This window comes from Phaethon aethereus (genome assembly GCF_964289735.1).
Source record: "Phaethon aethereus genome assembly, chromosome: 20".
Classification (NCBI taxonomy): Eukaryota; Metazoa; Chordata; class Aves; order Phaethontiformes; family Phaethontidae; genus Phaethon; species Phaethon aethereus.
Genome location: NC_138596.1, coordinates 193,993 through 337,025, shown reverse-complemented (window position 1 = coordinate 337,025; position 143,033 = coordinate 193,993). Strand labels below are relative to the sequence as shown.

The following is a 143,033-nucleotide window of genomic DNA, read 5'->3' as shown; positions in this document are numbered from 1 at the left end:
AAACCTGATCCATGAGCTTTCCAGGACACAGAGAAAAAACTCTGAGGTGAGCAGTGGCCAGAATCATTCACAGATTGACTGGAGCTATTCTGCTTTTCTTCTGGGGACCCTTGGCAGGAGGATGGAAAGCAAAAGGGACTGGATGGTATCCTGACAGTTTGGGGAGCATATTCCTTTAGGACATCTCAAGTCTGTTCCCTGCCCCTTCCCCAATTGGTCAGGTGTGAGAGCTGGTAGAGGAGCGAGAACCCTTCTGTTGAGGAGAGGTGGGAGCTCTGGGCTGGTGGTATGTATATGTATCTAGGGAACTAGATCCTGACCTTAGTGGTTCAATTGTTCCTGGCTGGAGTCAGTGCAAGCCCTCTCTGTGAGTTCTGCAGGCATGGTGCCTGGGATGGATCATCAAGCCCAAGGAACCTCTCCCTCACATGCCTGTATCAGTACAGGGAGCATTTTCCTGCCTTGCAGTGGTTGTGGATGGTTCTGGAGGGAATGCAGTGCCAGCCCATGGCTCACTGTCCCAGCGTAGGGGACGCAGGAGAATTTCACTCTGCAGCCGGGTCCAAACCACCTCCCCTAGCATGTCAATATTTCATCTATGGAGTCAGGTGGTAGTCTGGGAATATCGACTAGATGGACTTGGGTAAACTGTTGTTGGTGTGCTTTTAATCCCTCATCAGTGTCCTTCACAGAGGAAATTTAATTGTTGAAAGTTTCTGTGTAGTAAGAGAAGAAGGTCAAGGGGAGCAGAGAAAGGGGATTCAGCACTTTTAGCTAGGTTAAAGCCAAGGATGTCAGCACCAGCTTGGACATGTCTGCAGGGGAGTCTGTGGTTCTGCAGAGCTGTCTGTGGCAGTACCTTGGGCCTCTCTGAGAAGGACAACAGCATCAGTGGCTGATGGGGTGAGACACAGCTGGATGCGGTGGGACCTTGCTCTTGCTCCTGCTGAGGGCACATCAATCTGAATGGGAGTAGAAGAAAAACAAAACAGAGCTCCTGGAGATGAGGAGTATCTATGGGACTTTCAGTGTGTGCTTCTCTGCTCAGACACACACTTTCTCAATACACCTGAAAAGGAGAAGTGAGCAGGGATGGGACCTAGTGAACCGGGAGATGCAAAACTTCAGGTTTATTTCTTAGCACATCATTGACCTGCTATGGTGTGCTGGGTGAGCGGCCTCTGCTTTTCTTGCCCACAAGGTTTGGATTCAGTGTTGTACGGCTGGAGCTGTCCTTGCTACACATTTGTGCAATAAGTAGTGTTATAAACCTGGGACCATTAGGAACCTAACACAAATAAATTCTCTGCTTCCACTGACTCTGGTCTGTCCCTGCAGTAAGGAGTTAGCACTAGGCTCTCCTCCCCTGCAACGGCTGTGGAGAGGAGTCCAGGAGCAGGAGTTCAGGAAGAAGAGACCCTTTAACCAGTTCTGCTTATAGTCAAATAGAACATCACATGAACTGAACTGCCTCCATCCATCAGCAGATAGCCCATCTTCAAATGCTACTGGAAACAAAGTGAAATGGAAGATACTGGCACCTGCTGGTGATTTACATGATGTCCACTTGTGCAAGGCTTGATTTTGGATTACTGTAGTGTCTTGTTTACACACATAGAATCACAGAATCATTAAAGTTGGAAAAGACCTTTAAGATCATCAAGTCCAACTGTCAACCCAATACTACCATACCCACTAAACTGTGTCCCAAAGTGCCACGTCTACATGTTTTTTGAACACCACCAGTGATGGTGACTCCACCACCTCCCTGAGCAGCCTGTGCCAATGTTTGACCACTCTCTCCGTAAAGAAATTTTTCCTAATATCCAATCTAAACCTCCCCTGGCGCAATTTGAGGCCATTTCCTCTCATCCTATTGCTAGTTACTGGGGAGAAGAGACCAACACCCACCTCACCACAACCCCCTTTCAGGTAGCTGTAGAGAGCGATGAGGGCTCCCCTCAGCCTCCTCTTCTCCAGACTGAACACCCCCAGTTCCCTCGGCCGCTCCTCATCAGACTTGTGCTCCAGACCCCTCACCAGCTCCGTTGCCCTTCTCTGGACACGCTCCAGCACCTCAACATCCTTCTTGTAGTGAGGGGCCCAACACTGAACACAGGATTCGAGGTGCGGCCTCACCAGTGCCGAGTACAGGGGCACGATCCCTGCCCGGCTCCTGCTGGCCACACTAGTGCTGATACAGGCCAGGACGCTGTTGGCCTTCTTGGCCACCTGGGCACACTGCCGGCTCATGTTCAGCCGGCTGTCAACCAGCGCCCCCAGGTCCTTTTCCACTGGGCAGCTCTCCAGCCACTCTACTCCATGCAACACTACAGGCTTGGGAGAAAGTCAGAAGGCCTCATCACAGCAGGCTTTAATTAAGCACTGTGAGTTGGAAGTGAGAGATGGGGCAAGTTGGACATGTGGCTGGACAGACTGTTTTGTATCCAGCTTTTGATCCACAGTGGCTAAAGACGTCCTGAGGTCCTGGAGCACGTATTGTGTGAGGCAGTGTGGGGGGAAGGAGGGAGGTGGCAATGCTGACAGCCCTGTACTGGAAGCTCAGTCCTTTCCATGCTGGTCTACATTGTGGCTCCATCACAGCCTGCAGGGAGAGAGGAGAGTTTGGGAATTCAGGGCCTTTCAGATGGCCAACAGAAAAAGAGGCTGCAAGAACACTGGAGGGTTCATATAGGTGGATTAAACTGAAAATTACGATTAATTACCATTTAGGGTAATAGTATCTGAGAGCTTTACTGAGACACAGCAGCCTCACCGTCACTTGGTCTTTAAAGCAAGGTCACACACTTTTCAGAAAAGGATGCTCGGGCTCAGTCAGCATCTGTGGGGCTTCTGGAGATAGTCCAGGGTGAGTCTGGTGCTTACAGAAGCTCAAACCAGCACCAATCTCTTCTGGTCTCTTTAAATCTGCTCTAGGCTGAAGGCACAACCTGTAATATCCTTCCTGATCCAATTTTGCCCTCAAACGTTATGTTTTGTATCTTCTCTTGGCTGTTGAGTGGCACCTGTTGGTCAGGGTCAGACACCCTCTTGCCATGTTAAACTGTCCTGAATTTCATTTCCGTTCGCTTATGGGAGTAATGGTATTCTTTGCCTGTCTTCCAGTTTATGCCATCAGCGTAGCTCCCATGAACGCCCAGCCAGTACATCCCATTCAGGTTGGAGTAATGGCAGTCATTGTACCACCACGCTCCCTTGTATTCTGTGGCACAATTAAAGGAGCTCATGTCGTTGTCCTGGTCTGTTGTTGAAAACGGCATGTCCTTGTGGTATGATAAGGAGTCTCCTGCAGAGAGTACATGTTCACAGTTACTGCAACAGAGAGCACAAAAGGGAACCTAATGTCTGCACCACTGCAGGGCTGTGCTGGATGCAAGGCAGATTTTATAAATCCTACCTTTCTTTTGGTTACCCAGGTTTCCTCCTTATTCCTGGAGAAAAGGAGTATCCTGAGCTCTGCCAGTACTGCTAAAACACACAGAGAATTTATCTATGCCTGTGGGCCAGATTCCATTCACAGTTACACAGGTGTCACTTCTCTCACACTGCTCAGATTCTCTGCAGACATACTGAGGTCTGGACTATCAGACAGAGTTACAGTGTACAAAGCCACATAAACCCAGAGCACTGCTATCTCAGGTATTGGTTTCACTCATTCCTACATGAGAGGTATTGAATTTTGCAGAGAATTTGTTTGCTTTTTAGAGAAAAACAAAACATCAGGCATTAAGAGAGGATGCAGTGCTGATGCTGAAAGTATTGAACAGCACCCCAGCCCTGGAAATGCCAAACCTCATGGACAAATATTTCCTTCCAATGTAACTGAAAGCAGAACTTGGCCCGGCTGCTGCAGAGCTGTTGGGAAGGTTACATTGGGTGAGGTGCTGCTCAGGACCAGGCTCCACATTTGCTGCTACACCATGTGGCTGGGCTTGTAGGGAATGCTCTGTGTCACACTTCTGTGGGTGGTGGGTGTCCCTGTCCTTCCCTGCACCCAGAGGTCACTCGGTACCTGGGATACCATGGCCAGTTTTTAAAAAATTGACTCAAAATGTAGATGTTACAAGAAGTCTGCATGATACAGCTCTGCACTATAAGTGCTGAACACTTCTGAAATCCTCTAGAAAACAGGCTTTCCCAGTGACCTGCTGCTAACTTACCGGCGTTTCCACCGAGGAAGTCTCCTAGAACCAGTTTGTATTTCTCAGACTCTCCTAAAACCCTGAATGAAGCGTACTTGGCAAAATAGTAGTTGTTTTCAAAGTCTCTCAGGTCAATACGGAGTTCACAGCGTCCTAGAAGAGAAGGTGGACACCGGTGGTGCAGGGATAATAGTGGGTACACACCTGTATTTCAGGGTGGAGGGCTTAAGGAGCCCTGAGCTAACTTGAGAGGAGCTTCCACTACTTTACATTATGGTTTATTTGAAACACAATGGAGACATTATGGTTTATTTGAAATTCCTGCAGAACCTCCTTTACCTATGATGGCTTTCTTGTGAAGCACTTTTTCTGATCCCAGGTAGGGTGGTCATAGGCACTGAGGAATCCTGTACACAACTGTGACTCCAAGGCTTCACAGAACAAGATTACTGCCATCACAACCACTCCTAGTAGAAAGATGTGTTGGCCTAGCTCCAGGATAGGTCATGCAGCCAGCTCATTCTCTTCCCTGGCTTCTAGTTTTCCTTTTTTAGAGTGCAATTCCCTGTGTGCCATGGGCTGTAAGAGCCTGCATGCTGTTTAGGATTAACTGTTGGGGCCTCAGATGGATGCGAGAAGTTCAGAGTCCTTTGATGACCAAGTGTGGTACAGGGATTGGATTCTCAGAGCCCCAGCCCAGGACAGAGGCAGACCTTACCCAGCGACGTGAGGAAGTGGATGTTGTCATTCCCCAGCCAGAACTCTGTCAGCTGGTTGCCAAAGCCTCGTTTGTATGAATCCCAATCTCGCAAAAAGTTCACTGAGCCATCCCAGCGCCTCTGGAAAACCTGCAGGAAAGAAGAGGCTCATCACCGCCAGGCTGCATCCACAGTGCCCAGTGGCACAACCCCCTGCAGCAAATGCTCGCCCTGTGTCAGGACACTCCTGTGGGTCTCTGGGGACCAAACCCCAGGGAAATCCCTTGCTCATAGGTCTCCATCTGCCTGAGGAAATGATTTGCTGATTTAAGCAGGGAGTGGATCTGTGGTGCTCAGCCTGCTCCCAGAGACATCTCCCAGGAGAATTACTTGCATCCACAGGGATTCACCTAGGCTTGCTGAACCTCAGACATGAACCTCAGCTGTCCCTTCAGTGCGTGTTTTCCTCCCTTTTTGTTTCTATTTTGGTGGCATCCTTTGCTGCCTTAATAAAAATCACTGTAGGGACATAGAAACCTCCCTCTCCTCATCCTACTCACAATCCATCCTCCACCATCTGTGTCCATGTCGCAGAAGACGGTGGTGGCATTGCAGCCTTGGGGATAGATGGTGTACCAGCCACTCAGGATCTTCCCTTTACCCAACAGCTCTTGGCAGTTCCTGGCTTCTGTGCAAATCAGGGAAGGAGGTCAAGTGGAAAGAGTTACAACGTGCTCACTGCATCCAGGGAGCATATTAGTCTCATCCCCTAATCTGGAGGCTTTGAGCCCTTCAGCCTCTCAGCTGGCTTGTTGCACTGCAGGACTCTGGCATGCGCCCACTGGCAGCCAAGCCCTGCAGCAGTTTCTGAGTCCAGATGTCACAGGGGAGATGAGCACCATCTAAGAGATGATCTAAAGTGTTCATACTCCTCTCATCTCAAATGACTCTTTTGGGGGTCTGGGTGATGGAGCTACTCTGAGTGGGATGATAAAACTCATGAACCAGGTATTTGGCCAGGCTCAGGAACCTATAGGGGGCATAGAGAGTGTGTGGCAGCAAAAGGGTGGTGACACAGAAAAACACCTACCTGTAATACAGAAAACAGTGTTCAGATCACCCTCTGTGTGTTGGGCAGATGGCACTTTTGAATATATACATATATATTATGTGTAAATTAATTTTTCCTCCCAAAAACCACACCTGATGACAGAAGCTCAGATTCACAGATGCCAAAGGATTGACTGGAATGGTCCCTGTCAGACATCCCAGCTTACAGCTGCGTCTGTGGCTTTCACAGGGGAAAGCCTTGGCAGATGACCTGAGATGGTGGTGCTGGTGGTGCAGGTGTCTGAGTGTGCTGTATTTGATGAATGGATGCACAGCTGTACCAGGCTGTCTTGTGGGCATGCGTGTCCTTCCTAACAGAGGGATGGTCCTGGACTTGGCCTGTTCCTTGTTAGTCAAATGTTTTTACATGCCCAGGAAACATAAAAGGGCAGAGGAATGAGTGCCTGGGGCAGCAAGGTGCCAGTTCAGTGCATCTCAGTCTCCCTCTTTCAGGTGTTACAGCAGCTCTGATCTGCCTGAGCCTCTGCACATGACTGTAGCCGTGTGGCATCCAAGTGTAGCCAGAGCAGGTTTTAGCTCTGCTTTGTCTTAAGGTCATGGAACAGGTGGGTCAACTGAAGCTTGATTGTTTTCTTTCTTTCTTTTTCTTTTTTTTAATGATTAAGTTAATCTGAGCACTATCACACAGGTGGACTCTGCATCTACTGAACTTGCCACTGCAAGTGTGGTGGTAGAACTGCCTTTAAAGTAGCAGCATGTCTATAGAGGTGTTTCTAGTGGTTTCATCTTGGAAACCAGGACACTGAGGCTCTCAAAAACTGACAGACCTCCTCCAGGACACACAGAGGGAAGGTGACTTGAGTAGGGCTCAAAGGACATGACTTGCCTGGCCTGGCTGGATTATGGAGTATATAGATACACAGAAGCTACATGAGGCTGTGAGAAGCAAATGGGTTAACAGTGATATTTCCTTACTCCATCCCTCAGTGTCACTCTACATTTGTTTTTATTGCTGCCCTGTCCTGACTTCTGGTGCAGGGAGTCCACCACCATCTACTCTGCAAAGCCAGCGGTGACATGAAGGACCTAGGATGAAACTCACCCCGTGTTTCTGAAAATCCAGGCTCTCCTTTCGTTCCTGTTGGACAAACACCACCATCAATTTCTCTTCACCTTCCACACCCTGCCCTCCCCTCCTCCAGCACTTGGCATCATTTGCTTTTCAACATGAATCCTGCTGCACTGGTAGAGTGCTGTCATGTTAGAGGAAGTGTTTATCTCACCTGCACACACAACAGAGGCACAGAGAAACCAGGCAGGAGGAGTAACTCAATGTATGTTCTGCCCTGGCCGTGCCCAGGCCCGCCAGAGGAGGCCCGCCGGAGGAGACCCACCAGCCCATCAAAGGCCCATCCGCACAGACCCAGGAGAGTACAAAGGGACAATGGCAGGTGGGAACCCAAGTCACAGACTCCTGTCATTACAGCTCCCAGCACCCTCAGTCACTGGGAGCAGCTCTCCAGGTCGCCTAGCAGGCACATGGGGTGGCTGCCAGGCGGGTGGGACACCTTATAGATGCACAAGAAGCAGCAGCCTTGCCTCTCTTGGGCTGTAGACCCAGCATGATATATTTTCCCCTGACATTTGACTTGGGGTTGGGAGATCCAAATGGCAGGACTGGCACAAGATGTGTCTCTGTTGGCCAGCTCGCGGAGTTGGGTACCAACATTTTGTGCCAGTGAGTCCCATTGGGCTGGGGCATGTGGGACAGGAGCAGGTGGGTGTGGGAAGGAGGAGGAAACGCACCTGTGGGAAGGCAGGGTCAAAAGCCCTGAGAGGGGAATGGTTGCTGCTGGCAGAAGGCTTCGGTCAGTGGTTTGGGAGCACCTGTGGCAGCTGGAGCAAATGTGCTGAACTAGACACCATATCAGCGGTGCTTGGCCCCCAGCTATTAGTAGTCAGGCTCCAGTGAGGGAAGCTGCAGTGCATATGGTGCTCAGCGACGGGTGCTAGTGGCCCTTGTGTTGCAGGATGATGGCATCAGGAAAAAACCTTCTTTTCTCTCTACCCTACATGTTTCTCTGGCACTAGCAGCTGCTGAGTTTCATCTGAGCCTTCCTGCCATAGCACAGGAAGGTCAGAGGTCTGTTCAAATCTGGCTGGCCCCTCAGACTGGGGCATGTGAAGCCCTGCGGTTTCTGTAGCTGGTGGTGCTGGGCAGCAGCATCAGGAATCCCAGCTGGGGGCAGCCCCGGTTGCTGAACAGCTGGTTTTGGAGAGGGGCTGTTCACGCCACCCAGGCCGGGGCTGAGCCTACAATGGGGCACAACTGTCATCAAACACCATCCACTACCTGGTGGGGTACTTTTATTGCTTTATAGTTGCTCCCATATGGTGTGTTGTTTCAGAACAACACAGGGTGGAAGTTTAACTAAACCAGCTCACGTGATAAATTCAGCGCAGCATGATTTACCTTTTGGTCCTGGGAAGCCAGACTCTCCAGCTGCTCCTGCAAGAGACAAGAAGAAAATCCTCATCACAGATGACTCAATGCGAATGAATTAGCGTGGCTCTCCAGGTGGCTGCTCCAGCCCTCCATATGTCCCAAATGTACAGGAGAGGCTGTCAAGTGGTGCAAAGCCACGGTGCTCTGCGGAACATCCCAGTTGGTGCTGCCACCCCAGCCTGGCTGCTCTCTCAGTCAGCAGCATCTCTTGGGAACTGCAGGAGGAGCAGGACACAGGGGATAGAGAACTGCTGCTCTGTCTGCTGGAGTGTATGGGGGATTCACAGTTCCATCTCTGTGAATTTTTGTGGGGACTTTCTGTTTTCAGTCAGACACCTGTGAGATTTTGGGCAATAGCTGCTTTTTCAGTGGGTTCATCCATCTCCTGCTGGGGTTTCAGCCGAAGTCTTTGGTGCTTTTGGCCAGGAAATAGGTACGTATTCAGCATGCAAAGGGACTGTTTTCCCAGATAGTCAGTTCACTGGTGCTCAGTTCCTGGGTGCTTGGGAACTGGTTTCTCTAGAAGAGACATTTCCAATGTCTGCAGCACACAAATCCTGCTGAAGACCTTAAGCACAGCCTGGACGGAGTGAAAGCTGATTTCTCAGCAGACATCTTTCTCTTTTCAAGGGCTCATCCCATTGCAAAGAAACCTCCGTTCCCTCCTTGCTTCACCCTGTGCCAGCTGTTTCCTGGTGGTTTGATGCCATCCTTCCGGTCAAGTGGGCTACAATGGCATTGCACACTGAGTCCAGGCCTGGAGGCTGCTGGAAGCACTTGTGTCTCCGCGTCAGACCTCCTGGCCAAAGCACTCCAAAGTTCCTCAGAGAGGGAGGACATTTGGGCAGGTTTGTCATGGTGGAGGTGGGTTAGGGTAGGAGTGGGGAATGGGGAGAGGTCTGATTTTAGCAGGCTGGTAAGAGTCAGTAGGGAACTTCAAGAAGAAGAATAGTATCTTCCTCTATGATGTAGTCCCACTCAAGGACACTGTTTCTAGTACTCATCCCATGCAAGACCCTCCTGCTTTGCCTACGCTACTTCAGGGCTGTTTCTTCTACTATGACCAGCTCTACAGTTCATCACTGTAGAACGAGTCTTGCAATGAATGTCCTGAACTTGGGTAGATTTATGGATTAAAGTTGAATATGTTATGCATTACCTTTTGCACCAGGTGGTCCTGCTTTCCCAGGGAGTCCCTGGGTTCCCATTTCTCCTGCAAGGAAAGACTCAGTTTTTATGTGCACATTACAAACTGACCACAGGGGAGATGATACAGAAGCCTGGGCAGCTGGGCCTTGGCTTTTGCAGAAACAAGGAAGCTGGGGTTTGTTAATAGGTTCAGTCTTGCAACAGATCTTACTCCTTTTCTTCTGTTGAAGCTGCACTACACTGCTACTACCGGTGTAAGTCCTAATTTGCAGTTCATGTATGAATTCTTATGAGCTTTGTACATCTTGGAGTCAGTCCATGGATTTTGCTGCAGTGGATCTACTCCCTCTGCTAATGTGATTCACCTTCTCTATGAAAATGCTGAAGGACTCCCATATTCCTTGTTTCCTGGGGTAGGGGGTGCCAGTACAGTTCCCAAACTGTTGCCCAGTAGACATGCAGGAGCATCACAACCTCTTTCCCACCCAGACTGTTCAATAAAGACTCAGAAAGTAAATGGATGTTTTTACAGTAGAAGAAACAAGTGAGTTATGACAATTCACACCCCAGGACCACTTCAGACTTGTGACAGGAATCGGGGAAAAAATGACGACTCCATGTGTACCAGCACATCTCTAGGCAGGGTGTTTTCCACTCCTATTCAACTTTCCAGCTGCTTGTAGAAGCCAGTGCCAGGCTAGCCACAGCTCCAGCCTCAGCTTGCTTCCCCTACCCAAAGCAACAAAGCCATCTCATATCTCAGTGTTCATCACTGACTTTTGGGGTCTCACCTTTTGTTCCTGGGAGACCTGGTTCTCCTTTTGGGCCAGAGGCACCTGGGATCCCTGGGCATCCTTGGAGTACAGCGAGCCGGTCAGCATCACCCAGTCCCACTATTTTCATCTCTGAGGAAATGAAGATAGTCTTTGTGGAGATTATTAGGGCTGAATGTCTTGGAGAGAAAACAGAACCCTCTGGAGTTCAGGAACACGAGTTTGGAGGTGTCATATGGATTAACAGATGGCATTGAGAATTTCACATATTAGAGGAGCTAGACACTGGATCTGTCTGGCTTCAGGGGAGTTCAGTGGGAGAGGAGGCTGTTATATACAACATTACATACATGACCAATATACTGTAGCTTAATAAAACAAAAGTTGAGAGGTGCCCTTAGGGGTATTGACAGCAGAGTAAGTTACACTGATGGATCTGTGGACAGTAAATGTTCTACCAAATTTCCTGACACCAGGTCAGTTTGGAATCATCCCTATTGTCTTCCTGAGGAATATAGACAGAAAGCTGTGTTGTGCAGCATCCCCAAGATGCTAGGGTGCCTAGCACCCAGCAAGCACTTGACTGATCTTTTGTATTGCTCTGCATCCTTTAGTAACTGGGCCAAGGCACCATGAACAAAAAACCTTAACCAGGATGGAAAACCTTAACGAGGACAGCCTGTTCCTGGAGATCCCACTAGTGAGTTGGGGAGGATGCTACATCTCAGTTGGAGCTAGCAGTTTTGTAAAGTGGCTGCTGACACTTCATCCTCCCCCTTACCCTCCTCCCATTTGCAGCTGAATTGAAAAAAGCATAGAAGAAAAAACTCATATCCCCCCTGCCCAAGCTCATTGTGTTATGGGGGAGATGAAACAGGCTGTCTTAGCAGGATGGCAATAGGATTTGTGCCCCACTCACCTGGGCAGGTGTCCTGGGCATCATATATAGTCACTGTTAGGCTGATCAGGGCCAGGAGGGTTGGGGCTGCCCTCCCCATGGCTGGCACTGCTCTCTGCTCTCTGCGCAGCTCCCCTCATCCAAGTCTCAGGCGCTGTGGCAGGCGCTGTTGTTAGCATTGACCCATCTCGGCCTTTTATATCTAACAAAAAACCCCACTGTAAGCTCCACCTCTGCATTTGCCCACTGCCTGCTCTCAGATCTGGGACTCTGGCTGGGTCTCAAGCTGTTTTCCACATAAGCCACTTTCCACAAGTCTGATGGGAAAGTTCTTCCCTGGCTGCCCCAGCCTGCCTTGCCTCCACCCTCTGCAAATTTTGGATGCCTTTCCCCTCCCATATTGTATTTCTAGAGGAAATGAACCAGGAAAAACATGGGTTTAGCTAAGTGCAGACAGCTCCCCTCATCCTACCTGCTAGTGGCCCTTTACAAAGAGCAGAGCTTACTGTGTAGATGGGGAAACTGAGGCACTGGAAGATGAAAAGCCCAAGGTCAGCTGAGGCCACTGGCAGAAAGAAGCTGCACAGGCTGGCTCATGCTCCAACGCTCTCCCTGCCAGGCAGCCCAGCATCACTTTGCAACCCTTCAAACAGAGGTTTCAGTTTATACAGGATCCAAGACTGATATGGAGTTAAAACTGTATGCAGGCAAGGTTAGGTGGGCAGAGCATGTTTTACACCCCCACCCCCGCACTCACCCCCCACCCCATTTTTGACTCCAGTCCCTGTTCCTTGCAATAGTGAGGAAGATTTCCATTTTCCTTTGCTGTTGCTATGTCCTCTGCTCTGCTCATTTGTGGCAGCATTACTAGCGGTCCAAACTGCTTCATCGAGTTTGACCCTCATGTTACCTTGAGACACAGAGGATGTAAAGTTTATGAATTTTATCAGAGGACAGAATTTAAGTTTTTTTCTCCTTATTGCATCCCAGTTCAGAGGAGACTGATTTCTTGGAGCCTTTCCCAGCTACCAGGATATCAGAGGCATAACATAAGCTCCCCCTCAAGCACTTGCTTCTATCATGAAGTCCCTCTAACATCCCAAATTCCAGTGATATATGATAGCCTATTTCAATGTTAAGCAAATGGGAGAAGGCAGGGGAGAGATAAGCATTTTGTTGTCACTTTAAATTCTGTGTCGCCCAAATAGCCCATACATACACACACTCATATACACATTCTTATACATATTCATGCATGCATGCATATAAAATAATAATCTGGTAGATGTTGTGATTATTGTAATTCCTGAGAACCAATTCTGGCAGGGAAATGCACACCTTACTTTCCTGTCCCCATGTGAAAAAGGGAAATCAGAGGGATTGTGATCAGACTGGTTGTATTCAAGTTTAGGCTTTGCTTTACATGGGAAAAAGTATTTCATCCGTGGCAAGCACTGTGCATGCAATTCTTGGCCGAAATGAGAGCAGCTTCTTTCTTCAGCCTTTCAGAAGGAAAGAGAAAAAGGATGAGCAAGTGCCTCTAAGGTGCTAGGGAGGGAGACGTCTATGCAAGGCAACTTGCATAGGGTGACTAGGGACTTGTGCATCCCTCTTCTCTCATCTGTACAGGCTGTGATGCTTATCTGGGATGGACTTGTGTCTGCCCCATGGGGCAGTTGGAGATGAAGAAGAGCCAGGCCCTAGCACTGAGAAGCCTTCTGCTGCCCAGTGCTTTATATCCTGTGCTTTATGCCTGGCAATGGCTGCAATACCTTGTTCCAACTATCTGGAGGCAAAAGCTGCTGCCCTCAGCTTGTTTACCTTGGTAAATCACTCCAAAAAGTAGTGGCAAAACTGGCCTTGCAGATTACTCTAGCGTTATAGTCTCTCAAGGGCTTCAGCCTGGATCTGTTCTGCTAAAAAAAGAATGGGCTTGCCCAGCTTTTCCCAGTTGCTCCATTAGTTGGGTGGCCAGCTCTGGGTTGGGCTGAGAATGTATATTGTGGAGGCAGCTGTGATGTATCTGCCTAGCACTGATGTACCCTTAGCTGTTACCAGCTTGTGGGCACCATCCAGCCTGGGGGACACCTGGAGATGTCACCCTGCTTCTATCTGAGGAGAGCAGCAGTCCTTGTGGATGCAGCTACTTTTGGGAGCAGCGGGGAAACTGCCAATGAACAAGCTTAGTCCAAAGTAGGTCAGGCCCCTGAGGGTAGATTTTGAAATTGGCCCAGTGATCAATATGTCCTTAATTGCTTTTCCTCATCCCAGGACCCAGTGAAGATTGTAGACAGCTGATCATTTACACCATCAGCAATTCTTTTTTCTATATAGATTCTCCCTTGAGCCCTGGGAAATGTCCTCTGTAAGTCTTGAAATTCCAGGATCACTTTGGGGATGAGAAAACAACAATTTTAAGCACACTGGGAGAATAGGGAACACCTCTGAACACTGTGACCCATCACTTCACCTCTAGAGACATAAATGCCAAGAGTGAAGTCCCCAGAATTGAACTGATCTGAAAGTCCCCAAGAAATTAAGCTTAGCAAACCGGAAGGCACAACCAGATGACAGAATAGCTTCAAAAAGTTCATGTGGGAGCATCATAACTGTGTGCAACAGGGGATTTAGCACTGATTAATGCAAAATTGTAGGTGAAATTCTGGCTTCTGGTGGGGTCCTTGGGCTTTGCTGCCACCAGGATGCTAGAGCTTTGCAGGGAGGATGGGGAAAGCTGCAAAAGCTGTAAGTACTTAAATCAACAAGCAGCAAGGCCCAGTCATTGCATTCCTCTGATCTGTGGGAATAGGGAAGGGAAGGGAAGGGAAGGGAAGGGAAGGGAAGGGAAGGGAAGGGAAGGGAAGGGAAGGGAAGGGAAGGGGAGGTCTGTGCTTGAAAGAGGGAGCTCTGAAGGGCTGGTGTTATCTGTGCTCTGGCAGTGACATTTTGTTATAGTTGAGAAGCATTTGCTGCAGCTGCAAACTTGCCCAGGTTGGGGTCTGTTTCCTCTCTAATAAAGTGCTGGCATTTCACTTAGCCGATGTCCTGGTTTCAGCCAGGGTAGAGTTAATTTTCTTCATAGAAGCTAGTATGAGGCTGTGTTTTGGATTTGGGATGAGAAAATGTTGATAATGTGCTGATGTTTTGGGTTGTTGCCAAGTAATCAAGGACAATCCAGCTTCTCATGCTGGCCTGCTGGCAAGGAGGCTGGGGGTGCATGGGGAGCTGGGAGGGGACACAGAGTGATGGCTTCTGTGTTCCCAAGAAAACATTACATGTGATGGAGCCCTGCTCTCCCGGAGATGGCTGAACCCCTGCCTGCCCACAGGGAGTAGTGAATGAATTCCTCATTTTGCTTTGCTTGTGTGCACGGCTTTTGCTTTACCCATTAAACTGTCTTTATCTCAAACCATGAATTTCCTCATTTTTACTCTTCTGATTCTCTCCCCCGTCCCACTGTGGGGGAGTGAATGAGTGGCCGTGTGGTGCTTAGTTGCCAGCTGGGCAGGCTTTGTATTTGCCATGAATGCAACTGAGTTCACCTTTTTCCCCTCTATCAGCAGCCACAATTTGCCTCATGAGCAACTTGTAATCCTCCAAGTCCCCCTGATCTGGAATGATTCACAAGAGTAGTGGAGACCAGGGCTTGCTCTGCAGTTTTTCCACCTCTCAACCACAGATGCCTGGTAGACTGCTGTGTCCAGTCTGCCTGGGAGCACCTGGCAGAATACAAGGGTTCTGGTGTCACGAGCAGTCTCTGGACATGTTTGAAACCCAGCCAGGAAACTCACACAGCATCCAGTCATAAGAACTGTAGTAGCCTACATCTGTGCTGAAATAAGAACAAAACCTCTGTACCTCTTATTAGCTACAATCATGGCACCCTTCCTTTGTAGAGCACTTAGAACTTTGCAGATGAAAATAGTGATGGTATGAGATGCCAACCCTCTGCCATGCTACAAAGTAAGTATCCTGTCCTCTTAGAACTGGAGGAATAAATCTTCCAGGAGGAAAACATTTTTACAAAACCAGATAATGAACTTTGGCACGGTCTTGTTAGCAAGGTGAGGACGCTACCAGCCATTGTCGTAGGAGAGGCTGGTTGGTGTCTGACTGGGTGATGGGAGGTTTTAAATGCAAGTGGCAAAAAGAGAACTAAACTTAGTATGTATGTGAAGAAAGAGCCTCTATTTATGGTCAACCATCTCTTTCATGTCCATTACAGCTTTCTCTTTGTTTCCTTTGATGTTTTCTGCATAGGCTCTTGGACATAGGGCAGTGCATCAGCCTAGTCTTAAATGCTAGTTCTGCTGTTTACTGGCTAGTCTTTAGCAGGAGCAAACAAAATGTTGTTCCTCTTGACTTTTCTGCAATGACAGAAATGCCCAGTGATACTAACAATGTTGTTTGAATGTTCCTCCTTCATGGTCTTAGTCCACAGCACCAAACTGTAAAGCGCATGGTTATTAATCCATTGGCATCAAGTCTGGCACCCTTCTATCTGGAAATGAGATGTAAAACTCAGTCTGTGCACTAGACCAGGCTCAAACATATCCCAGGAGTTAATTGTCTAGTTTTCTAGAGCTTTTTCCCACAGTTTTCCAAAACACACAGATGAGTGATCACATGTAGTTGTTAGTCACAAAGACCATCTATGAAGTGTAGAGATATCCATTGGATCACTTAATTGTCCCCATTATCCAGCAGAGTAAAATAAATCTAACCTTTTGAGAATTCTGCATATGAAAGAGTAATTTAATCTAGTTCTACCTTTGGTCATAAAAACACCTTCCAAAAAAAGCTAAAATGGTCAAAAAATCCATAAACAAGTCATCTCTTCCACCCACCCATACAAAAACTTTGCTATGTGAGTACTGGACAGGACTGCAGGAAACATCTTCCTTGGAGAGCTAGCTACAAGATGGCTACACCAGCTGTAATCATTTGAAAACAAAGAAATTTTGACACTTCAGAGCTTTTTTAATTTCTAAGAATGATTACCAATGAAAAACAGCTTACACAAGCTATTCTGATGTCCTCAAATCTTCCATTCACTATTCTTTTTCTCCCTACTTTGTCCTGTACTGCCTTTATGATGGAACCATTCGTTAATAGGAATCAAAGAGCAATTGCATTTCCAAATGGCTGAAATTTTAAGGCTGAGAAAGAACAGTGCTACACTGATACAGAAATGACAGATGAGGCTGACAAAAATAACTGGATCTGGATCAGTTCCTGCTGTGCTATGCTGGGTGGAATTTAATTTTGGTCTGTTTGTAGGAGTAATAGTACCCTTCATCTGTCTCTCAGATTCCACCATCTGCAAATGCCTCATGTTGTCCATGCTGATACACCCCATTGAAACTGGAATCTGGGGAATCACTGAAGCACCAAGCATCTTTGTAGGTTGTTGCACACTGACTTGAGTGAGGATCTTGCTCTTGGTCTTTGTTTGAAAATGGCATTGTATTGTAGACTGACAATGAATCCTTCTGTCCCAAATACAGGACAGGAATCACTGAAGCCAGTCCAGATTTAGTCAGTGAAAGTTATGGCCTTCTCTCACTAATACTGTGCCATTATATCTAGCAGAACCATAAATACATGGTTCTGAACCTGGATTTCAATCAGCACCATCTTGCTTATTATTAACCCATTCTCATCACCAGCCTTCCCCACTTCCCCAACATTTACAGTGTTTGCAAATTTAACTGTGACAATGGAAGGTTGAAACAGTCTTCAGGGCTGATGATCCCAGTGTGTCCTTCAGGGCGAGAAAGTAACTTACTTTGCTCAAGAGCCATAGTTTTCACTTCTGGAGACAGAAGATGGCTGCAGCTCTTGCACAGCCTGCAAACTGTGTAATCTGGAAGGAACTGTGCACTGCTGCTAACATCAGGTGGAATTCCAGTGCTCTTGGCTAGTAATGAAGTGGTAGACAACAGTTCTGTAGGCCAAACTGGAGGTACAGACACAAAAGGGCGTTTTCAGTGCAATAGGGCTTGAACTCTCCTCTGGTTCTTGCCATGCTTTTCCAAGCTCTCTAGGAATGGGAGCACCCCTCCAAAGGATCCACACAGACTCCTGTCACTGCCCAGCTGTAGAAGATGTTCTCTTGCAGAAATATGACTTCATCCTGCCAACACTGAGATCTAGTCACCAGTCCTAGTATTCTGATGACTAATGCCCTACAGTGTTAGCTGGAAACTTTCTGTGCAAATACTGGATGTAAATGATTTTCCAGTGCTGCAAAATATGAATTAATCAGTGATTAGAAAATGCACTGGTACATGAAGGAACTTGCATTAAGACACAAGTGGGTTTCCATTCAGTCCTTGACTGTTCCCTTATGGTTTACCCTGGTGACCTGCTGTAGAGGATGGATGGGAACATGTAAGTATTCATGTTGCAACTCTGGGGAGCCCCAGCTATGTGCACTATCCATGGCAGTCAAGGTTCCTTGCAACCCCAGCAATGACTTGAATTAATTGCAAACTGCTGAATACAAACTCTGTGTGGAAGCTGTGACAACACTGAGGATGTGGCTGTTCTGGGGGAGTCTGAGAGCTCTGGGAGAGCCAGTTCTGGGAGAGCATGCTATGGGCTTCTCACGGAGGTGGAGACACCCATCATCTCTGCAGTGCATTCAGGGCTGAACAGCTCTGGTAAAGTTCTTCAAACCTGTATTGGGTTTGCGTGGCAAGGTTTTGGTAGTGGAGGGGCTGTGGGGGTGTCTTCTGTGACAAGCTGTTAGAAGCTTCCCCTGTGTCCAATAGAGCCAGAGCCAGCTGGCTCCAAGAGCGACCTGCCGCTGGCCAAGGCCAAGCCCATCAGTGATGGTGGTAGCACTCTGGGGTAACACAGTTAAGAAGGGGAAAAAAAACCCCAGCAACGGCAGTTGCAGCCAAAGAGAGGAGTGATAATATGCGAAGCAACTCTGCAGACCCCAGCACGGGGCAGGAGGGCTCCAGGCACCGGAGCAGAGGCTCCCCAGCAGCCCCCAGGGAAGCCCCCGGGGAGGACGGCTGTGCCCCTGCGGCCATGGAGCTCCACGGGGGAGCAGATCTGCACCCGCACCCGGGGAGGGCCCCACGCCGGAGCAGGGGGATGCCCGAAGGAGTCCGTAACCCCGTGGGCAGCCCGCGCTGGGGCCGGCTCCTGGCAGGGCCTGTGGCCCCGTGGGGAGAGAGAGGAGCCCCGGCTGGAGCAGGTTTGCTGGCAGGACCTGGGACCCCGCGGGGGCCAGGCTGGAGCAGCCTGTTCCTGAAGGACAGCACCCGTGGGGGACCTGGGCTGGAGCAGCTCATGCAGAACAGCAGCCCGTGGGAAGGACTCACATTGGAGAATTCCATGGAGGACTGTCTCCCGTGGGAGGGACCCCACACTAGAGCAGGGGAAGCATGTGAGGAGTCCTCCTCTGAGGAAGAAGGAGTGGCAGAGACCATGTGAGGTGAACTGACAACAACCTCCATTCCCCATCCCACTGCGCCACTGATAGGGAGGAGGGAGAGAAAATTGGGAGCACAGCTGAGCCCAGGAAGCAAGGAGGGGTGGGAGGAAAGTGTTTTAAGATTTGGTTTTAGTTCTTATTACGATACTCTGATTTGATCGGCAATAAATTAATTTCCTGACGTGGATACTGTGTTGCCCATGTGTCATGGTTTAGCCCCAGCCGGCAACTAAGCCCCACGCAGCCTCTTTCTCACTCCCCCATGGTGGGACAGGGGAGAGAATTGGAAGAAGAGTGAGGAAACTCATGGATTGAGATAAAGACAGTTTAATAGGTAAAGCAAAAGCCATGCACGCAAGCAAAGCAAAATGAGGAATTCATTCACTACTCCCCATGGGCAGGCAGATGTTCAGTCATCTCCAGGTGAGCAGGGCTCCATCATGCGTAATAGTTTCTTGGGAACACAGAAGCCATCACTCCGAACGTCCCTCCACCCCCTCCTTCTTCTTCGTCTCAGCTTCATATACTGAACATGACATCATATGGTATGGAATATCCCTTTGACCAGTCTGCGTCAGCTGTCCCAGCTGTGTCCCCTCCCAGCTCCCCGTGCACCCCCAGCCTCCTTGCCAGCAGGCCAGCACGAGAAGCTGGGCTGTCCTTAACTGCTTAGCAACAACTCAAAACATCAGCATGTTATGAACATTTTCTCATCCCAAATCCAAAACACAGCCTCACACTAGCTTCTGTGGAGAAAATTGATTCTAGCCCAGATGAAACCAGGACAGCAGGACAGTATTTGCTGAATGATCTCTCCCTGTCTTTATCTCAACCCACAGGCTTTTCATTACATTTTCTCTCCCCTGTCCAGCTGAAAAGGCGAGTGGTAGAGCCGCTTTGGTGGGCACCTGGCATCTAGCCAAGGTCAACCCACCACAAAATCTCACTAGGGAACAAATGTGATGTTCTATTTCCAAAGCCTTTTTTTCTTCAGAATCACTATTTTGTAGGGAACTTCAGAACACGTAAGTTTCAAACAACAGATTATTGAAATTCAGATAGCTTTTTCCCAGGGATGCCTCAGGGCAGAGAAGTTATTTCAAAATCTGGTAGCTCACTCCTTCTTTTCCAAACCTACCCACCCATCTCGAGAGCAACCTCCAGCTGCACTGTGGTATGAAAGATATGGTCTGAAGGGTCTTGCTCTCAAGCAGTGGTATGCCATGAACCGAGACACACACCTCTCCAAAACCACAGACTCACTCACCTATGGTCCCCACATGCTGGGATTGTCCCTTTCATACACAGGGTTCCTGAACTCTAACACCAAATTTTACTAGCAAGCCACCTGTGCATAGTCATGTCTTTTCTAAACCAGCATTTCCCTCAAACTTCAGCATAGCCCCAACTCACGCAATGACCTTGCATGTTGCAAACTGGGCCCAGCCAGGCCTTCAGTGGACTGCCACTGCTTTGAGCTTAAGGTGCAGGTTTTTAATTTACTCGCAAGTCCCTTGTTTGATGACCCCCGCCTGATCCTTTGCTCTGCCACTGCCATCATACCTCGCTTTATTTGGCTTAGCTTAGGCAGAGCGAGCAGCTTGGAGACAACGACATCTACTTTGCCAGCTGAGACCTGCACTTCAGCTCTCTAGAACCACTTTCTGGCTTTCTTCTAGAAGGAGGAGACCACATTCTCATTTCTTTTCTGTGTAGAGGGAACCCATCAAAAACAACTGCAAAAATACATAATCTCCTACCTCCCTTGTTTTAACAGTCTGTACTCTCAATTAAAAATTCACTTTGATTTCTTGTCAGAAATAGCAAAGACAGACCATTCAATCAGTTGCAACAAATGACTATATCTCAGAAACAGCAACCAAACCTGCAGTTACATAAAAGCATAATGAATGTTTCTGTTTCAGCTTTAATGCCTTTCCCAGCCCTCAGTTCTAGCCATGAGCTTCACATTGTCACTACCTGCCTGGGTGCTGTTAGATTTCTGCTTATTTCAGAAGAAGGATTATTTGTGCATAAAGAAGTTAAACTGGAAAGTTCAATACATACAAATTGTAATAGTAAGTATCTTAAAACTGCTTGTAAAAATAAGCAAAATAAAGCAGAGGGGATCATAGCTGAGTCCACGAGACAATACCACAGTATAAATATAATGTAAGGAAAAAATATTTTAAACATATTTTTACATACATGAAAATGCAATGAAAAAATCATTACCGACAAGCAAAATATTGCCATCTTTCCCTGTAAGCTGGCAGTTTTGTTTTTGGGTTTTCAGGGTCTTGTAATCCTAATAGTGAAAGTGTTGTATGAAAATCACCCACAGAAGTGGTAATTTTCTGAAATTAAAGTATTTCAACATGCCAAGACAGATCAGGATTGGGAGCCTTGAACTGAGAGCTTGCTCCTCTTGAAACCTAAGGAGGCAGTCCTGCTGAACATAGGATTTCCAGCCTCATAAAATCCATGCCTGTGTAGACAGTCAGGAGTTGTTACTCAGAAACAAGCTGCTCCTGTTTGAAGCTTCCAAGGAGGGTGCCACCTTCATCCCTTGGCTGTTTTCAAGGATCAGAGGTAAGAATAGCAGTCACCTTCATTAGTGTATGGTCTGTTGCAATATTCATGGAGAAAGTGGCCAATATAATTTTGGTTTCATTCAGCAGGGAAGAGCTTATCTCAGAGTATTTATTAGCAATAGCTGTGAACATTTCTTAAGAAAAAACATGTTTAAATAATATCCTTAATGTAATGCATGCTCAGGCTAGCCTCTAAAAGAACCTTCTGTCCTTCCCGCCCAGGTGTCATCCACTACAAGAATGTTCTGAGCTCATTGTTGAAGCTTTCTATGCAATTCAGTTATTATAATTCCAAAACGAAGTACAAGAGAGTGTAAAGAAAATGAAAATAGAAAATAATAGAAAATGTCACATAGTGTTCAAATGTCTCCTTCATCTTCTAGAAAAGGAGAGGCTACTCTATATTACTACATGGCTCACTGTTGCTCTGTAGAAAGGTATTCTGGCCCTTGCAGGAATAAGAATGACTTGCCAGGAAATAGAAAATCAAACTATTTCTATAACTGCTCACTATCATTAATTTTATTGGCTTATATTGGTGTAAATTCCCAAATCATTCACTTCCAGCGTAACTGCAAGTCATACCTCCTCTCTAGATTTTAAAGAGAGAAGTAACCTGAGGACAAGGTTTGCTGCATGCAATATGTTTTGGAATAAGGTTTTGGTTTTCCTCTACTTTTTATTATGGAACCTGCTGTTGTTTAGCAACAGCCCTGCTGAATTCCTCACCCTGGGGACTGGTAACAGAAACATAAACCTAATGAGACATTCTCCAGCTCTCTGGTTCCACTATAGTGCTCAGAGATGACCAAAAGAGGTGGTGTACACCAGCAAGAATAACAAAGAACTGAGAAATTAATCCCTCTAGATAGTCTAAATAAGTGTATGGAAGCATCCCTTAATACATGGTACAAGGCCTCTCACTGGAGAAGGTATGTGCTCTCTAGGAGCTGCAGCTAAGCAGAGGAATGGCAGTGAAGCATCTTTTGTCAAAGTTTGGGCGCATCAATAAGATTTAGCTTTCATCTGCTCCAGGCTCAAAAGTCCAGCTTGTGAGCCTGTGCAAAAGGCTACATGCTGCTTCATAGCTAGAGGACGTGTGCATTTGGAACACCTGGATTTCTCCTTTAAAATTAGAATGAAAAAAAGTTATTTTGTGTGTGGGTATTTTCTGAAAGATGGCAAAGGGCCTGAAGTCAAAACAGCAATTCTCTCCTACAGGAATTAACCCTGCAAACCATGTGCACTTTAAGAGGTCCAAAGGAAGGCTATCTGCTTTATTCTTTATCCTTTATCCTGCTCAATTTCAGCATAAAGTAGTGATGCAGTATTCAATAAAAATGGTAATTGCAGTTATCTCAGCAAAACTGGCTTTTTGAGATCCCAGCTCCCTCTGTTTTACAGGATTTAAGCTCTGTGCTTAGCTTATCTCATAGGAAGGCATCCGTAAGTTCAATGGTACAAGACTTGAGTAAGGATTCAGGATGAATGAATTATAGTGTCAGCATTTGGCTGCAGGACAGTACAGTTTTACAGGAACTATGCTCTTTGCTTGTGTTGGCTTTGTAGCTTTCCTACGGTTATGAAATGCAGAGGGAACATCTAGTATCTTCCTGCAGTACCTGAATGGAAACTTTGAAGCAGCAGCTTATAATTTTTACTGGAATCATTCCAAGTCCTCCTCAGAATATGCTCCCCAACTACCAAAATCTTCTTTTTACAGCCCTTACAATTTCCCACCAGCACTCCCCTGTCTCCAAATCCTCCTGGCAAGGTTGCTAACTCCCCTCATACCCAAACCCCATACAGTAACCTTCCCAAGCCCTCTACCTGATTTCCTGGTTACCGTTTATTTGGCTTAGAGCTCTTGGTAAGCTAATTTGTTAATTAGAGCATGTGCTCATAGACTCACTTGCCTGCAGAACACATAAGGGCACAGTTTTATGGTTTCCCTGCAGGCAGTGGCTGTTTGGGTCTATCTCGTATTTTCACAAACCAGCTTTAATTCTTGAGGGATGGGAAAACAGAAAAACTGACAAGGGGTCAAGCAGACACACAGATGGCAAGTCGGTGCTAGCTTTGTTTCCTTTAAGAGGCTGAAATAGCCAATATTGAACAGCACAGAAATGTGATCATAACATTCACTTTGCATGGAATAACGCTGTAGGAGGGAAAGGAAAAAAGATCAAATCAACTACTGGTATAACAGGCATCTGCAGAACTAGGACTGTGCTAGTGCCATTTGAAATATTTATCCAAACTGATATTGCACGCAGATTGTCTGCCTTAGCTTTGTGACTGGAAAGTTAAAATACTGTTGTGAAGATAAAAGAGGAAAGGAAGATATTCGACCAGAGTCATATAAGATAGACTGATAGAAATGTATATTACATGTGAGTAACTACACCAGGAGTGCCTTAACTTGTACCTCAGGTGGCTATAAAATATGTTACTTTTAATTCTGTGAGCATCTGCTATTTTCTCCCGCCTCTCTCAGGGCGCAAAGTGAACAGCGCTCATACTTCAGTATTTTGTGTCACCTCCTGTGCTTAATGTGGGGTACTAGACCATTTGTGTGGCAAATTACTCCCTGAATCCAGCATTATGGATTTCTTCACTTTCTTTTCAATGGAAGTCTTAATTACAGACTCTGTGAGCTTCGGATACATTAAATAATTTATCTTCATAAGATGTCTGTGAGATCAGGAGGCTGTGTTACAATCTGAGGCTCAGGGAGATAACATCAGTCAGAGGTACTCAATACTTTTGAATGCCTCATTTGGAGTTACTTGATTTGGTTTCACTGAGCAAATGAGAATATTTTATGTGAAGCCTTCACCAGCATGAAGCTCTGAGCACACATGAGTTCCACAGACCACTTACCAGGCTGTCAGGAAGACCATCTACACAATGAGGTGCATCCACTAATAAGCCAATGTAGAAAATCTGAGTAGATAACCGAAAACTTTGCAACGTGGAAAGAACTGAACATTAGGTTGCCTGGCAGAATGAAAAGAAAATTGTCATGGATAGACTTGAAAGACATCTCTATTAATCTCTATCCTGTCTTATTTCCTACTGCCTTACCTGAACAGCTTTCATCTTTCTGACAGATCTTTTCAAGGTTAATTCTGAGCAATTGCTAAATCTAGGTGTCATTTCAAAACTATCAAGGAAAAAAGATCCATTAGAGTTGGCAATTTCTAACCCTGAACAAATGGGCTTTTAAAAACCTTTTCCTTTGGAGTGTGGGAGTGGGTTAAGGAACAAAGTTATTAATCAGATTTGCTGCAAAGCCATTTGTAGTTTCAGTCACTGCTAGTAAAAGTCAGTGCTTTTTTATAATTATCTACTTTCAGTAAGAAAAACATGCCTGTATATGATCCATTTCAAATGGGGAGGATCAGTCACAGTTTGTGCAGTCCTTCCTGTTGAACTGGCCTTAGCATCACCTGCTTCCAGGATGCAGTCTCTGCTCTCTCTCGGTAAACATATCCCATATATACAGTCTGGGCGAACCTGTCCCAGGTATGCAGCCTGGCATGCTGCAAATTTTACCAAAGCATTTATATTCCCTTCAGCTGCTTTTAAATGCTTAATTTTTTTTTTTTTTCAGCTGATGGCCTGGTCTTATATCACACCTTGCTACTGAATCTGTTCTTCCAAGGCTATCAGGAAAGTTATTTAGTTTCATTTAGAGTATCTATTCAAATACTAATGAAGTGACTCCAACCTGGGAAACATGGGAAGCATTGCATCAATCACCATCTTGGTTTTGTTCTTTCTCCTTTAGAATCATTAAATCATAGAATCTTTGGGTTGGAAGGGACCTTTAAAGGTCATCTAGTCCAACACCCCTGCAGTGAGCAGGGACATCTTCAACTAGAGCAGGGTGCTCAGAGCCCTGTCCAGCCTGATCTGGGATGTTCCCAGGGATGGGGCACCCACCACCTCTCTGGGCAACCTGGGCCAAGGATTTCACCATCCTCATTGTCAATAATTTCTTCCTTCTATCTAGTCTAAATCTGCCCTCTTGTAGTTTAAAACTATTCCCCCTTGTCCTATCGCTACAGGCCCTGCTAAAAAGTTTGTCCCCACCTTTCTTAAAGGCCCCCTTTAAGCACTGGAAGGCTGCAGTAAGGTCTCCCCGGAGCCTTCTCTGCTCCAGGCTGAACCCCCCCAGCTCTCCCAGCCTGTCCTCCCAGCAGAGCTGTTCCAGCCCTCGGAGCATTGCTGTCAGTCAGGGCGAACCTGTCCCAGGTATGCAGCCTGGCATGCTGCAAATTTTATCAAACTCCAACAGGTCCAGGTCTCTCCTGTGCCGAGGGCTCCAGAGCTGGATGCAGCACTGCAGGGGGGTCTCCCCAGAGCGGAGCAGAGGGGCAGAATCCCCTCCCTCGCCCTGCTGGCTACACGACTTTGGGTGCAGCCCAGGACATGGTTAGCCTTCTGTACTGCGAGCGCACATTGCCAGCTCATGCCAGCTCATGCCCATGTTTCACCCACCAGTACCCCCAATTCCTTCTTGGCAGGGCTGCTCTCCATCTGTTCATTCCCCAGCCTGTATTGATACCGAGGATTGCCCCAACCCAGGTGCAGGACCTTGCACTTGGCCTTGTTGAACCTCATGAGGTTCACATGGACCCATTCCTCGAGCTTGTCCAGGTCCCTCTGTATTGCATCCCGTCTCTCAGGCATGTCAACCGCACCCCTCAGCCTGGTGTCATCTGAAAACTTGCTGAGGGTGCACTCTATCCCACTATGTCATTGATGAAGATATTAAAGAGTACTGGTCCCGGTACAGACCCCTGAGGGACACCACTCATCACTGATCTCCATCTGAACATTGAGTTGTTGACCACGACCCTCTGGGTGCAAACACCAGCCAATTCCTCATCCACCGAACAGTCCACCCATCAAATCCATATCTCTCCAAGGAAGGTTCAGAAGGGAACATGGAGAAATGTCTTCTGCTAGCAACAGCCCCACACCAAGAGTTGCCAGTGGTGATGAGAGATGAGGAAGAATGGAAGCCATGAAACTTTTTTTACTTCCATCACACGTGCATAGAGGGAGGAGAGGGTGTGATATATGGCCTGGCAGACAGAAGCCATGTAGACTGGGAGATGGAACATTTCATGCAGATGATGTGGGGAGGGAAGGGTGTGAGATCTTGCAAGCCAGGTACCTCTTTATTAACAAAATAGTGGGGAGAAGGGAAAATTCCTTTGCAGTTGCAGTTTTTCTGATGAGACAGGCACATGGGTTCAGCGAGTCTGAGGTAAAAGTCCTCTCCAAAGCCCTCTGCCCATCTTCCCAAGGTCTCTGTATTTCCTAAGGGACCTTTGGCTGACAACCAACTGCATTTCCAGCAGAGCCTCCTCTGTGTCTGTGGCATTGGAGTTGCTTCATTTGCGCAAGCAGCTTTCCTGTCTGACTGGTGATGTACAGGGAAGGTGGCAGAGGCAAAGTTTATTTGCTCTCCCTTTCCCATGCCCTGGATAGCCACTTTTCCCTGCAAACAAAACCTGGCTGCTCAGACAGCAGGAAGCAAAGGAGGCCTGCAGAACCACATAGGGCATCACAGGATATCTCAGCCTGTCCTAAAACCAGCACTGATCTCAAAAACTTGGTGTTCCAGGAGTCTGCTGATGGACTGCAAGTAAGAAGAGGGTAATCCTCCTCTTGCGGCTTGCTCATGTTCTGTACCTAAGATCTTCTTCCATAGACAGAAATATAAGCAAAGATGTTGATTTTGTCTCTGAAAACCACACGTTTGCTGTGCACTCACAGCTGCTGTCCTTCATACATACCCAAGAGTGCATGCAATCCTTCAGCAGTGGGGAGCTCTACAGATGAAAGAGACTGTCTGGGAAAGAATGGCATGAATACAAGGAGGCCTAGACAGAAACTTCAGGAGAGTCAAACTAGAGATATTCTGGCAAATCTGGGTGGCACAGTGCTGTGAACTGCTGTTGTCTGGTTCCCTGTGCTCGTCCTGGGCAGCTCTGCAGGGTCCTGGCACCCTTGCTATGTTCCCACATAATTTCTGACTCATAGAAGGCTGGGGTATAGTTGTTGGATGGAGATACTAACACAGAAATTATATCCCTCTTGAGGAAGGAGTTCTTTAACAAATGCAAGACCTAGAATTGTTAATTAGCAAAGAGATAGTGACCTTAAAAAGCTGGAGCACTGGAAGCAGAAGGTGGAGTGTCAAGACAGGTTGCTTTCCCTGAGGAGAATTAAGAACAGAAAAGGAGCACAAAGTGATACTTTAACTCAAATTAATCAAAAGTGCAGTTTGCCCCACAGCAGCATTTTGAGTTTTGATATGCTTTTCCTTAGAGATCTGCGCTGTGCTATATTTGTTGCATCCACGCAGTATCAGTCTTCAAGGATTGGGGAGGATCCTCCTTCCTGAAAGAGTAAAAGAAACATTTTAGAAATGAAAGTTGTTGCAGAGTCCATACATCAACTGTAAACCAGACTGGGTTGGTTCAGCCCCCATGCTGATAACAGCTTGTTACAAAAAAAAATTAAAGTACACCAACCACCTAATTCAGACTGTTGCTCACTGGAAAACTACTGTTACAGTAAGCACTGACATTACTGATGATTAGAATGAAATAAAAAAGAAATATGAGTATTGCACCTTGCCTAGAGCAACTTAATTTTTTGAGAGCCTAGGAGGTTTTCTAAAATGCTGATATTCATCAAAATGTAAACTATTCGTTTGGCTTGACATATTACTTTGAAATCTCCCAAGTATTCTGTGATGAAAATGTCAACTACTTTTACTTTTTTTTTCCCCAGAATTTGTTAAAAAAAGCTATTATAGGAATGAATTGTCATATTTGTATAGTGTGTTGGTCCTAGGATTCCCAGGAGTAAGCTTTAAAGCTTACCTTAGAAGGACAGGGTTCAACCTCACCTCTCCCACCTCTCAGCTAATACAGTTGTCACCAGACTATCAGGTTACTTCTACTGGTTGTACTTGCTGTCGCCTCTGCTACTAGAAAGAGCATGACTGTCAGCCGACAGGTAGGGTTGTCCGCGGTGGGGTCGTCCACAGGCAGGGGGATTCTTTTTCCCTCGGGATCCTTCTGTACTTCACATTTAGCGGTCACTGCTCCATCTACTGGCCTGATTTCAAAAGAAGACACCCTGGCTGCATTTTGTAAAGGTCCTGATTTTCTCTGTGTGTATGAGGAGTATTTGGAAAATGTGGATAAATAGGACTTCGGCTTATCATGGCAGCTTGTGCCAAGCCAGTATCTCTTCTTGACAGGGTAAATGTCTCTCTGGAAAAGGGAGATGCAATATCTCCAATCTCTCTGGAATTCAGTGAAATATTTGGTGCAGGGCAATGGTAAAAAAAAAAATATTTCTTCCCATTAACGTGGCCATTTTTACCAATGCTATAAGTCAGCCATGGCTATGGGGGTGTGTGAGGAACTGAATAAATCAAAGTAACAAATATCAATGTTCAAAGGGGTTCTGTATAGCTGACCACAGGTGTTTAGTGAATTCTCTTGAGGATCAAGTGTGGGACTCATTTTGACTAACATTTTCATTTCTAGGCTTGATGCTGAAAGAGGACCTCACCCAGTGTGTGTAGTACTTTCATCAGGCAAGAGGAACTCAAAGGGCAAGAGTTTTTAACACAGGAGAAAATAGATATGAAAGCCATTTATAATTCTGGATAGAGAATGACATTATTGCTTTTAAAAAAGGAATAATGTTGCAAAAGATCGAACTGCTTTTACAATGCAACACAAACAATGTAGGGGAAAAAAAAGTCACAATGAAATTCCAGCTGGTCTCTTCCAGTCCTGCATTTTTCTGTCAATAATAAATTGTCCCTAATTTCATTCTAATAAGCTATAACCTCCCATTACAACTTACAATAGAAACTACTCCATATTTCTTGGAGGTATGTTTGAGAGCTGTGTGATCTAAAATTCATGCCAAATGATATGCTCAGCAGAAGTTAGCAGATGGTAAGTGAGTGCATTTCCACTTGTAAACATCTGAAGCAGAAAGCAGTTACTGTTTGGCGTCTTCCACACCCTGGTACTACATGTGCCGTCTATTGCTTTCAGATTACAATGCAATTCTGACAGGCGATATTGTGGGAATTAAATCAGGGACTGTAATCTTTTCATAAACAATCAATCAAAAAAAAAAGGAATTACAAAAGCAGATCTAAAGTTTTTAAAGCTAAGTGACTTTTGTTTAAACTCATTTCATGGGTTTAGTGCTCACTGGAGATTAAGGAAAAACTCCCAAATGTGTTACCATTACAATGCAATGTTGCAGTGACCTAACTTCAGCTTAATTGTGCTTTCATAGAAAAGGGAGGCTTAAACTGATTAGTTGGCTTTCCTAATAATGATGGAAAATCTGGCACTTTGAAGGATTTTGGTTAAATACAATATTTTTTACAAAGACAACCGGTGATAACCTAGCAGCAGGCCAGGGCCCAGTCCTGGCAAGAGGCTGCTGCTCTGGACACCTGGTGACTCAGACTGCCATCGATTCTGCGTATTTCCGTGACAGTATTTGTGCTAAAATAATGATCAGTCCTGCTCTAGCTAGCCCCGGAGGCTTGGAGTTCATCAATCAACGGGAAAAATTCTATGGGTTTGGTACGATGTCAGCGGGGACAAGGCTGAGCGAGTTGGCCAGGAGTGCTGCGGCGCTCTGAGCGCGGCGGTGGAGCGGCGCAGGCACCGGCTGAGGAGCAGGGCCAGGGGCTGCGGCAGGGGCTGGAAGGGGGTGGCAGGAAGGGGGTGAGCAGGGCCAAGCTCAGGGGTCGACCCGCTGTCCCTCCCGGGCAGCCATGCAGGCACAGCACCCGCTAGTGTGGGGGTCCTGCCCGCGGGGAGCGACCTCTGCCTTCCACGGCCGTGAGCAGGCCGAAGCGCCCCGAGGGCTGCGGGGCGGACGCTCCTCAGGCTTGTGGTCCCGCCGCTACTTCAACCGATCCTGGCTGGGGCAGTACGGGCGGGACGGAGCGGGGAGGCCCCGCCGCGGAGACGTGGGGCCTCCCTCCCTGCCCCCGCCCCGGCCAGTCCCGTCGGGGTATCCACGGCAACGCGCCGCGCGGCGACGCGGGGCCTCGCATCCCGCCGGCCGGAGCCGGGAGCGCTGCCGGTGGGGCTGCCATGGCGGTCGGCGCCGGGCGAGTTTCCCGTCAGCCGGTTACTGAGGGCAGAGAGGCGGCGAGGGCGGCCGGCTGCGGCCCCTACACCGGGCAGGGCCTGCCCCGCGGGCCAGGAACCGGCGAGGTACGCCGCCGCCGGGATGCTGGGCTGTGGGCCTGAGCCCGGCGGGGAGAGGGGCCGTCTGAGGCGCCTCCTCTTTCCCGCCCGGGTACGATCGTCCCGCGGGCCCGGCTGGCCCCCACGTTGCTGCGGGCGCAGGGAGGCCGCGGGTGAGGCACCGTGCCTGCCTGTCCTGCCCGGCTGGTTTTGTGTGCTTCGCAGGAGGGCCCGGTCCGTCCGTGGGACAGGTGAAGGGATGCTCTGGAGGAAATGCTTTCACGGCATCGCCTCGTTGGAAGGAAAGGGGTCTCTGAAAATGCAGGTGTTCCTAGGGCTGCCTCTACCTGCTTGCCCTGTACTGCTGCAAAATGAGTTAGTTTTATCTTATTTCTGTATAAGGCAAATGCTTTCCTAGGGTCCGTGTGACGTCTGAGAGCACGTTCACCAGGTGAATCAGCCCTTACTGCTCTTCCGAGTGTTTCTGTCACTCCATGTTGTTACCGACAAAGTCAGCAAGAAAACCCTCTATCACTTAGTTTGAAGTTGTAGAAGGCAGGCATTCTTTATTGCAGCGCTGGAGACACGGGATAATTCCGCACAGTGTGTCTGTCTGGAGTTTCATAAGCACTTCTTTTATTGTAACAAGCTGTACATATTCATTACATTTTCTGAGAAATCTCTGCCTCCCTGCCTATCATCTACTACATAATGCTGGCATTGCAAAACTACACTATGCATGCGTGGGGGTCTCGGCCAGTCATCGGTGGTCGTTTGGGGAGTTAGCCCCCTACTCCTTTTTCCCCCTTATGGTTACGGGTCCCCTGAGGATAGTTTCTTCTCCTTGGATGTTTGCCTCTTCTGTTGTTCAGCCAAGCGATTCTTTCTTATCATCCTTGTTTGAGCACTCCTGCTAGGACGTTTCTATCCTCAAGGTTAAGGTATCTTCTCAGTACACATTAATCTCTCAGTCCTTGCTCTTAACTCTTCTTTGTTTTAATTTCATGAGGCCTCTTGGTTCTACACGCACACCTTCCTTGTGATTAACTATTTACACATAGCTGAAATGTTAGCCTTGAGGCAAGTATAGCCTAAGGACTATGACAGTAGGTTGTTAAACATAATCACACAGTTATTAGGCTAAAGAAATCTTTAAACGTTAAACCAATTATGTAATTAATAACCTTCCAGAAAGTACATAAATGTATCAGTGTCTGGCTTGGTAACACATCCACTAATAAAATGCAAAATGGGATACAAGTTTTCAGATAATATGCTTTGCTCTCCTGATTGGATGATGTAGTCTCTTCTCAGTCTCAGAGAAAATAGGAAATGGCTGCTGTGTGTGCTGTTGCTATTACCATCATAATGTTATGCTTTTTTTTTTTTTTAAGCTAAGGGTAGTCACTCCTTTTATGTCACAAAATACCAAGATTGTGTCAAGGCTGCAAATTTTATTATTATTTTTAATGCACCAGAAGGAGTAAGGAATTGAGCTTTTGATTTAAGTAGGATTTTTTTATCCAGTTATCACAATTTGATTAATTTATATAAAATATCTTCCAGATGTCTATTTTTCTTCAAAATAGTGAGCACCTTAACATGTTTGTGGCTGAAATCAATGACAATTGATGAAATTTCAGTCAAGAACAGTCAGATGAGCAGCTTGGTATCTAAGGTTTTCTTCACTGAAGAGAAACGGGGTGATGAACAACCTTTTGACTTAGCATCTGCCACTTTCATACAATCCAGCATTATGTTTACCTATGATATGAAATTTTGTCAGTGCTTTCTACTGGAGGGTAAGAATGCCAGTTTTGGAGCAGCAGTCATATTTATCTTTTAAGCAAGTGGTGTGTAAAGTTTTAATAACCAGTCACTTCACCTGCATCTGACAGTTGAAGACTTTATGGTTCTGCCGATTTCCCTTTTGTTTTCAATGCAGAACAGTAAATGTGTATTGGCATACAGGTCTTTATGAAAGCTGTTGAACGATTGAATAGATGTTGCTTTAGCCTGCATCATTTGGCAATGTATCCAAGGATATGAATGCTGAGACACATTTGCTGAAGTAGTGGGAACTACTGATTGCTACATGATGGAAGAGGCTCTAGAGAAATTGGTAAAAACCTGGCTGAGTTTTGAAGCCTGTGACCAAAATGAAGTTGAGACTGTGCCCTTTCTTAACTGTGTAACAGATTCAGCCTCTTCATGTGTCAGTTTCCTGCACATTGTTAGTCCTGCTCAGTTGCAGTAAGGAGGTGATTTCACTTATTTCTGTCCTGCTAGTTGTATCACTGTTATTGTCTTACACTCTTTTGTGGATTACAGAGATATGTGGAACAGTTCTACATGGACCACTGCCATGGGAAGGGGATTTGCTGCTGGCCTGATGGTTCCAAATTCACAGGAGCTCTTTATCTTGGCCATATAGAAGGCTATGGGACCCTGGAACGGAAGGATGGCAGAAAATTTCAGGTAAAGGGAAAAATGCTGTGCTAATACTGTGATTTCCTTGCCTTCCAAAGTCAGCATAAGTACAGGAAAATTTGGGTGTGAGCTTTTTTCAAGCAGATCACTTAGTGTTTTAGTTCTTTAGAGCAAAATCATCATGCTTTGATATCCAGTGAGTTAGGGCACTCTTTTCAACAGCTTAGCTTCTGCTGTACTCAGATTTGCACAGAGAGATATTGAAGGACATAATAGAATCATTTAGGTTGGAAGAGACTTTTAAGATCATTGAGTCGAGTCCAACTGTTAACCTAACACTACCAAGTCCACCAATAAACCATGGCCCTAAGTGCCACGTCTACACGTCTTTTAAATACCTCCAGGTATGATGACTTCATTGGGCTTCCAATGCTTGACAACCCTTTTGGTGAAGAAATTGTTCCTAATATCCATTCTAAACCTTCCCTGGAGTAACTTGAAGCTGTTTCCTCTTGTCCTGTCACTTGTTACTAGGGAAAAGAGACTGACACCCACCTTGCTACAACCTAAGGAGGTTGTACGTGAAAGGTCACGTAGTTGTAGAGAGTGATAAGGTCTCCCCTCAGCCTCCTCTTCTCCAGACTAAACAACCCCAGTTCCCTCAGCCGTTCCTCATAAGACTTGTGCTCTAGACCCTTCACCAGCTTTGTTGCTCTTCTTTGGACACACTCCAGCACCTCAATGTCTTTCTTGTAGCAAGGGGCCCAAAACTGAACACAGCATTCAAGTTGCGGTCTCACCAATGCTGAGTACAGGAGGACGATCACTTCCTGTTGCGTTAAGAGGCAGAGCAATTTGGCAGAAACTAAACCCCCTTGCTTTCCAGTCGATCCTCAGATATCAGAGGGACTGGGGGCGGCTGAGCTTAGGTTCTGAGTGATGCCCAAAGTCAGCGTTAGTAGTCCGGTTGCGCCCAACACCTTTGTTGGACTATCACGGGTCCAGATGCACTACTAACATCACACTACCTGCTCAGCCGGACACCTCCTGAACTAACACGGCCGCACTCAAAGGTACGGTCGCGTTCAGGGACAACCGTTAGTAGTCCGGTCGCGCCCAACACCTTTGTTGGACTATCACGGGTCCGGATGCACTACTAACATCACACTACCTGCTCAGCCGGACACCTCCTGAACTAACACGGCCGCACTCAGAGGTACGGTCGCGTTCAGGGACCACACACGGCTGAGTCAATCAATAGTGCGATTTATTAAACACACGGCTGAGTCAATCAACAGTGCGATTTATTGAAGCAACAGATATACAGGTTCTTTGGATTGCTGGTGATAAATTCACTACCTATAAAGCACGTGCAAATGCTAAAACTACGAGGGACACTACTTGGCTATAAACGCGTTAAAAGATGTAAAGTGACTCTATATAGAGATTTCTAAGTTTCCCGGGAAGGCACTTGGTATGACCAAGGGTTCGAATCTTACCCAACGGCGTCCTGATGGGGGGGAAGAGAGGCTCAGCCCGTCGACTGATCCCAGAAGTTAGAGTGGTACATGACGATGGTATCTTCCCTAACATCCAGCTCTTAAAACATTATTTTATAGTGTTTTACTTTGCAGGTGGAGCTTGAGTGACTCTAGTCATACATACCTTTATCAGGATTGGTGCAGAATTCTCTCGCTTCGCGTTTAAAGGTACAGACTAGGAAAAATTCAGTGCGCACACTCATTGAGGAGGGGTCGCACCTTGGGGGGTGGTAGCTTTTGAGAGGGGTGTGCGTTTTAGTATTATAATGATATTATAATTAGCAAAGTTCACTCTAAGTACAGCACTTCATCAAAGTTGACAGGTCTTTGGCCCAGGACATTGTAAGCGCAGCTTATCAATGTACATCCTGTGCATCCCTAAACTCCCCTGTTCACAGAGCGTAGCCGCGAGGTCTCCACTCCGCTCCACCCTCCATGTAATCTCTCCCAGAGTCAGCACACCAGGCGCCCCTGATGTTGCCAACATCCAAGGCCGTTCAGGGAGTCTCCATGGCACAGACCCGTTGTACATGAGTGCTATGTTCCACCTGGTTTCAAGGCTGTTCTTAGAGGGTAAATTTCCAAAGTACCCCTCAGCGATTACTCCACGCTTCCCTAGTCTGCTGGCCACTGTTTCTGATACAGGCCAGGATGCTATTTGCCACCTGGGCACACTGCTGGCTCATATTCAAGCCGGCTGTCAACCAGCTCCCGCAGGTCCTTTTCCACCAGGCAGCTTTCTAGCCACTCTTCCCCAAGCCTGTGTTTGTTGTGACCCAAGTGCAGGACCCAGCACTGAGCCTTGTTGAAACTCATACAGTTGGCCTCAGCCCATCAATGCAGCTTGTCCAGATCCCTCTGTAGATCCTTCCTACCCTCAAGCAGATCAACACTCCCACCCAACTTGGTGTCGTCTGCAAACTTACAGAGGGTGTACTCGATCCCCTCACCCAGATCATTGACAAAGATATTAAACAGAACTGGCCCCAATACTGAGCCCAGAGGAACACCACTTTTGACTGGCTGCCAACTGGATTGAACTCCATTCACAACTCTTTAGGCCTGGCCATACAGCCAGTTTCCTATCCAGTGAAGAGTATGCCCATCCAAGCCAGTTTCTCCAAGAGAATGCTGAGGGAAATGGTGTCAAAGACTTTAGTAAAGTCCAGATAAACAACATCCACAGCCTTTCCTTCATCCACTAAGTGGGTCAACATGTCATAGAAGGAGATCAACTTAGTCAAGCAAGACCTGCCTTTCATAAAACCATGCTGACTGGGCCTGATCATCTGGTTGTGCCGTACATGCCATGTGATGGCACTCACGATGATCTGCTCCATAACCTTTCTGGGCACTGAGTTCAGACTGACAGGCCTGTATTTCCCCAGATCCTCATTCTGGCCCTCTGATGTGGTGCCATCTGTCCAGAACTAAAAATCTGATTCCTGGAAAAGTTTCTTATTCTAGTATCTAACAAATAAGATTTCAGTATTTCTTCTCCTTCTTTGATGAAGAGCTTATTACTTAGACAGTACTCTCAAAAGGCATATTAGGATGCCAGCAATATGAAACTGGAAAAATACTGCATTTTAAGACTGTGGAGATATCAATCTGAAGCATCCAGGTACACAGTTGTCTGTTTTGCATAATTTTCAGACCTGATGTTGCTAGTAGAAGCTAGAAATTTTGTTTTCTAAGGGCTTGCAGTCCTTCTTTATTTTTTTAGTAGGTATAGCTGAAAAATCACAAGCACAGCGGAACACTGCCCGCTAGTTCCTGCTGATCCCTGGGTATCTCTGCAATTCATCAAATAATCTAAAGAATATAGAGAAACAATGTAACAGTCTTTGCATTGAGGAGGTGATCAACAAGAACATAGCATTCTTACTCAATGTTGATAATGTGGCACTAATTACAGATTTAGGAGAGCTTTAATTTGAGTATATGATGTATAATATAAAGATGGGGGAAAATAGAAAAGCTTCAGATCATAACCATACTCAGAATTTTATTCTTGCCAGTGGTAGCGCTTTTCTTATGCTCCTTTACCTTTGTAGCTAAACAGCTCAGTGTGAAGTTGCTAATTTCTGTTCCAAATAGCTGTTTGAGGTTGTGATAGCTTAGTGTGAACCTGCCTTGAACCATATGTGTGATCCAGATATGCATGAAACTGCTTAGATTTGGTAATGCTCATGCCTTACCTACCATACTGTCATGGCCAAACTAGGATACCCTTATAGGAAGACTAAAACTCCTCCCCTATAGTGCTTGATTTGCTACTGAGACTCTTCTGTTGGCATGTCTTGGCATGCTTACAAGGCTATAGATATCCTAGATTTAGCTACCGTTGTAAAAAAATAACTGTAACTTCCAAATTCTGTGTCTGTGCAGGTGTGTGTCAGACATGTCTGTTTTGATCAGGCAGGAAAATCTAATCAAAATCTGCCCTGGCCTGAAAGGTAGCAGCATGGCTAATGAATCTAAAATCAGTCACAGAATAAAATGAAAAGAAAATCTTGCTCAGGCCCTAAAACCATCAGGAAGTTTCACCTAAACATTACATCCCACTGCATTAAATTTAGGGCCTTCCACTGTTCTAGGGCTGGAAGATTTGTGTTTGCTATTAAATGGACCAAAGTGAATATGAAGGCTTTGCTGTTCAGATTGGCTTCAGCAGTTACTGCTCTGTCAATAGGAAGTAGACCAGTAAGGCCAGAACCAGCCAAATTAGTTTAAACAGAAACCAGACTTTAATTGTACAACTTGTTTGATCTCTGACTGATACTAATGAGTTTACTTGTTTACTTGTTTCTGAAGGGGCTGTACAAATGTGATGTGCGATTTGGACCACAGATTGAGAGCTATCCAGATGGCTGTCAGGACGTTGGCTTGTGGTTCAGGGATCATCTAATTGAACTATGTACTGAAGTACCTGGTTATTTTTCTCTCTTGGATTATCCAGCACACTACAGATACATTGATGACAATTCTCAAAAGAAGTATATTTCAGTTGAGGAAGACCCATTTCTCCATAGCTATAAACATCTCCCCTTTGATGATAAGGATATTTTCCCTGAAGGAGTCTTTGCATATTCTTGTTACACAGATCATCTTACTCTGACTTGCTCCTTCCTGGAAGAATGTGATGCTTGGTATTTTCAGAACACCCCAAAGCTGCCTGAGGAAGACCCTTGGCCTGTTACAAATGTAACCCCTCTACTGGTTAAAATGCAGATGCATGTTTATAAGCATAGGTAACTGTTGATGATTTGTTTATTATCTATGTATTTTTAGAAATTATTTTCCATGGGTGTTCATTATTTTCAAATTTATGTTGCAGGATAAAAGCTGCACTCCAGATTGTTTTTTATAGCCTTGAGATTAGAAAGTCGCTGGTGAGGATTTATTTTAAGAAAAGAAACAAACAACATACTCATCTCTCAATTCACAAATTAAAATTTGTCATTTCAGTTAAACATGACTTTTGTCCTGGTTACACCTATAAAAATCGTTTTATTACTCATTAAGGTGTCAGAGTTTCTGGAAGTCCAGTTTTGAAAGGGATTAGGAGGCAAGGGCTGTAGAGACCTGTTCTGACCTTCCCTGTTCTGAGAGTGCAGTGTCTTGCATAGAGATAGAAATATGGAGAAGCATAGTGCCAGATTTTCAAAAGCACCAAAAATCTGGACAATGATACCTTTCTATGGTTGTTTTGACTCTTGTTCTCCTTCAAAGCTATGCAAAACATGCTGCAGCAAGTCTACAGCTAGTAGAACTGCCAACTGCATGTCAGTTTTTATGTAGCTCGGTACTCGTACGTGGAGATGTTCTTTGGGCCCACAGATTATTTCCTTATTTGCTTTTTTGATAGGAACACAAGCTACATATACATATTTTATAGTCATAGTTAAAGCAGGTGATAGAAATTAAATCATAAACAGATGTCATGAGTGTGCATGATAAATTGGTTCATAGAAACACATTGTAGTTAGATTTTGTTTTCTTGTTTAAGTAGATGTTTGATGGCTGGATATTTTTAACTCCTTTATAGTTAAAATCTATATGCTGCTGCCAGCACACGTTATACGGTGGTTTGCCTTTCTGCCAATAATGTAAGTAAGGTTACACTATCTGAAATAGTTTTTTAAATGATAGCTGGCCTTATTTTCCCATCTTGCTCACCAACATATTTTATTCTTGCTGTGTTTTTTCTTTAATTGCCATAGTGGTCTAAGAGTACCTAGCTGCTTAAATGTGCCGTACTTTTTTCTCCTTTTCTAGGTGTTGTCAAGTGGAGTTCACTTCAGATGTCAACCTCATTCTCAGTGGAGCCCGCAGTATTTATGGGCCTCCAGGCCCCAGGGAACTTGCCTCAGAGCAGCTAATTCAGAAGGTAGCAAGAGGAGACTATGACGCGGTCTATGTGATTCTGAGGAATGGGTTTGCTCATCCAGACATAGCTGACAAACATGGATACACAGCACTTGCTGCTGCTGCTGTAAGACTTTATAAGCATGACTCTCTACCACATGATGAGAAAATTCCTGGTATAGTAGGCTGGATTAATTTTTTCTCTTATTTCATTACATAGTATGAAAGGAATGTTCAGTAAACAGGAAAAACAGAAGAAGAGTGTGGCATGAGTAGTGTCTGTAATGACTGGTATCATGTCAAACCCCACAGTAAATAAATAACCTAAAAGAAGCCCTTCAGTAAATTAGAGATGATTTCAAATCTCAGGTTTGATTTCAGGTTATGATTATGCAGTGGACTAGATCTATGTTCTTGGATGAGACTGTGCCCTTATTTTTTCTCCTAGTTGAAATCACATTCAGACGAGTTATTTTGTTTTTTGCTGAAAAGTGCTGCTGGCTAGAAACCATTGCATGCACAACTTCAGTTTCTGTAGGACGGTGATAAAATCTTGCCCCCCTGCCTTTTTCTTCATGTTTTTTTCAGTTACCACAATACTTGGCATTCATTGTAAATGGCTAGCAAAATTTAGATAATAATTTAGAACACTGTATTTCTCCTGTAGCCATCTCAGTCATTTTTAGTCTCTTTCTGTGCATGAATCCTCATTGAATTCCTGTGAAATCCAGTAGTTAAAAATTAGCTGAAAAATGCATGGTCTGAACCCTGTAAGAGATGATTCAGTATTGTGTTTCTATTTTGTGGGAAATATAAATTTGAATTACCTAAACAGTGTAGAGTGTCACTACTTTAAAACTGTGTTGTTAATTCTTTCCTTGTCAAAAGCTAGGAGTATGTACATATATGTGCAATTATGGATGTTTCCTCTCTACAGGTTCATTCCCACAATGATGTTGTCAATCTTCTTCTTAATAGTGGAGCTGATGTGAATAAGTGTAGTGATGAAGGGTTATCTGCTCTCTCCATGTGCTTTATTCTCTTTTATCCAGAAGAATCTTTTAAGGGTAATATTGCTGAGAGGACTTCGCACACTTACAAGGTTCGTTTACTTATAATCTGAAATGACAGAATCATAATGTATTGTTCCTCAAGGTGTAAGCTTGCTTTTTAAATTTACAGTGTATACTCCCTAGGAAAAAGTCGGAATTTTTATGCATTTTGCACTCTGAGGATGCAAAATAATCTCTATTCTACTGCTAACTCCTAACTCGAAGAACCAAGCTCCAGTGCAGTTACAAGCTTACTCTGCAATTGAAATAAGGCACTGTGTCAATAGCAGCAATGTGAGGCTCTGTTAGCTGGGTTTTTAACACAATGAAGATGCAGTGGGGCAGTTGATGGGAATTACAAAAGTATAAGTAGAACATTGGATGTAGGTGATTCTCCTGGTACTACGTAATCCTGCTGGCATTATGGAGGTGGCTAATAAAAATCAATTGTATTGTCAGAAGTCTGCTGATCCTTGGAGAGTGCTCAGAAAAGAAGAGTCATATCCCTGGCCCTCCTGCTGCCACAAAGAGAAACACCTGCTCTGGACTTCTTATGCAGGAGCATCATATACATTTTGTAAGAGTGCAAGCCCGGGAATGGGAAAGAAAATAAAAGCAAGGGTGTCAGGAAATCACCAGCCAGGATGAGAAAACAGATAAAAAAGAGTCTGGGCAGGAACTGTGTGGTCTTTGAAATGTTTCAGTGGAGTCTAGAAATGGAAGGATGCTGCTGAGACTTTCACATGAGGCTAGACAGGCAGTGGCCCATGCCTTGAGGAAACATTGGAAATTAAGTACCAAATAATCCTTGGCTGCTCTGAAGTCACTCCAGTTCTAAAAGTATGTTCAAGTGGTGGCTTATTGCTAAAGTTACAAGACTTTTATGGGAAAGGGAGAAGGGGAGTGAGAGATAGCAGCTGCTCAAAATCGCACAGAAAATCAGAGCTATTACCACTCATTTTGGAGGTAATATGAGGTAGTTAGGAATAGAGAGGGGATCTTTCTGTGTTGGTTTGTGTCTGTCCCAGTCTCAGATTCCACAAGGTAAATGTACATTGCTTTCACTTTTCCTCTGAATTGAATATGCATCCAGATTTGGAAACATCAGCCTTGTAGATCCTAGTTCCAGATCCTCATGCAAGCTAATGCAGGTTGAAAATCTGTAAATGTCTTGTTTTATTCCAGCATTTTTTTTTTCTTTTAAGCTAGGTGATACATACTGGAATAAACTTTTAACTCTTCTAAACATGTTTTAGACACAATGGAAAATGAACAAGAAAAAGACTCTGTTATTTTAAGAGATTTAAAAAAATAAACAACTTAGTTACAAATTACTTTTAAATGATTTCCCTAACAGTTCTTAAAAAAATTCCATTGTCATTATATGCTGCACTATGTTACTGTTCTGATGTATTAATATGCTGAGTCATGCATTGGAAGAAGATTTTTTTTTTCTCTCTTGTAACCTCTTTTTTAAATCTTTATGTAGAATGAACAATCAGAATCCTCAGAAACAGTCAATGTGGCTGAAGGCATAATTTCAGAGTAAGTCGCATGCACTACAAAGGGGAGACCAACTCTCTTATGAAAGTTTACCCTTTTGTATAAAGAAGGTAACAGCATTTCACATATTTCACAGAAGTGTGCATCCATTGCAGGGAAAGATTTTTTTTTTTTTTTAACTGGGAAATCTTGTTTTCATGCCAGTAGAAGCCATTCATTGTTTATACACTCTAATGTAACTCATATCAGCAGTGGGCAAAGATTGCAGTTGAAAAGTTTAGTTCAAGCAAACGACACCATGCTTGAACACGACAACATTTCATGTTAGCAGAGTGTGAAAAGCTGCTAAGTATGCAATGGACACTTGCAATTTAGTGTAAAAGTGGGGAAGGAGAGTATTTCTTTTTTTTTTTAAAATGATTTTTTTTTATTTCTTTATTCTTTATTTCTTGAAGTCTTGACTACATATGAACTTGCTAGTTGTTTTCGGCAAGTGTTATAGAATCATAGAATCTTTGGGTTGAAAGGGACCTTTTAAGGTCATCTAGTCCAACCCCCCTGCAGTAAGCAGGGACATCTTCAACTAGAGCAGGTTGCTCAGAGCCCCATCAAACCTGACATGGAATGATAGCAGGGATTCGGCATCTACCATCTCTCTGGGCAACCTGTGCCAGGGTTTCAGCACCCTCATTGTCAAAAATTTCTTCTATATATATCTGGTTTGAATCTACCTTCTTGTAGTTTAAAACCATTACCCCTTGTCCTATCGCAACAGGTCCTGCTAAAAAGTTTGTCCCCACCTTTCTTATAAGCCACCTTTAAGTACTGGAAGGCTGCAATAAGGTGTCCCCAGAGCCTTCTCTTCTCCAGGCTGAACAACCCCAAATCTCAGGCTGTTCTGAGTTCTTCTCAGAAGAGAAGAACTGTTCTTCTCAGTTCTGTGAAGTTCAGTAAAGAACTGTTCACTTCTCAGTTCTCCAGGCTGAACAACCTGTCCTCATAGCAGAGCTGTTCCATCCCTCTGATCATTTCTGTGGCCCTCCTCTGGACCTGCTCCAACAGGTCCATGTCTCTCCTGTGCTGAGGGCTCCAGAGCTGGCTGCACCACTGCAGGTGGGGTCTCACCAGAGCGGGGCAGAGAGGTAGAATCCCCTCCCTCAACCTGCTGGCCACACTGCTTTGGATCCCAGGTGTTCTGGGCTGTGAGTGCACGTTGTGGGCTCATGTACAGCTTTTCATCCACCAGTACCCCCAAGTCCTTCTCTGCAGGGCTGCTCTCAATACCTTCATCCCCCAGCCTGTATTGGTACTGGAGATTGCCCCAACCCAGGTGCAGGACCCTGTACTTGGCCTTGTTGAACCCCATGAGGTTCACACAGGTCCAATGCCCATGTCTGTACAGCAGTGTCAACTGAAATATAGTCCAACTATTTTGCCTTTGTGGATCTTTGAAAGGGACACATTTTGCTTTTTGCTTTGCATACAGAGCAGTCACCAAAGATGACAACATTTTTTGTTGGGTATTATGGTAGTGTATGTCATTTTGATATCTTAAAAATCCCAAACTGAAAATTCCTGGTTGGCCTTCTGACCTTCATCCCTTACATTTTACTTCTGTGGCACATCCTCCCACCTCCCATAATTCTGATTGTCTGAAATATTGTGCATATTGCATGTTGTTCATTAGAATATAAAGATCCATTGAATGTAGGGCTTGTGGGTAAAGCTGAGTTAATAACCATGCCTGAAAAGATACGTCTCTGCTGAGAACACTTTTTGATGGAGTTTCTGTGTGATTTCCAAGTGCTTTTTGCCCTTTTTTTTTGATGGTGTCAGATTTTTTTGGGGGGTGTGTGGACAGTTTGCCTCCCATGCAAATGCAGATTGCACTTGGAATATACCATCCCAGTCTTAGCATAACTCCTGTTCCAGCTCTTGTTTAAGGGAAACACTGTAACTTTGTTTTCTTGGGATGGATGAATGAGGTATGATTGAGGAAAGAACCTTCCAAGGAGTCTTCGATGGCAGGAAGAAGGAGCCTGTTTCTTTCATTAAACAAGTCTAAGACTAAATGTTTGCAAGTCACACACGAGTGACTGGTGGAGATGCAGAGAACCTTGCCTAGCTTTTCCTGTCTGTTCCCATACAAGGGCTTTTCATGACCACAGAGACTGCTTTTGCATGCCACTCCTTTAGTTTAGAGGGCTGAGACACACTGGCAAGTGCTGTTCCCTCTTCAGGACACAATGTTGTTGCCTGGGTGGTGCAGGGCAGTTGTGATGCAGCCCTAAAGACTGCCATGTCTTCCCTCTGCTAAGTGACAGCTTTCATGTCTATTACCTCATTTTAGTCCACTACCTTTTACAGTTTTCTTGGAAGGTGCTAATATGTTATTCTGGTATTTTCCATGTCAATTCTAGATGACAGAAGAGATGGGAAACAATCCAACTGCTGCTTCGTTGAGGTGCAGATCCCAATGCATCCTGGGTCCCACCACACCTTCTGTTCTTTGCTGTTAAAGCTGCAGATGCAGAAGCAGTGAAACTCCTCTTAGAAAGGGGAGCCAGGACTGATGTGCAGCTTCCATCCAAGGTTTTACTGTATTATAATCCATAATGTGGGATTCTAGATGTGAACTGCAGCTTCAGTGCCTGACTGTAAAATATCCTGCATGTCAGAATCAGATTTAGAATGGCCAGAAAGGTGTTTAAAGTGATTATCCTATTCAATTTTTTTTTTTTTTAATGGAAAGAACTCAAAGCTCCTTACTCTCCAAGTATTTTTTTTTCTCATTGTTTCCTGGTTACCAAGCTTGTGAGTAGCTGGGGAATACTTGGGAAGCTGCTCCTCAAGTTGGTAATAGCTGTTGTGATATTTAGTCGGCTTAGTGTCTGGGTCCTTTTGTGTTTCACAGTCCTGAAACTCTAGGCTCTAGGTTTATGGTGACTGATTGTGAGACACAGCATGTGGGAAGAGCAAGCTTGGGTTATTCTTTGAAAAAAATATTTAGTGCTGTTTAAGTGCTGCTTGTGATAAACAGGAGTCTTAATGCTATGTTTGTGTTTTCAGTTAGGGGGGTTAACTCCTCTGCACATAGCTGCCTCAATTCCTGGGGCGGAAGGGGTCCAGATAACACAATACCTCCTGTATACCACCCCAGACCTTAATGCAAGGGCAGAAGATGGAAATGAGATATACGGTCCAGACAAGGTATGTTGCTTTTTGAGCTCATCTTCCTTCAGCTGTTGGAATTCAGCTTGCACAGGACCAGATTACACAGATTATACAGTTTACAGCAGGGAGCTGAGATGCCTGCCTGCTTGATTTCACAGTGAAATCTTTGCATTCCACTGATAGAACCTTTAAAAGAAAAAAGCCCCTTGAGGTCTATAGTGTTGGGTTGCTGTAAACATATCTTTCTGGTTTTGGTGCTCCAGAACATTTTACTATCATGCCTTATTAGAAGTCTCTTGTGTGTAGTCCTGTTGCCTTCGCAGGCATGGCGACCTGGTTCAGGAACGGCACGGCGACCAACCCCAGGCCGCTCGGGCCATCAGCTCGCTGACACCAATGTGGTAGACGGCAAATGGCGTTTATTAGTTTGTGACATGGCTTGTGATATATAGCTTAGGTTTATAACCTCACTTCCGTCTGCTTGCATCATAAATTAAACGCTATTGGCTTTCAGGAGAGGGGCCCTAACTTTCCGTACAGCGCGATATCTTCCGGCCGCCAGACCCTAGCTATCTACATTTCCCCCCTCCCTATGCGTAATTAAATTAATTAAATTAATTTATTGATTTATAATAATAAATAAATTATTATTAATTATATTAATTAATATTAACAGTAATTAAATTACTATTTAATTAATAAATTAAATTGGTTAAAATATAGCAATCTTAAAGAATATATATCTCGTAACCTTGGATAGGAAACATACTAAATGCATCCTACTCTTAGTCAGTGCGTTATAATAATGTTAAAAAATATATACATACTACGAACTTGAATAGAAAACACAAGGCACATCAAGAGGTGACTGGGGGGCACCTGGGAGCAACGGGGTGTAACTGGGGATAGTTAAAGGAAATTTTGAACAGGAACATTTTTAAAGCAGCTGTTGGCGTTCTATCAACATGATGTTGACCTTCTCTAGTCGGCTCTTAACAAACGATGCGAGTCTGTTCAATATACAGGGTCCAAAGATCAATGCTATCATGATAATTACGATCGGCCCTGTCAAGGTAGATATCAGAGTGGTCAGCCATGGTGAATGGTTAAACCACGATGTAAGCCAATCTTGTTGTGCCTCTCGTTCCCTTTTTCGTTTCTCTAATCCCTCTCGTAATTTGGTCATAGTGTCCCTCACTATTCCGGTGTGGTCCGCATATACACAACATTCTTCCCTTAGTGCAGCGCACACTCCCCCTTGTTGCAAGAACATCAAGTCTAACCCTCTTCGATTTTGCAACTCTACCTCAGATAGTGATCTAATTGATTGTTCCAATGCACTTATTGATTGTTCGATTCTAGCCAGGTCCTCATCTACTGCCACCCTCAGGGCGCTAAGTTCTTTGTTCTGTTGCACCAAGGATGCTACTCCTGTACCTATTCCCGCACCTCCTACGATCATTAGAGTAGCTATTGTTAGTGCTGTAAGGGGTTCTCGTTTTGACAGGTGATGTTCCGGGGTAATCTGTGAGTCATAGACAAAGTCTTCGGTATGGTAAAAGATTTTGGGGACTATAGTTACCTGGACACAATATTCTGAGGATTTATCAAATTTTTCCAACGATAGACAAGGTGTAACTCCCATAGTGGAACAAACCCACTTGGTATTGCTGGCCGGTATTAGCCATTTTGCAGGGGTTTTATCTTGTGTCTTGCTAGCACATAGTTGTTTTTTGTGCTTTGGGACTTTACCTACGCACACTTCCCACCACCTGCGCTAATGTAATTCCTTGCTTTTCTGTGTCCCATATACACTGGGCCGGATTTGAGCCATTTACTCGTCTGGGTATGTCACTTACTCCTACAGCCTCATAAAAGGGTGGTCTTATTCCGTAGCACAGCCAACAATGCTCCGTAAGATTTGGGTTAGTTTTGTTCAGTAGTTGATAGCTAGCTTGCATCATTTTCCAGAGAGAATTTTGATTGGGAGTTTCGGTGGTGTGTGTTGCTCTGGGTGCGGTAACTTTGGTACTAGCTACATATATATATTATGTGGTGATGGTGTGATTTTCGGGATAAGAACCGGGTTAGGCCCGATTGCTTGGTTGGGGCCTACTGGCAGTGGATCATTCGGGATAATCTCCTTTTTTATGAGGATTAAACCACCTTTGTCTGTCCCTGGTTCTGTGTACCTTATCCCCCACATTTTCCCAAGTAACCAACTGTCTTCTTGGGGCTCAGTAACATTTAAGAAGAGATACTGACAATTTCCGCGTCCTCGCCATGCTTGTGGTGGAATGCACTTATATGGACCCCACTGGACTTTTAGGTATTTGTCTCTACCACTACCCGGTATCCAAGCAGGGGCTATGGTCTCACATCCCCAGTAGCTACAGTAATATTGGTTAGGGTAGTTGCAATAACTCTTCCCCGGGTTCGAGCTGGGACACATATAAAATCCTAGGTATCTCCAGCATCGGTCTCTCGGGACAAGCTGACACAGAGAGGCATTAAAACTTGGCGCATCTGATGTAATTTGGGTTGCGATAACTTGCTGATCATCGAATCGAAGGAGGGACCATTTAAATGGCCGATGGGGATGGTGTTCTGATACTGCTTGCCCTATAGTGACGAGCCCTAAAATCAAGATCACACAAAGACATCGTAGCCTCCCCCTTTGGAGGTTAGGTCGCCGCTGTTTGGATTCCACCAGTGTGGAGCTCCCAGGTGCGGACAGGATGCTTGTCGGCTTGTCGTCCTCTCTCGCCACCGGGGTGTACGGGTTACAAGGACGTCCGATAATCCGATCCTGTGGACAAAAACTCACAGTTTTCATTAGCTTTATTCTGAAGGTCCGGTTTAATAGACTTAAGCGGACACCACTTAACTTTCCCATCTTTTTTAACTGCGGCATACCCTCGCCCTGTAAGGACTAGCCTCCACCCTTGTTCCCATTCTCCCAGCTCATTTTTGATTATAACTAATGGGCTTTCTTCTAGCGCTTGAGCGGCCCAATGTTTTTGGGTGGGGCTATTCACCTCTCCTCCCCTGGGGAATTGATTTAGTGCTAAAAGAGCGGTCGCTAGCAGGCGTGCTTGGTCTCCCGGGGGAACGGCGTTGGCAAAACCTTCTGTTTTTGCCAACACCTCTAATTTAGATTTCAGAGTTTGATTTGCTCGTTCGACTATAGCTTGACCTGTGCTGTTATGTGGAATACCGTGTGTTAAGGTGATACCCCATTTCAAAGCAAATGCCTGGACTGATTTGGAGGCGAAGTTCGGGCCGTTGTCTGTTTTGATCTGATTAGGGATGCCAAGCCACGCCATGACTGTCAACCAATGTTGGATGGTCGCTTTGGAGTCGGTTTTGAGGTGTTGTGTGGCTACGATCATTCCGCTATATGTATCTACGGTTACTGCTAGCCACGCTCGAGATTTCAGCAACTGACAGAGCGTAAAATCCGTCTGCCACACTTCGGAGGCCTTAAGGCCTCTGGGGTTGACTCCACTGGACCACAGTGGTGCTTTCTGGCAATGGGGACACGTGGCTACTATGTGTTTCGCATCAGTGACTGAGATCCCGCATTTCTTTGCTAGCACTTTAGCTCCGATGTGGAGAGACTCGTGTAGCTGGCGGGCTTCTCTTAGCGTCCACACCCCTTTTGCAGCAGCGTCTGCTTTGTCGTTGCCGGTTTGGAAAAACCCTTTGATTGGGTCATGGCTGTTGACGTGGATGACCGATATGGTGCCCTTTCTGGAAAAAAGTGCTTCTTCCAGCATGATAGCTGTTGTGGATGTTGACACGCCGGGTCCTGACATGGCTACGCAAAGCTTAGCCACGAACATCGAATCGGTCACTATGTTGAGGTATTCCATTGGGAACAGTCCACACGCTAGTACTACAGCCATCACTTCTAGCTGCTGGACTGAAAGCGCACAATCGGTCGTTTTAATGCAGTGCCATTCTCCTCCTGATTGCCATACTGCCGCTGTGGTTGAGGTCGCTGAGGATGCGTCTGTGAAGACCGTTGGTCCCTGTTGGGGCCGATCCATGATCTTCCTTGGGAGGTCGATGTTGACAATTGCCAGCATTTGAGCCCAAGGGGGTTTTGTAGCATACCGGACTTCTCCGCCAAATCCGACGAGAGCTATAGCTAGATACTCTGACATCGCCACTGATAGCGTTGGGAGCTGTTTGCGGAAGGGTAGGTATATCCTGGCGGGTTCGATGCCTAGGTATCTTAGGGCGAGTTTTCTGCCTTTCATAATGAGGCTACCGAGGCACTCGACGCCCGGAGAGAATGCACGTGACGGTTTTCCCAGGACTATCCATTGTATTGGTTGAGCTTTTTCAGGATGTCCCTGGGCTAGTGCCCCTACTCCCCCTCCCTCCGTGAAATGTACATACAGATCGAGTGGTACATCTGGGTCCCACCTGGTGAGCGCGCTTGACGATACCTGTTGCTCGATAAAGTCAAGAGAGTCTATTGCTTCCATCGTCAGAGTTTTTTGTTCCCATGGGTTCTTTCCCTTCAGAAGGTCATACAGGGGGGCCATGATCTTGGGAGGGATCAGGACAATGTTGCGGAGCCATTGTAAGGACCCCACTAACTGCTGCATATCATGGAGCGTTTTGATGTTCCGACGGATCTTTATTTGGGGTGGGGTTATGTAGGAACTTGTGATCTCCACTCCCAAAAAGCTCACACATGGTCTTCTTTTAACTTTCGCGCTCGCGATCTCGAACCCATTTGTTTTTAAGGTTTCCGAAACTGTTGATACTAGCTGGTCCACCTGACTTCCTGACGGTGCGGCGATCAAGATATCGTCCATATATTGGATGATAGTCGCGGTCGGGTCACTACGCCGAATCGGTGTCAACGCCTGATCCACTGTAATTTGGCAGATGGTAGGCGAGTTGATCATTCCCTGAGGCAGCACTTTCCACTGGAAGCGTAGGTTGGGGCGGTGGCTGTTTGGGAACACGACAGAAAAAGCAAACCGCTCTTTGTCTTCTTCATGTAGGGGTATCGAAAAGAAACAGTCTTTAATATCAAGGACAGCACAAGGTTGTCCTTTTGGTATCATAGAGTTCATGGGTAACAGCGTTTGGACGGGGCCCATTGGTTGGATTCTTTTATTTACTTCACGCAGGTCATGGAGGAGGCGAAACCCCTCGCCCGTTCGTTTGGGTATTACAAAAACTGGGGTGTTCCATGGGCTAGTAGAAGGCTCTATATGACCTTGTTGTAGTTCGCGGTTGACTAGCTCAAGAAGAGCGTCCATTCGAGGCTTTGACAGGGGCCACTGCTCGACCCACACTGGGTTGGACGATTTCCACGTCAGTCTAATTGGTGGGAGTGGGTATGTGGCAGTGGCCCTTATGGTAAATTTGTCACCCTGGCTTTTAATAGGGTTAGGGCGTCCCTTCCCAACAGGGGTGGGACTCCTGACATGACATATGGGAAGAGGGCAATGGTTTTCTCCGGCCCTTTTTCAGTGTGGAGCATAATTGCTACTAATTGAACACCCTTTCGAGCTCGGGTTAATCCCCCGACTCCGCCCACCATGGGGGCGTCTTCCAATTTCCAATGTGGGGGCCAGTTCGTCTCAGGGATAACTGTAACATCTGCTCCAGTATCGATTAAAAAGGGGACACTAATGGTGGTGTCATTTAAGGTATTATAGAGGGAACAGGTCCCCCACACCACTGGCGGGTTATCACACTTTACTGCCAGGGCCACCCTGGGGTCTCGCCCCCAGAGGGTAGTCCTTGCTGTCCCTGAGGTAGGGACAGGTTTGACTGGATTGTCGGTTGAACCATAAAGTTGGTCGCTTCTCGAGGGGGTAGCGGGTTCAGGAGTGCTTCGCCCCACTTGGGGTTGGCGTAGTTGGGCCACCTGGTGTCCCAAGTGGGAGAGGGCTGTGCGCGGCCCAGGCGTCCTCTCCCCTTCCCGTTTCCCTGAGTTTTAGATCTACATTCTTTAGCAAAATGTCCTTTCTTTCCGCAGGCCCAACACGGTCCTCTGGGTCGGTTCTGGCACGGTGGAAGCGCTGTTGGTGCAACCCCCGACCGAGGGCAGTTTGCTACAACGTGGCCCGCCTGGCCACATTTAAAACATGCCATCACATTAGCTATTGCGGTACGAACAGCCACCTGGATCGGGGCTAGATGCTCTTCCTTCGTGACATGCTTAATCATGTCCGCGATGCTTGACCCCACTGGCAGTGACCGTAGGATTTCCTTGGTTGTTGAATTGCACTGCTGACGTAAGCAATCTGCAACAACCGGGCCCTTCGCATCCGCGGGCAGGGTCGAGGAGTCGACCGCTGCCTGGAGGCGATCCACGAATTGTGTAAAGCTCTCATTTTAATTTTGTTTTATTGTGGACCATGGCGATGGCTTGACAATAACTCTAGAGGCTGTGCGAATAGCTTCTCTGGCTGCACGAGTAGTTGTCATTATTTCGTGAGCCCGGAGGCCCTGGGCCTGCGCCTGGGGGGTAATCATTGTTGGGTCTGTACCCATCAGCCGCTGCAGGCTGGAGCCATGTAGCGGGTGATCCGCCCCGGTTATTCGGGCTAGTTGTTTCGCACAGTTGTCCTCCCATTCTTGTTTAAAAACAATCATCCCTGCCCCGTTGAAGATCATTCTACAAGTTTGTTTTATATCGATCGGGAGCATATCGTCTCCCCCAAAGACACCATCTATGAGGGTAGAGACCATGGCAGAATTAAGCCCTTTATCCGCAATTGCCTTAACAATCGCTTGTATATCTTTAGGGTTTATTGGTGAGTGGACCCTTTGTCCCCCATCTGTCACCCGGACCGGGAATGCTAGCGCAGCCGATGGGGCCCAGTCGGCGCACGCAATCTTTATTTTCCTCCAGTCCGTGAGAGGGATTTCTCCCCTTCGCGGTTCCTCTTTAATTTGGATGGGAATATTTTGGCTCTTGACTTTATTTATCTCTGTTTCCTCCTTCTCTGAGTTTGAATCGGTTGTGAGCCACTCGTCCCACCTAGTCCCTGATCCAGAGTCGGAACTCGACTGACTGGTTACTTCCGGTTTGCAGTACCTTTTTGTTGGGCTCCGGCCCCGCCCGCTTCCCTTGCGGGCGGGCCGTTCCCGCCCTCCTGGCTCGTCCCGCCCGCTTCCCTTGCGGGCGGGCCGTTCCCGCCCTCTCGATTCGTCCCGCCCTCTGCTCGGCGGGGTGTTTGTCTTATCAGCGCATTTTTTCGGATGGCCGCTCTGATTGGCTTTCCGCCCTTCGCTCGCGCTCTCCTCCCCTTCCCGGTCACTCTCATCACCTCTCTTCTTCACGTTCTCGTCCCCTTCACGTTTGTGTGCGCTTGTTAACGCTAACGCTTCTTCCCTGTTCCCACTAAGGGCATCCTCGCCCCGCCCTTTGCCTTCTTGCTCGGCGCCATCTTGGGGCACGTAGGGCGGTGGTGTAGCCCAGACTTCCTCAGACTCTGATTTCTCGGCGGCGCCCCTGGCCTCCTCGGCTAGCTTACCCCAGAAGAATTTAGCTCGTTTCTGTCCGTCCGTAAGCGGATCGGGGTTCGGGAATTGAGGGGACGTGTCGCCCTTTTGCAGATCTTTAGGCTCACTAGAATCGTCATCGTCTGGGGGGTGCAAAGTCTGTGTGGCTGCCCCGACTCCCAATTTCGGGGTGACCAACAAACAGTTCTTTGCCGCCCTCCAGGTGTCCTGTTCTTGTATAGCCTTCTGCAGGGCCTGTACGACTTTCCCCCACGACTTAAGGTTTTTCCCACGACCCGAGGACATCGTCTCTTCGGCTAACGCTTTAGTGCATTTATCCCACACTTCAGGGTGGAGAATATCCACCGGCTGGGCAATGACCCCAATTTGCAAAAGTCTCGCAACTGCGAGAGTAAAATCTTTGGGTTCACAATCAATACCCCACTGCTTATGTAATTGTGATACGACCTTCACAAGGGCTTCCATCCTCCTTGTTGGTCCGGGAGCGTCCTCCCCGCCGGGCTGGTCCTGCCGCTCCGGCTGCCGTTCACCCGTCCAGGCGACGATTCCCGGGTTTCGGCACCACTTGTTGCTTTCGCAGGCGTGGCGACCTGGTTCAGGAACGGCACGGCGACCAACCCCAGGCCGCTCGGGCCATCAGCTCGCTGACACCAATGTGGTAGACGGCAAATGGCGTTTATTAGTTTGTGACATGGCATTATATAGCTTAGGTTTATAACCTCACTTCCGTCTGCTTGCATCATAAATTAAACGCTATTGGCTTTCAGGAGAGGGGCCCTAACTTTCCGTACAGCGCGATATCTTCCGGCCGCCAGACCCTAGCTATCTACATAGTCCAGTACAAATGACTGAAGATATGATGGCAGAAACAGATATGTCTGTGATGGGACTTGCTTGTTTCAATTCCGTGGAGCTGGCCTAATACTTCTTTTCTTTCCTTATTTCTCTTTTCCTTGAACCCAGGCTGTCTCTGCTAGTTTCCTGCTGTGCCTCCAGGTTGCAGGAGGTCAGCCTAGCAGTAGACTTTTGTGGTAGTCTACCAATTTTTAGCTGGAGTTGCCATTTTTGATGATACTGCTGAGGGAGCTATACCAGCAATGTGTGCTTTTTCTGGCATTTGTTACCTGAGAAATTACTTTAAGTTGTAGTAGCAAAATAATGTAGTCACAGAACAGTTGAAAGATTGGAAAGGACCTCTTAAGATTTTGTAGTATGATACCCTTGCTCAAAGCAGGATCAATTACAGCAGGTTGCTCAGGATCAAGTCCAATTGGAAGGGTGGAGACTCCACAACTTCTCTGGGCAACCTGTTCTAGTGGCAATGCTTGTCCTAATGCACCCCAGGATGTTGTTGACCTTCTTTGCTGCAAGGGTGCATTGCTGGCTCACGTTCAAGACCTCCAGGTCCTGTTCTAGAAGTTTTTTTCCATCTGGTCAGGCCCCAGCATGTACTGGTGCCTGAAGTTATTCCTCCCTAGGTGGCAGGGGAGGAATACAACAATTTCCTTTTGTTGAATTTAATAAGATTCCTCTCTGCACAATTGTCCAGCCTGTCCAGGTCCCTCTGAAAAGCAGTACAACTGTTGTGGTGCATTAAAACACTCTTCCCAGTTTTGTATCATCTGTGTACTTGCTGAGGGTGCACTCTGTTCCAGCATTGAGGTCACTGATGAAGACCTTAAATAGTATCTGCCCCTGGGGTATAGCACAGCTGGACTTTGCACTGCTGATCACAACCCATGATCCACTCTCACTGTACAATTGTCTAGTCCATACTTCTTCAGCTTGTCTATGAGGACGTTATGGGAGACAGTGTTGAAAGCCTTGCTAAAGTCAAGGTAAACAACATTTACTGCTTTCCCATCTTTCACCAAGCTGGTCATCTTATTGTAGGTGGCTATCATGTTTGTCAGGCATGATTTCTCCTTTGCAAATACATGCTGACTACTTCCAGTCACCTTCTTACCTGTAGTATGTCTGGAGATGGCTTCTCAGAAGACTTTTCCATCAGTTTCCCATAGGCTGAGGAGAGCTTGTAGTTCCCTGGCTCTTCCTTCCATTTTTCTAGAAATGCAAAGAAATTCCTGAGAAACCTCCCTTTCTCACCATGACCATTTAGAGGTAACCAAAGTGGCCTTGCAATGACATTGGCCAGCTCCCTGGCATACCATCAGGTCCCAGTCACTTAAAAAAGGACTTGGCTTATATAACTAGAATGATAAAATGTATCTTGTCATGACAAGGACTAAGGTGAATGTTTGCAGGACAGGGAGATTTAGATGGCTTTGTCAGTTTGTATTTCAGTACTTTTTCCTTTAGTAAACAAGAGAACTTAATACCTATTTATCAACAGTACTTAGCGACAGAATGCCCAGACTCGGTGTTTTTATATTGATCTGGCCACCCTATATTCATAGACCTTAAATGAATGACATGTGAATGAGCTTGATTCAAGGCAAGTCCTTTGTGCCTGAAAGCTTGCTTCTTCCCTCTCTCTACGCTGTATCGTTTGGCCCAGTAAAAGTTATTAACATCTATCTCTCAAACTTGCCTTCCCTAGACTTCTCCAGTGGTTTTATTAAACCTCATAGTGTGCAGTGCAAAAGCAGTCTAGCAGATGAGACCTGAATGTAGAGAAGGAAGTAGAAAAAGCGTGGCTGTTGTTTTTGTGGGGCTGAAGAAGTCTTGTCCATGATTGAGATCCAAACCAATGGGTGACCAGGCAGGTTTCTTTTCTGTTAACTTGTCTTCAAGCTGTTGTGCAAATGTGCACATTGTTTCACTTACATTCTCCAGCCTCAAGCCAGAGAAGCCAGCTTGACAGGTGGTGTCACTTTGCAACTGAAAGATGAAGCAGGACCACCACAAGAGTACTTTTCCTCCTATAGTGGTCCTGTCCCTGAAGAAGGTGGAAGGAGTGCATTGCACATTGCATGCGAAAGAGAGGATAACAGTGAGGTAAGATCTAAGCATCTAAGCATCTAAGGCTCTGCTCATAGGGAGTAGTTCTAAGCTAATCTCAAATGACATAACTTGGCAGTGAAGACATTTCATCCCTCTGTAAGGAGCTGATTGAATAACATGAATAAACTAATTTTCTACTGAATTATTATCATTGTACTGATTAAAAATCTATTAGCAGTTGAGGAAAAAACATTTCTTAAATCTTTGGAGTTCTGTTTGACTAGAGAAACTCCTTTAATTGAGTTTAATCCTTTTATCCTTTAATCCTTTTCCATTGTTTAATTTGTCATTAACTTAATCATCCACAAGGCCAATTTGAAGTTGGACAGTCTTACTTTTGGCATGTACTAACCTCTGTGCATATGATTTTATATTTTAGTAACATTCTTCTAGCAGACTTGGGATGCATACAGTTGGAGAAAGGTATTTGAGAGGAGACCTACTTCTTCAGAAGCAAAGCTACACATTCATTCTGGTGGCAGGACTAATGAGATTTGATAATCTGGTTGTGAATAGGTTTCATGTATAGCACCACTTATGCTTGGGGTTCTCAGTCATTAGAAAGTGGATGTATATTTTTACTGTAACATCATAGTTTAGGTGAAAGGTTTGAATGTGTTTTATGCTGCTCATTTTATTTATTTTACTATTATTATTACATTTAGTATTAATAAGTTAACTTTATTATGATCTAATTCTACCTTTTCCCACTGCACTTGCCTACAAAGCATGCCAGAGATGTTATCCGCCTCCTTTTAATGCATCAGGCAAATCCAAACACATTGTGGAGTGGCCATTCACCACTTTCCTTAGCAATTGCCAGTGGGAATGACTTGGTGAGCATCTTTAAGTTCCTTCATTTTTTTGTGGTGTACTTACCCATTCATGTCTGCCTTTTCTGATGACAGCCAAACTACATAATAAGTGGTGCTTGCAATCATACATTTTCAGTGAAAATAATAAAGTTTTTACTTTTCTTTCAAACCTATGGATGTTTCATGAGCCCAACTAGAGAAGTCCTAAAGGACTATAGTATGAGGTAGCCAGAAATATTTGGGTAGGACTCAGAAGGGACTAGCATTTGGACAACTGTGTTCATTTTATGAATCACAAGAAGATTCAGTTCTCTTATAGGTTGCGTCCCTGCCCAGAGCAACTGAACCAAACACCAAAACACTTGCTTCTGGTGTTTAAAGTGTTCTTACCTTAGATGGTAAGAAGTATGCTGCTCTATGAAAAGATTAATGATCAGTGTTAGAAAGGATTTGGTGGTAATGAGGCTTGGCACTCCATAGATGAGGCTTACAGTTCACACAAGTAGAATTCATTGTGTGAAGTCAGCACCTGACTTCCCAAGCCGGGAATGGACTCCCTTCTGCCCACACTGGGCACATAAGAGCAGGTCTGCGGCAGCCAGCATGGTGCAAGAGAAGATATGCAGCCAAAGCAGGTGATGAAGCAGATGTGTTTGCAGTGCTCTATTTCTCTTCGAATAGAGCTTGGTGTGCCCAGGCTCCTGGCTCGTCTTCTTTGTGGAGTGCAAGGCAGGTGAAGGATGGAGTGAGAGTGGCACCCTGGCTCCCCACAGAGCTCAGCAGTTGTGCAGCCAGCACACAAGGCCATGGCAAGGACACCTGTAAGGGGGCAAGCATGACTGTCTGTACCCTAGCGGTTCAGATAAGCTGAAAGGGGCAGGGTTGGAGTGTGATTTCTGCTTTCCTGTTTACTTTTCTCTGGTACAAAAGCACACAAATAATCGAGAGAAGCATTCTCTTGGAAACACAACCATGAACAAAGCTAGGGGGAAACCTGTTTCAGTATTTTTGATGAAATCGACATTCTACCTTTTGTTCTGTCACTACAAAATTTATACTTAACATAGGATAAATAGTAGAACATAATAGAAAATACCTGTTGTGTGTTGTTATTTTTTAACTACATTCCTTTCACTGGAAGGGTATCAAATATCTATAAAAATAAAACTGGATGCAATATAATATGGAGCTAAACTGTGGACTATGGAAGGGGTTATGATAGAGGTGGTTGCAACTGCATACAACAGAAAATAGATTCTGTATCAAGTGTTTAAACCTGAACCTTTTTCCTTACACTGTCTTCATCATTTTTAAAACAGTTTTGGTATTTTTCTGGGCAAAAGTGTTTTCCTGGAACACAAAAATTTAAATTTCATGATTTTGAATGAAATAGAGAGTCCTATATCCAACAACTTTGACTGCTTCTCCCACCTTATCAGAGGCTAATGTCTGATGAAGTAATGACCTAATAGGGTGTAAGTGATCAACCTAATTAATCCTTATCTTTGTGGTGAAGCATTTAAAAAAAAATACACTTTAGGTGTATATTCAGGTGATTTTTAAAGCTATCCTCTCATGTCTTTGATACTGTTGTTTGATAAAGTATTCCATGATGACATTGTGATTCACACTAAAAGAAGTGAAAACTGCTGTCCGGTGGACTAAATTTTTGTGTACTACTGAAGCTATGACAAATACTAGCAGATACTTCAAGTGTGCTGCGGTAAATACTGTAAAGCTTTACGATCTTGACTGATCTGGCTAGGGTCTCACTTTCCTGCTATAGAACTGTCAATAATGTCTTCTTCAGCCACTAATTTGTCACATTTGCATATGCACATTTGCAGGCAGTAGTTGAACTCCTCAAACATGGGGCTGATCCAAATCTGCTATTAAGTGGAGCAGTAAGAAGTGCCCTCTGTGCAGCTGTCAGTATGGCATATGAACAGCAGAGAACGACAACCCAGCGTATTGCTTTGGTGAGATAACATCTGGGTGTTTGTTGTTTTTTGTAAATTTCAGAAAAACAGTGATTTTTGTCAGGTGCATTGAGTGCCCTTTCTCTTCAATGGGTAAGCTGATTTTTTTTTCCCCCCAAAACAATTAATTTGTGTCTATTCCTAATGCTGTTTGTTTCTGTCCTGAGAAACAGGGGTTTTGCATGGAAATTCATTTTCATGTTTGAGTAAAGAGGATGATAACCTCCTTGTGTAGAAGAGGAAAAACTACATTAAAGTCAAGTGGGATGGTTGTAGTGCCCACAACCCTGTCAAAACTGACTGTTAGCTTGTTTATGAACACAACCAGCATTCACATGAAGAGACGTGCATTGTGTTTGGTTGTTATTGTAAAGTGGTCAATACCACTTGTGAGGAGCACACTTTCTCATCTATGATGAGGTCAATGGCAGTGTTTGGCCTTGTGAAAATTGGAGTTTTTCTCCTCATCCCAGGGAGCACAGAGCTGATCTCATTCAGAATGGAGGTGAGGAAGGCTGCAGCTTTGGGGTCTGGAATTACAGGCAATTTCCCCAGATGGGTTCTGTTCTCCCCCCTCCCTACTAGTTGTCCCTGCTTCATTTGTTGCTGCAGGTTTGTGAGATATCCAGAAAGAAATAGCAAATGCCTGCAAGAAGATTTTACTTGCAAAACACATTTAGATTTGACAATTCATCATCAGCTCTAAAAGAGGGGAAGAAAAACATAGTTTGGTGTACAAAATAGTCTCACAAATAGCATCAGGTTAAGCTCTGATGCTTCATCCTGTCTCTTTAGATGTGGTGTGAACGCAGTTTTTTGGGAAGGTTTTCTTTTTGCTTGGATGTGTAATGATTTGCTTTCTTCAGGTTGATAAGCTGCTTGAAGCTGGCGCAGATATCCTTGCACCAGTTACTCTGAGGGAAGGACAGAGAAAAGCTGTGGGAACAGCTGTTGACTATGCCTATTATAAACATTATCAGGTATGACCTCGGTTCCCATATCTTACAGTACTGTTCACTTGCATCCATTCAAATACGTGGCCTGTGTGTCCTTATGAATTGGCTACAGCCTTCTTCAGAAACTTTCATGGAGATTTGCTTTTTCCCTTCATTTGTTGTGAGACTCAGTTCAGCACTAAATGAAATGTTGATCACTTAAAATCTGAATACCTTTAATAGTTTTGCCTGTGAAGGCAATCCTTGCTGTCACATATTATAGTAAGATTCCATTAATAATCAGATTGGAAAGACTTAATTGTAATCTTAAACCCAGGCATTAAAACCGAAAGTAATATGTGTTTCTGTGAGGCTACAATCAAATCAGGAAAAGTTATTATGGGTAATTTTAGATGTGTTGTAAGATATCATAGGACATTATTGATCAAACTTTAAAATAATATATTTAGTAAAAAAACCCAAACCCACACATTAAAATATATATTAGGCATTATATGTTATATATTATATATAAAATAACTACATATTTAATAAATAAAGAAATGGATTTACTAAAGTTGTCCTTAATAATTTATTAATCCCTTATAAAAGGAAAAATTTTGGTACTTCCAGAAGTTCTGGGAGAGGAGCTCTGCCAGATGAGGGCAGCTTCCAAGTGCAGGGTCCCGCAGCTGGGTCGGGACAATCTCTGTTATCAGTACAGGCTGGGGGATGAAGGGATTGAGAACAGCCCTGCTGAGAAGGACTTGGGGGTACTGGTGGGTGAAAAGCCAGACATGAGCCGGCAATGTGCGCTCCCAGTCCAGAAGGCCAACCGTGTCCTGGGCTGCACCCAAAGCTGCGTGGCCAGGAGGTTGAGGGAGGGGATTCTGCCCCTCTCTGCTCTGGGGAGACCCCCCTGCAGTGCTGCGTCCAGCTCTGGAGCCCTCAGCACAGAAGAGACATGGATCTGTTGGAGCGGGGCCAGAGGGTCACAAAAAATGATCAGGGGGCTGGAACAGCTCTGCTGTGAGGACAGGCTGAGAGAGTTGGGGTTGTTCAGCCTGGAGAAGAGAAAGCTCTGGGGATACCTTATTGCAGCCTTCCAGTGCTTAAAAGGGGGCTTTTAAGAAAGGTGGGGACAAACTTTTTAGCAGGGCCTGTTGCGATAGGACAAGGGGTAATGGTTTTAAACTACAAGAAGGTAGATTCAAACCAGATATATATAGAAGAAATTTTTGACAATGAGGGTGGTGAAACCCTGGCACAGGTTGCCCAAAGAGGTGGTAGATGCCCCATTCCTGGAAACATTCCAGGTCAGGTTGGACGGGGCTCTGAGCACCCTGCTCTAGTTGAAGATGTCCCTGCTCACTGCAGGGGTGTTGGACTAGATGACCTTTGAAGGTCCCTTCCAACCCAAACTATTCTATGATTACTCCTTGGAGAAACATTTGAAAATTGTTTTACTTAACTTGTTGAGCACTCACCAAATTCATAGTTGGAAGAACTAGAACGTCTAACCTGGACATGTCCTATGCTCCGTATCACAGACTGAGCTCCAAGCCAGGGTCCAGCAGGGACGATGCTGTGCTTTTGGAATGGGCTGGCTTTAACTCTGAACACTTGTGTGTTAGTGTTCACATATATTAGTGGATTAACTCATGGTTATGTTGCAGGATAGGAGAATTGCTCACACACCATACCACATACTGTCAGCATCTGAACAGAAAGTTTCTCAAACACTCCGATCGCTCCTGGAACATATTACAGTGAAGCTCCGTGAACATGTCATCCTGAAAGAGAAAAAGTGGGATCAAGAAAAGCTGAGAAGATCCAAGAAATGTTAGTTCAAGCCTAAGAGTAGTTCAAGATTAAGGGTAGCATCACCTGGTGTGAAGGGGAGTTTATTGTTATAATTCCATTGTTCCTGTCTAAAAAGGTAACTTCTAATAAAAACTGCTCCTACATATTTGGTAAGGAGATGTAGGGGTTCTACAAACATTAAAAAGAATGAACAAGGCATTGTGAAGAAGATATGAATATGCGTTTAGTGCCTGTCAGCTGCTTCCTGGTAAATCCCTTCACAAGGAGAACCTTGGAATTGCTTTGCATTTAGTACAGGGAACATTCCTGATGGCAACTTACTCTCAGGTCCTTTCATAAAAACTCTCTCTCTTTCATAAAGACTCTCTCATAAAGACTCTCACTGTGCCAATGATCTTCTGCTATCAGAGTAGCAACAATGAATATATAAATTAAGATGTATTGCTTTAAATGGGTGGTGAAATCAGGCTTAGAATCTAGGTCTCCAAATACCAGTCTTTGGGGCAGAAGATGTATCACACTTGGGAAGTGAACTCTCAATATAGGATTGTTATCTTTGTAGTTCAATATAACCCGGGACTCTGTGGCTTGTTACAAGCAGTAATTATCTGTATGGTTTCTTCCTCTTGGCTGTGAAGTAGCAACCTGGCCCCTTTTTTTCTTGGCTTCTGAAGCTTGTTGATGGAAAATTTATTTTATTATGTATCTTCGAATTTTGTACAGTAGACAGAGCAAAGCAGACTTTTAATGAAGGTGGATCTTGTGACTAGTATTCTAATTCTCAAGTCAGAATACCAATTCCCCCCCCCCCCCCCCCTTTTGTTGGTGTAGTGGATTCAGCCGGTCATGCACGTGTTTCAAAGAAGAAAGGAGGGAGCCATCATGTGGAGGAAGTGAGGTAGGACAGAGATACTGCACTCAAGTATTGACTGTTCTTAGTCAAAAATACTATGCTCTGTTTTTTTTCTCACCAAAACTACTGTCACCCTGCCATTTTTCTCCTTTCTAATTTTCCTCTCTAGTCTATCCAGACTTAGCAGCTGCAGTTAGCTTTTATCTCTGCTGTGATCACATCACTCATTTTCAGCTTCAGACTTTGCCATGAGAGTCTGCATAATATTCAGTCTTCTTCCAGGAAGAAGTGTATCCTTGTGTTTTAAACCAACTAATGACATCAGTAGCTTAGAGTAGCATGCAAATGCTAGGAAACAAGCCCATACAAATTTTGTGTCTTACATTTCTCCAGAAATTGCAGGAATGACTTGTAAAATTTGAATGTTCTTCTTGGAACTGTGTAATAACACAAGTTTGAATAATAATGGAAATACTTCAAGGTTGCTGAATTCTGTCATCAGTTTCTCCTATTGCAGGGAATTCACAGGCTTCTGAACTTTGTCTCAGTATTTGAATCAAGAGAAGTAATATAGGTGGTCAAGAACTGGGGCACTTTTGAAGACAGAAATTTTGAGGCAGCATTTTTGTTGAACTGAGATGGATCAGTAATAGCATAAGATGCATAAATAGCCAGAAGAACATGAAATGAACTAAAATAAAATCTGGAAGATTAAAGTAGCACACAAAAATTCTACAAATAGATCTTGGCGATGACTTGCAGAGAGAGACGAAACCTCAGTGAAACTTGCTAGCTATTGGGGAAAGGATTCTTTAACGCTTTAAACAGGATGTAAATACGTAGCCCAGCTTGCACTTCGATCTAACATTCTGCTTCCCAGTCCCACTGAAAGCCTTAGCCCAAGCATGCTTCTTTTCATGTTCAATGCCAATCTTATTATTGCAGAAAAAGAAAGAATACTTAGAAATGCTGAAAGGTCTTCGTCTTCTTCATCATCATCATCATCATCATCATCATCGTCGTCATCATCATCATCATCATCACACACTGCCTAGTTTCTGCTCCCTTTCATGGTATTATGCTCACCCTTCCATCCCTCCTCTGGACCCTAAGCTCTGTAGCTTCATTCCAGTAGTGGTTATGGTCGAAGCGTTACTATGAGCTGTCTGCCACTGGACTCCTATGCCCAGAGGAATACAAGTTGATGATTTCTTCCTCCTCACTCTAGGAACCACTTTGGTTCATTTTTATTCGTTTTCTAACATGTTTTTACACCCTGCTTTGTCTTCATTGGCCTGAAGCTCCATGTTATATCTGATTTTACGATCTATAGTACATTCTATACTGTTACCTTTAAAACTGGTTTTGCCCAGCTCCAGCTCTGCATTACTTTAACTAACTACTGGTGAGCTGTTTTATAGCTATGGGATGTCAGGGCAAGGCTGTGACCTGTGACTTATTCCAAACCTACACTCTACCAATCCCCCTGGCTTTACTTACGAGACCTCTCCTGTCATGCTAGACCTGTATTTCTCCACACTACAGCGTTATGTCAGAGTCAAAAATAACTTATTCTGCACAGAATAATTACTGATTCCTACTACCTATATAAAAATTGTGGTTGTACCTTGAAAAAAAATGGAAAAATAGAAACAAATTAGGCATAGCCACCTGGCCAGAAGAAAAAAAAAGTCAGCAATACAACTACACTGAGTAAAAACAATGCTCCAGGAAGGTCAAAACACGTTCAGACAGAGCAAGCCTGACCAGCCTGAGTCATGAGGCCCTGCAAGTTTAGTTCAAAACCTGTAACCCATTATTAGCAACATCAATACTACTTTACTGGGCTACACAGCTACAGCTGACACCAACCCATCAGTCCCTTGTGGCCCAAGTAGTGGTAGAGGTAGTCAGGCCCAGGTATCCTGACCCAAGTGCTTGTCATGGCTATGAGGTGATGCAGATCTTAAGACTGTGATAAGTAACCCCCACATCTGCACTGTGGTTCTTGCCACTCAGCCACCTGCAGTCAAAACACCACACGCAGAGCAACTCTTATGATCACATGCAGTCACAGAGGACAATGTAACGCGTCCATATGCATCTGTGTATCACACAGATGGACAGACAGACATGCAGGTGAAGGTTTTCCCCAGAGCTGTGAAGATATAACCAACCTCAAGCAGAAACTCCCAGAATATATAATCCCCTCATTTCTGTTGGCTTTGGGCAAATCCCATGAAAACATCACCATAAAATCACAAGGACTGGCAAGACAGAGCATGAATGAAAGCTGCAGTTTTGGTCTGATACTCACAACCTTGCCCTTTTACCGGGAGAAGCACAAGTACTACCTATGTGATGAGCTTGGCTGTGGTCACAGCATTACCGAGCTCTCTGCGAGTGTTCAGAGAGCATGTACTAAGCAATATTCACACAGGGATGTCCACTATCAGGGTCTCTTAAAAGACATTGATTCCAGTCTCTCTCGCATCAGAGTTTGTCAAGGCTTGGATTTCCACTTGACCTTTCACCCCTCTTCAGAATTGAGATAGGATTTGCTCATGTTAGCCTTTCCTCACTTCCTCTCTCTACTTTTCTGTCTTAAAATTTCATTTTGCTTTCATGCATTCCATTAGTTATTCTGGTAAGATTTTCACCCCCCTTCCTTCCTCTTGCAGAATGTTGCTGAAAAGTGAACTGATCTCCCATCTCTCAAGATTACATCTCCACCAGTCATTAGTAAAGGCCTTGAAATACATCTCCCCGAAAAAACGAACACCATTGATTGCTTCTTGCTCCTGTCCTGGCCACTTTGGTTCTATCACTCCTGATTTTATAGAAGAAAATACATTATTCTCAACTCTATAAGACATTACCAAGCAAGTTGTTAACTGTGTGCAGAAATGGAAGAGTCCCTTGGGTGGATCCCATCCAGACCCACAGATGTGTGTGTCTAAGTGGTGTAGCAGGTTGCTAACCATTTCCCCTTGTATTATCATAGAATCATAGAATAGTTTGGGTTGGAAGGGACCTTCAAAGGTCATCTAGTCCAACACCCCTGCAGTGAGCAGGGACATCTTCAACTAGAGCAGGGTGCTCAGAGCCCCGTCCAACCTGACCTGGAATGTTTCCAGGGATGGGGCATCTACCACCTCTTTGGGCAACCTGTGCCAGGGTTTCACCACCCTCATTGTCAAAATTTTCTTCCTTCTATCTAGTCTAGATCTATCCTCTTGTAGTTTAAAACCATTACCCCTTGTCCTATCGCAACAGGCCCTGCTAAAAAGTTTGTCCCCATCTTTCTTAAAGGCCCCCTTTTAAGCACTGGAAGGCTGCAATAAGGTGTCCCCAGAGCTTTCTCTTCTCCAGGCTGAACAACCCCAACTCTCTCAGCCTGTCCTCACAGCAGAGCTGTTCCAGCCCTCTGATCATTTTTTGTGACCCTCTGGCCCCGCTCCAACAGATCCATGTCTCTTCTGTGCTGAGGGCTCCAGAGCTGGACGCAGCACTGCAGGGGGGTCTCCCCAGAGTAGAGGAGAGGGGCAGAATCCCCTCCCTCAACCTCCTGGCCACGCAGCTTTGGGTGCAGCCCAGGACACAGTTGGCCTTCTGGACTGTGAGAGGACATTGCCGGCTCATGTCTGGCTTTTCACCCACCAGTACCCCCAAGTCCTTCTCAGCAGGGCTGTTCTCAATCCCTTCATCCCTCAGCCTGTACTGATAACAGAGATTGCCCCAACCCAGGTGGCCTTGCTGAACCTCATGAGGTTCACACGGGTCCATTCCTCGAGCTTGTCCAGGTCTCTCTGGATGGCATTCAGTCCCTCAGGCATGTCAACCGCACCACTCAGCTTGGTATCATTTGCACACTTGCTGAGGGTGCACTCAATCCCTCTGTGTCATTGATGAAGATATTAAAGAGTACTGGTCCCAATACAGACCCCTGAGGGACACCACTCATCACTGATCTCCATCTGAACATTGAGCTGTTGACCACTACCCTCTGGATGTGATCATCCAACCAGTTCTTCATCCACTGAACAGTCCACCCGTCAAATCCATCTCTCTCCAATTTAGAGAGCAGAATGTTGTTTATGGTGGCTTCATTCTGCTCCCCATCCCTGTCTCCCAGCTCAGGAGGCTGGGTACGCAGAGAACAGCTGGGGTTACTATTAAACACTGAGGCAAAGGTGGCAGTAAGTGCCTCAGCCTTTTCCTCATCCTTTGTCACTATGTTTTCCCCCTGCATCCAATAAAGGGTGGAGATTCTCCTTAGCCCTCCTTTTGTTGTGAATGTATTTATAGAAACAAAGGTCATAAATTCTCCCTTTTTTCCTGAGTTCTAGTCAAAGCTCTCTGTTCAGCCAGGCCAGTCTTCTTCCCAGCCAGCTTGTCTTTTGGCACATGGGGATGACCTGCTCCTGCGCCTTTAAGATTTCTTTCTTGAAGAATGTCCAGCCTTCCTGGACTCCTTTGCCCTTCAGGACTGCCTCCCAAGGGACTCTGTCAACCAGACTCCTAAACAGGCCAAAGTCTGCTCTCTGGAAGTCCAAGTTAGCAGTTCTGCTGTCCCCCCTCCAATTCTCAAAGAATTGAAAACTACCATTTTGTGATCGCTATGCCCAAGATGGCCTCCAGCCGTCACATCACCCATAAGCCCTTCTTTGTTTACAAACAGCAGGTTGAGTGGGGTGCCTCCCCTAGTTGGCTCACTCACCAGCTGTGTCAGGAAAGCAGCCAATTTCTTTATCCAAAACTCAACAGAAATCCTAGAATATAAGGAAAACAATTCATTCTAGAGCTTGGCAACTATTTTACACAAATTTGGCAAATAATCAGGAGAAAAGAAGTGGGATTCTTTCATCTGCTGTCCAAGCTGTCCCCTTCACAGGAAAAAAAAATCTGTTACAGAGGTACAAACTACATTTTTATGTTACATATACAAAGCAAGTAATTTTGGGGCTTAGCTCCAAAATCCCTACACTAATGAAAATAGTCTTTTTATTATTATAGTCAAAGTATTAGTGAAGACAAAGAATAATGGCTACTTGATTACACAGATTTTTTCAGGACTAAGCCCTTAATTAGGTTTGGTTAGTATGTTCTGTTTTTGGAAGCAACATTCAAAAATGCTTGAGAATAAAAAATATTCTCTGATGTCTTGTGGGTGAAAAGGTATTCAGATTGTGTAATATTATAATAATAATATTATTATTTATATAATATTATAAATTACAGAAATGACAATACTCCCATTTGTTGTCTGTGGGTTAATAAACAAACACCCCCTCAACACCTTCTTCTCATTTGACTTTACAAAAAAAACCCCAACAAAAACACAACAACCCCCCTCAAAACACCACCCCAGCCCCCACCCCCCAAATCACAGTTGAGCCTTAATGCAGAAGTAGAAATCATCATGGATGATTGGCATATCCTGACCCACCATTTGCAGGCTTCCAGTTTGAAAAAAAAGACATTCAATAAATCATGTGAAATAGAAGGCAACAGACTCTTTCTACTAATCTTTAATGGTAGTTCATAGCTACAGGACATTTGTAAATTTAACAGCCCATCAAAGCATTTGAGGGAACTCAGTCCCAAGTACTCATTAAGTGAAATTAAACATAACTTTCCATAACATACTCTGCAGCATTGAGTGGGTGGGCAAGCTTGTGAGCAGTTACCTCTGTAATTTATAGTTTGTAATCCTGCCTTATTACTTCCAAAAACCTTAAAAAGAGCACTTGGCACCTACAAAACCCACTTGTTCGATATCATAAATTACTCTGGCAGAAAAATCATTTACGTCCCTGAAGGATGCACTAACTCCAGTGGAAAAAGATAAGGTAAATATAGAAATGCACCATGCTCCTTTACAGGACAGCACTTCCTGCCTGTTTTTCTCCCCAGCAATTTCTGTCCCTCTCCAGCTGCACAAGCCATGAACTAAGATCAGGCAAATGCCATGGAGCTGCTCTGACCATGCAGAAATGCCATGCTCCAGAAAAAGTCAGTGCACTTTACTAAATATATCCTCCCTCCTTAGACACCTTTCTTTACAAAATCAAGCACAGAACTATCTTGTTGGACACAAGATGAAAAAATACAAGGACCAAGAAACAAATAGAGGAAGATTGCATGTGGCAGAAAGTACCTATTCAAATGCACACCTTAGACACAAGTTTCTGAGATAATCAGGAATTTCATCTGGCCAGGCATTTCAAAGACAGCAAGAAGAGCTTCTATAAGTACATGGGAGACAAAAGGCAAACTAGAGAAAATGTGGGCCCATTGCTTAATGAACAGGGGTGCTGGTTACCCAGGACATGGAAAAGGCTGAGACACTGAATGCCGCCTTTGCTTCAGTCTTTACTAGCAAGACTGGCCTTCAGGAATCCCAAGCCACAGAGACCAGGAAGAAGCCTGGAGCAAAGAAAATGCACCCTTGCTGGAAGAGGAGCAGGTTAGGGAATACTTAAGCAAACTGGACATACATAAATCCATTGTCCATGGACCCTTTTGGGATGCACCCAGGAGTGCCGAGGAAACTGTCTGATGTCATTGTGCAGCCACTCTCAATAATATTTGATCAATTATGGCAACTGAGAGAAGTGTGCTATGCTTTTACAAAAGCAAATGTCATTCCTAGCTTCAAGAAAGGCAAGAAGGAGGACCCAGGGAACTACAGGTTAGTCAGCCTCACCTTGATCCCTGGTGTCCTGGTTTCAGCCAGGATAGAGCTGGTTTTCTTCACAGAAGCTAGTGTAAGACTGTGTTTTGGATTTGGGATGAGAAACTGTTGATAATGTTGCTGAGCAGTCAAGGACAGTCCAGCTTCATGTGCTGGCCTGCCAGCGAGCAGGCTGGGGGTGCACAGGAAGCTCGGAGGGGACACAGCCGGGACAGCTGACCCAGACTGGCCAAAGAGATATTCCCTACCATACAACGTCATGCCCAGTACATAAACGGGAGTTGGCCGGGGGGCAGAAATCGCTGCTCGGGGGCGGGCTGTCGATCACTGTGTGGTGAGCAATCGCTGTATTGGGCATCACTTGTTCTTGTACATTCCCTTGTTGGTATTATTATTGTTGTTTCCTTCTCTCTTTCTGTCGTATTAAACCGTGTTTATCTCAACCCACGAGGTTTTTTTTTCCTAATTCTCTCCCCCGTCCCACTGCGGGAGGGGAAGTGAGCGAGCGGCTGCATGGTGCTTAGTTGCCGGCTGGGGCTAAACCACAACACCTGGGAAGATGATGCAGCAGCTAATCCTGGAAATAATTTCCAAGCACATGAATGAAAAAAAAATCATCAGGAGTAGCCAACATGTCTTCACCAAGTGGAAGCCATACTCAACCAACTTGATAAATTTCTACAATGAAATGATTGGCCTGGTGGATAAGGGAAGAGCAGTGACTATTGTCTACCTGGACTTCAGTAAGTCCTTTGACACTTTCTCCCATAAGTTCGTCATAAAGAAGCTGTTGAAGTACAGCTGGATGAACAGATGATGCAGTGGACCAAAAACTGGCTTTATGGCTGGACCCAGAGGGTAGTGATAAGCAGCACAAAGTCTAGCTGGAGGCCAGTAACTAGTGGTGTGCCTCAGGGGACAATACTGGCTCCAGTCCTGTTTAACATTTTCATTTATGACCTGGATGATGGAGAAGTGTGTACCTCAGCAAGTTTGCAGATGACACCAAGATGGGAGGAGTGGTCGATACGCCAGAGAGATGCTGCCATTCAGAGAGACCTCGACAGGCTGGAGAAATGGGCTGGAGGAACCTCATGAAGTTCAACAAGGACAAGTGATATGTCCTGCCCCTGGGGAGGAAAAACCCCATGCACCAATATATGCTGAGTGCCACCCAGCTGGAAAGCAGCTCAGCAGAATAGGCCTTGGGTGACCTGGTGGACACCAAGTTGACCATGAGCCAATAGTGTGCCCTTGCTGCAAAAAAGGCTCCACTGCATTTGGCAAAGTATTGCCAGCAGGTCAAGAGAGGTGATCCTTCCCCTCTCTCTGCTCAGCACTGGTGAGGCCACACCTGGAGTTCTGTGTCCAGTTCTGGGTTCTGGACTACAAGAGAGGCATGGATATGCTGTAGATAGTCCAATGAACGGCCATGAAGATGAAGAAGGGACTGGAGTACCTCACATATGAGGAAAGACTGAGAGCTGGGACTGTTTAACCTGGAGAAGAGAAGACTCAGAGGAGGATCTCATTAATGTATATAAATACCTGAGAGTGCTCTTTGCAGATGGAGGAGGATGGGGACTGTTCTCAGTGGTGCCCAGTGGAAAAGAGACAATGGGCACAACCTGAAAAACAGGAGGTTCTCTCTGAACATCAGGAAACACTTTTCTATTGTGAGGGTAACTAAACACTGGCACAGGTTACCCAGGGAGTGGTGGGATCTCCATCCTTAGAGATATCCAAAAGCTGTCTCGACACAGTCCTGGGAAATGGGCTGTAGATGGCCCTGCTTGAGCAGGGAAGGTGAACCAGATGATCTCCAGAGGTCAAATCCAGCCTCAACCATTCTGTGATTCTGAGGTAAATGAACAAGAATAGCAGGAGGCGGTGGAGGAACAATTGGAGGAAAAAGAACAAAAGGATAAAAAAACAGCAGGCAGTAAAAACAGAAGGGATGAGAAAGAGGAGGATGAGTAGGAACATGAGGAATAAAAGGAAGAGGATGTGGAGAGCAAGGACAAAACATGAGAAGAAAAAGGAAGAGAAATAGGAAGAGGAGGAAAATGAGGAACAAGACGACCACAAACAAGAGAAACAAGAGGAACAGGTGCAGGAACTGGATAAGAGGAGAAAGAGGAGGAACAGGAGAAACAGAAGAAAAAAAAGATGGCAGAACAGGAGGAACATGAGGAGGAAAAGGAGGAAGAACTGGAGAAGCAGTAGGAAGATGAAAAGGAAGAACAGAAGGACAATGAGAAGGAACAGGAAAAAAGATGAACAAGTTGAAGGAGAGGAAATAAAGGACAAGAAGGAAGAAGAGGAGGAAAAAGAGGAGCAGGAGGATGAAAAAGAAGAAGATTAGTGGGAGGAACAAGCGCAGAGAATGAACAGGAGGCAGAAAAGGAGGAGGAACATGAAGAGGAAGAGGGAGAAGATGGGGAAGAGGGGAAAGAGGAAGAGGGTACCCAGGAAGAGAAACAGGAAGAACAGGGGGAGGAAGAGAAAGAAGAAGAGAAGGAGGAGAGGGAGAAGAAAGAGGAGGAAGAAGAACAAGAGGAAGAGGAAGAAGAACAGGAGGCAAAGGAGAAGAGGAAGAGGAAGAAGAGGAGGAGGAACAGGAGAAATCAGAAAAGTAGCAAAAGGAGGAGTAAGAACATGGGTAAGAACAGCAGCAGCAGGACAAGAAAGAACAGAATAAACAGGAGGAGGAGCAAGAAGAACATGTAGAAAAGGAGGAAGAACAGGAGGAGGAGCAAGAAGAGGAGGAGGAAGTAGAGAAGAAGGAGGCATGAAAAGAGGAACAGAAGTAGGAGTAAGGGGATGAGGACAAGAAAGAGGAGGATGAACAAGAGCAGGAGGAAGAGGTGGACAAACATGTTGAGGAAAATAACAGAAAGAAGGTGTCCTGGTTTCAGCCAGGATAGAGCTGGTTTTCTTCACAGAAGCTAGTGTGAGACTGTGTTTTGGATTTGGGATGAGGAACTATTGATAATGTGCTGATGTTTTGGGTTGTTGCTGAGCCATCAAGGACAGTCCAGCTTCTTGTGCTGGCCTGCCAGCAAGCAGGCTGGGGGTGCACGGGGAGCTGGGAGGGGACACAGCCGGGACAGCTGACCCAGACTGGCCAAAGAGATATTCCCTACCATCCGACGTCATGCCCAGTACATAAACTGGAGTTGGCCGGGGGGCGGAAATCGCTGCTCGGGGACGGGCTGTCGATCACGGGGTGGTGAGCAATTGCTGCATTGGGCATCACTTGTTCTTGTACATTCCTTTGTTGGTATTATCATTATTGTTCCCTTCTTTCTTTCTGTCCTATTAAACCGTGTTTATCTCAACCCACGAGGTTTTTCCTAATTCTCTCCCCCGTCCCACTGTGGGAGGGAGAGTGAGCGAGCGGCTGCGTGGTGCTTAGTTGCCGGCTGGGGCTAAACCACGACAGTCCTTTTTGGCGCCCCACGTGGGGCCCGAGGCTTGAGATAATAACGGTTGCAGGTCACAATATCAGTTTATTTGATTTGCATCATGCTCTCGTCTTTGCTGTACATGTTAAGGATTGGTGTTGGTTTCTGCGGGCTACTGTACTCTGCAATGATTAGTAATGTCTCGCCTGTGAATTTTGTTTTTAGAGCACTGACCTTGAGCTTAATGTGGTATCATCTGAGCTCTGTACTAAAGCCGTTACTGTATTTTGGCTACAGTCTTGTGGAGACGATTAGCAATTATACTTCTGCCTCTGAAAGGTTTTTTATGGAGGAAATGCAGAATGGTACCTTTGCTACCCTCTATCATAACATTTCCTCCTTCATCACAATAATTTTTCAGTATTTTGAACACCCTTGGGTAGTTAAAATACCTCTATTGCTACTTCTGGGGAACATTGTTTCGGTTTTGTCTAAGGTTGACAAGCAATTTAAGAATATCACCCGGAGATCTGCCCCAAGGCTGGATAGTTATGAATGGCAGGGTGTGTGGAACAGCATGGGCAAATGCCTGGGGCAGTGGGCACCTCTGGTGTTTTGGAGCTTCACTCCCGAACAAGTGCAGAATCCTGATAAACTAGCAGAATATTTGGAAGAAGTATGCTGTCAGCCTGGCAGCTCCAAGGAGACACAAATCATTGCCATGTGCTGCGGCCTGGCCCATGCCTACAGAACCCTATTTAACACTGTGCAAAGGGGAGAGAGGCTCTCTGGGTCTGATGGCAATGTGGCAGGCACTGTGACTACTCCAACCCCTGTGGCAGGCACTGTGACTGCTCCAACCCCCACGGCGGGCACTGTCACTACTCCAACCCCCACGGCAGGCACTGTAGCTACTCCGACTGTTGCAGCTGAACCAGAGAACCAGCCCATCCCGGTATCAGTTGCCCCTGTACAAAAGAAGAAATCTTGGAAGCGGAAGTCAGCTCGTTTAGTAAGGGAGGAGGAAGATTCTGCTAAGAAGGAGCCAGAGGAAGAGAGTGAGGAGGCAGAGTGCTCTGAAGCAGGGCCATCACAAGCATGGAAGAGGGAAGAGAGCGAGTCATCACTTGAAGAGGAGGAAGAGGAAGAACTTATAAAAGAGACGGTAACTACCCGATCTCTATCCCTGAGTGAATTGCGAGATGTGCGAAAGGATTTCAGCCGTCGTCCAGGTGAGCACATTGTCACCTGGCTGCTCCGATGCTGGGATAATGGGGCCAGTAGCCTGGAATTAGAGGGTAGGGAAGCCAAGCAGCTGGGATCCCTTTCTAGGGAAGGGGGCATTGACAAAGCAATTGGAAAAGGTGCACAAGTCCTCAGCCTCTGGAGACGACTCCTGTTGGGTGTGAAGGAAAGGTATCCCTTCAAGGAAGATGTTCTATGTCACCCAGGCAAGTGGACCACCATGGAGAAAGGTATCCAGTACCTGAGGGAGCTAGCGGTGCTGGAAGTGATTTATGGTGACTTGGACAATGGACAATCATCCAAAGATCCAGATGAAGTTAATTGCACGCAACCTATGTGGCGGAAGTTTGTACGGAGTGCACCATCATCATATGCCAACTCATTAGCAGTAATGGCCTGGAAGGACGGAGAGAGACCAACGGTGGATGAATTGGCTGGCCAACTCCGGCAATACGAAGAAAGTCTCTCTTCGTCCCTACGGGCCTGCGTCTCTGCTATAGAGAAACTGTCCCGGGAGTTCCGGCAATTCAAAGAGGATATGCCCTACCCTCCACCCATACGGACCAGTGTCTCAGCCATTAGGAGTAAGCGCTCTTCTGTTCAAGAGAGAAGATACAGAGGATACACACCACGAGCCACCCTGTGGTTTCAATTGCGTGACTATGGAGAGGACATGAGGAGGTGGGATGGAAAACCTACCTCGACCCTAGAGGCACGAGTACGCGAGCTGCAAGAAAAAACAATTACAAAAGGGGGTTCAGGTTCCTCGAGGAAAATCGTCGCTCCACTTTCCAGTGGGCAGCTTCCCAGAAAGAATAGAAGAGCTGATCTCACCTCTGATCCTCTTGAAGGGACTTCTGATTCCTATTTACAAGAAGTGGGTAACGAGTACTATGACCAGGACTAGAGCGGCCCTGCCTCCAGCCAGGCGGAGGAGAGGGACAACCGAGTTTATTGGACTGTGTGGATTAGATGGCCTGGCACATCAGACCCACAGGAATATAAGGCTTTAGTGGACACCGGTGCACAATGTACCCTGATGCCATCAAGCCATATAGGGGCAGAACCCATCTGTATTTCCGGAGTGAGAGGGGGATCCCAACAGCTGACTGTGCTGGAGGCCGAAGTGAGCCTAACTGGGAATGAGTGGCAGAAGCACCCCATTGTGACTGGCCCGGAGGCTCCGTGCATCCTGGGCATAGACTACCTCAGCAGAGGGTATTTCAAGGACTCAAAAGGGTACCGGTGGGCTTTTGGTATAGCTGCCTTGGAGACGGAAGAAATTAAACAGCTGTCCACCTTGCCTGGTCTCTCAGAGGACCCCTCTGTGGTGGGGTTGCTCAGGGTCAAAGAACAACAGGTGCCGATCGCTACCACAACAGTGCACCGGCAGCAATATCGCACCAACAGAGACTCCCTGATCCCCATCCATGAGCTGATTCGTCGGCTGGAGAGCCAAGGAGTGATCAGCAAGACTCGCTCACCCTTTAACAGCCCCATATGGCCAGTGCGAAAGTCTAATGGAGAGTGGAGACTGACAGTAGACTATCGTGGCCTGAATGAAGTCACACCGCCACTGAGCGCTGCCGTGCCGGACATGCTAGAACTTCAATATGAACTGGAGTGAAAGGAAGCCAAGTGGTACGCCACCATTGATATTGCTAACGTGTTTTTCTCAATCCCTTTGGCGGCAGAGTGCAGGCCACAGTTTGCTTTCACTTGGAGGGGTGTCCAATACACCTGGAATCGACTTCCTCAGGGGTGGAAACACAGCCCTACCATTTGCCACGGGCTGATACAAACTGCACTGGAACAGGGTGAAGCTCCAGAGCATCTGCAATACATTGATGACATCATCGTATGGGGCAACACAGCAGAAGAAGTTTTCGAGAAAGGGAAGAAAATAATTCAAGTTCTTCTGAAAGCTGGTTTTGCTATAAAACAAAGTAAAGTCAAGGGACCTGCACAAGAGATCCAGTTTTTAGGAATAAAATGGCAAGATGGACGTCGACAGATCCCAACGGATGTGATCAACAAAATAACAGCTATGTCTCCACCAACTAGCAAAAAAGAAACACAAGCATTTTTGGGTGTTGTGGGTTTCTGGAGAATGCATATTCCAATTTACAGTCTGATTGTAAGCCCTCTTTATCAAGTGACCCGGAAGAAGAACGATTTTAAATGGGGCCCTGAGCAACGACAAGCCTTCGAACAAATCAAACAGGAGATAGTTCATGCCGTAGCCCTCGGGCCAGTCCGGGCAGGACAAGATGTTAAAAAAGTGCTCTACACGGCAGCCGGGGAGAATGGCCCTACCTGGAGTCTCTGGCAGAAGGCACCAGGAGAGACTCGAGGTCGACCTCTAGGGTTTTGGAGTGGAGGATATAGGGGATCTGAGTCCCGCTATATTCCAACTGAAAAGGATATATTGGCGGCATATGAAGGAGTTCGAGCTGCCTCAGAAGTGGTTGGTACTGAAGCACAGCTCCTCCTGGCACCCCGACTGCCGGTGCTGGGCTGGATGTTCAAAGGGAGGGTCCCCTCTACACATCATGCGACTGATGCTACATGGAGTAAGTGGGTCGCGCTTATTACACATCGGGCTCGAATAGGAAATCTTAATCGCCCGGGAATCTTGGAAGTGATCATGGACTGGCCAGAAGGCAAAGATTTTGGAATATCACCGGAAGAGGAGGTGGCGCGTGCTGAAGAGGCTCCACCATATAATGAACTGCCGGAGAACGAAAGGCAATATGCCCTGTTTACTGATGGGTCCTGTCGTATTGTAGGCAAACATCGAAGGTGGAAAGCTGCTGTATGGAGCCCTATACGACGAGTTGCAGAAGTGGCTGAAGGACAAGGTGAATCAAGTCAGTTTGCGGAGGTGAAAGCCATCCAGCTGGCTTTAGATATTGCTGAACGAGAAAAATGGCCAATACTCTATCTTTATACTGACTCATGGATGGTGGCAAATGCTCTATGGGGGTGGCTGCAGCAATGGAAGCAGAGCAACTGGCAACACAGAGGCAAGCCCATCTGGGCTGCTGAATTGTGGCAAGATATTGCTGCCCGACTAGAGAATCTCGTCATAAAAGTATGTCATGTAGACACTCACGTACCCAAGAGTCGGGCCACCGAAGAACATCAAAACAACCATCAGGGGGATCAGGCTGCTAAGATTGAAGTGGCTCAGGTGGATCTGGACTGGCAACATAAGGGTGAATTATTTATAGCTCGGTGGGCCCATGACACCTCAGGCCATCAGGGAAGAGATGCAACATATAGATGGGCTCGGGATCGAGGGGTGGACCTGACCATGGACGCTATTGCACAGGTTATCCAGGAATGTGAAACGTGTGCTGCGATCAAACAAGCCAAGCGGTTAAAGCCCCTCTGGTATGAAGGACGATGGTTGAAATATAAATATGGGGAGGCCTGGCAGATTGACTATCTCACACTTCCACAAACTCGCCAAGGCAAGCGCTATGTGCTTACCATGGTGGAAGCAACCACCGGATGGCTGGAAACATACCCTGTGCCCCATGCCACCGCCCGGAACACTATCCTGGGCCTTGAAAAGCAAGTCTTATGGTGACATGGCACCCCCGAAAGAATTGAGTCGGACAACGGGACTCATTTCCGAAACAACCTCATAGACACCTGGGCCAAAGAGCACGGCATTGAGTGGGTGTATCACATCCCCTATCATGCACCAGCTTCCGGAAAAATTGAACCGTACAACGGACTGTTAAAGGCTACACTGAGAGCAATGGGTGACGGAACATTCAAACATTGGGATAAACATTTAGCCAAAGCCACCTGGTTAGTCAACACTAGGGGATCTACTAATAGAGCCGGCCCTGCCCAATCAAAACTTCTACGTACTGTAGAAGGGGATAAAGTCCCTGTGGTGCATGTGAGAAATACGCTGGGGAAGACAGTCTGGGTTACTCCTGCATTAGGAAAAGGCAAACCCGTTCGTGGGATTGCCTTTGCCCAGGGACCTGGGTGCACTTGGTGGGTAATGCGGAAGGATGGGGAAGTCCGATGTGTACCTCAAGGAGACTTGATTTTGGGTGAAAACAGTCAATGATTTGAATTGTATTATGTTAATTGTTCAGTATTTCATTACTACTATGGCTGCTATCTACCATATCAATGGTATTATAGTAAGAATCACCCAGACTGATGAAGAATGAGCTTCACTGAAACCAAGCAACGTGCAGCAGTGATGAAACCAGAACTGGCTTCAGCAGGTTGCGCCCAACAAATCCCTCGAGACCGACATCTTCGACCTGCAGATCATGGACATGGACCGTGCCAGATGACAATCCAACACCACATACCATCTCCCCTGCCCTGAGAGACTGCTATGATGGATGAAGCCCAGAGTCATGGACTGAATGAACTCCATAGACATTTTAAAGTGATGGCCCATGGACTAAGAAAGTGATATCTATGTGTATATATTAAAAGACAGGAAGAGTAATAATGAATAATTGGAATGTATTGAAAAGTATAGGACCCGGGCATGACGTAAATGGTATGGAATAAGGGGTGGATACTGTCCTGGTTTCAGCCAGGATAGAGCTGGTTTTCTTCACAGAAGCTAGTGTGAGACTGTGTTTTGGATTTGGGATGAGGAACTATTGATAATGTGCTGATGTTTTGGGTTGTTGCTGAGCAGTCAAGGACAGTCCAGCTTCTTGTGCTGGCCTGCCAGCAAGCAGGCTGGGGGTGCACGGGGAGCTGGGAGGGGACACAGCCGGGACAGCTGACCCAGACTGGCCAAAGAGATATTCCCTACCATCCGACGTCATGCCCAGTACATAAACTGGAGTTGGCCGGGGGGCGGAAATCGCTGCTCGGGGACGGGCTGTCGATCACGGGGTGGTGAGCAATTGCTGTATTGGGCATCACTTGTTCTTGTACATTCCTTTGTTGGTATTATCATTATTGTTCCCTTCTTTCTTTCTGTCCTATTAAACTGTGTTTATCTCAACCCACGAGGTTTTTCCTAATTCTCTCCCCCGTCCCACTGTGGGAGGGAGAGTGAGCGAGCGGCTGCGTGGTGCTTAGTTGCCGGCTGGGGCTAAACCACGACAATGAGGTGTGCTTTCCTCGTGATTAACTGTTTACACATAGGTACAATGCTAGTATTGAGGCAAATACAGCCTAAGGACTGTGAGAGCAGGCCGTTAAACATGATCACACAGTTAGTAGGCTAAATAATTCTATACTGAAGTCAAACTAATCAATAACCTTCCATATATTAAGAAATTTGCAAAACCTAGAGTTGATTAGTGACACACGTTGAAACCTTGTAATTGTTTTAGATCCTTGTTTCAGAGCCCCAGGTGCGGGCGGTGAGGCCGGTGGGGACGGCCGCTCCCCGCACAGGGGTGGCTGCCGGGGGAGGGGCTGCTGCCGCCGCTGCCCTGTCTCAGGTGGCCGTGGAGGGGCCGGGGGGAGCCAGGGGCGGGGCGGAGCGGTCGCCCGGTGTGACCGGGCTGCGGCTGCAGCGAGGAAGAACATGAGCGGGGCCACCCCATGGACCGGCGGGGCGGCGGGGTCCGCGTCGGAAGCACGGAGCAGGGGCGTGTGGGAGCCGGCGGCGGGGGCTGCCCGGAGCCGCGCGGCGGAGCGCGGGTTAGCGCTTGCGTCTCGGCGGGACTTGCGGGGGACAAGGAGGAGCCGGTGCCCGCGCAGGGTCAGCCAGCAGGGCAGGCTGCGCCTGGCGGCAGGGCGGGAGCCGTAGCCCTGAGGCACGGGCCTTACGGCCGGCGATGTTCATTCCCCGCGCATGCCGGGAAGCGTAGTCTTGTGGCAGGGGGCTGGCGGGCGGCCATGCTGCGCTTGCCAGTGCATGCCGGGAGATGTAGGTTTTGCGGCTTTGGTCTCCCGGGCATGCGTGGTGGCGCGCCCCTCCCCGCCATCGGTGCTGCCGCCCTGTGGCAGAAATTGGGAACTGCAGCTCAGCTGCCGCGCATGCGCAGTTGTGCACCTCAGAGTGCTCGTTGCTGCTGCCCGGCGACCAAAATTCGGTACTGCAGCTGCGCAGCTGCGCGTGCGCGTTGGCGCCCTTCGCCGCGTTCACACCATGCGACTGAAAGTAGGTACTGCGGGTCGGCAGCAGCGCATGCGCGTTGACGCGCCTCGCCGCACGCGGTGCTGCCGCCCTGCGACTGAAGTTCGGTACTGCAGCTCGGCAGTCGCGCATGCGCGGTGGCGCTTCCGTGACCCACGCTGCCGTCCGCCGGTAACAGCGATACCGTTCTGCGGTGCCCGCGCGCTCCTGGCTGCTTCCCGGTAAGGAGGCGCCGTTGCCGCCCCACGTGCGCCGTGTCGGCGGGTGCTCGGCGTGCAGAATGCGGCAGCGCAGCGCCGCTGCTGGGTGCTCGCTGCTGCTGCCTGGGGGCTGAAGCAGCATGGCCACTGGCTGGGTATGGTTCCCGGGGGTGGGTGGGGGCCAGGACCCCCAATGCGGCGAGCAAGCCCCTTTGGTGGGCACCGGGGTCTCTCCTGCCCTCAGGCTGCCTGGAGGTGGCCGGACAGGAAGCTTCAAATCGCCCGCCGTGAGCCTGCTGGAGGCGAGATTCTGCGCTGCTCCCTTTTCCTCTCGCCCTTTCTCTCTCTTCTTCTGCCGTTCTCATTTCTTTTTCTTTCTGTGCTCTTCCCTGCTCTTTCTCCCTCCTTTTTTGTCATCCTCGTACTCTGTCCTGCAGCCCATCGCTGTTCTTTCCTTTTCCGTCTCTTTGTCCTGACCTGCATCCATCTCTTTTTCCCCCCCCACTATTTCTCTGGCCTGTTCCCTGGCGTTCTTTTCCTCTCCGCACCTATACGTGCTGCTCCATGTCTCTCTCTCTCGCTGTTTGTCTTGCTCGCTGTAGCTGGTTTTTTTTCATTCTGTATCTCACTGTCCCTGCCCCCCTTCCTGTTCAGCTCTTATTCTCTGTGGTGCTCTGTGCTGCTCCCCTTCCCTGGTAGTTATTGCTTCACCTTTCTGTCCCTGTTTTCTCTTGTGCTCTGCTTCTCTGTCGCTTTTGTCTGCTCTCTGTCTCAGCCTTCTGCTCCCTGTTTGCTCTTTTGGAGTATCTCACTTTCTGTCTGCCTGTGCCTCACCCATTTTCTATATCTGTCTGCCCTTCATCTTGTCTTTCCTCCTCCCTCTGCCCTGCTACCCATCACTGCGTTTTTTCCTTTCTTCATCTCTGCCCCACTCCCTGTCCCTTTCCTCGTATCCTCTCTGTCCTCCATCCTCCCCCCTAACTTCTTGTCTCTATATCTCCATACCACTGCCTGTCCCATCGTTTCTCGCTATATCGCCCTGCCGGTCTCGCTGTCCCATTATCCCCCTCTGTCCTGCTCCCTGGCCTTTTTTCTCATCCTGCTGTCCATCACCATTTTTTCTTTCTCCGTCTCTTTGAGTTGATCTGCCGTGTCTCCTCCCGCCTGCATTCTTTATACCTCTTACTAAATGTCTCTCTCCTTCCCTTTGTCGTGCTCCCTGGCCCTGTTTTTGTTCGGCCGTGTCCCTGCAGGGCTTCTCATCCCTTTTGTATTGATTTCTGCATCTCGCTGTTGTTTTCCTTCTACCTTTCTTTCTCTGTCCCTCAGTGCTTCTTCCCTCATCTTAGTTTTCTCTTTCTGTTCCTCTGTCCTGTGCCCCATCGCTGTATTTTCGTTTTCTGTACCTGCTGTTCCGCCGACTCGTCCCAGGGGAAGGGTGAGCGTACGGGCACCGAGCCCCAGAGCAGACTCGCTCCCGGGACTTAGACACATGAGCGAATAGACGCTTGCCATCTCTGCTGTGCTCGTGGCTGTGTTTGCAGCCCCGTGTGCTTGGTGAGTGGCTGTCACAGCGTCGGGGGGAGCCGGTTACACAGCGGGTGTAAGGGGCCGTGGCCGCAGCTGTGGGCTGGGGCTGGAGGAGCCCCCGGGGTGGGGGGAGCAGTGAGGCTGGCGGCCCCTCTGTGTAAAAGGGCTGCAGCCCCAGGGATGGTGCTGCGGGGGCATGCCTGCCCGAGAATGTCCTCGAGCTGTGAGGACGTTTCCCACCGACGGGAAATGGTCAGTTGGAGTCAGGCCCCATCAGGGCAGCTCCCAGGGATTTGCTGAGAGTTGGTGGAGAGGGAGCAGGAAGAGGGGCAGGAGGCGGCTGCCCCCACCCCTCTGGGTACCTGGAGGCCTTCTCACCCCCCTGGAAAAGGCACCGTCTGCCTCCCCAAGTCAGCAAAACTCCTCCAGCCCCGCTCAGCCCGTGCGGCTGCCCCCAGCTCCAGCACTTTCCCTGAAGCCTGTCCCGTAGCCACTGGCTGCCCCCAAACCCCCTCCTCATGGCAGCAAGCTGGCCCTTGAATATGCTTTATTGCACCATAAATGCAGGTGCCACTAGCATCGGTTCGGGGGAAAGAGCGGCGTCTCCAGCAGCTCCTGCGGAAGGAGGGGTTCCTGCCGGAGGGGAGCTGCAGCCATCAGTCCCTGTGGACGGCAGTTGCTGGCTCTTGCCTTGTCCCAGAGGCAGCAGCGAGGACTCGGTTGCCGGCTCCTCTCCGGGGATGTTGTTGGGTGCATCCGGCTCAGGTTTGTGTGGGCTGCCCTCGGCCTCATTCTCCTGATGGCATGGGTGGAAAGGGACGGCTGGACACTTGCTGGCTGTGGTCTGGAGCTGCTGTGGGTGAAGCTGGAGAGGCCAGAAAAAGGTAAAGCAACTGAAGAATAAAGTAAAGGGGATCCCGGTGGCAGCTGCCCCCAGCTGCAGGCAGGAGACAGCCTGCCTCTCCGGGTGAGGAAGGTTCCCTCTTAGCGTAGCCCTCGGCAGATCCGATTGTCAGCGCGCACGGCACGGTCTGTACGCGTGACCAAAAGCACGGTACAACCATGTAGTGTGCGCGCGAGAGGCTGCGTGTCTGGGAAGCCTGGTGCTGTGAGAGCTGTCAGATGCCAGTCTGTCCTTTTAGGTGGGTGACAGTCAAGCACCCGGAGGTACAGAAGGGGAAGGGAGGGGGAGAGACAGACCAAGATGAGCCCAAACTGTCAAATTCTCCCAGCGGCTCCGAGAGAATCTTGCCCCTCTACTGAATTCCACTCTCTCCCTGCCTCCCCCCACCCTCTGTCTTTCATCGCTGTCATATTTTTTGCGTCCCTGCAGCTCCCCCTCTCTTGTTTTCCAAGTCCCCCTCTTTCTCTGTCATTCTATCTCTCGATTTTTGTATTCTCTCTGTGCTTCTGTCGTGTTCCCTATCCCTCTTTTTTTGTTCATCCGTGTTGGGGTCTAATCCCAGCCAGCAACTAAGCCCCAGGCAGCCGCTCGCTCACTCCCCCCGGTGGGATGGGGGAGAGAATCGGAAGGGCGAAGGTGAGGAACCTCGTGGCTGGAGATAAAGACAGTTTAACAGGTAAAGCAAAGCTGCACACGCAAGCAAAGCAAAACGAGGAGTTCATTCACCGCTCCCCGTCGGCAGGCGGGTGTTCAGCCATCTCCAGGCAGCGGGGCTCCATCACGCGTGACGGTCATTTGGGAAGACAAGATGCCGTAACTCTGAACGTGTCCCACTTCCTTCTTCTTCCCCCCAGTTTATATACCAAGCACAACGTCATATGGAATGGAATATCCCTTTGGCCAGTTTGGGTGTGCTGTCCTGGCCGTGTCCCCTCCCAGCTTCCTGTGCACGCCCAGCCTCCTCGCTGGCCGGCCAGCATGAGAAGCTGGGCTGTCCTTAACTGCTTAGCAACTGAAAACATCAATAATGTTACCAACATTATTTTCATCCCAAAACCAAACTATGGCATTATACCAGCTATCGGGAAGAAAATTAACTTTATCCCAGCTGAAACCAGCACAATCTTGTGTGTCTGTCCTGCAGCCCATCACTATTTTTATCTTTCTCCATCTATCTCTCTGTTTTCCTACCCAAATATTTTTAATTCCTCCCCATTTGCCCTTTAGCCCTTCATAGTTCCTGGCCCTCCCTCCCTGCCCCAATTCTCTCTGTCTGGCTCCATGTCGCTATTTTTTAATTCCTCTTTCTCTGCCCTGTATTCTAGATAGACCTTTTCTTTCTCAGATTGTCTTGTTCCAGGTCCCTGTCCCTACGTTGTAATGTCTTCCCTCTCTGTCCCATAGCCCGTTTTCCTCTTTATCGTTCTTCATCTGTTTGGCTTCTTGTCCCTATTCTTTAATTCCTCTCCCTCTCCCCTTTAGCTTATCGAGGCTTTCTGGTATTTCTCAGTCTCTCTCTGTCCACCTTGCTGTCCCCTTTTTAAATTCCTCCACCTCTGCCCTGTGGCCCATCACTATTCTTTGTTTTTCTCCATCTTTTTGAGTCTGGTTCCATTACCCTTCCTCCTCTCTGTCCTGTAGCCCATGACTATTTTTTTTTTTTTTCCTCCTCTCTGTCTCTCTCTGTGGCTCCTTTCCCTATTTTTCAATCCCCCCACTCGCCCTGCAGCTGATCACTTTCGTATTGGGTTTACGTGGCAGGGTTTTGTTAGCTGGGGGTGGAGGCAGGGGCGGCAGGGGTGAGTTGTGTGAGAAGACACCAGGAGTTGCCCCCATGTTGGGCACAGCCAGTTCCACCTCCAAGATGGATCTGCTGCTGGTCAAACTGAGTCCATCAGCAGTGCTGGTGGTGCCTCTGTGACGCTGTATTTAAGAAAGGCTAAAAAATGCCGTGCAGAAGCTGTTGTAGAGAAAATGTGAGTGTGAAACGGCCCTGCAGACACCAAGGTCAGTGAGGATGGAGGAGGAGGTCCTTCAGGCGTCAGAGCAGAGATTCCCCGGCAGCCCCTGGTGAAGACTGTGGTGACGCAGGTCATCCCCTGCACCCCACTGAGGTCCACGGTGGAGCAGATACCCACCTGCAGCCCACAGAGAACCCCATGAGTAGGTGGATGTGCCTGAAGGAGGCTGTGACCCTGTGGAGAACCTGTGCTGGAGCAGGCTCCTGGCAGCAGCTGTGGCCCCGTGGAGGGACCCCGTGCTGGAGCAGAAGAATGATGTGAGGAGGAAGGAGCGGCAGAGACAACATGCAACGAACTGACCACGGTCCCTGCTCCCTGTCCCCCTGCGCTGCTCGGGTGGACGAGGTAGAGGAGTCAGGAGTGAAGATGAGCCCAGGGAAAAAGAAAGGGGTGGGGGGAAGTTGTTTGTTTGTTTTTTTGATTTGTTCTTATTTCTCATTCCCCTACTCTGACTTTGATTGACAATGAATTAAATTACTTTCCCCCAAGTCGAGTCTGCTTTGCCTGTGACAGTACTTGATGAGTGATCTCTTTAGCCTTATCTCAACCCACAAGCATTTTTGTTGTATTTTCTCCCCTTGTCATATTGAGGAGGGGGAGCGATACAGAAGCTTGGTGGGCACCCGGCAGCCAGACAAGGTCATCCCCCCCTTCTTTCAGGCTACCTGTCCCTACTTTTTAATTCATGCCTATGTTTCTTGTACCCCACTGCTTTGGAAACTTTCTTTCTACCTCTTCATTCTTATTTTTTAAATTATTGCATATTTCTTGAACCCAGTCACTTTCTACTTTTTCTTCCTGCCTTTCGCTCTTTCTGTCTCCCTGACCTAATTTTAATTTCTTGTCTGTGTTTCTTGTACCCTGTCACTTTTCCTCCCTACGTCTCCCTCTATGCAGCTCCAGTTACCTTTTTTTTAATTGTTGTCTCTGATTCTTTTATCCTGTCGCTTTTAAAATTTTCTACGTCTCCCTCTATCCATCTCCCTGTCTCTAATTCTTCCCTCTCTGTCCTGTACCACATCACTTCTTATACTTTTTTCTAGATCTCCCTGTCCCTATTTGTTAGTTCTTGCCTATATTTCTTGTACCCTGTTTCTTTTCAACATTTTCTTTCAGTGTCTCCCTCTGTCCTGCTCCCTGTTTGTATTTTTCATTTCTTGCCTATGTTTCTTTTCCCCTATCACTTTCCCCAGCCCTTCTCTAGTCTCTATCTTGTTGTCTTGCTGGTCCCTCTGCTTTTCTCTCCTCCTCCCCATCTCTCTCATTTATTCCACCATCCCTCTGTCCATTTTTCTTGTTTTCCTCAATCTCTCTGCACTCCTCTCTCTACGCTCTTGTCCCGCTCCCTGTCCCTCCACAGTGGCCTGTTTTCTGGCTCCCTGTCCCACGCCTCTTCTCTATGTCCCTCTGTCCTTCCTCCTGTTGTCTCTTCCCTTTGTCTCCCTCTGCCCTGCTGCCTTTGGGCACTGAGCCTCGCAGCCGACTCGCTGCCTGGATTCCTGAGGTGCATTAATGAATAACCTTTTCCTGCCTCCTCTGTGCCCCTCGGCTGTGGTCGCAGCCCTGGGGGCAGAGCTCGTGGCTGAGGACAGCTTCAGGGAAAGGGGCCCTGTGCCGTGGGGCTTTGGCCATGGTCCCTATTCCCGATGGGCTCCAGCTGGGGCTGGGGCAGCCCCAGGCGTGGCCAGTGAGGCTGAGGTGGGGCTGGCCCTGCTGCTGCTGGGGCTCTGGCTGTAAAGGGGCTGCCGGGGCACGGCTGCCTGAGGGAGCTGGTGAAGGGGAACTGGCTGAGGAGGGAGTGCAGGGGGGTGCTTCAGGCAGGTGCCTCCAGTGAGGAACAGACAGTCCCTGCATCAAAGAGGGATGTCGCCGAGATGTCCCTGGCAGAGCAGACCACCAGCACGTGGTGCTGGGAGCTTGGTGTCTCCAGCGGCTACATGCATGAGCCACCGCGGATCGAGGATGCCGTGCGGATGAGGAGCACTGAGGCGTTCACTGTGTGCTGCTGAGCAGGGGAGGGCTGAGCAAGTGGCCCTGCGGAGGAGGAAGAGGCAGAGGGAGAAGGATTGGGGCGGTGAAGCCGGCACCAGGAGCTGCGGTGAGTCACGCGTTCTCTTGTGCGTGTCCTGGTCCATCTCTGCTGCCCTGCCCCAGACCTCTGCCGCCTCCCTGCCTGTCCCTGCCTGCGTCTGCCTCTCTGCTGGCCCACCTCCCTGTCCGGCTGCCCGAAACTTTTTACTCTTCTGTTGGCTCTGCCCTGCGCCATTCCACCTGGTGATTTAGTTCTATGTTTCTCTCTTGGCGGCTGTCTCTCTCCATGTTTTTAATGCTTTCCTGTGTTTCTTGTACCCTGTTGCATTTTAATTTCTTGTTCTACAGTTCCCTCTCTCTGGCACCCTGTCTCTGCTTTTAAATTCTTCGCTCTGTCCTGTACCTTGTTGCTTAAAAATGTTTTCCTGTGTTTCCTTCTATCCATCATCCTGTCCCTATTTTATAATTATTTCCTGCGTTTCTTGTACCTCACTGCTTTTAAAATTTTCTTATTATGGTTCATTCTATCCATCTGCCTGTTTGTTTGATATTCGAATGTTTTTTTTACCCCATCAGTATTTTTATTTTCTTTCTGTGTTGCCCTCTGTCCGTCTCCTTGTGCCTATGTTTTAATTCTTGCCAATTTTTCTTGTACTCAGTTGATTTTGAATACGCCTTCTACATTTCCTTCTCTCTGGCTCCCTTTATTGATTTGTTTTTTTTAATTTGTTCTCTGTATTTCTTGTAACTCCGCTATTTAATTTCTCTTTCAAAAATTTCCTTTATCCAGTTCCCTTCAGCTAAATTTTACTTCCTCCCTTTCTTCCATATACTCTGTCACTATTAGTTTTCTTTTAGTGTTTCCTCCCACAACTCTTTGGTCTCTACTTTTCCCTGGCCTAAATTGCCCTCCAGCCTTCACTATTTTCCATCCTTCTACCCCATTTCAACCTCCACATTTTTTGCAAGCCTCTCCTTCCCTCTGGCCTCCCACATCTTTCTGGCCTACACCACGTGCTCAGCCTCCACTTATTTCTGGCCTCTAGGGGCCTCTCTAGCCACCAGAACACTGTCTCTCTGACAGCCACTCTAGCTACCTGGGAGGTTATGTCTCTGTGATGCGGGAGGAAAGCTGTCTTTGGAGGGGAGTCCCTAGCTCCCCGAACACGGCCTGTATGACCGGAACGCCTGTTTAGCCATCCTGGAGGTGTGTCTCCATGACATGGGAGGACTTCCAGCATTGGAGGGGACTCTAGAGCTGCTGAAACACTGTCTCGGTGGCCAGAATGCCCCTCTGGCCATCCTGGAGCTATATCTCCATGATGCGGGAGGACTTCTGGGATTAGAGGCGACTATCTAACCGTGGGAAACTCCCCTCTATGACAGGAATGGCACTCTAGCCATGCTGGATGTATGTCTCTGTGATCCGGGAGGCCTTCTGTGTTTGGAACAGAGTCTCCAGGTGCTTTGACACCATCTCTACCCCTGGAATACCACTCTGGCTGTCTGGGAGGTATGTGTGTATGATCTGCTTGGACTTCTGGGATCGCACGGGACTCTCTAGCTGTGGGAACACCGTTACAATGAAAGGAAGGCCTGTCTGGCCATCCCAGACATATGTTTCTAGGGTCTGGGAGGATTTCCAGGATCGGAGTGGAGTCTCTCTGCCAGAACAGGATCTGTATGTTCAGAATGCCAGTCTAGCCATGCTGGAGGTGTATCTTCGTGATGTGGAGGCCAGCTGAGATCAGAGGGGAGTCTCCAGGTGCTGCAACACCATCTCTATGACGGGAATGCCGCTGTGGGAGGTATGTCTCTCTAATCCAGGAGGACTTGCGGGCGCGGAGGGGACTCTGTAGGTGCCAGAACAGCATTTCCACGACCGGAATGCCACTCTAGCCATCCCGGATGTAACCTCTCTGATGTGGGAGACACTCCAGTCTTCCACCCCTTTTTCCGCCTCCACTTTTTTCTGTCCTAAATTGCCCTCCAGCCTCTCACTAATTTTCAGCCTCCACGTTTCTCTAGCCTTTCTTTGGGCTTCTGGCCTCCCACATCTTTCTGACCCACAACACATGCTCAGCCTCCACTTATTTCTGGCCTCTAGCTCCCCTCCAGCCTCCCACTCCTTTGCGGCCTCCACTTACTTCTGGCCTCTAGCTCCCTTTCCGCCCCTAGTGCCCAGCCCCTCTGTCGGCCTCTACTTAGTTTTGGCTTCTCCTTTGACACCGTCCCTGTTGAGCCTGACCCCGACTATGTGGCCTCAGACCCGTATTTGGGCTCCTACCCCTTTTCGGCCTCCACTTCTTTCTGGCCTCTACGTCCCCTCTAGCGTCCCACACCTTTCCTGCTTTCCACCTCTTTCCGGCCTCTGTCGACTCTGTAGTAACTGGAACAATGTCTCTTTGTCCAGGACACTCCTCTAGCCCTCCCAGAGGTATGTCTCCATGATCAAGGAGGACATCTGGGATAGGACGGGACTCTCTAACTGCTGGAACAACGTTTCTGTGGTTGGGATGCCACCCTAGCCATTCCCCAGGTATGTCTCCACGGTCCGGGAGAACGTTGAGATTGGAGGTGACTCTCTAACTGCGGGAATACCATGTCTAGGACCGGGATGCCACTCTAGCTGTCCCAGAAGTATGTCTCAAAGATCCGGGAGGAGCTCTGGCATCAGAGGGGACTCTCTAGCCAAGGGGAAACAGTGTCTCTGACCGCATTGCCACTTTAGCTGTCCTGGCGGCTTGTGTCTATGATCCCTGATGACTTCTGTGACCGGAGAGGATTCTCTAGCTGCCAGACACTTGATGAATATGTATTAATCTTGTAATCATAGACTTATAAATGTTTGACTTTTGAACTGATCGAGCGAACACGATTTAGGAGGAACTATCCCCCGTGTTCCCAGCGCTGAAAATTTAACACTACATTGGTGTTAGGAGGTTTATTCCCAATTTCGGTGACAAGCTCAGCTGTCCTCCCACTAAGCTCTCCCTGCCTCACTCCTCTCTCCCCTCGCTGCCTGCAGGCAGTGCCCTCAGCCCTGCTGCACTTGGCAGGGGAGCTGCTCCTGGGCAGAGCTGTCTCTCACAAGCGCTGCCCGCTTGCTATGAGCTCCCTCCATCCCAGGAGCCCGGCCCAGCCCAGCAGCAGAGGTCCAGCCCAAGGCACCACTTTCTCTGCCCCTTCTGGGCTCCCTGGACATGTCCCAAGGGCTCCAGGGCTGACAGCTCCTGAAAGGCAGCAGAGCCACCCTTGGGGAATGGGCTTTTTTTCTGCCTGCAGTAATCACCAGTTGCCCCTCCCAAAAGAGACCGATGCCAAAAGCATGGTTTGTGCTGCCAGAGCATGGATGGCCCGTGAGAGGTACAAATGTTGCCCTCTGGACACTGGTGTCCCATAACAAGAAGGACACACAGGCGGTGACAGGGAGCTCTTGCTTGGACCCTGTGCCAGGCAGGCATTCAGCTGAAGCAACGCGGACATCTCATCCCCAGCTGGAAGCCCTTGGGATGAAGCGGGATTCACTCTCCCCACGCACCTCACAGAGACACAGTGTTAAGGCATGTCAAGACTGGCCACCACTTCCAGCCACTCCGGCCCAGGACCCCTCCTGCCATGCCGCCGGAGCCCAGTACTGGCCAGTGCCACCCAGTACAGTCCTGCCTGGCTGCTGGAGCCCAGCCCGTTGCCTGGGGATCTGGAGTCTTTGCCCAGGCTGAGGGACGCAGCTGCCACTTTTCCGCTTGCAGGTGTAACTTGCAGCAAAGCTGAGCATCCACCCCCGAGATGCACACACACAGACACACGGACTCGCAGCGGACACTGACACAGCCAGTCACACAGACCGACAGAGATGGGGCGCTGCCGTCAAGAGCACCCACAGGCAGGACTCACATAAAACACAAACCGGGACAGCCGCATCCCCTCCTCCTCTTGGGCTGGCAGAGACACGAGGTCACTAGCGCAGGCGCACACACGACACTCTCTATGTCCACAAGCACATGCCCGTTCATGGATTTGGTAGCCCTGCCCAGATCCCAGCCCCCTGACCCACCCCACGGGTCCCCTACTCACTGACTGGTCCATCTTGGTGCTCCCTGCAAACATGCAGCACTCACACGTTTCGCCTGTCCCGCAGGCACCCCACACTCGCCCATCTCCCTGGGTGCAGCGCGCACCCTCTGCCCGCCTGACACCACAGCCCGGGCCCCCCTAGTCAGCCGCTGGTCCAGTTTGACATTTGCTGGTGAAGGCACACGCACACCCGTGCACAGCATGTTTGGAGAGGACACAGACACCCACAGAGCACCCGTGCACAGCATGTTTGGAGAGGACACAGACACCCACAGAGCCTCTCACTCACCTCAGTCATGCTGGTCCCCCCAGTAGGTGCTTTTCAGGACTGTTCCCGCCCCAGTGCCTGGTGGCCGGGACACCCACTCGCCCCAGCAGCTGCACTCAGACTCCCCACTCACTCCACTAGCTGCACTGGGGCCCACGCCGGTGGCTGGCACCACGAGCCAGGGGTGCCCACAGCCCCTGGTTGACTCCAGCAGCTGGCACCCAGTCCAGCCACGCCAGCCCCCCAGTAGCTGCCACAGAGTCCTTTCAATTCACATACACACAGGACAGAGAGTGAGATTGCGCAGAGAGATCGTTAAGAAAAGATTTAAGAAGAAGATATAAGAACACAGGATGGACATCATCTGCGTCCTGCTACCATTCACTTGTCTCTGGAGAGACTCTGGTGTCATCAGGTTGCCCGTCATGTGAAACTTCTTCAACAAGATTAGAGGGGACAAATCCTCTTGTGCCGTCGGTCAGCTCTCCCACATACCAACCGCCTTCATCCACATCTCCAAAGACGTAAACATATTGTCCAGCAACTAGAGGAAGCTCTAGTTCAGGCCGCTCATTGGGACCACCGAAAGGATCGTAGCTGTATCGAGCTATGAATGCTCGAAGCTCTGCCGGTTGTTTTCTCATAGCCTCCAGGAGGATGGACTCCTTGCTTGCTCCCAGGTTAGCCTGGCACGGCCTGCAACCGATGCGGTTGCATCTTTCTCTCTCCAGCCATTCAAGGTCTTTCAGTGGCTGCTGGCATTGTTTGTTTAGCTTTGGATTCTGATCACTCAGTTCCGTCGGCTGCGCTCGAAACAGCTGCCGGGTTTCTTTGCGTTCTCTGTGTACGTCTGCCTGAGCCCTCTGCCAACACTTGCCGTCCCCTTGTTTCCTCTGGAGCGCTAACTGTGCCTCCTCATGTTCCTTCTCCAGCTGTTGGCTCCTTTCTGCCATTTCTCCCATGGCTTTCAGTTCGCGCTCAGCCTCTCTGCCAGCTGGGTTTGAAGACAGACGTTCCTTTGGATGGCAGAATCTCGCTCCTCTGCCACTCGTGCTAGTTGCCCTTTCAGGTCAGCATTTGCAGCTTGAACCCGTGCTGTCAAACCCATCTGCCCACAGAGGCAAGCATTTTCTTCCGCCAGGTGAGCATTTTCCTTTGTCATCTCTGTGAGCTGCGCCTGCAACTCCTCACAAGTTGGGCTGTGGGTGCTCACGTAACAGGAGCCCTCATCACCTGCAGCCCCTTGGGCCTGAAGCTCCTCAGCCCCCTTCTGTGAGAAGTCATCCTGCTTGTCCTGTGCCAGCAAAGCTCTGGCAGGCTCTCCTGTTTCTCCATCTCTCTGCTGAGGCAACGGTGCCATGCACAGATCCTCAGTGGAGCTTTGGATGGGCAGCGGCACTCCAGCATTGACCAGGCGATGGACAGTTGCCTGCAGTTGCCTGGATCTTTCTTCCAGCCGGGAGGCGAGGGCAGCTAGCTGAGCTTTTTTCCGCTGCAGCCTCTCTGCCTCCTCGCACGCTTCTGGAGAGCCTTCCTTTTTCAGGAGGCAGCTCTCCGCCTCAAGGGCACTCTGTTGCCTCTCCAGGTCTTCTAGAAGATGCTGCAGGCGGGTGTTTGGCTCCAGGAGTCGGCTGCATGTGCTTCCAAGCAGCACCAAGCCTTCCCCCTCTGGCACCCAGAGCTTAGCATCTGCCACAGCCTTGCATGCTGTTTGCTGCCCACCGCGGTGGCTTTCCAGCAGTCTTTCCCTTAGCGCTGCCAGGGCTTGGGGCCCGTTTCTGCCAGAGGAGCAGGAGCTCTGCGTCTCCTGATGGCCCTGGTGCCCAAGAGGGCCTTTGGGCTGGTACGTGCCGGGGGAGGCGGGCAGCTCGCCCTCGACCCACTGCAGGATGTATTTGATGAAGAGTCTCCTCTCCAGCTGCAGCTGGTTCTGGAGGTGGCGGATGCAGGCGGGCTGGAAGCCATCCATCTCCCAGCGTAGCTTGCCGAGGAGGTCCTGGAGCTTGCTTCGGGCCTCCCTGCCGCTCCTGCTGGGCCTCACCATCTCCTCGGCCAGCTGCCGCTGCAGGTCCCCCAGTGAGAGGCATTGTTTTGATTCTCTTTACAGCCTAAAGCACCACACGGGGCAGGAGATAGGCCAGGACACCACCTCAGGAGGGATCATAATCGGTTAGCCCAAGAACTGTGATGCTCACCTGACTCTGGTCCTTGCAAAAGAGGGAGTGCTGATCAAGGCTGTAGAACCCCCTGTCAGCCTTGGCTGTAGTGACCATTTTTGCCTCTTCAGGGGGCTTTTGGGGGGAATCCCATGGGCAGCAGCGCTCAAGGGCACCAGAGCTCACTACAGCTGGTCTTTCAGGCCTGGAGCTGCCTCTGCCTTCCACTGAGGCACCCAGAGTGACCCTTGGAGGAGCTGTACATGCCGGTGGTGGCAACATCTGTCCATGGCAGATCCTCAGCAAGAGGGTCCCCTTCCATCCCATGGTGGGCTGGGAAGCCAAGTCACCAGAGGCAGGGCTTGCTTTAGTCTTGCTTGCAGATCTTGAGCTTAGACAGACTAAGTTGTTCCAGTATCATCCCTCTTGCCGCGTCTGCTGCTTTGGTTCAGCTAAGGATGTCATCCTCCAGCCTGATGAGCGAAAAAGGGCCGACCGCAACTCTCCTCCCTCCTCTGCCAGGCCCAGCCTTGGAAACCACCTGGTAGCATCAAGGAGCCGGAACAACGGGTGGGAAGTTTAGACAAGAGGCTTGGGGAGGAGACGAGGGCTGTGCTGGCCTCACTCGGGGGTCCCTGTCATCCTGCAGTCCTGAGAGAGCTGGAATGACACAGGCAAACACTGTGGGGAGCTGGTCCTGGCCAGGGGCTCTGCTGGCTGCCCCACTCCAGGGTCCCTTTCTCCAGGGGTCTTCCCACAAAAATATGTGTCCCAAGCAGCAGTATCTTGGTAAAACCGCTCCGAACCCTTCCTTCCCCATCTTTGTCTTACCTCAGCAAAGCAAGCTACCTACGGCTTGCCTGAGCAGGAATCCAGCCCGGCAAGAGGTTCTTCACCAGACTGGGGGAGACGAGCCCAGTGTCGAGTAGGACACTGCACAGGGGACACAAGCGAGGGGGACACAGTGACCCAGGATGGCCACAGGCCACGTCTCCAAAACCCACTTGCGCCAATGCAGACACTAGTCTTGTAGCTCAGGACAGCTTCCCAGGCACACTGGAAGGGTCCCAGCAGCCGTTTCCCCAGGCACAGCCCCGCAGGAGGCGGCCAGATGCATCCCTGCGGCTCTTACCTGCTCAGGAGATGCACCCCCTCAGGGTGAGCCAGAGGGTCTTCCAGACGAGCCCACACGGCCCCATTCAGGAGCCGCCGCATCCATTTCTGTGCCATGCATTTGCCTAGCACCAACTCCACAGCTGAAAGGAAGATCCTGGCAGAAGAAACAAAACACAAAATAAACAAACAAAACGAATCAAAATAACACCACCACCACAAACCCAAAGAGATCTCAAATCACAGCAGGCTGGGGGAAGACTTATCTTCAGCAGAGCTAGGTACCCCTGAAATGATGCTTCGTAGCCTTCAAGACTGCAGCTAATGACTCTGGCATTTTCTTCATGCCCCAAACCCACTGAAGCAGAAGAAAACCCATAGCCCTGGCCTGCCTCCATGCTGGATACCAACCAAGGCAACACCTAATACCTCCTCCCACCAGCATTTTGGGATGACTGACACCAGAGCCCGCGACAGTCACTGCTCCCAGCGGGGGTCTGTTGAGGGAGTGCGATGCGATTGTGCATGCAAGGCTACACGGGAGGTAGGATGACAGCCATCCGCAGTACGAGCTACGTAAGACCTTCCCGCCTGGGAGCTGGACTTTCTCCATGAAGGAACAGAAGGAGAACCAACCAGAACGACCGGTTTCCACATCTAGGAAGCGGGGCCGGCAAAGCGCTCCCTGAGCCCCACAAAGGCACATGCCTTGGCGAGGGGAACTGAGGCAGTGTCTCCATCTGCCCCTTCGGCTCCTTACCTGCATGGCTTCTCCTCAAGCACCTTGCCCTCAAGGAACAGTTGTCTCCAACCGCTCATGGGGGAGCGCAGCCTCTCCTCGCCCAGCGTTTCACTGGCCCACCTCAGGAGGCTGCGAAGGATGTGTGGAAGCAGTTGCCTGAGCTCCTCCATGCTCCTCAGGGCAAGCACCACCTCGGAGATGGCACGGGTGATCTGCAGAGAAAAATGACCGAGAACCACCTGCTCAGGCAAGGCCTTTTCCCACCAGCCTGCCTGGGGCCGGGGGCTACAGTCCGCAATTGTCACTTCTGCGACAGCCTTGTGGCTCAGGAGCACAAAACGTTCCCGGCTCCCCACACTCCTTGAGGCCGGCCCAGCACAGCACCCTGGGAGTCTCCGGAGGCATCCGCAAAGGGCACCTGACTCCCTCGCACCAAAGTACGAGTTAGAAAGCAGATGCAAAGCTGCAGGAACGTGTCTGCCGTTGAACGTACCGTCAGAGTCTCCAGAGCAGTCTGACGGTTGTGTCGCTCACAAGCAGAGTCGTCAGTCCCCAGGCGGTGGTCTCCTGCTCTGTTTAGTTTCTCCACTAAGCACCTCAGGATCTGAATCCCAAAGGCGCTTCTCCCCAGGCTCCTCCACAGCTCCACGGCATCACTGCAAGGGAAGAGACGTTTGCCCCTGAGCCCGTATCCTCGCAGTCCTGCAGTGCCCTCAAACCTCCTCATCTGCAATGGGGCTTAGAACACCCCACTCATGGCAGAGACACAAGCACGCAGTCTTGCCACACTCAAGACGGTTCAGGCAGAAAAAAAAAGACCTGCTCCTCAACCAGACCCCTCCCAGTACAAGCAAGCTACGTGGTCTCTGTTTGACTACAGTGGGGAAGTGGGTAGTGCACGTACCTGTCCATGGGCAGACCTTTCTGGAGGAGACTGCTGATGGTGGGCTCCCGGTGAAAGCGGGCAAGGAGAAACACTGCATGGAGCAGGAAGGGCCTGTGGGTGCTCTGCTGCATGTAGGTGTAAAGGGTGTTCAGGATCTTTGGCACCTGAAGGGAAGAAGAGGAGAACCTGCTGTGGGACCCAGACGCAGTCACTCAGCACGGGAGCAATGCCTGCTCCCTTGGCAGGGTCCAGATCCAGCTCAAAACCTCACCCCTTCCACCTGCCTGACCCTGGCTCACGTCTGGAGCCGAGTCTGCTCTCGGCAAGCCTGCGCACGCACGCACGCCCTCACACACACGCCTGCACGCACCCACACGCGCAGCCTCCGTCACTGAATGTGTCTGGGCCCAACCGTGTGAGCAGCTGCATGCCCTGTGTGCACACAGAGGACACGGCCACGCTTCACACCCAGCACCAGAATGACTCCCACCATGGGTCTGCAGCCATGCAAGAGCACAACCAAACACGCTCTTTGAGAGCCTGAAGATGCCTTCCAGAGGATCCCAGTTCTCCAGGGACACTTTTCCTTGCCTCTACCCTTCTTTACCAAAGCGCTAACCCCTTCGCCACTCAGAGGGCCTTCCCCCGAAGGAAGGGGCATTTCTTTGAGCCTTTCACAGCTAGAAGCCGTGGCCACGATAAGGAATGGAATTGGGGACCCGTGAAGAAAGAGCGGGGTCAAGTGGGTCCCAGGGCATGGAGGACTGACAGTCACCCCAGAGGAAGGGGCAGAATGGCAAGGCTGGTGCCTCCCAGTGCCTCACGCACGGGTAGGACCTGGACCAACGGGAAACTTTGCACAAGAAGTGCCCATATCCTTGTCACCAGGTGGAGCAGACGCCAGCAGCAGTTGCTAATGCACCACTCAGACCACCAGCAGCCCCTCGGCTCGGCACACAGGCGGCGTTTCTTGAGCCCATGCCAACTGCACAGGGAGTAGTGCAACAGGCAACAGGAGACGAGACAAAGTCAAATGGCAGAAAAGGTCTCCTTTACCTCCTGGAGTATTTCCTTCCTGCATTCCACCAGGAAGACAAACACCCACTTCCACACTGCTCTTGCACGCGTGGGTGTGACATGCAGCAGGCCATCCAGGATGACAGTCAGAAAGTCCGGCGCCTGTGCTGGAGGGATGTACTTGCAAACAGCCTGGAGAGAAGCCAGAACAGGAGAGACCGTGTCACAGCGCTGCTTCAGCAATTCAGAAAGAAAAGGAAACTCCACGGGACCGTTAGTTCGGCAGTCACGGAAGGGGGGCAATCGCTTGGCCCTCCTGCTGTGCATACAGTGCCGTTTACATCTGATGCAGCTAACCGATTTGGAAGTGTCTCCCCCCATGTTGTTTGCTCATATACCAATTTTTTCCTTCTGACGAGCACTTGCACACACCCCCACCCCCCGGTATCTGCTCCAGCGTGCCTGAAGGACAGTCTTGTCTCAAAGCCTCCTGCTCCTTGCCAACAACAGCCCTCCTGGGAGACAGCGAGACACTCTGGAGGGGAGCAGGGAGACGTGCAGGAGCCCAGGAGCTGGGCCCCCACGCCGCTCTTGTAGGGCCGGTTACCTTTGCTATTTTGGTACAGGTCTCCACCAGAGTCTGGGTGTCCGGGCTGTTGAGCTCCTCACACAGGCGCCCGATCTCACCTGCCTCCGGCACCACCTTCATGGTCTTGGCTGGAACAAACACCAGGAGAACAGAGGACTCACACCTACAGAAACCCAACCTCTGGCCCCAGATACCGATAAAGCACAACACAAGTGGTGGCAGTGAAGGCCACAGGGAAAGCCAGGCCCCTCCTGAACTCGGTGCAGCAGGATTTCCCAAGCCCGATAAGTGGCGGACAGATCCCCCGCTGGAAAGAGCCCTCTTGCCCCTTGAACCGTTTGCTGGGGCGTCAGGGTTTCAGCAGCCTCTGCTCCTAGCAGCTGCATCCCCTATTCGCGCACAGGCCACCGTCATCTCTGGGAGGCAGGAAACCTCCCCGTGACTTCCTCAGCACAGGCAGACCCTGCTGCCTGAAGAGGAAAGGGTCAAACACAACCCTCCGCAGCACGCTCTGGGCCTGCAGCTCACATCCCTCCTCCCTGCCCAGTTTGCTCTGGGCAGCAAACTGGTTTTCGCTCTTGTGCTCGGCAGGGGATTATTTCCCTGGCAGGGATGAGTTTGGAGACTGCCTGGGTAGCTGCCTGTCTCTGCAGGCTCCAGGCAGGGAGCGAGGGGGAAGGCACCCTCTGAAATGTCAGGGACCTCATCCGAGTGAGCTGTCTCACCACGCTCTCTCTCTCCTGGAACACAGCAGGGGAGACATGTGGAGGGGGACAGTCCCCAGCATTGGTGACAACATCGTGCTCTCAGATGGCAGTGGGGGATGGCCCTGACCACCCAACCTCACCCATGCCCTGGGGAGGTGGGACTCAGAGACCCTCTGCCAGGGATCCTTCCTGAGATGGTCGGGGAGGCAAGAGGGCTCCCAGGGCGGGGGCACAAAACCAGCCGAGCACGTTGCCTCCCCCTTCCCTCCCAGGGCCCTGGCCCGGTGGGACCCTGGTGGCGCCAGGCCAGGAAGGGTGGGAGGATCAGGCTGAGCAAGGCTGGCAAGCGCCTGCTCTCCTCACCTTGTATTTCGAGAAGGTGGCCAAGGCAGACCAATGCCCTTTGGCGGGACATGGCCAGGCAGTCGCTGGTCAGAGTCCCCAGCAGTCCCACCAGGGAGCCAAACTGCTTGCAAAGGTGTCCTCTCTGCAGGGGAGAGCAGCAGGAAAAGGGTTGCAGGCAGCCCCGGCACCCGCTCGCCTCTACTGCCCATCCTGCTCCCTGAGCAGCAACCGGGCAGACGGGCTGCCTCATAATCCCAGGAGCCCCAAAACCCAGCACCCAGCCAGGCAGGGCTCCCTCCCGAGGCCGTGAATGGTGGGGAGGGTGCACCAGGGCACGCGGGGGCTCTCTACTCACCGCGAGCTCAGATCGCTCCTTGCAAGCGCCCAGCACATGGGCGCAAACCCACAGGGCTCTGTCCCGCTCCCATTCTTTGGCCGAGGTGAGCCAGCCCTTCAGGACCTGGGGCAGGGTGCACCTCTCTCGCAACAGGCACCTTTCTCTCCCTGAGACCCCCCTCCCTCCTTCTCTGGCCCCTTGCCGGCGCGGTCCGCGGCCCCACCGAGCACTGGCACTGCTCCACTCTCTCCAGCCGCCTCTGCCCTGAGCCAGGTGTTGCTTCCCTGCAGGCGGATCCCCGCTCCAGCCTTCCTCCAGGCTGCTCTCACCCAGCTCAGGGCTGGCTCTTGGCTTTCCTGCTGGCAGGGCCCACGTCTCGGCCTGTCCTGAGCCTGCAGTGGCCGGGTGCTCCTGTCCCCCAGCTCAGCCCCTGGCCCTGGCCTAACGCACAGCCTCAGGGCCAAGAGCCAAAGGCCCACTTTCCTGCAGGAAAGGTAGCCGCCTCCTGTCACCCTCTAAGGCCTCGATTCTCTGCCCCCGTGACACTCTCCCTGCTGCCCCGTAGCTACTCACTTGGACCACATCATCAAAGCAGGCAGACATCTCCTCCACCTCCAGAAGGGTTCCTATGAGATGGCCCAGATCTTCCATGCAGCTCCTGTGCAGAAGCTGAGAGCAGGAAAGGAGAGCTGGGGTTCTACACCATGGGGGGTGCCAGCACACGCTGAGGTGGGATCCTGACCCAGAGAGGTGGGCAGGCACTGGCCAGTGGGTACCTGCATGTTCACAGCTGCCCTCACTGTCTTCCTTCCCTTGTTCATCCGCTCCTTGGGAGGACGCGACAAGACACTCTGGCAGCACACTGCCAGCAGGTTGCGATTTTCCTCCCTGCTCAGAGGCGGCCTCAGCTTGCTGGCCAGAGGAAAAAGGAAGAGGAAACCGAAAGGGGATTTACTAGCCCTCTCCAGAGTGGCTCAAACCACAACTGGCTTCCTCCTAATCGAGGGCCCCAAACCCAACACCCCCAGCCCAGGCCAGTGAGCACTGCCTTCAGCTCCAGCACCTCCTGCCTCCTTCCACGCAGCCAGTTACGGAACCCCTGGGGCTCCCCTCCTTTGGGAGACACCCAAAATGGGCAACACCCTCCCACTGATGAACAGCCCCAGCAGCTCCCGGCCCCATGCTCATGGCCACTGGGGCCGCCCCAGCCAGCTGGGACGGGGCATAGCGGGAGTCCCCAGAGCCCAGGGAACAGACCTCACCTCAACTCCTCCAGCGCCTGAAACACTCCATACACCAGGGAGTCCCAGGGCTCCCCCTTTATCCAGTCCTGCAAGTCCCAGAGAGACAAGCGCAGAGTTGCCAGCGGGCCGGGACACGGGACAGCCCTCCCGCCTCCCCCGGGCACAGGCTCTGCTGACAGACACTGCCCCGTCACTCCCACCGATCCCCAAAGGCACCGCAGGAGGGACACGGCTCCTCAGCCACAGCCATGCAGCACGAGCACTCAAGGGCCCCACCAGCCCGGGACACAGCTCCAGGAGCACACATGAAGCCTCAAGACCATTGTGCCTCTGGGGAAACCAGTCTGATGACGCAGCCCAAGACTTGCCCAGCTATGGCCACTCACCAGCAGGGTCCGCATCGCCTCCCGCTTCAAGGAGATCTCAAAGCTGCCATGGTTGCCTGCAGCCTGGATGGCACAGCTGACCTCCGTGACGCTCTGCACCAGGGCGAGCTTGAGCTGCAAGTCCTGAGGGCAAAGAGAGCAAAGCACCCCTTGAACTCTTTGAAGGGCTGAGAGATTGAAGAGGAGCATGGCCGGGGGGAGCCCATGGCAGCTTTGGGCCTCCACGTTGCAGACAAACCCTTCCTCAGAGGATGTTTAGAAAGAGACCGCCCATCTCGGCACGCCCCAGCCCTAAGCGGCTGGAGCTGGGGCACCCAGGCATCATCCCTGCCCTGTGCGCCCCGTGCTCCTACCCTCTGTTTGTCTCTGGAGAGCTGCAGGATGTTGCCCAGGATTTCTTTATCCACGCGGGTGAGCAGCTGCTCCTTGGGGGCACGCAGCGCAATGCTGCCGTAGGTGCGCATGAGAGCAGCGCGAGTGGCCTGGGCTCTCTCCACGTCCTGCTGCTGCCATACCTGTTTTGACAGAGAGGCCCCAAGAGGTCAGCCCCGGTCTCCCACGGGCTCCTGCGGCACTCCCACGGGCTCCTGCGGCAGGCCCTGCCCCGCAGCCTCACCAGCTCCTTGTTTCCCTGGGCACCTCCCAGCAGCTTCCCAAGCCACTCCTCAAGCTGTGAGCTGCACGGCCGGGAGCTGTTCCCATCCCGCAGCTTGGCTTCTCGCATGGGGATGGGGAGGAGGGTGCAGCCAGCATCACACACACTGCTGGCAGTTTTACCACTGATTTGAGAGGGCGGGGAGCCGCCTGGCACCTTCCCATGGAAAGGTATCTGCCATAGCCGCTCACGGTCCTGCACAGAGCTGCGCAGCCTGCGCGGGGCAGCGGTGCAGATGAGAGCAGTCTGCTCACCGCGCCAGGCCAGGCGGCACCGCTCCCTCCGCAGGGCCCTGCCCTGCCCAGAAAGGCTTCCCCACAGCCCCCAGGGGGGCAGCAGAGCCAGCGAGACTTCACCAGGCCCCTGCTCCTGACCCTCAGCTCGGAGGGAGAGGCAGAGTGTCACACGGTGCCCACCCCCTCGTTGCTAGTTCCTGCTGAAGGTTTGCCAGGGAAACGCGGCTGCAAGCAAGCAAGTGCTGCAGCTGCCCCAGCTGGGTGGCTCTGATCCACAAGGTGTCAAACCCTGTCCTTTCCAAAGACACCTCACGGGCCCCAATGCCAGGACGTCCCCTCTGAAACACAGGTCTCGGGTAGCTCTTCCAAGAGAGCTAAGCTAAAGGCAGCTGCCACGGTTTGGCTGCTGCAGGTGTAGAAGTGGAAACAAGGGCCAAAAAGGAAAGCCAAGCAGCAAAACCCTGGATTCTTTACCTTCCAGCCCGTGGAAGCCCGATAAAACCAGTGCCGGGTGAAAGCGGCAGAGAACATAGTCACTGTGTCCAAGACCAGGTGGAAGTGGCTCTCGGCAGCGTGAGACACAACCAAAATCATTCCCTGCAACCGCAGAGAAAGAGGGAGTCGGCCCCAGCCCAGGCACTCAGCTGTGGCCAGCGACAACGGCCAGGCAGGACGTTGCGGCAGGGGGGAAATGGCAGCAACGGGGAAATCAAGGAGGTGCGGAGCAGGGCCAGCAGCAGCCCTCCCTCTCCCCCAGGAGCAGGCAGGGGATGCTGAGGACATGAGCATCACCTCACCTGAGCCTCAGACAGCTCCACAGGGTTTGTCTCCTGAAGGAACTGCAGCACCTGCCCTTGTTCGTGCCTGAGGTCCCGACAAGCTGCCAGCGCCGTCCCAAGAGCCTTGTACAGGAAAAGCTGAAAGAGAAGAGGCCGAGCCCGAGATGCAGTCACGGCCTGACCTGTCAGGAGAGGGCTGGCCTGGACGGACTCGACTGCCCCTGGGCACAGGCCAGGCCAGCCGCGATGCCAGGCTGCAGCCAGGCGCTGGGGCAGCCCCGCGGTAAGCGCCTTTTGGGGGCGCGGGAAGCAGTGAAAACCGCCAGTGTGGGCAGAGCACTGGCGCCAGCCCCAGCATGGGCAGGAGACACACCTTCTCCCAGGAGCTCGGGGCAGAGCTGCCCAGCTGTTGGCTCAGCTCCTGGCTCAGGCCCACGGTCCAGGCCTTGTCCTCGATGGGCTCCAGCGACGCTCGCAGGAACTGGGGTGAGCAGGGGAGGAAGCGAGTGTTGCCCTGGCCTTGGCCCGGGCCCTTTCCACACTCGCGTGTCCCGGCATGCGGCGGGGGGAGAGCTGCCGGGAACAGCAGTCTCCTCCCCAACCCTCTTTTCACCAGCCTCCCTCTTCTCCTAACACCTCAGGCGAGACCCCCCGGCACGCCTGACGTAGAGCAGGAGGCGGTGCTAAGGCGCGTGCCACAGCGTTAGCGGGCATTAGCCATCAGCCGTGGCATGTGTGCGGACAGCAGCTCCTCTGAGCAGGCAGGCACCTACAGTGGGGGGAGGCGCAGGGCGCTCAGGAGGTGCCCCCACCTCCTGGTGCCTACACAGGCAGCCCCGAGCTGCCTCCCACGGCTTTGTCTGCTCCCTCTTCTCCCTCTCTATTTGAGACACCCCCGCAAGGATGCTGTACCTTAAGCACATGGTGCTCCCACTCTGCGGAGTCCAGGGAGCTCTCGGTTTTTCCTAGAAAGCAAGAGGAACAAAAGCTCTCGCTGCTATTTAAGCTCACAGCCAAGAAGAGCCCGGTGGTCTCCTCTGCGGTCAGACCTCCCAAAAGTCCCAGGCCATCAGGCTAGAAGGTGCCTACGAGCACCAACGTCAAGGCCCTTGTGAGGCCAAAGACACCGCAGGGGTCCCAGGGGCATTTGTCAGAGCCACTGATTCATGGTGGGGAAGGGTGCGCTGACCACAGCTGATCCCCACTGCTGCTGTCAGTGCAGCTCCCAGAGCAATTCCGACCACTGAGGTCACAGCACCCACCAGCAACATACTTTCTCCTTAAAGACGCACTGCTTTCTGCCCATTTGCAGCCCTTCTCCCTGGCTATTACTGAGGATGGCTGCTGCAAACCGGCCCTGGCCTTGGCACTTGGTCCTCCAAAGCCAGGGGCTGCACCCCCTCCAGGAGCACCAGTCCCGTCCCTCCCCCAAACACCGTTCCGACCAGGACATGGGGGTGCCTCTAAGACCTGCCGTCCAAGGGGACATCAACGGCCCCGTCCAGCCCCTGGGCCAAAGCGACGCCGGGGTATGGCTGCCCCCAGCCTCAGTGCTGGCTCCCTGGAAGGGGAAAGGCAGCAGAGCAAGAGCTGGGCAACTGGGGACAACTCCCCTCCATCCTGCTGGGGAGCCACAGTTCCCTGCCCCGCCTCCCTCCCCTCCAGCCTCTCCCTCCCCACCCGCACTTTACCTTCCAGGTACTGCAGCAGGAGGGGGATCTGGGTCGCCCATGCCACCCCCACGGCTGCGTGGATCCTGCCGTGGAGCGCCTGCAGCAGCTGCAAGGCTGCGACTGCGCGTTGGCTGCTGCCGTAAGGAGCCGCTGCCACCACCTAGGCCAGGGCAGGAGAGAAGGGTCACTCCTGCCACCAGAGCCACAGCTTCTCCCGGGAAGGAGGGAGCTTGGCGCTGCTCGGCCAGCAGTGGGCAGCCATGGTGTCACCCAGAGTGCTGCCAGCCCCGAGAAAGTAGTGGGATCCTCCATGGGCTCGGGCAGGCTGGGGTACCCTGCCTCCTCTGTGGGGGCTCCCAGCACTGGCCTCAACAGCATCTCTGCCCCAGGCTGCCCCACCACCCCTGGCCAGAAAAGCCCTTTCCCTGGGGCCCCACTACTCACCAGCAGTCGAGCCAACAGGGCCTGGGGAGCTGGCAGCTGGCCTACGGGGAGGCAGAAAGGCTGGGTGAGCCGACGAGCCCCCACCATGCCCTGCCCCTCGCACCTCTGATGGCCCCGCACAGGGCTGAGAGCAGCTGCGCTGCAGCAGCGCTGGCCCGGGGGGCGCTCCCGAGGGCTGCCCACCACGAGATGAAGGCAGCTCTGGCATGGCCAGGAACGAGCCCCAGCTCACCAGGAGAGCACTGCCAGCAGGAGAGACAGGCCTCTGCGCTGGGCAAGGGGCCATGCAAGGCAGAGCCCCTCGTGCCCCGCAGCAGAGCCTGTCTCTGCCCTTTGGTTCTCCCGGGATCCTGCTCAGCGTTGGTGAGGCGCAGGGAGACACACACTGGCCCGACCCCCAGCCAAGCCCAGCAGCACTCACTGGAGCTCCTACCTTGCTCCTGGCAGTCCACGGCATCCAGCTCCTCCTCTTCTTCTTTGCACCCTGCTCTATCCCGTCTCTCAACGAGGGCTCGGAGGCAGTGGGAGAGCGGGATCAGCATGCCGCTGTACTGGGCTGGCACCACGTACCGCAGCAGCCTTGGCCACAGGAGCTGCGGAGAAGAACCGGCAATTCACCACATTGGCACTTCCACTCAGCTTGAAGATGAAAAGAACGGTCTGCGTTTCCCTGAGCCGCGTGCGCTTCAGCCGACGTGAAGGGAGAGGCTCAGGGCATGGGGGAGAACGAGGGAAAACGTCCTGAAGGCAAGAAGTGGCCACAGCAGATGGGCAGAGGTCAACTTACTCTGGTCATCCCTCTCAGAGAGACATCCAGAGAGTCCAGGATGTCCATGCAGAGAGCTGGAAGAGCACCATCCTCCTGGGTTTCCCAGGCGAAAAGGCCTCCTGCCACCTGCAAGACAGAGTTGGCAAAACCCCCGTTACTCTCAGCTCCCGACCGATGAGGCTCAGGCAGGACCCACCAGTGCTCCTGCGCCAGCCTCCTGGAAGCACTGACCTCCTGAAGGAGGACAAGGACAGCCGGAGCCAGCTCGAGGACCAGGTCTCAGACCCGGGGAAGCCTGGGAGCAGAGGGCACCACTGCTAGTCTGCACGGTCCCCCACAGCCCAAATGCTGCCATCGTGCTACCAAAGCAGAGGTGAGGAACGTGCCCTTCAGCAGGGCTGTGCTCAGTGCCAGCCCTGGCGGCAGCGCGCCCAGCCCGATGGATGCGGAGGAGCACCTGGAAGCCCTTTCCTTCGCCCTGCTCCCAAAGCAGAGCCTCCCTGAGCCTCAGAGCAAAGTGACACACACGGATCTCCCAGCTAGAGGGAAGCTCCGTCCAGAGGGAAGATCCGTGGCAAGTCAGCGGGAGGCTCGGCCATACCCAGCTTTCATCTCCTGGGTGCCCTGCTGGAAATGCCCACCGAAGGGACTGCCAAACGGCCTGTCCCCTTGCCAGAAGGGATGCGGGCCCCCAGAAAGTTATCAGATGGGCAGGGTGTGCCCTGGAGGGCCAGAGCACGAGACCACCACAGAAAGCTCCTCTAGCCAGGCCCACCTGTCTGCACTGGCTGTGTTTTGCTGATTGTCCATCAGCATTTAAGGATGGAGGATGTCGCGTCCCTACAAGCCCCTCCCTTTGCACGGTGGCTTTGCTGAAGGTGCCTGTGGGCACAGCTCAGCCCGTGGGGTGCGCACGCAGCCCCGCGGTCCTGGGTGGCACGCCCAGGCGTAAACCCACATCATCCGCTGACATCGCCACCAACGTCAGCAGAGACACGCACAAGGAACGGCCATTTGGAAGCCGCTCTGACGGCAGTGCTGGTGCCGATGGCCCTGCAGCGTGGAGCTCTCCATGGCCAAGGACACCTGCAGGAGCTCTCAGCACAGTCCAGGCACCGGTCAAAGCCCCGGATGTCCTGCTCGGCCCTCACCAGTCTGCCCGAGGTCCGGCTGAACTCGATGAAGATGTGCCCCACCACATCCCACGCCCAGCAGCTGGGGGAGCCGGAGCTGAGCAGCTCCCTGATGAACTCCAGAACCGCCCTCCGCACCTGCCAGGGGAGAGTGTGGTTATGAGCCTCCTGTTCTGAACCCGAAGAGTTTGCTTGGGGCAGCCTTTGTGGCCCGCAGAGCGATGACGAGGGCACGGCAGGAGCTTTTGCTCCTGGCATCAGGGCTGGGCTTCAGCACCAGGCTGGATGGGTATTTGCCCCACAGAGCACAGCGACCTCCCTGCCCCACTCTGCCAGCTCTCCCCGGGGAGGAGCCATCACGAACCACCCGGGCAATGCACTGGCGCTTCCCCAGGCACCCTAGCTCTGTCCCGAGGCAAAGGGTTTCTCTGCCTCGCCTGGCAGAGAAACCCAACCCTGCGATGGTCCCTTCCCCACCAAGCTCACCTGGGCACTGGGGTCGTTGCACACTGACTGCACAGCCTCCACCACCTGGGGCAGCTTCTCCCTCGTCGCAGGTGCTGCAAGAGATAGGGAGAGGTGTGCGTCGAGGCAGAGCCCCGATGGCAGAAGGGATCCCTTTTAAAGCTTCCAAGTTTTCTGCACACCAAGGGGACAGAAAAGCGGGGCCTGACTCTGACTTCACAGGAGGCAGCGGTGTAGCCAGAGCAACTCCGTTTCTAGAGGCAGGGCTATTTTATAGGGACCAAACGCTACAGGAACACAGAGAACGAGAGAAACAGCATGGGTACAAGCAGCTCCTGTGCAAACCCACTCAGCTGCCCACCCACCAGCCTGCCCGTGTTACTGAGCTTGGAGCATCGTCCCTGCTGTGCCACCGTTTCTAACTGCCGGGGGAGAGCTCGATCCCTGTCGCGGGGCGTCAGCTCGCCTGGGGGACCCGCACTTTGCAGCTCCTTGTGGGTGCAGGCGCACCACTTTCAGCCGGTTCCTGCTCTCAGCCCAGCAGCCCTGACCCCTGCCTCGTGTCCCTGGTGCGTGGCACTGACCGTCTGAGTGGGCCAGCGCTCCCAGCAGGCCCAGGGCTGCCACGCAACCGGCCTCGCTCCCACCGCTCAGCCGGGACTGCAGAAACGTGACTGTGTCCTCGGGGCAGATTTGTGCTGCGGGTAAGAAATTGCATTCTGCATTAGCAGACAGCTGCTCCCGACTGCCGAGAACAGGGAGAGAGCTGCCACGGCAGGGCAGGCCATCGCCCAGTCTCTTCTCCTTACCTTGCAGCACGATGCAGCGGGACAGTGCTGCCTTATGGGCTGGGCCGGGCTCCTTGGTCACATCAGAGAGCTGTGGGAACAAGGTCCATTTTAGAGGAAGTCGCATCAGAATTGAGAGGGCCTGAAAGAAACGGTGCTCTCCGCTCTCCTCGCCCTGGGCACTCTGGGCACAGCACCCACAGCCAAAGCCCAGCCCATGCAACGGTGGCCCCGAGCACACGCAGAGGCTTGTAGCAGCCCAGGCCGCCCAGGAGCTGAGGCTGAGGAGGGTTGAAAGGCTGCCCTTAGGGTGCCGGCGCCCCAGAGTCCTCCCACGACTCGGCCGTTCGGGAGATTGCTGTGGGAACCGGGCTGCCCCTCGGGCCTGGTCCAAGCAGCCAGGATCAGGCCTCCTGCAGCCTGAAGGTGGCACCTGCATCACAAATCCTGGCATGCTGCTGGCCTGCACAAAGGTCCCGGCAGAGGGGTGCCCTGCCCTGCCCGCAGGCAAGCCTTTGCCCTCCAAGGCGATCAGGTGTGCGGGCCCCAGGCCAGCAGCAGGGCGCAGGCTGCCCTTACCTGGCGGTGCACAGCGCTGCTGATGGCTAGAGCCATGCCCTGTGGGATTGGGGTCTGAACTCCCTCCAGCATCTCCAGGACATAGCTGAGGCTCTACAAGAGACCGGGGGAGGAAAGGGAGGCTAAAGCCACCTACAGGCACTTGGGAAAGGAGAAACCCAGCACATCTGGGACAAGGGGAGTCCCTAGCACCAGCTCCCAGGGGAAACCCCCCTGCACGGGGCTTCTTGTTTGCCCTCCCCTCAGAGCAGCATCGGGAAGGTCTCATTGCTCTGAAGAGAGCCCACTGTTGACAACTCCGTTTCCCGGCACTTCCCACTCATCAGCCCTTGCTCCTCATTGGACTGGACTGCGCATGGCCCTGGGCATTAGGGCAAAGCTCTTCCCACACACAGAGCCCCAGGGAGGTGGCAATGCCTCCCTTCCTGAGAAGTCCCAGGGACTCTTGCCTCCCTCCTGGCCCCACCGGCTTGCTCTTTTCTTGCCCAAAGAGCCCAGGAAGCCTCAGGCCTCCTCTGCTCTCCCTGTTCCTTCTCTAAGGGCTTCTCAGCTCCTCCTGGCACCCCGCAGCTCCCCAGCGCCTCGTGGCACTCGCATGAACCCAGCCCGGCAGCAGCGCCAGGCCCTGTGCAGCACCTCACCTTGGTGACCCGGGAGGTGTCTCGGACCTCTTGATATTGGGGCAGGAGCCAGAGGAGCTGCTCCCAGCCACGCTCTCGGTGCTGCTCCTCATGCAGAAGGACCTCCATCATGGCAGCCAGCGCCCCCAGGACAGCCTGCTTGTCCTGAAGAGGGAAGGGAGAGGCTCTGCTTGGAGGGCTGAAGGTGGGCCTAGCACTCAGCATCCCTGGGACACCCTCTGCCCTTCCCCCTGGGAGGGGTTTCCCTTTCCCTTCTGTCCTGCAGGGGAGGCGCTCGCTCCAGAGGAGAGCAAGCGTTTCCCCACGCTGGTACCCCAGCCCTCCCTGCAGAAAGGCCCCAGGGCTCAGCTGCTTCCTGCCAGGAAGCCCCCCTCCCCTCGCCCCTCTGCTCGCACCCCACTGGGCACAGATGGATCCATCGACTGACGGGGACATCCCCGCTGCGGCCCCAGGCGTGGAAAGCAGCACTTCTCACCTCTTCCTCCCTGCAGTCCAGCCAATTTACCACTGCGTAGCGGAAGACCGGGTAAATTGCTTCACAGAACTGTGCCACCCCCTTGCGAGGGAAGGGGCCTTGCTCCTGGCTGCAGAAGTACGTATTGACCCCGTTCGACCATTGCTCCAGAGCTGCACCAGGAGAAAGGAAAAGGGAGCCTGTGAGAGACTGCAGCAGGGGCGGTACCTTGCATCCACGCCCAAGCCTGCTTTAAGGACAGTCCCAGGCTCGGCAGGGCTAAGCCCAGGACCAGCTCTGGATCCGAGGGCCACCTGTTCTCTTGAGGTGTCTGGATTCAAAGACCCCACTGTTTCTCTCCTCCTGCCCACTGCCCCTTCTCCTCATCAACGGCCCGTTCCCCTCCAGCATTTCTCACTGCAGTCCCTTCCCTTCCCGCGTATGCGCCCTTTCAGAGCAGGGATTTTAAACCCAGAGGACAGCAGGGGAACGGAAGCTGTGGGAAGGGACCCGGGAGTTCCTCCGTGCAGCGCCGCCGCGTCCTGCCCACAGAAGCCTCCCGGCCTACCCCCGCTCCTTCTACACACTTGCAGCAGTTTAGGATAACAAAGGCCCTTGCTGTGGGCTCACGTCCACCGTGCTCCCTCTGAGATCACACGGAGGCATCAAAGGCCATCCTGGCCCCTGGCCCTGGGACCCTGGCCAAGGAGCCGACACTCACCACTGCAGATGGCGCGCAGGATCCGGCCACTCCCTACCCGGCTCAGCATGGCACGCAGGGCGAGCAGCGTCATTCCCACGAAGGGGATGCACTGCAGGGCTGCAGAGAAGGCAGGGACAGAGGGAGCGAGAGGGTGAGTGAGAGACACGGGAAACTGGGGTCGATCCCTGGCAAGGCTGGGGCTGCTGGGCTGTGAGGGACATGGCAGAGGGCGTGGGGAGGGCTGCCTTCCCCAAGGGGGACACCGGGAAGCCCTTTGGGGAAATGGCAAGGACAGTGCGGGGCAGAGACCCTGCGGGTTTGTCTCCAGCAGGTTCCCACCCTTCAGGAACCGGGGTTGGGCTGGTAAGGCAGAGCTGCCAGCCAGCCCTGGCACGGAGCAAGGAGGAACGGCACCTCCATAGCCCCGCAGTTCAAGACAGAGCATTTAGGGAGGGGGGAGGGCCCCTCCTCCCTGTTATCACAGACCCCTACCCTATCCAGGAGCCGTACCATAGCTGCGGGCCATTTTGCCCAAGGTGAGGAGCACAATCTCATCGAGGGCCTTCCCCATGGTCTTCAGGTGGCTCTGGCGCTCAGACATGACAAAGTGGAAGTGGGAGCGGGCCAGAGCCACCAGGACATCGCTAGCGGCCGTCTTCACGTCACCTGCCACGCCCTGCAAAAGCGTCACAGCTTAAACACTGGCGAGAAAAAGGCTGAGGCCCTCGGACAGGCGGAATGAGCCCGTCTCCTCTGCGAGACGCCTCGGGGCAGTTGTGCTCAGGGCTGGGCAGCTGCTGCCTCTTCTACGCTGGGGGAGGCGAGCGGCTCCCTGGCGAGACGAGGGAGGCTTTTCCCCGGCGCAACCCTGTGCCACTGGCCCCTCTCCCTCTCCATGCAGATGCCAGGAAGCAACGGTCACAGACTCGAGACCCGCCCCGGGATGTCTCCGTGGGGCTGGTGGATTCCTATGGCTCTTGCTCAAGGCAGGAGAAATAACCATGAGCTTGAAGCTAGCTCTTGCTCCGTTAGAAACAGCCCTGAGTCTGCTTCTCTGCACAGCTCTCTGCGTTCCCTCTCCGAATTCCCCGTAATGACGTGTTCCTAGAGCCTCTCCCTCGGGACCTCCGCTGGCTCTGAATAGCCAAGCAATGTCTCTGCGCCACCCTGTATTTCCCCAAACAGCGGGGGCAGAGGCAGGCTCCTTTGGTGGCCTTGAGAGAGAACAAGCTCACCTGGGCTGCCCGCATGTCACAGGACGCCTCAGCTATCAGGCGGTTCACGACACCGCTCGTCAAACAGCCGTCGTCTCCCTGCAAGACGCCCTCCAGCTCCCGGTATGTCTCCACTCGGTCGCCCTGGGGACAGACCACAAAGGGGAGCGATGGGACCGGCTTTGCCCGCGTTCCCAGGGAGCCACGAGAGAGACCTGCTGCCCCCCAGATCATCTGTGTGACACGTGCACGAGGTACGAGCTGCAGGCATCGGTCAGCACAGCCATGGGGAACAGCAAGATCTTCCGCGGCACCTCTGACTGTAACCAAGGTGGTAGGGAATTAAAATAAAATAGGGTTAGAAAATAGGTTTGTGAATTTGTAGCAAGTTGTAACTATAAGAACATTATGCACTAGCAATGCTGCTCGAGAACCCACCGAACCCTTCCCATCTTGATTTAATTATCAAGGAGTTAAGTGCAACATTGTCATCATGGTATTACGTTTTATTTTAATAGTGAGCAGTCAGAAAGTAGGAACACCTTGGTCAGGTGGGTAGGTAATTATTCATTCTATAGTCTTGTCTTAAAACAAAGGACTGTGGGGTGAATGATTGCATATTGGGCCGACAGCCCGTGAAGGTCTATTTAGTGTTGCCAAGCTTAAGTGAACTTTGTAGGAAAGGTAATTCCGGCAGGGGGAGGTCGCGACCACCGACTCAGAGACCACCCACTCAAGAAACCCTCTGACTCAAAAGATTAAGGAAGTAAAATTCCAAGAAATTATAGTGAGCATGCGTGGCCATTTACATGGTAGGCGAAGAATTTTTAACCAATCATTGTATGGAAACCTGATGAATATGTATTGACCTTACGATCATATGCCTATAAATGTTTGATTTTTGAACTGATTGGGTGAACACGATTTGGGAGGAGCTATTCCCAGTGTTCCCGGCACCGTGAATAAAGAATGCCTGCCTTTTAACACTACATTGGTGTTACGAGGTTTATTCCCGATTTCGGTGACATGACGCTAGCAGAGAGCCAGACAGGGAGATCGCCTCCACCAGCGTAAAAGGCCATGCGGGAGCCGAGGAAGTCACTGCTGAGCACGGGGGATGGCAGAGGTCAGAGGGAAAGTGCCAGCCAAGGAAGGGTGTGACTGTTCGCTCAAGTCCTGCTGCATTTTGGCTAAGGCCTGATGTGTGCGGGGAGCAGCGCCATTAGGGCAAAGCGAGAGCACCACGTACGCGGGGCAGGTGGCCAGAAAGAGCTAACGAGCCATGATGCAGCCATTGCTCCTGAGAAAGGAGCGGGGAGCAGTGGCATTAGTCCAGCGTGAGCAGGATCGGCGCTTGGGGACGAAGCGCCTGCCTGCAGGAGGGCAGATGTGCCGTCAGGCGCAACACCCCTCTGCCGCGGCACCCGGGGAAGCTGGGGGCGTAGAGGGAAGCCCTAAGGCCTCCCCTGCCTCACCTCATGGTCTTGCAGCCGTGTTAGCAGGGAAGTCCCGACGGCCGCAAAGGTAGTGATGGCCGCAGGGACAGTCCCAGTCACCCTGCCTCCATGCTCAGGATGTGCAGGTCTGGACTGGGAGCCCATGCATGGGCAGAGAGCTGGGAGAAAAGAATGAAACGGTTTTGCTGGCGGCAGGGCTTCACGCCCGGGAGGGGTGAGGCTCTTCCCAGCCTCCCACAGCACCATAGCCCACGCTGGGCTGTACTGGCAAGAGGGCAGTCTGTGGGCGGAGGGGAGGGAGTCCTCCCCTGACTGCGGCACTGGGACGGCCACGCGAGGGGACTGGGCCCATTGTGGGCTCCTAGTGCCAGAACGGCAGCAACGCGCTGGAGCGAGTCCTCTGCGAGGAAAGGCCGGGGGGGTGGGGCTGGGCAGCCCCAACAAGAGCTGGCCGGGCCAGGCTGTCTCTGAGCGGTCCCCAGCTGCCCCACAGAGGGCGGGGAGAGGATGGAGCCAGAGCCCTCTGCGAGGTGCCTGGCAGCAGGATGAGAGGTGACAGGGACGTGGCCCGCAGCAGCCGGCGGGGAGGGACACTGCCTCCGGCAGGCATCAGCCCCCAGCCTCCCGCCAGCCCCTCACCTCTGAGTGCTCTCATCCTCCTCACGGCAGCAGGATCTCTTCAAAAGAAAACAGAACTCTGTAGCTGAGCATATAGAAATTTCTGATTACCTTGTTGTCCAGACACAACTCTGGTTCCGTAGAGGCAAAATACCTGTTGTGGGAACCTCAAAGACCGTATCTCACTGGTGCGTTAAGAGACGTATTACTAACTAGTTACAGTGTTAGAGGAACAAAACCCACATATGCAGAAGCCATCTGCTAATCTCTAAAAGACCCCGTGTATATAAATTACCATCTTTTTTGAGCTCTTTGAGATGTGCTGATTACAAGTGCAATACAAAAGTTAAGGATTTATCCTTCCTAACAAATCTGAGTCGTCTAACACTGACACAGGGAAAACACTACTCAAAAATCCCACTGATGAGCAGGTGTCGCTTCACATTCTTGCAGATCTGGATCTTCGGAGTATCAACAGTTCTGCAAAGTTTCCACGTTCTGGTATCCCAGATTTTAATCTTTCACATCACAGGCACGTACCTCGGCAGTGCTGAATGGAGAACAGTCCTGAGGAAAAGCTGGGAACAAACCTCGGCTATCCGAGGGATTGCCGCAAAGTGCATGGCCTTTCCGCAGGGTTGCATTTAACATGGTGACTTTATGGCAGTTTGGCCAGCAGTTACTACAGACACAGGGAAGTGTGGCCAGGAGGGCTTAATCCAAATTGGGAAAGGATGTACAACACAGTGGAAATCATGAGTATTCTTTTCTTTTGAGGGTGCAACTGTCACTTCCAAACATTCATTCCCCATCTCCAGCACAGGAAGACTGGACCTCCCCAAGCACAAAGCGCTCGGCTCGTTTCTGCCTCCCAGGTGCAGCTCAGTGCCTGGGCCAGGCTGCATTCACTCCACACAAATAATTCTGCCTGAAGAACAGGTTTTGAATACGTTTACGAACCTTCTTACCTGCCCCTTCTTTCAACACTAACACAACTCCGGTAGTTTCCAAATGCCAAGGGAGGTGGGGGATATTGATCTCTGTTGAGGTGGAAGCAGGCAGCACCTGAGGCCCCCAGCCTCCCACTCCAGTGCTCAGCTTCTGAACTCCTGGGGTCTGACGTTTCAAACACCCATTGTGACGCCCATGTTGCACAGCCTGGAGCACACCTGGTGCCCGTTGCAGCGCCGGGCCCCGTCGGCAGGGCAGGGCCCGGGCCCGGGCCCCGGACTTCTAGGCAGGCTGCCCGCCGCCCGTTCCCCGGAGGAAAATGCCTTCCTCGCCTGTACCTCGCGACCAGCTGCCCGCTCCCCCGGACGTCCGCCCCGAAAGCGCCCTCCTCCTCCTCAGGGCAGCGCCGCTCCGGACGCTCCAGCCCGCGGGCAGCGCCACACGCAAGCGCCGCGCGCCGGCGGCCGTTGCTTGGCAACGACGCCCCCCTTCGCCTCGCGCCGGCCGTTACCGCGCGAAGTTTCCCGAAGCCGCGCGTGCACCCGCCGCCGGGGAGAGGGGAGGGGGCGCCGGCAGCCCCGGGCAGAGGCGAGGGCAGCCCCGGGCAGAGCTTCCCGCCCGGCAGCGCCCGCCTGCCGCTCTGGCACGGAGAGAAATCTGACCGGGCGCCTCCAAGGAGAAAAAGCCGGTTCAGCTTTCATAGAGTGGCGGCCCCTGAGGGCAGCTTAAACAGCCGTTTACAAGACAACGCTACGATACAGAGCGCTTCGGCCTGAGGAAGGCTACAGGCACAGAAGTTATCAGACGCTGTGAAAAAACCACCAGGTTCATTCTGTGTGAAATAGCTTTAGCAAACAGTAAGTCACCGGCCAACAGGCGCTGATGTTCTCCAAAGTGGGAACAGTTGCCCTTTCCAAATATTTGTATTTTCGCTATCTACAATTTTTGAGAGAAGCTTCTGACACACAATTGGCAAAAGATCCAAAAGCAGCCTAATATCAGTTTGCAGCAATGGCCATTTTATTTGAAGCAGAGAACATTTACATTTTGCCACCCAGCTGAAAAGCTTGCGTGTAGTTGTAGGTCTATTTTCAACCACGATCGGGCATGTGAGGAATGAGTGATTCGTGTAAAGAAAATCTAGTGAATATAAGCTTGAAGCAAATGTCATTTATATTGAAATAAAGGAATATATGTAGGGCATGACCATAAACAGGGGAGTGGTAGTCTTTATGTAACTTCCTGATAAGTATAGTTTGGGTAACTCCCTTGATATGTGTAGCTTATGTAGCCTCCTGAGATGTGTATGTTAGTTCCTGATATACTAGTGCAAACCCGTGTTGTAGATAACCGCAGAAATGTCGAGAAAATGTTTAGCCAAATAAGGTAGCATTATATAAGTAGAATAACGGAGCGCCTGCGCAAACAGAGAGGTCATGTAGAGTGCACTGACGAAGAGGAGCATCTTCCTCCCAACGACCACTGGACGACCACCTAGAAAAAGATGAAGCATGCGCAGACCGGGGAAGTGGTGACGTACTTAGAGAAAGAGTCATCTTCCAAGAAAAAGGCAGAGAAAGGCGAGAAACGAAGCCTAGAGAAGTATAAAGGAAGGAATTGTAAGAAGTGAAGGTGTGCGTCTTGGTGGAGCGGAGACTCCCGGCGCACCCAGCGCTGTTTGCTTGCCTCTATTCGTTTAATAAATTGTAAACTTAAATTGGAATCCTGTTTGGGACTAATGCATTTATCTCAGGCAGATGTTCACAGGGGAGCCAGAGCCACACCAGAACTGCTTCCCCTGCTCCATTTCAGATTGCATCCAAAAAAGCACCAAATTCACATGGCTCCAGTCACCTGTCCTGAAGCATACTAAAACTTTTTTTACACGCTTTTCCCACAGTATGTTACAAGTTTAATTGTGCAAAAATACAGTCACCAAGACTTCGGCTTTGTTGTGAACTGAACACAATTACAGTGATATACAGGGATGGAAAGAGGTACTACTGTAATTACAGCAAATACACCATAATTGTTGTTGAGACAACCAAGTGGTTTGATAACTGAGATACTGTTCTCAAGTGATTTAGACAACCTGTATTTAACCACTGTACATCAAAAGAATCAAAAAAAACCACCTAAAGTGAGTAGCAGACTAATGAGGTTTAAGACTGCCTTAACTCAAAAGAACATTAAAAAATGGTTTAAGACAGCAATACTGCAGGTATGAAGTGTAATTCCCCTTCATTCAAGCCCCTTCCAGCAAAATAAAAGGCTTTCCTAATGCCAATGTTTCTTTCAAGCACAGGAAAAAGAAGCATTAGCAACCTTTAAAATTGTAGTTCAAACTGAGCTACCAACAGTGCTAGAAAAGAAGTAGTTTTGGGGCAAGGCGGGAACACCAAAAAACTTTGAGAGCTCAGTCCTCTGGCTCCACCACTTAGTAAAACAAAAAGCCTCCACCAAAATAATACACATAGACAAGAAAGGCATTGCTGAATCCCCCTGCCCCCATTAAAATCTTCCTGTAGTGCCTACATCAATGAGGAAAAACCAGTTTTCCAAATAATTCTGTGATAAATTATTTAGTCCCAAACAGGATTCCAATTTAAGTTTACAATTTATGAAACGAAGAGAGGCAAGCAAACAGCGCTGGGTGCGCCGGGGCACACCTTCACTTCTTACAATCCCCTCCTTTATACTTTTCTAGGCTTCCTTTCTCGCCTTTCTCCGCCTTTTTCTTGGAAGATGACTCCTCCTCTAAGTGCGTCACCACTTCCCCGGTCTGCGCATGCTTCATCTTTTTCTAGGTGGTCGTCCGGTGGTCGTTGGGAGGAAGATGCTCCTCTTCATCCGTGCACTCTACATGACCTTTCTGTTTGCGCAGGCGCTCCGTTATTCTACTTATATAATGCTACCTTATTTGGCTATACACCTTCTTGACATTTCTGCGGTTACCTACAACACGGGTTTGCACTAGGATATCAGGAACTAACATACACATATCAGGAAGTTACATAAAGATTATGGTTTCTTCTATTTAACACCACTCCCCTGTTTATGGTCATGCCCTACATACATTCCTTTATTTCAATATAAATGACATTTGCTTCAAGCTTATATTCACTAGATTTTCTTTACACGAATCACTCATTCCTCACAATTCCTCTCCTTGCACATCCATGTTTTAAGTCAGATCAGACATTTGTAATGTTGTTCTGGGCAGCTACTTTTTGGTCTCAACAAATCTATGTGCTTCCTGCAAAAGCGTTTCAACATCTTCATTATCCTTGTCTTCTGAACTTGGTTCCCAGTCAGAGTCTTCATCAGTAGGCTCACACTCCTCTTCCTCATCATCTATAAAGCTGTCATTAAGGTCATATTCATTTGGTTCATCATCATCACCTTCTTTCTCCACAGCCCTTTTTCCTGTAGGGACAACAATGTCATATATTCATGAATCATCATCACAGAAAGAAAGAGACCTTCCAGAGACCATCTAGTTAGTCTCTCTCCTCAAGAGGAGAGAGAGAATCGACTAACGCACTCTACCCAATGCTTACTATTTTGATTTTCAAGACTCATGAACAGCTGTACCATCTCTCTCTGACACCTGCCGCAGCACTTACCAGTCTGATCACTTAGAAAGTTTTCCTTACTGGCTTTTCTTCCAGCACTTGGAAAACAGTATCGGGCCTCTTCTGATAATGTCTTCTGGTATCAGAAGATGACAATATCAGATAATGTCTTCTGATAACTCTCCTTTCCTTAAGGAGTGGCGCACACAATTTCCCTAGTCATCTTCCTGCTACGTCTGTGTCTAAACAATACATCTCTCTTGCCACTCAGTCTCTAGCTATTGCTAGGCAGCTATTTTGACCTTAGATTTTCTGCCTTCATCCATACTTACTTAGGGCTATTTTATATTCATACCCTCTGGAAGCTGACTCTGCTTTTAACTTCCATTCACTTCTTTCATGAGCTTCAGGAGAGAGAAGGGAACCTGCTACCTCACTCACCTCCCACATTCTCAACTGGGATCCACGCGGAATACTCTGTGCTTCTTTTCCAAACATGAGTTAAGGAAACAACAAATGCTGAATGCCACCTTCCCGAGCTGGGTGCAGCCTACCTGTCTCCCGGTTCGGTCTATTCTATCACGCTGCCTTCTAATCTGCTGTCCATCCATCCTGTTCACAACTTACATTTTGTCATGAAATTGCCTTCTGCCTTCGTAGTAACTTCACAATACTTTGTATCAGCAGAAATCAAAGACTCAGAAACCTCTATTTACAAGAGACAGATGCGGTTTGCAGCACGTTCCTAAACTTTTTTACACAGCTTGTTTTGCAGTATTCTTTTAATTGCTCGAATATGTTGGCACATGTTTAAGTGTCCCAGAGGCAGGATAATTCTGGTATTTGAAGAAGCCTTATCCATCTGACTTGTCAGTGTCTGCACAAAGCTGCTGCCAGGGCAGCACTGCCTTCTTTTATTTATCAGCAGCTGTGAACCTTCATCAAGTTTATTTCCACTGCTTCCTGATTTTGGCAGATGTGCGTAACCCTTGCTCTACAAGCCTACATTGTCTCCCCTTTTTCTCACGTGTCCACAATTCCTAACTAGCCACAGTCTGTTAATATCCCAGTCATGTTACTCTGCCCTTAAGTCATACCTCTGAGTAAAACCATGTTCATTCCTCTTCTTCCCAGCCTCCAATTTTTGCGTTCTTAGCTCATCTAGAGATAGCCTGTCAATGATCTTGTACAGATAATTTATCTGTTGAGCAATTCTTATCATTTCATCATGTGAAACTATAAACGTGGGGGCTTTTTTCCTCAGCTACAGGCCCCAGTTCAAATCATCAACATTTATCTTAACCGTAAGCATTTCTTAGCTACCTCTTGCAGTCTCGGGTCAGAGCCCCAGGCACTCAAGCTACGCGTGTGGTGAACAAATGAGAACATCGGTATCTTATCTAGTCAGATCACATCCTCTCTTAGTTATGTTTTTCTACTAGTGGGAACATTACTATTCCAGAATTATCTTATGGTCTGATGAACATTTTATACTCTATAGCAACTCTCACCCAAGGTTTTCAAAAGCATGTTACGGCATTAGTCAAATTTCTCAAAGATACACAATTTTATAGGTGAGTTGTGCCACAGAGGCACTGAATGACCTCCTAGAACACCAGCCGTGTGTGACGCAGCCAATAACATAACTGAGAAAAATCCTACGGCTGGCAATTGGTATTCTTGGAAGGACCCACTGTGCACCACCCAGCAGAAAATCCAGAAAATGCCAACTGCCAATTTGAGTTGTAATCCACTATTATGCTTGCTAGTTTATTGTTTATCAGCCTTCAGAGGAACTTAATCGTGTCCATGTTTACCATCAGAATTTCTTATAAGAATCACAGACTGTGGTCCTGCAGAATGAATTATGTCTTGGACGGGAGAGGTCAAAACAAAGATGCTAAATACAGTAAGAACAAAATCCCTCTTGTCAGCTTACAAGAATAATAAAGCCCAAACCCGCTCAGCAAATAAAAGCTCTTCTTCAGCTTCACAGCACTCTGGGAGGTATTTTGCAACAGAAGTGGGAATTCTGGCAAAATACTGATTACTTCCATCAAACTATTTTTTTTTCCTACAAATGCAGGAGGCGCATACTATGTTTTCCCTCAATCAACGCTTTTAGATTTCAGCAGTGAACGATGCACTTCCTTCCACGTCTTCCTATTCCACTTCTTTCAGCTACAGTTTAATTCAGCCCCACAGCCCCTAACGCTGCTCATTAAGCACAGTTCTGCCTGTTCCCTAGTACTATATTTATCAAGAAATCCTTGAAACTTTCTCTGAAGGTATCTGCTTCATGTGGGGAGAAAAAGCTTGCTGACCACCTCTTTCAAAGAGTTCAGTTTGGAAGTGAGCTTGATTAGCTTGCTAGAAAACCTACAAAGAAGTGTGTAGGAGAATCCTGCACAGTCCACAGCCACAGCAGGTCATTCATCTAAGGAGCAAAAATGTAGTGAGGTCATTCAGTAGTGACAATTTAATGACAGCATAACTCTCACTTTTTTTTCCTGCTTCCTCCCTTACAACCATTCCCCCAGTAATGAGCCTTAGATTGTTTCTCAGAAGATAGACCACATTCTTTACAGGAAATTTACAATCTCTCTGGTAGAAATTAGACTAAAAAAATGTTAAAAATTAAACATGTCAAATGTCATGTAGATGGTACCTTTTTCTTGGCTGGTGGAGTTTAAATACACTTGCATAGAAATTAATCCTGCTGTGCTTAACAATGCAGTTGTGCCAAACAGCACAAAATACAGGTTGATGGAGCCCTGACTGCGTGTGTGACTTTGCACGGCTCGGTACAACTGCCTGAGATGTGAACTTGCTGAGCCCAACCTTTTACAAGCTTTGCCCTCAAGAGAGCTAAGCAAGCCCATCAAGAAGACATCGGGGGGGGAAAAAAAAAAATCAGCAAATATGAACAGCACTTTGATTAACTCCCTTCTTTGTCCTGCGCACAGAATATCAAATCTTCCCTGGTTCTTACTTAGTAAAAGGAGCTGAATTTCACAGATTGAATTTCACTTCCGAGTTAAAGTTTTACACGTTTACAACAGAAGCACTTTTCCTTCCATAGTCACACTTGGCTGACCACCTGCCATGAGCTGTACACACAGGGTTTGGGTAAGGAAGGTGTTCTTATGAAAGGCACAGCTACTGTTTAAAGCCTTCAAGATTAGATTTAGCCTTTAGATAATGCACACAGTCCAACTTCCTTCATTATAAAATCTTAATCGCTCACTGCTCTTACAGTGCTGCTAACAATTCTCAGCATGCCGTAACACACATTTCTACAAGGGAGCAGCGATCAAGATGGGGCTTCAGAATATGCTACTGCACTGATACAACAATATCAAGCATTCAGTGATTGCAAAAGTTCACACGTACCTGAGAAGCAAATGGGATGGGAAAGAAATTTCTCCGTGGAAAATACAAAAGCAACCTCTTGCATCCACCCATAACAGAAACGGAGGCCAAAACACTACACCTATTTGCACTTTTATTTATTTTTCTCTAGAAAGCAGATCTCTCTGTTTTGAGGAAAATGTTTTAGGAAATGCCCAGCCACACCTTGACCGTCAAGGAAGACAAGCCAGTTTCCACTTCCACTTGAGATGCAGCAGCTCCACATCCTCGTGCCGTGTTCAGGCCAGTGAAAATGAAGACTGTGTATCATTAGACTTTCAGACTGCTCTTTAAAGCTCCCTTTTAAATTCTTTCAGAAAGAACAGGAAGCTTCACATGCAGAAGCTGAGACACAAAAGAAACCTGGAAACAGACTTAAAGGATATCTAAACCTGGAGTGAACATTGTCAGCGGCAGCAAAGCCAGCTAGGTGCGCCACTGGTAAATGGAGGAGGTATACACAATATTACAATTTACATTATCAAGAGAGACTACAGCTTGCCTGTGCTACTACATAACCCTCACCGACGACTAGAAACTGAAGTGAGAAGGACATATATGTAGTTTACAGTGAAAGCTGCCCCCAACTCAAAGGCATTAACCTTCTTCTACACTTCAGTGTCCTACCAAGCCAGCAACTTACCTGAAACAGCGATACCTCATAGTAAGTATAAAAAAAGCTCATGAACACATGCACAGATATCACTTGAAAGTTATTTCAAGGTCAATGCCATGCAGAAGGAATCTCTCTCTGTTTCAAGAGCAATCAATCTTTACAGGGCAACCTTAACTAGTTGTGGATGAAATACTGGATTCCTTTCATCCTATTATGACCCCTGTATAAGGAAGGAAGAATCAATTGAGCCACATGCGTGTCTCCTTAAAACGTTTGTTTTCTTGTCTGCTTCCAGGGCAGTACAGGTAGGCTCATCCAGGAAGCGTGGCACAAATTCAATTTCAGCACTATTCCTTGTAAAAAAGCAAGCAGGGTTTTACCAAAATGACGACTGCTTTCTCCTCGGGTAAGTATTATCAAGCCTCTCCAGCACTATCAAATACCCCCCAAAACCCAAAGGAGATCGGTTGCCTCCTATGCTGATGTGCCCATTCGTAACAGAATATACTCACCATTTTTTGAAGTTCGTTGTCGGGTTCCTCTTTCAGTTACTAAAGAAAGGAAAGTTACTAGTCAGCACAGAGTACAGTAACCTAGCATAAGGGTTATTCATAGATGTTGCTACAATAGAAGACTGACCTATTAAAATAAATGCTGCAATGGTTGCGCTGTATTTACAAGTATAAAAACTACCCCGTTGCCCAACTCCCCCCCCCCTTTATTGTACTGAATGATTCCTGAGAGATTACCCAGATGAACTGTTCTTACAGTTGTGAACCATGCCATCTGTAGACAAATATCATCAATACTGGTTGTTTTGGGGGATTTTTTTTAAAGCAGAAAATTGGAGTATTTCAAAGCATTTAAATATTTTACACCATTGTTTCCATACATGCAGTTTCTCCTTAATAATGTCATAATCCTGATTCTTTAAAGTAAAATACATTTATCATTAAATTTCCATAACTGTTCTCCTCTGAAGTATTATTTATTGCATTGGGATTTCAAGTGGGAAAAAATCTCCAAGTCATTGGACTTGCATCAGAGAAGGCACAAAAAATGCAAAGTATCTCTTTGAATTCTTTAAGAGCAGACAAAAGATAAACAGCGCACGCCCCTGTGTTTTTCAACAAATCTGTTTGCTGGAATATAAAAGACTAGAAAATGTTAGAATAGAAACTCAGATTCAGTTTTAATTCTATTCCCTCTATGCCTCAAGAGAACATACATGCAAAAATTTGTTCTCTCAGTAAGAAAATGACTGGTCAAAAAAAAATTTAAAATAAAATAAAAAAGACGACAGTCATGCTTGCAATGTTTATTTTAAAGCATCACAAGACTTTAAAGCTGTATGTTACCTGAGCATTTCCTATCAAAAGAAAAATAAGAATAAAAAGTAAGTATGAAATCTTAAGATTTCTGTACATCTGTACAGCTCTGTGTACACTTTTTTCGATGGGGATGGAAGAAAACCTATAGAAATAATTTACTGCAGCAGCTATTTGAAATGCGGATAAATACTTCAGTAACACCTAAATATATTCCCTGTTTTCGTTGTAATACTCCAGCTCTGAATGCAGGAAGTAGAATACTGACGTCAGGTAATATCACACTATTCCATGTTTCATTTTCAACAAAAGCTATGAAACTCATGAAAATAGCCACTTGCCACACAGCATTCCTGTCAATTCACAAGACACAAGGCATCCAAACTGTGTCAATTGTGTCTGACCCAGCCCATCTCCCTGCAGCTGAAAAACATTTGAAAAAGTGAGTGCAGGTTTGCAGCGGCCAAGCAACCTTCCTTACAACAGACAAGGGCAAAACCTCATGCCTGAGAAGAGCAAGGGTGCAGGGCAACACAGAGTAAGCTGCAAATGCAGCGTTATTCACGTACAGTACATGAAAGCACTTTATTCCAAAATTTTGGTATCTATTACTGGGTTTGGCGGTTCCTCCCCCACTTTGAGCTATACTGAAGAACTTGGCTTACCTGGAGGTACACTGTGCCTGTATTCTGGCTTGTGCTGTGGATTCTTCCTGCGAAAAAGAAAACAGTAAAAGCTTGATTCGCCATCTTGTTCCACACTTAACAAGCCCCAGAGCTCTTTGGTGTTTTATGGATAATTTTAGTTTCTTTTTAAAAGAAAATTCTGTGACGAGTGCTTTACTGCAGTGTCTCAGCGTATAGAATGGAGGGTAGAAAAAAAAAATCAGGTTACATAAGAGTACCTCTTGTTTCAGCATCAAATAAAAAAAGAAGAAGATGGTTGATCAAAACCAAGAGATGAGATAGTTTCCAAAGTTGTAGCATGAGACGCATTTATCCAGCATATAACAAGAATTGATCCAATTACTTACTCTCACTAAAAATGAAACCAGAATATAACTTCTGGTGCATTAAGTACAATGCGTGCACAGTGCATCCCAGGTCTTGGGCATCCAGGCGTAGCTTCCGCATTCTGCAATGTAGGGCTACAAATTAAATAGTTTGGTAAAATCAAAGAATTTGGAAAGAACTGCTTGTCTCTAAGGATCACGGGGAGAGGCCACAGAAGGATCCTTCAGCAAGATTACTCACTTCTGCAGTATGCTGCTGCAATCCATCAAACTCAGTTTACAAGTTTGTATGTCTTCCATAAAAAAATAGCATCAAAAGAAAATTTAAAGTCAACACACTCTTGGATCAATACAATAAAATCAATACAACAATAAATGTTCCCCTCATTCAGGCTGTGATCCAGGCCATTAACACACAGATTTATCCCCTCCCAAACAGTTATCCAATGCTGCTCTATTGTTTTAACTTGGTCCAACTTACGTTGTGCTAATCTGTCATGTTAGCATATCAGAGGCTTTTCGCAGGGCTGCATGTTAAAATAGTTTCAACTCCATTTATTTTTCTGAAGAAAATTTTTAAAAATTCTAACTTTGGCAGAAAACCTGTTCAGTTGTCCTAATTTTTGCTTCTGAAAATAAGCAACAATTAAAGCCCACTATTTAAGAATGACATACCATGTGACATTACTTGAAACTGGAGATTCATTTCTGCAGCAGCAGAATTTCCTGTATATTTTACAAGATACCCTTGCTGTGAAGGCTGCCTTGTAAAATCAGTTGCTTATTTATGTTTTCTTATTCTTCAAAGAACAGAGTAACAGTTAGTCTGCATCACAAAAATCTTATTTTTATGTCAAATAACTTGTGACAAATTTACACACTTCAAGTTGATTTACAGTTCCATAGTTACTGCCAAAGTACATTACGTGTGCATTAGAAGTGACAGTTATCTGAATGAAAAAGGAAGTACAGCTTCCTATTAAATACACTGTACTGAAACAAAAAGAATTGCCTATTTCAGTGTTCTATGACTATTGTCAGCATCAGGCCATTTGATCCTGACTCAAGGCGTAGCCTCTAGGTCATTCAATTGTGCTCCCTTCAAGTAGGAGCCAACAGATAAAGACAATTAAAAAAAACCCCAAAACACAAAACCCCTTCAAATTACATTTGTTGCTTTGTTGAAAGAATTATCATTGCTTCATGGGTGTGTCCTTTCCTCTAACTCCAAAGAATGAAACACAGACTAAGAAATGATCAACTAATACAGCAGAGAGGTTGTCTCATCTGGAAGAAGAGACAGTGTTGGATAAAGTATCCACTGTACTCCTGAAAAGTACACTGGCAATTTCGTGACCAGGATAAACCCGGATTTCTCATCCCGAGATGAGAAATTTCTCTCATAGATGTTTCTCAGAAGAGAAAATTTTTATGCATTACCTAAATATAACATGGCTTTTTCTTAAAAGCTGCCCTCATTTTGTTGCAGTCCATAGAGAACACGCTCTTCAGGATCACCACACTTTCTTGGAGAGAGGGGAGAAAATGTTTCTGCTCAGGCACAATCTTTAATACAGCAGCTGTTAAGTTTCCATATGCCCACACAGAAGTGCTATTGCCTCAAAGTACATCCTTTGTCCGTTGTGTCAGTTACAAAGCGGTCATTAAACTCTGCTAAATAAAAGTGTAAAACCCAGACATTGAGAAACAAAATGGAATAAAACAATTTTTTGAAGAAAAACAACAGTTTTTAAAAAGAAGCTGTACCAGTCAGCCATAAACTGGATTTTATTGCTGTTACTTAAATTATGCTTTTTAACAAATCAAATACTGATTAAAATAGAGGTTTTGTACAAAATCTCAACAAATACTTTCTCTAAATTTAAACTAAGAGTTACATAACGGGAACGACATGTAATAATAAATTTTTGTGTATGTGTGTACGTGTGTGTATACACATACATAAACATAAACATATACATATACACATGTATAAAAGAAGAACAGTTTACTGCATGTTGACAAGTGAAAAGGCGTTGATTTCTAGGTCATTGAATAGGTTCCAAAAGTCAAGTTTCCATGTTTGCCAGCTGAAACCACTAACAAATATTTTGCACAGACTTTAGTGCTTTAGTGGTAGAGTCACCGAAATCGGGAATAAACCTCGTAACACCAATGAAGTGTTAAAAGGCAGGCATTCTTTATTCACGGCGCCGGGAACACGGGGGATAGCTCCTCCTAAATCGTGTTTGCTCGATCAGTTCAAAAATCAAACATTTATAGGCAAGATTAATACATATTCATCAAGTTTCCATACAACGATTGGTTAAATATTCCTCGCCTCACATGTAAATGACCACGCATGCTCACTATAATTTCTTGATATTTTACTTCCTTAATCTTTTGAGTCGGAGGGTTTCTTGAGTGGGTGGTCTCTGAGTCGGTGGTCGCAACCTCCCCCTGCCGGAATTACCTTTCCTACAAAGTTCACTTAAGCTTGGCAACACTCAATAGGCTTTCACGGGCTGTCGGTCCAATATGCAATCATTCACCCCACAGTCCTTTGTTTTAAGACAAGACTATAGAATGAATAATTACGTACGCACCGGACCGCAGAACTGACCAAGGTGTTCCTTCTTTCTAGCTACTTGTTATTAGAACAAAACATAATACCATGATCACAATGTTACACTTAACTCCTTGATAATTAAATCAAGATGGGAAGGGTTCGGTGGGTTCTCGAGCAGCATTGCTAGTGCATAATGTTCTTATAGTTACAACTTGCTACAAATTCACAAATCTGTTTTCTAACCCTATTTTATTTTAATTCCCTACCACCTTGGTTACAGTAGCAGTCTGCCCACAGTAAATTTCAGAAGGCTGCAGTCAAGATTTAACATCTAGAATTACTCATTATCCTAATGTCATTTTGCAATTCCGTGGGAGAACATTCTTAACCTGTAAAAGAAAAAAAGCCATTTTGTACAGTGCTTCTTACCTCTAACACGCCGTTCCATACGGACATTCAGGCCGATCATCGTTGTTGTCCTGATGTGCCGAAAACAGACTCCAGAATCTGCAAGACTGTAAAGGAGGTATGTTTATTCAGCGCTGGGCAGCACAGGGGGGTAGTCCCACCAAAAACCCTGCGCACCCCAACGCGGCACTTACTTCAAATATATACAGCAAAGTGTTGCATATACATAAAGTTTCGCAATATGCCTATACATATGCATGATCTGTCCCCGCTTCGTATAGACATGAGTTCCAAGATGTTATTTCCATGAACTCCTCCCATCTGCGCTTGCGCAGTGCCTTCTGGTGGTGGTCGCTGAGGGTCGCGAGGATGAAGGCCGGTGGCTCCTCTTCATCACCACTAGTAACCCGTTGCTCTTACGCAGACTCAGTTGTTCTTTGGTTTTCGTCCAAACCACAAGGTCAGTTTCAGCCGGTTCTTGAGGCACTCTCCTGGTTCTTATCGGGGACCGTCCTTGTGAGGGGCCACAAGTCTTCTCACTCCTGTCAGTTTATCAGGAACTGTCTTTGTAAGGAACTACAGATCTCTTGTTCCAGTTACTTTATGCAATAGCTAACAAGATTTCAAACTTTATCTACTAATTAACTGCTAAGATTCCCTTAACCCCTTCTCTCAGTCCTGAGTTACTATCTCCGTTTCATGACAGTCATCATCGTTAGGGTGACTGAACTGCTGAAAGTGAATGGGATTCTTCCTGCAAAAGATAAATCTATATTGAGAACTGACTGTTCCATTTAAACATGGGAAGGGGAGATACGAAAGGTGTTACTGAATCAGTGACAACTCATTTTTCTGTGACTACACAAAGAGGAGCTTTTCATGTTTAACTTGATGCAGAATGTAAGACCTACTTTCAGGATAACAGAAGAAAAGTTTTATCTCGGCACATACCGCAAAAGAGGTTAAACCAGGAATTTTCTTATTTGCCATCAGCTTTAAGAGCCAGACCTCCAACACGTACACAAGCTACTGATGCAGTCACGTAGCATGTGGCCAACTTGCTCTGTTATGATTCCCTCTGGAGCTACTGAAGTGCTGCAGAAACCACTACCAAAGTCTTAGCTCGACTTGAAGGCCAGTGCATTGCAGCCAAACAACTGCAGTGTTAAAGACTCCCTACGCCCTCGGGTGGTCACCTATTAGCTTGAGGCAGTACGTCTCAATTATTATTTCTGTTCTGTATGCAAGTTACTGCCCACTTGAATACTTCGAACGCCAGCATATTATTCCAGGTGGAGCAGTCTACTGGACGTTACATTGATTAGCTGTCAAGTTTGCCTTGGCTACCATGACATTTTATTTGAAATATCAAATCACAATGATGACATGAAGTTGTACCATAAGACGTAACAACTCTGTACGTAGTTGAGTCAAACCAATGTTAGTGAGGAGAGCACGTTGCTAGCATCCACACCTTTTTGCGCTACAACACTTACACAGCTGAACCCAAGCTGAGCAAGTAGCAAACAGAAATATATGCATCACTGAAAGAACATTTCTGCTACTTCTAAGGGTATTCCTTTGTGTTTGCATACACACCATACAAGACAAGGCAGCTATAAACAACATAATTTAGAGAAGAGTTTGCTTTATAAAACTTCTGTAAGTGATGTTAAAAAGAACACAGAACAACATGTTATGACTTCAGGAGGAATTCATGTGACAGATCAACACATGTGACAAAAAATTATGTCAAAGTGATTATACCAGCACCAAAAGCAAATCTACTTCTTCCCTATGATTTCTTTTAGGGATCCTTTTTTTTCAAGCGTAATATTTAAAAGCAAGAAATGCGGCATATTTTAATAAATGATTTTCCCAAAGACATCCACAAAATACTTCAGTGATTTACCACCCTAATTCCCAGAGTACAAATCTTCAATGTATTTGCGCAAATTATAAGGGTGAACTGCTTGCCTCAAGCAAGAGAAATGACAACTTTAAACTACAGAGTAATTACTGGTTTCATTTACACTTGTTACAGCTGCATTTAGAAACACAATGCCAGAAACATGTATGTAGCTAGCCAGTCACTCAACAGCTTCCTCCTCCATCACAGACACTCTCTCCTTTAAATTCACAGCTCCCTCTTACGACCTTTACAGGGAACAGTCAATATTAATGTCAGCATTTCAACTACCATCAAAAGAAAAAAAAGCTTGTTACAGCTTTTGCAAAACGATTACTTAAGTGTCATGAGCTCTACTAGCCATTCAGGCCTCCCTTTAGGCATTTGAAAAAGATTAGGTATTTAGTATGAATACTTTAAACCTCCATTTGTCTGGTATCTTTCATTCAGGAAACTCAACAAGCAAGCTACAGATAAACTCTCCAATAAGCAACTTATCACTGATCCAGTGTCCCTTGAATCTACCTATGTAGGTGACAGACTTCTTGTCCTGGTCTTTTCCATTAATTTCTGCAAACTGTAGGGTAAGTAAATCCTGTTTCACTGGAAATCATTGCGAGGTTGCATTTACCAGTCTTTTATTCTATGACAAGTTCCCAGGAAACATCACTTCTTACACCAAATTCAGACTGTCTGCCGAGTTCTTTTCCCATTTAAAAATAAATTAAATAAAGTCGTTTTAGAGGCTACTTGCTTTGTTTTCTAAATGCATAGCGCTAACTTCCTAGCAATCTTAGCAAGAATTTTCAGTCACTTGAAACACAGTTCATCTTCTTAAAGGGATACAGAAGCAACTAACATTCTGTGAAATAATTTTAATGTTTGTTCCTACAATAAGATACATGTAGCATCATAGTCACCAAGGCAAGAAAGCCTAATAGCTGTTGATTAGTCAACCTATTGCATTTTAGGAGATATTAATTTCCTTTCAAAAATCTACTTTGAAACCTACTTGGACAACACCAAACAGCCCTTATTGGAGGAAGGAAAAAAAGAAAGTAGCGTGGAAGGAAGGAGAAAGAGAAACGAAAGGGTCTTTATGTATGCTCCCTATCGCTAGCCTTCAGGATGCTTTGTGCCAGTGGATGATGCTCCTGAAATTATATATTACCTGTGAAGCACCTTAAACACATCTGTCCTGGTTTCAGCCAGGGTAGAGTTAATTTTCTTCACAGAAGCTGGTGTGAGTCTATGTTTTGGATTTGGGATGAGAAAATGTTGATAACATGCTAATGTTTTGAGTTGTTGCTAAGTAGTCAAGGACAGTCCAGCTTCTCGTGCTGGCCTGCCAGCGAGAAGGCTGGGGGTGCACGGGAAGCTGGGAGGGGACACAGCCAGGACAGCTGACCCAGGCTGACCAAAGAGATATTCCATACCGTATGACATCATGCTCAGTATATAAAGCTGGGACGAAGAAGGAGGAAGGGGTGGAGGGATGTTCAGAGTTATGGCACCTGTCTTCCCAAGAAACCGTTACGCCTGATGGAGCCCTGCTTCCCTGGAGATGGCTGAACACCTGCCTGCCCGTGGGGAGTGGTGAATATTACCCGTGAAGCACATTAAACACATCCTACTTCAGGAGCTCGTATTTTACCTTACCTTTACCTGGGTAATTTGTACTTACTCCACTTCTGTGTGTTTTTGAAACGATATCCAGCAAAATAAAGAGCAGTAGAGAAGTGCATAGCTTATATTAAGCAAACATGTTCCCTTCTTGCAAAAATCTAAAGCTTCTTCCTTTCATTTGGTTTGTTTAGGGGGCTGGGGGTTAGGTTTTTGGTGTTTTTTAGACACAAGAGATTTGAGGTGTAAGAGCACAACATCTGTAATGCCATGAGTTGCAGTCCGCAGTTGATTAAATAGTTTCACAACAAAACCTCACTGCACAGGAATATGTGATTCATTTAATCAAAACAAAATCATTAAGCTTTACTCACACAAAAATTAACCAATTAAAAGCTTATTTTAAGAATAAAGTTTTATAGAAGATTTGCTTTCTCATAATCATACTCACACAGTCGCTGCAGCTTTGCTTTCACAGAAACTCTGAATTTGTATACTCACACTTCATGATGCAGGAAACTACGCAAATAAAAATTACGCAAATTAAAGTGATAAAGTTCTTCAGAATCAATGCAGTCATCTCAAGCAGAAGTTGAGTATTGCTCAGTGAAATATTTAAGACAGTTTTTTGTCTGTGCAGCTACCAAATGCAACTTAAAAGCTTTTTCTACAGCAAGTTTAACCGATTAGGTCAAAACCCCTGGCTCTTCACAACCACACACAGAAGACCTCTGCCATTTCAAGGGCTTATTTTCCCAGCCACTAAAGACATTGGCAGCGAAGATGTAATGAATGACCAGCAGCCCTTACAACGCCACAGAATTCAGGACTGAAGTTATGCCACAAATGCGCCTGAGATGTTCATAAGTTCTAAACGGTAAGTCTTATGAGAAGACAGGACTCAAAAAAAGACAGATGCAGGTCTTCAGCTGCCAGATTTACAAGCTTAAGGTGAAAGGAACAATACTTTCATAAACAAAGAGCAAAGTATTTAAAAGAATGCACATACAAATCCAAAGACTGGTTGAGTGTGCCCTGCTTTGACAGCTATGGGAAAGACTGACACACACCCAGTCAGCAGAGCACTCTATCTCAGGCTAGCAAAAGGACAGAATTGTGGACAAAAGAAATGTGCATTCCAGTTTTAGAGATGAGAGTTCAGGTCTACCACAGCCCTTCTACACAGCCCTTGAGAAGAGGGGTTGGGTTTGGATTAATTTTAATTCCCTATTCTTCTAACTTTGGAAAAAACAATAGCTGACAAGAAAACAAACACAAGACACTATTCAAAGAGTAAGTTCCTGGACAACAAACATGCTCAGACATAACATACAGCACTTCGCCTCTTAGTGGTAATAGCAGTTTCTTTCAGCTTCTTGAAGCTTTGGACTACCTCAGAAAGAGAATCTGACACTGACGGACGATAACAAGAAGAATCCCTGGAGTGAGAGGCGTGCATCAAGCTTGATTCTTTCAAGAACAGTGTTTTCAAATGCCTAAATGAAGAAAGCGAACCATGGGCTACAAAATTATTTCCTAAATGTTTAAGATACACCTTAGAGAATCTAATAAAATCAACAGAACTAGTTTTCAATGTTTTACATTTGTGCTATTTTACTAGGCACCTACCAACGGTGCCTAAGTCATATCCAGAAGTCAAGTATCTCTTAATAGGAGCTTACAAAAACTAGAACTCTGAAGAGCATTTAGTTATGGAATAAATGACATTTTATGAATAAGAAACCTTACCCAGAAAAATTTTTAAGGAAATGTTACGGTTACCAAAGCAGTCCTCATTTAAGATGTTGATGCCTACGGCACATCTGCTTAGAAGACACCTTTCATAAGGTTAAAGTAATGAAGGAGAGGGAAACCAACTACACCCATTGTACTCAAAAGAGCACTCAAAGCAGCTCCTCTTCCTTGGCAACTCTAAAAACTACTTTTTGCTCAAGGAAAACGCTACACAATGAAAAACTGAAGACACTATCAATGTGTTCCTTCAAAGCACCCATTCACATCTCACTTACGTACACGTCCTGTTAAAGATATGGGTAACTGCAATGACTTGCTTTAATCTAACATAGCTATCCCATTGATGCAGAAAGACTACTTGATGGGCTTGTATTAAAAGCAAATACTAAGACAGACTGAGAAGCATATTTCTTCTGCTGTAAACAAGCAGGCTTAGTCTCACAACGTTTCCAGCAGACCAAAGCTGATGTTTTTGATGCTTCATATTTACAAACTTCTCCAACAGAAGACTTTGTTATGTGTTATTTCAGAGCATTCTTTTTTCTTACAAAGCAATACTGTCCAAAAGCTTTAGAATAAAGACCCAAGAACAAACGTACACGTACAGACTCCTATTCCGTATTACCTGTAACTAAAATATGCCTTCCTAAACATTAGGAATCCTTCAGCATATTAGAGCATTAAATCAGCTTAACCCCCATACAGGGGAAAGCTTGTCTTAGCAAAATTAAAAGTAGCCGGAGCAAACTAGAGGCTGCATTTGTACTACTGGATCAGCTTAACTGCCTAATAAAACATGTTTTTATCATATTCATTACGGGCAAAATTTGAGATGTGTGGGAAAAAAAGCTAGAGGAAAGCTGAAAATCTGATGTGCTCGTTAACGTAACAGCTTTAAGCTTTTGATTTACGCATTGAACAGGACTCAAAAAACGACAGATGCATTTACTCATGCTTGCTTGTCTTCTAAACCACCTCACTGTTTTTCCTATTGTCCAAGCCCCTGGGGGGAAAAAAAAAAACATTCAAAATCACAGGACCCCTTGTTTCCTGGCTTAGCCTTATCTTTTGTGCTTACAGTGCGCACAGATTTATCTAGAGCTCAGAGCCTTCTCCTAAATGCAGTCCTCGGGTCATTGGTCATTTGCTAGCCTCAAGACCACTTCTAGATTTGTATCTTCCCTTTGTTACATCAACATATGGCACTCCAGATCTCTTCTGGGCAGAAAGAACTAGCAGGAGGCGAGGCATTCAGCACTGGCATTTTGGAACTTCGCTGGAATGTTTGTTTTGCACACAACATTTATATGACAGATCTTTCACCGTGAAGTGAGAAGATGTAAGGGGCGGGGGAGGAGGGGGAATTGTTCTTCACTTGAAGTATTACCAAAGACGCTGACCAGGTGTCGTGGTTTAGCCCCAGCCGGCAACTAAGCACCATGCAGCCGCTCACTCACTCCCCCTCCCACAGTGGGACGGGGGAGAGAATTAGGAAAAAAACCTCCTGGGTTGAGATAAACACAGTTTAATAGGACAGAAAGAGAGAAGGAAACAACAATGATAATACCAACAAAGGAATGTACAAGAACAAGTGACGCCCAATACAGCAATTGCTCACCACCCAGTGATCGATAGCCCATCCCCGAGCAGCGATTTCTGCCCCCCGGCTAACTCCAGTTTATGTACTGGGCATGACGTCGGATGGTAGGGAATCTCTCTTTGGCCAGCCTGGGTCAGCTGTCCCGGCTGTGTCCCCTCCCAGCTCCCCGTGCACCCCCAGCCTGCTCGCTGGCAGGCCAGCACAAGAAGCTCGACTGTCCTTGCCTGCTTAGCAACAACCCAAAACATTATCAACAGTTTCTCACCCCAAATCCAAAACACAGTCTCACACTAGCTTCTGTGAAGAAAACCAGCTCTATCCTGGCTGAAACCAGGACAGTATCCACCCCTTATTCCATACTATTTACGTCATGCCCAGGTCCTATACTTTTCAATACATTCCAATTATTCATTATTACTCTTCCTGTCTTCTAATATATACACACAGATACCACTTTCTTAGTCCATGGGCCATCACTTTAAAATGTCTGTGGAGTTCATTCAGTCCATGACTCTGGGCTTCATCCATCATAGCAGTCTCTCAGGGCAGGAGAGATGGTATGCGGTGTTGGATTGTCATCTGGCACGGTCCATGTCCATGATCTGCAGGTCGAAGATGTCGATCTCAAGGGAATTGTTGGGCGCAACCTGCTGAAGCCAGTTCTGGTTCCACCACTGCTGCACGTTGCTTGGTTTCAGTGAAGCTCATTCGTCATCAGTCTGGGTGATTCTTACTGTAATACCATTGATATGGTAGATAGCAACCATAGTAGTAATTTCATACTGTATTGTGTAACAATTAACATAATACAATTCAAATCATTGCCTGTTTTCACCCAACATCAAGTCTCCTTGAGGTACACATCGGACTTGCTCATCCTTGCGCATTACCCACCAAGTGCACCCAGGTCCCCGAGCAAAGGCAATCCCACGAACAAGTTTGCCTTTGCCTGAGGCAGGAGTAACCCAGACTGTCTTCCCCAGCGTATTTCTCACATGCACCACAGGGACTTTATCCCCTTCTACAGTACGTAAAAGTTTTGATTGGGCAGGGCCAGCTCTATTAGTAGATCCCCTAGTGTCGACTAACCAGGTGGCTTTTGCTAAATGTTTATCCCAATGTTTGAATGTTCCGTCACCCATTGCTCTCAGTGTAGCCTTTAACAGTCCGTTGTACGGTTCAATTTTTCCGGAAGCTGGTGCATGATAGGGGATGTGATACACCCACTCAATGCCGTGCTCTTTGGCCCAGGTGTCTATGAGGTTGTTTCGGAAATGAGTCCCGTTGTCCGACTCAATTCTTTCGGGGGTGCCATGTCGCCATAAGACTTGCTTTTCAAGGCCCAGGATAGTGTTCCGGGCGGTGGCATGGGGCACAGCATATGTTTCCAGCCATCCGGTGGATGCTTCCACCATGGTAAGCACATAGCGCTTGCCTTGGCGAGATTGTGGAAGTGTGAGATAGTCAATCTGCCAGGCCTCCCCATATTTATATTTCAACCATCGTCCTTCATACCAGAGGGGCTTTAACCGCTTGGCTTGTTTGATCGCAGCACACGTTTCACATTCATGGATAACCTGTGCAATAGCGTCCATGGTCAGGTCCACCCCTCGATCCCGAGCCCATCTATATGTTGCATCTCTTCCCTGATGGCCTGAGGTGTCATGGGCCCACCGAGCTATAAATAATTCACCCTCATGTTGCCAGTCCAGATCCACCTGAGCCACTTCAATCTTAGCAGCCTGATCCCCCTGATGGTTGTTTTGATGTTCTTCGGTGGCCCGACTCTTGGGTACGTGAGTGTCTACATGACATACTTTTATGACGAGATTCTCTAGTCGGGCAGCAACATCTTGCCACAATTCAGCAGCCCAGATGGGCTTGCCTCTGCGTTGCCAGTTGCTCTGCTTCCATTGCTGTAGCCACCCCCATAGAGCATTTGCCACCATCCATGAGTCAGTATAAAGATAGAGTATTGGCCATTTTTCTCGTTCAGCAATATCTAAAGCCAGCTGGATGGCTTTCACCTCCGCAAACTGACTTGATTCGCCTTGTCCTTCAGCAGCTTCTGCGACTCGTCGTATAGGGCTCCATACAGCAGCTTTCCACCTTCGATGTTTGCCTACAATACGACAGGACCCATCAGTAAACAGGGCATACTGCCTTTCGTTCTCTGGCAGTTCATTATATGGTGGAGCCTCTTCAGCACGCGCCACCTCCTCTGCTGGTGATATTCCAAAATCTTTGCCTTCTGGCCAGTCCATCCTCACTTCCAAGATTCCCGGGCCATTAAGGTTTCCTACTCGAGCCCGCTGTGTAATAAGCGCGACCCACTTACTCCACGTAGCATCAGTCGCATGATGTGTAGAGGGGACCCTCTCTTTGGGCCGGGTCGGGTCCTGGGCCTGAAGCACAGGAGGAGCTGTGCTTCAGTACCAGCCCCTTCTGAGGCAGCTCGAACTCCTTCATATGCTGCCAATATATCCTTTTCAGTTGGAATATAGCGGGACTCAGATCCCCTATATCCTCCACTCCAAAACCCTAGAGGTCGGCCTCGAGTCTCTCCTGGTGCCTTCTGCCAGAGACTCCAGGTAGGGCCATTCTCCCCGGCTGCCGCGTAGAGCACATTTTTAACATCTTGTCCTGCATGGACTGGCCCGAGGGCTACGGCATGAACTATCTCCTGTTTGATTTGTTCGAAGGCTTGTCGTTGCTCAGGGCCCCATTTAAAATCGTTCTTCTTCCGGGTCACTTCATAAAGAGGGCTTACAATCAGACTGTAATTTGGAATATGCATTCTCCAGAAACCCACAACACCCAAAAATGCTTGTGTTTCTTTTTTGCTAGTTGGTGGAGACATAGCTGTTATTTTGTTGATCACATCCGTTGGGATCTGTCGACGTCCATCTTGCCATTTTATTCCTAAAAACTGGATCTCTTGTGCAGGTCCTTTGACCTTACTTTGTTTTATAGCAAAGCCAGCTTTCAGAAGGATTTGAATTATTTTCTTCCCTTTCTCAAAAACTTTTTCCGCTGTGTTGCCCCATACGATGGTGTCATCAATGTACTGCAGATGCTCTGGAGCTTCACCCTGTTCCAGTGCAGTTTGTATCAGCCCGTGGCAAATGGTAGGGCTGTGTTTCCACCCCTGGGGAAGTCGATTCCAGGTGTATTGGACACCCCTCCAAGTGAAAGCAAACTGTGGCCTGCACTCTGCCGCCAAAGGGATTGAGAAAAATGCGTTAGCAATATCAATGGTGGCGTACCACTTGGCTGCCTTTCACTCCAGTTCATATTGAAGTTCTAGCATGTCCGGCACGGCAGCGCTCAGTGGCGGCGTGACTTCATTCAGGCCACGATAGTCTACTGTCAGTCTCCACTCTCCATTAGACTTTCGCACTGGCCATATGGGGCTGTTAAAGGGTGAGCAAGTCTTGCTGATCACTCCTTGGGTAGCTATACCAAAAGCCCACCGGTACCCTTTTGGGTCCTTGAAATACCCTCTCCTGAGGTAGTCTGTGCCCAGAATGCACGGAGCCTCTGGGCCAGTCACAATGGGGTGCTTCCGCCACTCGTTCCCAGTTAGGCTCACTTCGGCCTCCAGCACAGTCAGCTGTTGGGATCCCCCTCTCACTCCGGAAATACAGATGGGTTCTGCCCCTATATGGCTTGAGGGCATTAGGGTACATTGTGCACCAGTGTCCACTAAAGCCTTATATTCCTGCCAGGCCATCTAATCCACACAGTCCAATAAACTCGGTTGTCCCTCTCCTCCGCCTGGCTGGGGGCAGGGCCGCTCTAGTCCTGGTCATAGTACTCGTTACCCACTTCTTGTAAATAGGAATCAGAAGTCCCTTCAAGAGGATCAGAGGTGAGATCAGCTCTTCTATTCTTTCTGGGAAGCTGCCCACTGGAAAGTGGAGCGACGATTTTTCTGGAGGAACCTGAACCCCCTTTTGTAATTGTTTTTCCTTGCAGCTCGCGTACTCGTGCCTCTAGGGTCAAGGTAGGTTTTCCATCCCACCTCCTCATGTCCTCTCCGTAGTCACGCAATGGAAACCACAGGGTGGCTCGCGGTGTGTATCCTCTATATCTTCTCTCTTGAACAGAAGAGCGCTTACTCCTAATGGCTGAAACACTGGTTCGTACGGGTGGAGGGTAGGGCATATCCTCTTTGAATTGCCGGAACTCCCGGGACAGTTTCTCTGCAGCAGAGACGCAGGCCCGTAGGGAGGAAGAGAGACTTTCTTCATATTGCTGGAGTTGGCCAGCCAATTCATCCACCGTTGGTCTCTCTCCGTCTTTCCAGGCCATTACTGTTAATGAGTTGGCATATGATGATGGTGCGCTCCATAGAAAGTTCCGCCACATAGGTCGCGTGCAATTGACTTCATATGAATCTTTGGATGATTGTCCATTGTCCAGGTCACCATAAATGACTTCCAGCAGAACTAGCTCCCTCAGGTACTGGATACCTTTCTCCATGGTGGTCCACTTGCCTAGGTGACATAGAACATCTTCCTTGAAGGGATACCTTTCCTTCACACCTGACAGGAGTCGTCTCCAGAGGCTGAGGACTCGTGCACCTTTTCCAAATGCGAAAAGCTCCTCGGGGGCGATGCGACGAAAGGCTCCTCGGGGGGGACGCGACGAAAGGCTCCAGAAGGAGCCCGGCACTGCTACGAAAGGCTCCTGGGACGCGACGCGGCGAAAGGCTCTTCAGGCGCGACACGGAGAAAGGCTCCTCAGGCGCAAAGCGACGAAAGGCTACGAAAAGGAGGCGGGCGACGCAGGAAAAGGCTTGGAAAGGAGGGGGGTGATGCGGGAAAAGGCTCCGAAAGGAGGCGAACGGTGCGGGAAAAGGCTCCGAAAGGAGGCGGACGGGCGGGAAAAGCCTCTGAATTGAGGCGGGCGGCGCGGCCAAAGGCTCCAAAAGGAGGCGGGCGACACGGCCAAAGTCCCTAAAAGGAGTTGGGCTCCTGGGACGCGACGCAGCGAGAGACTCCACAGACGCGAAGCGACGAAAGGCTCCGAAAGGAGGCGGGCGGTGCACGAAAAGGTTCCGAAAGGAGGCGGGTGACACGTCAAAAGGCTCCAAAAGGAGGCGGGCGGCGCGGGAAAAAGCTCCAAGAGGAGCTGGGCGACGCAACAAAAGGCTCCAAAAAGAGCTGGGCGAAGCAACAAAACGCTCCTCAGGGGCGACGCGGCAAAATACTCCTCGGGGGTGACACGGCGACAGGCTCCCCGGGGGCGACGCGGCGAGAAGCTCCTGGGGCGCGACGTGGCGAGAGGCTCCTGGGGCGTGACGTGACGAGAGGCTCCTAAAGCAGGCGGGCGATGCGGCCAAAGGCTCCGACAGGAGGCGGGCGGCACGGGAAAAGGCTCCGACAGGAGGCGGGCGGCACGGGAAAAGGCTCCAAAAGGAGGCGGGCGACGCAGCCAAAGGCTCCGAAAGGAGGTGGGCGACGCGACCAAAGGCTCCGAAAGGAGGCGGGCGACGCGACCAAAGGCTCCGAAAGGAGGCGGGCGACGCGACCAAAGGCTCCAGAAAGGAGGCGGACGGCACGGGAAAGGCTCCGAAAGGACACGGGCAGGGCGGGAAAAGGCTCCGAATGGAGGCGGGCGGCGCGGGAAAATGCTCCTCGGGGACGACGCAGTGAGAGGCTCCTGCAGCGCGACACGGCGAGAGGCTCCGAAAGGAGGCGGTCGATGCGGAAAAAGGCTCCGAAAGGAGGCGGTCAATGCGGAAAAAGGCTCCAAAAGGAGGCGGTCGATGAGGCCAAAGGCTCCAAAAGGAGGCGGGCGGCGCGGGAAAAGGCTCCGAATTGAGGCGGGTGGTGCGGGAAAAGCTTCCGAAACGAGGCGGGCGGCGCGGCCAAAGGCCCCAAAAGGAGGTGGGCGACGCGACCAAAGGCTCCGAAAGGAGGCGGACGGCACGGGAAAGGCTCCGAAAGGAGGCGGGCGGGGCACGAAAAGGTTCCAAAAGGAGACAGGCGGCGCAGCCAAAGGCTCCGAAAGCAGGCGGGTGGCACGCGAACAGGTTCCGAAGAGAGGAGGGCGACACAGCCACAGGCTAGGAAAGGAGGCGAGCGACGCAGGAAAAGGCTCCGAATCGAGGCGGGCGGCGTGGGAAAAGGCTCCTTGGGGCCAACGCAGTGAGAGGCTCCTGGGGCGCGACATGGCAAGAGGCTCCGAAAGGAGGCGGTCGACGCGGAAAAAGGCTCCGAAAGGAGGCCGGCGACGCAGCCAAAGGCTCCGAAATAAGGCCGGCGACGCAGCCAAAGGCTCCGATAGGAGGGGGGCGAAGCACCAAAAGGGTACTCGGGGGCCACACAGTGAGAGGCTCCTGGGTGGCGAGGCGGTGACAGGCTCCTGAGGTGCGACGCGACGAGAGGCTCCTGCGGCGCGACGCGACGAGAGGCTCCTGCGGCGCGACGCGACGAGAGGCTCCTGCGGCGCGACGCGACGAGAGGCTCCTGCGGCGCGACGCGACGAGAGGCTCCTGGGGCGGGCAGCGCGGGAAAAGGCTCCGAAAGGAGGCGGGCGACGCGGCGAGAGGCTCCGAAAGGAGGCGGGCGACGCGGCGAGAGGCTCCGAAAGGAGGCGGGCGACGCGGCGAGAGGCTCCTTGGCGAATTGGTGAGAGGCTCCCGGGGCGCGACGCGGCAAGAGGCTACCGGGGCGCGATGCCACGAAGGGCTCCTGGGGCGTGACACGGCGAGATGCTCCAAAAGGAGGGGGTCGACACGGGAAAAGGCTCCAAAATGTGGCGGGCAGCGCGGGAAAAAGCTCCGAAAGGAGCCGGGCGACGCAACAAAAGGCTCCAAAAAGAGCTGGGCGATGCAACAAAAGGCTCCTCAGGGGCGAAGCGGCAAAATACTCCTCGGGGGTGACGCGGCGACAGGCTCCTCGGGGGCGACGTGGCGAGAGGCTCTTGGGGCGCGACACGGCGAGAGGCTCCTGGGGCGCGACACGGCAAGAGGCTCCGAAAGGAGGAGGGTGACGCGGCCAAAGGCTCCGAAAGCAGGCGGGCGATACGGCCAAAGGCTCCGAAAGGAGGTGGGCGGCATGGGAAAAGGCTCCGAAAGGAGGTGGGTGGCACGGGAAAAGGCTCCGAAACGAGGCGGGCGGTGCGGGACAAGCCTCTGAATTGAGGCGGGCGGTGCGGCCAAAGGCTCCAAAAGGAGGCGGGCGACACGGCCAAAGTCCCTAAAAGGAGTTGGGCTCCTGGGGCGCGACGCAGCGAGAGACTCCACAGACGCGAAGCGACGAAAGGCTCCGAAAGGAGGCGGGCGGTGCACGAAAAGGTTCCAAAAGGAGGTGGGCGACACGTCAAAAGGCTCCAAAAGGAGGCGGGCGGCGCGGGAAAAAGCTCCAAAAGGAGGTGGATGGAGTGGGAAAAGGCTCCAAAAGGAGGCGGGTGGCGCGGGAAAAAGCTCCAAGAGGAGCTGGGCGACGCAACAAAAGGCTCCTCAGGGGCGACCCGGCAAAATACTCCTCGGGGGTGACGCGGCGACAGGCTCCCCTGGGGCGACGCGGCGAGAGGCTCCTGGGGCGCGACGCGGCGAGAGGCTCCTGGGGCGCGACGTGACGAGACGCTCCTGGGGCGCGACGTGACGAGACGCTCCTAAAGCAGGCGGGCGACACGGCCAAAGGCTCCGAAAGCAGGCGGGTGGCACGGGAAAAGGCTCCGAGAGGAGGCGGGCTGTGCGGCCAAAGGTTCCGAAACGGGGCGGGCGGCGCGGAGAAAGGCTCCAAAAGGAGGCGGGCGACGCAGCCAAAGGCTCCAGAAAGTAGGTGGACGGCACGGGAAAGGCTCCGAAAGGAGGCGGAGAGCGCGGGAAAAGGCTCCGAATGGAGGCGGGCGGCGCGGGAAAATGCTCCTCGGGGACGACGCAGTGAGAGGCTCCTGCAGCGCGACACGGCGAGAGGCTCCGAAAGGAGGCGGTCGATGCGGAAAAAGGCTCCGAAAGGAGGCAGTCGACGAGGCCAAAGGCTCCGAAAGGAGGAGGGCGACGCGGGAAAAGGCTCCGAAAGGAGGCGGGCGACGCGGCCAATAGCTCCGAAAGGAGGCGGGCGGTGTGGGAAAAGGCTCCGAATTGAGGCGGTTGGAGTGGAAAAGGCTCCGAAACGAGGCGGGCGATGCGGGAAAATGCGCCAAAAGGAGGCGGTCAACGGGGCAAAAGGCTCCGAAAGGAGACAGTCGACGCGGCCAAAGGCTCTAAAAGGAGGCGGGCGATGTGGGAAAAGGCTCCAAAAGGAGGCGGGCGACGCGGGAAAAGGCTCCAAAAGGAGACAGGCTACGCGAGAAAAGGCTCCGAAAGGAGATGGGCAACGCGGGAAAAGGCTCCTTGGGGGCCACCTGGCGAGAGGCTCCTTGGTGGTGACGCGGCGAAAGGTCCCGGGGCGCGACGCTACGAGAAGCTCCGAAAGGAGGCGGTCCACATGGGAAAAGGCTCCAAAAGGAGGCGGTCGCCGCCACGGGGGGCCGGTCGGGGGCGCCGCGGCGAGGGGCTCGAAAAGTTACCCGTCCCGGCAACGGGGGGCCGGTCAGGGGCGCCGCGGCGAGGGGCTCCAAAAGGAGCCTGGCGCCACGACGGGGGGCCGGTCGGGGGCGCCGCGGCAAGGGTCGCCAAAAGGTGCCCGTTGCCGTGATGGGGGGCCTGTGGGGGGCGCCGCGGCGAGGGGCTCCCGGTGCGCGACGCTACAAGTGGCTCCTGGGGCGTGACGCGGCAAGATGCTCCGAAAGGAGGCGGTCAATGGGGGAAAAGGCTCCAAAAGGAGCCAGGCGGCGCGGGAAAAAGCTCCAAAAGGAGCTGGGCGACACGGCCAAAGGCTCCCAAAGGAGGCGGGCGATGCAACAAAAGGCTCCTCAGGGGCGACGCGGCAACACGCTCCAAAAAGAGCGGGGCGATGCAAGAAAAGGCTCCTCAGGGGCGACGCGGCGACAGGCTCCTGGGGGGCGATGCGGCGAAAGGCTCCTAGGGCGCGACGCGGCGAAAGGCTCCGAAAGGAGGAGGGCGACGCGGCCAAAGGCTGCGAAAGCAGGGGGGCGATGCGGCGAAAGGCTCCGAAAGGAGGCGGGCGACGCGGCCAAAGGCTCCTAGGGCGCGACGCGGCGAAAGGCTCCGAAAGGAGGCGGGCGACGCGGCCAAAGGCTCCGAAAGGAGGCGGGCGGCACGGCCAAAGGCTCCGAAAGGAGGCGGGCGGCGCGGCCAAAGGCTCCGAAAGGAGGCGGGCGGCGCGGCCAAAGGCTCCGAAAGGAGGCGGGCGGCACGGGAAAAGGCTCCGAAAGGAGGCGGGCGGCACGGGAAAAGGCTCCGAAAGGAGGCGGGCGGCACGGGAAAAGGCTTGGAAAGGAGGGGGGCGACGCGGGAAAAGGCTCCGAAAGGAGGCGGGTGGCGCGGGAAAAGGCTCCGAAACGAGGCGGGCGTCGCGGGAAAAGCCTCTGAATTGAGGCGGGCGGTGCGGCCAAAGGCTCCAAAAGGAGGCGGGCGACACGGCCAAAGTCCCTAAAAGGAGTTGGGCTCCTGGGGCGCGACGCAGCGAGAGACTCCACAGACGCGAAGCGACGAAAGGCTCCGAAAGGAGGCGGGCGGTGCACGAAAAGGTTCCAAAAGGAGGCGGGCGACATGTCAAAAGGCTCCAAAAGGAGGCGGGCGGCGCGGGAAAAAGCTCCAAAAGGAGGTGGATGGAGTGGGAAAAGGCTCCAAAAGGAGGCGGGCGGCGCGGGAAAAAGCTCCAAGAGGAGCTGGGCGACGCAACAAAAGGCTCCTCAGGGGCGACCCGGCAAAATACTCCTCGGGGGTGACGCGGCGACAGGCTCCCCGGGGGCGACGCGGCGAGAGGCTCCTGGGGCGCGACGCGGCGAGAGGCTCCTGGGGCGCGACGTGAAGAGACGCTCCTAAAGCAGGCGGGCGACGCGGCCAAAGGCTCCGAAAGCAGGCGGGTGGCATGGGAAAAGGCTCCGAGAGGAGGCGGGCGACGCAGCCAAAGGCTCCAGAAAGGAGGCGGATGGCACGGGAAAGGCTCCGAAAGGAGGCGGGCAGCGCGGGAAAAGGCTCCGAATGGAGGCGGGCGGCGCGGGAAAATGCTACTCGGGGACGACGCAGTGAGAGGCTCCTGCAGCGCGACACGGCGAGAGGCTCCGAAAGGAGGCGGTCGATG

The 143,033-nt window shown here is 49.2% G+C and overlaps 3 protein-coding genes across 3 annotated transcripts; 1 reads left to right on the top strand and 2 right to left on the bottom strand.

The window, feature by feature from the left end:
• Positions 1-3,059: 3,059 nt before the first annotated feature.
• LOC309412044 (ficolin-1-like) lies at positions 3,060-11,358 on the bottom strand (the record flags this gene model as incomplete). The annotated part of the gene is given in 10 exon segments (XM_082008831.1): positions 3,060-3,307; positions 4,182-4,316; positions 4,882-5,011; positions 5,422-5,549; positions 7,035-7,101; positions 7,105-7,136; positions 8,406-8,441; positions 9,598-9,651; positions 10,379-10,492; positions 11,280-11,358. Coding segments are annotated over 10 exon segments (1,023 nt in total).
• Positions 11,359-30,472: 19,114 nt separating this feature from the next.
• Positions 30,473-60,682, top strand: ANKMY1 (ankyrin repeat and MYND domain containing 1; the record flags this gene model as incomplete). The annotated part of the gene is given in 13 exon segments (XM_082009117.1): positions 30,473-30,595; positions 32,900-33,046; positions 37,357-37,793; positions 38,821-39,037; positions 39,848-40,012; positions 43,893-43,925; positions 43,929-44,057; positions 44,535-44,675; positions 54,939-55,100; positions 55,835-55,942; positions 57,769-57,900; positions 58,767-58,880; positions 60,512-60,682. Coding segments are annotated over 13 exon segments (2,079 nt in total).
• A 30,265-nt stretch (positions 60,683-90,947) lies between these two features.
• On the bottom strand, positions 90,948-112,761 carry LOC309412244 (maestro heat-like repeat-containing protein family member 2B; the record flags this gene model as incomplete). The annotated part of the gene is made up of 35 exons (XM_082009116.1): positions 90,948-91,179; positions 91,828-92,042; positions 92,176-92,271; positions 92,997-93,069; positions 93,269-93,406; positions 94,010-94,203; positions 94,485-94,647; positions 94,896-95,041; positions 95,934-96,086; positions 96,502-96,611; positions 97,554-97,677; positions 98,446-98,541; positions 98,649-98,784; positions 99,135-99,202; positions 99,503-99,625; positions 99,856-100,017; positions 100,868-100,990; positions 101,191-101,310; positions 101,546-101,653; positions 102,085-102,137; positions 102,864-103,005; positions 103,290-103,330; positions 103,723-103,882; positions 104,077-104,184; positions 105,210-105,329; positions 105,678-105,751; positions 106,241-106,354; positions 106,466-106,535; positions 107,024-107,116; positions 107,665-107,808; positions 108,140-108,291; positions 108,840-108,938; positions 109,332-109,497; positions 110,057-110,179; positions 112,651-112,761. 35 exons carry the CDS (start codon positions 112,759-112,761, stop codon positions 90,948-90,950), a joined length of 4,350 nt encoding a protein of 1,449 aa, XP_081865242.1.
• Positions 112,762-143,033: the final 30,272 nt, after the last annotated feature.